The sequence below is a fragment of the Budorcas taxicolor genome, chromosome 19 (genome assembly GCF_023091745.1).
Source record: "Budorcas taxicolor isolate Tak-1 chromosome 19, Takin1.1, whole genome shotgun sequence".
Taxonomy (NCBI): Eukaryota; Metazoa; Chordata; class Mammalia; order Artiodactyla; family Bovidae; genus Budorcas; species Budorcas taxicolor.
The window spans coordinates 60,362,011-60,505,510 of record NC_068928.1 but is presented as its reverse complement, the minus strand read 5'-3'; the positions used below and the strand labels follow the sequence as shown (position 1 = coordinate 60,505,510).

The window sequence follows — 143,500 nt, the reverse complement described above, 5'->3', positions numbered from 1 at the left end:
CAGGTGATGAGTACGTCTTTTCAGAGACTGTCTCCTTGCAGATAGGGTGAATCAAAAATAACAACAATAATCAATTCAGTGAAATCTTAAGGTTAGAGGAAATATTTGTAATTTTAAAATGAATATACCATTCATGTCATTAGGCAATGTGAGCTCATTGCATTTACTCTGATGGGATAAAAATAAGTTTTCTGATACCAACATAGCCCTTGATTTTATCCTGAACTATGATCTTAGGGAATTTTTGTACTGATAACTGCTTCAGTTTATTTTTATCATAGTGAAACTGAGTCCCCCTAAAACAGAGTTCCCCTGCCAAGTCTATGATTAACCTCTTTATCCAAAACTGAATTCCTTTGCTTGTTGCACTCTAGTTCCCCACAGGATTGAGGAGTAGCAAAGAGAGAGGGGGATTAAAACTGAGCAAGACCCTGCAGGGCCCACCTGGGTACAAAGCCTCCCAGGTACCCCACATCTTGTTTGCAGAAAGAGCCATTGATCTCTTAGGCCTTCTGAGCTCCAAGGAGCAGACTCCAGCAGTTAATAATTAGGGAGGCGAGGGAACTCGGAAACAAGGAAAAGCGGTCAGGAATGGCGGCTTAAACAGCAGTTCAGGGATGGGTGCAGTGGATAAGAACCCTCTGCCAATGCCGGGGTCGTGGGTTCGATCCCTGGTCCGGGAAGATCCCACACGCCGTGGAGCAGCTAAGCCCGTGAGCCACAACTGCAGAGTCTGTGCTCTAGAGCCGGGGACCGTGACTGCTGAGCCCTCAGCCGCACTCCCTAGGGCCGGTGCCCCCCAACGAGAGAAGCCAGCCCAGTGAGAAGCCCATGCACCACAGTAAAGAGGGTCCCTGCCCACTAGAGAAAGGCCCAGCAAAGCAGTGAACACCCAACACAGCCAGCAATAAACAAAAAGCAAAATTATTAAAAACAAAAAACAAGAGCTCAGTGATAAAACAGACTCTGAGCTCCTCCTCTGGGGCGTACAGAACAATCTGACACTTTTGAGTCGTTATGTAGATACTAAGTCACCCCTCTCCCTTGCCTCCCACCCCCCCGTGCCACCCCCCAGGTGGAGGACGGTGCAGGCACACGGACTCCAGGTTGGTTGGGACAAAAAGGATGATGATTAAGATTCCAGAAACATCACCCTGTGACCTCAGTACCAACCAACCAGAAAGGTGTGCACCCTGCAAGCGTCACTGGAAATGCTGCCTTTAAAGAAAACCTCGCTTCTTCAAAAGCCATCAGGGAGTTTGGGCCTTCTGAACAGAAGCTGCCTGTCCTTTCTGGGTGGCCTACAATAAATACTGGGCTTCCCTTCACCACAGCCCAGGGTCAGCAGACTGGCTTTGCTGTGCAATGGAAGTGCCTGAAAGAATCTGCCTGCCAACGCAGGAGATGCGAGTTCTATCCCTGGGTCAGGGAGATTCCCCTGGAGAAGGAAATGGCAACCCACTCCAGTGTTCTGGCCTGGGAAATCCCGTGGACAAAGGAGCCTGGCCGGCTACTATCCACTGGGCCGCAAAGAGTCAGACACGACTTAGTGACTCAAAACGACGAACAACAACAGAAGCACCTGGAGATGCAGTGGCTCAAGAAAACAGCACCTGGGAAAATGCGAAGTGGAGTCTGCAGGGCACTCACTCCTCACTGCTCACAACTCTCCCACTGGCAGAAGTCCCACTCGCTGAAGATGCATTAATAACGTGGGGGAAATAAAAGAAGAAATGGCAAATCAGTGGATCGAAATAATGAAGCTGAACTTTCAGCTGGCCTACCTTTTCCCTCCCAGCCTACTTTACCATCTAAATAGCTAGACTTTGCAAAGCAGAGTGAAGGATATTTTATTTTAGTATGTATTTCTATGTTATTCCGTGGAACAAAGAAACATGAGCTGACGATGATGAAAGATATAGTTTGGATAAGCTGCTCTACAAGGAAGGAATCCTGTTTAGAAGCTTATTACAGGCTGGAAGTGGTTGGCTGCAAGTTTATTGCACCCCTGGAACAGGTTTTCTAGGAACAAGACTGGCTTTCATCAAGCTATAAGGAGGTTGTTAGAGAAGATGGAGTCAGAAGCGGCAGAAGAAACGTCGTCAAAGAATTTCTCTCCCTCGATGTCATGAGCAAGATAAAATGAACAAAGCAAATAAGTTCAACCAACCTTTATGGAACGCAATGTGCCAGGAGCTCTTTCAGCCAGAAAAGTCTCTGCCCTTGTGGAGCTTACCCTGGGAGGCAGCAGAGCAGAAGAGAATCTGTGAATCAAATGAAGGAGTATATATACTGTGTGTTAGAAAGTGACAGATGCTAGGAAGGAGAGCCGAAAACAAGGATTCAAAGAGCTTGGTCAGAGAAGGTCACTTTGGGGGGATATGTGAGCAAAGGTTTAAAGAAAGAGAAGAGGCAAACCCTGAGGATACGGGGTGGGTTAGGGAGAGGGCAGAATAGAAGAATAAAAGGCCCCGAGGCAGGGAAACCCTGGGGAGCCTGGGGACCAGCAAGGAAGCCAGCGGGGCCTCGATAGGAAGAGCTCAGAGGAGGGAATTGGACCAGGTTGCAGTTGAAACAGGGATGAGGACGCAGGCAGAGCCTAAGGGCCAACCAGGCCGGGAGAGGCTTCAGCTCTCCTTCTCTGAAGATGGGGGGCGGGTCCACCGGGGAACTGAATGGAGCCTGTAACCTGACAGGTTTGAAAAGGACCGCCTTGGGGGAGGACAATTCAAAACAGTCAAGAAGAAGCCTGCGCTAGAGGTAGGGCTTTAGTCCCCAGGTCGGGAAGATCCCCTGGAGGAGGAAACGGCAACCCACTCCAGTCCTTGCCTGGAGAATCCCATGGACAGAGGAACCAGGCGGGCTGCAGTCCATGGGGTCACAAAGCCACAGGACTGAAGTGACTTAGCTGCACGTAAGAGAGAGAGGCATTTAATTTAACTCCCGGGCTTCTGCACCCAGCCCCCTATAGCCAAAAAGCCATCCTGAAAAATCTCCCCCAGCCCTGAACCTGGATCAAGTTGAGTTGGTTCACTTTACTTTTTTCTCTGAGGATTAGTAAAACAGTTTCTTTTGGGTTCTGCACCCAATTCCAATGAGTGGGCAGGGGCGGGGGTCCCCGTCACCAAGCAGCACTCAGGGTGCCAGCCGGGGGCACTACGGTTAGGCCCAATCCTGACGCTACAGGCACACCTCCCTTATTGCACTTTATTATTTTCTACAAATTGAAGGTTGTTGGCAATCCTGCATCCAGCAAGTCTGCTGGCACCATTTTTCCAGCAGCATCTGCTCAGTGTATCTGTGCCATGTTCTGGTCATTCTCACAGTATTTCAAAGTTCTTCATTATTATAATATTTGTTAGGCTGATCTGTGATCAGTGATCTTTGCTGTTACTATTACAAAAAGATGATGACTTGCTGAAGGCTCCGGTGGTCGGTCACAATCTTTAATAACAATAAAGTACTTTTAAATTAAGGCATGTACTTTTTAAGGGCTTCCCATGTAGAACCGTGGTAAAGAATCCATCTACCGACGCAGGAGACACAGGAGATGGGGGTGTGACCCCTGGGTCGGGAAGATCCCCCGGAGAAGGAAATGGCAACCCGCTCCACGATTCTTGTCTGGAGTGGGCTACCGGCCATGGGGTTTGTAAGAGTTGGACACGACTTAGCGACTCAACAACAACAATAACTTTTTAGAGACATCGTGCTATCGCACATTTAGTAAACTGCAGTATAAACATAGCCTTTTATGGGAAACCAAACATCCGTGTGACTCACTTTCCTGTGATAATCTAATCGATTTATTGTGGTGATCTGGAATCGGACCTACATTACCTCTGTGGTCTGCCTGTACCTTCTTGGAGACAGCGTGAGAGTCCATGGGATTCCACAGAGGAAGGGCTCTGTGCCCCAAGACTGTCTTCCACTTCAGGTGCCAACTGCAAGCCCTGCTGATCACCCAGTTTGTGGACCAACAGGCTATCAATTGGAGGTCTCCACATCCTCCTTCTGGGGTTCCACTAATTTGCCACAGTGGCTCACAAAACACTGGAAGCCCATTGGCTCACTAGGTTACTGGTTTATTACAAAGGATATTAAAGGACTGAGTCAGAGTCAGGGGATACACAGGGTGAGGCCCTGGGCAAATGGGCAGCTGCCCTCTGGGAGGCTGGAGCCTAGTGATACAAGCAAGCACTCTGGCTCTGCCACCTGAAAGCCCGCCTAACCTCCTCCTTCTTTTTTGGCTTCTTGTGGAGGCTTCATACACAGGCACGGTTGATTAAATCTTGGGTCATGGGTGATCGAACTTCCTCCTCCCTCCCAGAAATCAGGGAGTGGGCCCGTTGGTTCCCCTGGCAACCAGCTTCCATCCTTAGGTGCTTTCCAAAAGTCACCTCGTTAACATAAACCCGTCTCCATGAAGGAGGCTTGCGTGAATAACAAGACGGCTGTTCCACTTTAACGCCTCTGGGAGTTTGGCAGGAACTGAGGACAAGACAGTGAGCGTTATAACAAAAATGCTGCCGTGCTGCGTCCAAGGGTCTGGGGCAGCAGTGAGCCGGGAATTGTGGATGGAGGACAAATACGTGTGAGAAATATGTATATTTTCCGTAAATCACGATAGTGCACGGCTGTCCAGGGTGAGGGAGTGAGATCAGAAGAAGGAACGAGGAGCCTCACTTGGGGACGAAGTCTCCAGGGCCACCCTCTGCATCTCAGAAACGGTCCAAGTGTTGAATGAGCAGGTATGATGCGTGGTGGGGAGAGGTCGAGAGGTTACCGCATTACACCAGGTGAGACAGAGGCACCCCAGCCTTCAACAGCCTTTTGCGGCTTCATAACTATGCAAACATCCTTCAAAGGGAAGAGGAATATAGCTCGCAAGGGGCACAGAGCCACCTTACAAGAAACGCAGCTCGAGAACAGAACACAAAGGGAGTTTTATTGACCAAGGAAAACCATCGAGAGGCTGGAAGTGTTAGTCGCTCAGTCGTGTCCGACTCTTTGCAACCCTGCGGACTGTAGCCCGCCAGGCTCCTCTGTCCGTAGGATTTCCCAGGCAAGAACACTGGGGTGAGCTGCCATTTTCTCCTCCAAGGGACCTTCCCGACCCAGGAATCGAACCAGCTTCTTGATTCTCCTGTATTGCAGGGGGGTTCTTTACCTGCTGAGCCATCGGGGAAGCCCCTTTTAAAAGGCATAATGTCTCTAATATCACAATATTTTTAAAACTCACATCTGCGCTTTAAAATAAAACCTTAAAGATGTATTTCAGGAAATGAATTTCCTTGTGGTAAAGAGATGTGAAGTCCAACAAGTCCTTCAATTTCACTTCCTTTTATTTTTCTTATACTAGATTCAATAAAATCTACTATTTCAATTACAATAGCATTTATGGTTACCATCTTTACAAAAGTAATTTCCTCTTTCAATCTACTCACCCATCATCAATATTTTGTCTATATGCAAAAAAAGTGTCCTGTGCATCAGTGATATATACAACATTGATGAAGGCTGACAACAAAAGTTTTAGAATACTCACATTTTTACATTTTTCTTGTCTAAATTAATTCAAAATAGCATGGATAATTTTAAAGATTATTTTATTGTTCTTCTTATTATATTACTTATTTTTATTTTTTCGCTGTGTCGTGAGGCATGTGGGATCTTAGTTCCCCGATCAGGGGTCAAGCCCAGGGACCCTAAATTGGAAGCACAGAGTTTTAGCCACTGGACCATGAGGGAAATCCCAGCATGGATAATTTTTAAAAAGTAATATAGCAAAACAAATATGAGAGGATATTTACATAATTAATTGTAGGTGATGGAAATAAAGGCTGACCTGCACCCTGGACACGCATAGCTCAGACACACCAATGAGCCCCAAGCCTTCCGGTCAGTTTGAGGTGTTCCCCAGTTGATAAAACACTCTCAGGTCCTGGCAAATCTCTTTAGAAGGCCACCATCCTGAGAGGCCCTGGAGAATGCCCACCAAGGTTTTCAAAGACAATGACCAGCATTCCATCAACAATAGCCAATACCCAAGGTAACAAGGAAACATGAATAATATCCAGCAGAAACAGCCCCACAAATAGCCAGATGCAGCTTATAAGACAAACATCCGCAGCATTTAAAGGAATAAGTGACACGCTTGGAAAATATTTGCAGGCAACAGGCAAGTAAAAGCATGACCTTGCAGTTCTGAAAAAGGACCAAGTGGCATGTCTCAAAATAAAAAATATATATATAATGGCTGGAACTAAAAGCTCCATAGCAAATTCCCTGGTGGTCCAGTGATTAAGACTCTTTTGCTGATTTTATTGCTGAGAGCCCAGGCTGGATCCCTGCTCAAGGAACTAAGATCCCATGAACTGCACTGTGAGGTCAAAAAATAAAAACAAGAAAAAAACCCCAAAACTCAACAGATGTGTAAAGAAGCAGATAATACAAATTAGAAGAATTAGTTCATGGGGAGATTGAAGCATTTACCCAGAATTTTAATTCAGAGTGAAAAAAAAAAGAAAAGTGGAAAATACAGAAAAGAGCTTAAGAAAGGTGGAGAACTCCGTGTTTGATTAGTTATAGAAGAAGAGAGAAGACACAGAGGCCAATCTGAAGAGGTAACGGCTGAGAATTATCTAGAACTGATGATAAGGTCACCAAGTCACAGACTCAAGTGTCTCAGGACATCCCAAGAAGAGTAAACAGAATAAACATCTATAGTCTTTTATATATAAGACTTATATATATAAGACTTATATATATATATATAGTCTGTATAATATGTACAAGAAAACTTATGAATTTTTGCCTAGCTAAAAAGTTTATGACATTCTGACTCCCTCTGTTGGACTTAGTATGAAGAGAATCCTAGATTCTAATTTACAAAAAAACAGATACACAACCAGCAACAAAGGCTTACTGTATGACACAGGGAACTACAGTCAATATCTTGCAATAACCTACCATGGAAAATACTCTGAAAAATAATATATGTGTATATGTATAACTGGAACATTGTAAGTCAACTATCCTTCAATAAAATACATATATCAAAAAAGAAGATGATAAGTATACTCATGCATTTGAGTGTGTAAACTACAAGCAAGCTGGGGCTGCCAGACTGATTTCAAAAAAACACATTTGTAGTTCGGTGTTCAGTCGCTCAGTCGTGTCTGACTCTGTGACCCCCAAGGACTGTGGCCCGCCAGGCTCCTCTGTCCACGGGCTTCTCCAGGCAAGAATACTGGAGTGGGTTGCCGTACCCTCCTCCAGGGGATCTTCCCGACCCAGGGATCGAACACACGTCTCCTCCCCAGACAGGTGGTTTCTTTGCCACTGAGTCACCAGGGAAGCCCACGGGTAGGCATGAGCATAGTACAGCCCAGGGCGTAATTCCAGAACTTCTGAGATTAAGCTGCAGGCCAGTGTGGGATTCATCTTGATCTGACACCAGTGTGCCTCCTCCTTTATTGCTCAGGCGCCAGTCTTGCTTTGTGTCCCTGTTTACTCTGATCTATGACAGGTCTGGTGAAGCTGTCTGCCAGTGCAGGAGACTTGAAAGAGGCAGGTTTGATTCCTGGGTCAGGAAGATCCCCTGGAGGAGGAAGTGGCAACCCGCTCCAGCCTCTTGTCTGGAGAATCCCATGGACAGAGGAGCCTGGGGGCTACAGTCCATGGGGTCGCAGAGTCAGACATGACCGAAGCGACAGCGTGCAGGCTTGCACACGACAGCTCTGTCACTTCTTCGCTCCAGGAAAGGGCATCTCAGACTACAATGACTCAAAGTTCACGCAGTCTTGACGGCATTTATTGTTTGGTACCATTTTCCAAACCTCCCTACCACGTTCATTCCCTTCAGGAATGCATTCTCTTCCGAGTTCTCTGATGCAGCTGCTCCTGACCTTGGATGTGGCAAGTCCCCTAGATGGAAGGTGACGCCCAGGAAGCATCACAGAGAGGGTTCCATCTCAGTGTAACCTTGAAACTTGCAGGCAGGGCATTCCAGGAGCGAGGAAAAGACTGCAGGGGTAGAGAACACCTTTTGCCTGGTTAGCAGGAAGGGCTCTTTGGAGGGTGTGCTGCGCCGTGCTTAGTGGCTGAGTTGTGTCTGACTCTTTGAGATCCCACAGACTGCAGCCCGCCAGGCTCCTCTGTCCACAGGATTCTCCAGGCAAGACGACTGGAGTGGGTTGCGATGCCCGCCTCCAGGGGATCTTCCCAACCCAGGGATTGAACCCATGTCTCCCACATTGCAGGCGGATTCTTACCATCTGAGCCTCCAGGGAAGGCCTGGTGGAGGACAGAGGGGCAGGTCAGTGCAGGCAGGGAGCAGATTAGCACCAGCCTATCAGGGTGAAGAGTGAGTGTTCCAGCCGGCAGGGGAAGGCGTGCAGGGGAAGGCGTGCAGTGGCGAGCAGTCGCTGGTGTGTGAGAAGGTTGGCGCAGCAATTCAGGCTTTATTTGCGCTGCAGCAACAATGGCAGCCCACTGCAGTCCTCCTGCCTGGAAAATCCCATGGACGGAGGAGCCTGGTGGGCTGCAGTCCATGGGGTCGCTAAGAGTTGGACACGACTGAGTGACTTCACTTTCACTTTTCACTTTCATGCATTGGAGAAGGAAATGGCAACACAGTCCAGTGTTCTTGCCTGGAGACTCCCAGGGACGGGGGAGCCTGGTGGGCTGCCGTCTTGGGGTCGCACAGAGTCGGACACGACTGAAACGACGCAGAAGCAGCAGCAGCAGCACAGCTATGCAGGCGAGAGACTCCATCTGAGCGGGAAGAAAGACCATTTTAAGTATTAACTCTTCACTCCCCCCACTTCCACTTAACACAGCAATCTTTTAAAGGTATTTTTGATGTGGACCCTTTTAAAAATCTTTATTGAATTTGCTACAATATTGCTTTTATGTTTTGTCTTTTTTTCTTTTTGGGGGGTTGTGTGGCATGTGGGCTCTTAGTTCTGTGACCAGGGATTGAACCTGCATCCTGTGCACTGGAAGGTGAAGTCTCAACCCCTGGAGCACCGGGAAGCTCCCCTAGTACAACCTTTCGCACTCCACCAACCCCTTCGATTCCTATCTCGTTGCTGTGTTCTTCTCTTCGCCCCAGCCTCTCACTCTGCGGCGCTGACTTACTTACATGCATGTGTCCTCTAGAAGACTGTAAACTTCTCTCTCTCTCTCTCTTTTGCATAGGTGAAAGATTTTATTACTGAATTCTTTGAAAAAGCAACTATACCCACTGCAAACCTACTGAATGAGAGGCTATTAAACCATTCAGTGGGTTCTATGTGTGGGGCTGTGTTTGGAATTTCAAGCTCTTGGTAGGGGTTTGGCTCGTGGTTGCTACTGACACCGTTGATCAGTATGACTGCGGATGTGCTAAGGCAGATGTAAGCTTCTTGAGGGCAGGATAAGTATTGCACTCACTTTCCTATACTCGGTGTTCATCCCTAGGCCCAGAGGAAAGTAAGTGCTCAATACACTCAACGCTGCGTCCATTCAGTATTTATTGTGTGCCTGCTATGCGTTTCCTGGGCTTCCCAGCTGGCTCAGTTGTAAAGAATCCACCTGCCAATGTAGGGGACGTGGGTTTGATCTCTGGGTGGTGAAGATCCCCTGGAGAAGGAAATAGCAACCTGTTTCAGTATTCTTGATGGACGAGGAGCCTGTTGGACTACAGTCCGTGGGGCTGCAAAGAGTCAGGTACAACTGAGCACGCACGCACTAAGGATTTCCGAGAAAAACTGCTAAACGCACTGAGCGTAGGACAGCGAATCAAACAGGGAAATCTCCCTGCCCTGGAGGAATCCACAAACGAGTTCCAAGAGACACGCAATAAATCAGGAAGGGAGTCAATTAATAAACGTGTAAAATTTTAGGATGTCAGATGGTGATAAAGGCTACGGTAAAAAAAGGTAAAACAGAATCAGAGGAGATGAACTAAGGGTGTGATTTGAAATTGGGTGGTCAGAGAAGGTTTCGCTGTGAAGTGGATCTCAGAATGCAGACGTGAGAAGTAAGGGAAGCCAGGTGGACACCCGGGTGGGGCGGCGGGGAATTTGCAGAGACAAGGAGCTGCCAGGAGACCCCGAAGCAGGACGGGCAGGGTGTTTGAGTCGCAGCAGCAGTCAGTGTGGCTGGAACAAGTGACGGGCAGAGGGAGGTCAGCTGGGGGGGGGGGGGGGCGGTGGGGGAGGGCGGATGGGGCGCCCTCGCGGGGCGGCTCTGGGGTCACTGTAAGGACTCTGGCTTTTATTCTAAGCGGGACCCGAGGGACCCTAGCAGAATAGAGACTTGACAGAACTTGCTAATTAGGGCCTCCCCCCCTACCCCGCCCCCGGCAGTCCAGGGGTGAGGGTTTCACCTTCCAGTGCAGGGGGGTGTGGGCGCGCTCCCTGCTCCGGGGGAGTTAAGATCCGGCATGCCTTGCGGCCAAAGAAACAGAACCCAAAGCAGAAGCAATGTTGTAACAAATTCAACAAAGACTTTAAAAATGGCGCCCATCTTCCAGATGTGGGAGAGCTGCTGTAGGGTTATTCTGGTTGTTGGTGGGGCTGACTCAACAAAGAGCTCTTCCTGCCGATCCCTGCCCCCCAAAAGATGGTCCACCTAGAAAAGTCTTTAAAAGAAAAAGCAAACAACAACAACAAAAAAACCCTTGGTAATTAAACAGGACAGCTCTGGCAACTTCAAGAGGGAGATAGGTTCTTTCAGGTGATGGATAGGAGGTTGGGCCAGTGTTTATCAGTGGATACTGGAAGAACTCTGGGGCCTGTGCACGGCCTCCAGGTGCTTTTCTTTGACTGGATTTGCTCCCAGTGAACCAGGGTCTCTGAGAGCAGGAGAGGAGCGGAGATGCCTCCAGAGGTTGGCAGGAGCGACTGCAAACTTGGGGCCGCTGCTCACAGAGACATACCCGGCAATCCTGTGATTCCCCGTCCAGATTACGACTCTTCCGAGAGTGAAAGACGTGCTATTTGGGAAAACATGTCAACTTGGTTTATCTTGGAGAGGCTGTCCACTGTAGAGCTGAGGTTCACAATCAGGGGTGTTTCCCTCCAAAAGGTGGCTCGGGCATTAAAGAACCTGCCTGCAGTGCAGGAGACCCGGGTTTGATCCCTGGGTCGGGAAGATCTCCTGGAGAAGGGAATGGCAACCACTCCGGTATTCCTGCCTGGAGAATCCCATGGACAGAGGAGCCTCGCCAGCTATAGTCCATATAACGAAAACTTCACACGAGCTGACCTAAAAGCTTTCTTTTAGTTCCCATTTAGGTTCTGGCATTTTTATCCTCCCCTTCTTTTTCTCCCCTGCCAGTTAAGTGAAATCACAGAATGAGGGGACTGCGATTGCTGGCTGTATCTGAATAAGCCTGCTGGCTTCTGAGCAGCCAAAAACGGAGAGCAACATCTCAACAGCTGAGCTAATAAGAAATGAAAACTTTAAAACCAGCCCTGATTTTCTGCATTCGGGTCTAACAGACAAGGGGTCGCTTCAGTCGTGTCCAACTCTCTGTGACTCTATGGACTGCAGCCTGCCAGGCTCCTCTGTCCATAGGGATTCTCCAGGCAAGAATACTGGATTGGGTGGCCAATTCTCTCCTCCAAGGGATCTTCCTGACCAGGGATGGAACCCACGTCTCTTGTGTCTCCCGCACTGGCAGGCATATTCCTTACCCCTGGACCACCTGGGAAGCCCAAGGGGTAAGGGTGGAGGCTCTCAAACACTCATTTTCCTCTGTGATCTCATAATGGGGTACCAAGCTTTAGCAAAATGGGCAAAAGCAGCTTTCTGCCTAAAATCCTGAGACCACAAGGTCCTGTTTTTGGCGGGAGCTGTATCAAGGCTGGGTTCTGGTCCCGCCCCTCCCTGCTGGTGGCTTACACACAGGCACACCGGCGCATTTCCAGCTCTTTCGTAACAGGGGCAGCGGGCAGGCAAGCACTGTGTCCTTGGTCTGGAATGCAGCAGCAACAAGTTTGAGCAGGACTGTGCCCCCACGCACGGGGCCCTGCGGGGGAGCAGGTGCGGCCGCTCGGCCGCCAAGCTCAGCTCTCCCTCGGGTCAGATGTCTGGAAAAGGCAGGAAAACTGGAAAGGATCTGTGTTCCCTGAAACCCGCGGATTTCCACCTCCGATTATTTGTCAGGCAGCTACGAACGTGCTAAACACAAACACTGCCTCTACCTACGTCGTGAGGGGAAATAGTTGGCCCGTAAGGCACCCCTGGGGCCTTGAAGAATAAACAAACCCGTGTAAACATTTGAGGGGAAAAAAAAAACCCACGAGCACACACACGGGGCTACTTCTGACTCCGGAGTTCCCCGCGCGCCGGCCGCCGTCACGGGCGTCACATGAGGCCCGCGCGTCTCCCCGAAGCACAGCAAAACAGGGGCGCGAGGTGCCAGGGGAATTAATACGCTGTCCTCGGCCGACCTTTTCTCCCGTCTGCAGGGAACAGGTGGTTCATTCCTGCCACACGGAGCTTCACGTCCCGAGCCTGCAGCCGGGACTCTGGATCCCAAGCCATCATTGGGACACCCGTCTGCTCAAGAAGAAAAGATGCTTCGGGTCCGAAGCGGGCGCAGCATCCTCCCAGCATCCCCCCATCTTCCACGGTCTCCCTGCTCATCACTACTTGTCCGGGCTCGTCAGGCATTAATCGCCTAGGGGCTTCGTCGTGGTTGAGAATCCGCCTGCCAATGCAGGAGACACAGGTTCGATCCCTGGTCCTGGAAGATCCCGCATGCCCTGGAGCAACTAAGCCCGCGCCCCACAACCGCCCAGCCTGTGCTCGCGAGCACGGGAGCCGCGGCTACTCACGCCGGCGCGCCTAGAGTCCGCGCTCCGCAGTAGGAGAGCCAGCGCCCCAGAAGCCCTCCCACCGCAAGCAGAGAGCGGCCCCCGCTCGCAACGTCTAGAGAAGGCCCTCGCGGCAAAGACGCAGCACAGCCAAAAAAACCCCAAAAAACAACAACAATAAGATAAAAGTAAAATTACATATTAAAAGCAATTGCCTGCCTGCGTCCACTTTCAGAATCTCGGAATAAAAGTGACACGCAGCGGGCATCCCTTCTGAGGCTCCTCGAGGAGCCAGGGGACTTCATTATCTCGATGGGACAATGTGACTTTAAAAAAAATTTTTTTTTTTTGCATTTGCAAAATTGAAGAGTGCTCATAACCTTCAGGGAAATTGGTCTTTGTTCTTGGAGTCTCACAAGTGCACTGCATAAATTGCCCGTTCCAGAGAATAGAAATAGAAGAGGAGGGCGCATATGCAGCTTCCTGAAAAAAACGATTTCACACGACTTGTTCCTCTGCTTCCAAAGCATTACACAGAATTGATGGAGTGGATACCTGGAAAAGCGTCCACCACAGCTCTGCTCTGCACCTCCCTTACGACTTATTTTTAAAATACTTAAAGGCTCAATTCATCTTTTGGAAGGCACTCTGATGTGGACGTTTGCTCAGCTCTTGCCGCAGAAACTTTTTTCCTTTGAGGGAATCTCAGTCACTGGGAACAGGGGATCTTAAAAATGCTTTATTTTCTTCACTTTCTATCTACTCCAAAGTAGCACTGACCATAAATGGCTGAAATAACTCACCCAGATCAATTAAAGTTGAAAGGCTAAAAGGAATACGCTTCTAGCGAAGTAAAAAGTGCAGCTTTATATCCCACAACATTGTGGTTGTGTTGTGTTTAGCCGCTCAGTCACGTCGTCTGACTCTTTTGCGCCCCCCTGGACTGTAGCCGCCAGGCTCCTCTGTCCATGGGATTTCCCAGGCAAGAATACTGGAGTGGGTTGCCATTTCCTATTTCAGGGAAACTTCCGGACCCAGGGACGGAACTGGAGTCTTATATTTCCGGCATTGACAGGCGAGTTCTTTACCACTGAGCCACCTGGGAAGCCCTGTATCTCACAATGCCTGGAGAAAATAGTCACAACATTGTGCAAAGAGGGCAATAGCATTGCTACTTACTGGTCAGGCGTTAGTGCTTCTGAACACTGAAAACCTCAATACAAACCCACCAATGCTTTTGAAATTCTGCAGATTCTGACAGGATGCTTTTCATACCTGGATCTCTAGTAACACTAACAAGGGAAGAATATGTACTTCTTTTCTACATACTTTTAAAAATGCATCATGATGGAACATAAAATTTTCTAGCTAATAAAAAAAAATAATTTGTCTTCATTTACTGGCTCTCTCCCTTTATCCCTGCCTAATTCCAAACACTTCACATGGATCATTTTGGGATAGGTATTGAACAATTATTTTAAGCACAGATTCAGTTAATAAATAAGAATTTAAAAATACTTAGTAAATGAGAGTTTCTCTATTTTAAAATTATAAAATATCTGCAACACATGTTTAAATTCTCCTGAAAGTGAAAAACAAAAGTGTTGGTTCCTCAGTCGTGTCCAACCCTTTGTGACCCCATGGGCTGTAGCCCGCTAGGCTCCTCAGTCCGTGGGATTTTCCAGTCACGAATACTCGAATGGGTTGCCATTTCTTTCTCCAGGGGATCTTCCCAACCCAGGGATCAAACCTTCATCTCTTGCACGCAGGCAGATTCTTTAGTGTCTGGCCACCAGGGAAGCCTTTCAACTCCTCTACTGGTTAGTTATTAAGTAACGAGGCCACCAAAGAAAACATATTTTGGTGGTTTTAAAAATATACTTAATGTAAATGTTTAAGTCGAGTGATTAGTTAATTAGTAAAACAGCTAGCAACCGGAAGAAACGGTTACAAGAAAAACGTTAGCACAAAGGCAATGAATCAGAAATATGTAGATAGAATAAATACAACAGAAGGATTCAGAATATGAAGGTCCCAATGCGTTCAAATGACTGGAAAGAGCTGAAATGCTATCGGCATATTTCTTCAATAAGGAAAGCCATATCCTAGGAGCTGATCACTGAAGTCTGACAACCGTCTTCACTTCTCATTAACTACCACTCTGCCCCCTGCTGTTAGCTTTACAGGGCTGTGACACTCTGTGGTCAAAGGCCCACATAATTCATGCCCCAGCTATTCAGCTGTCCTCAAATCCAGTCCACACGGTGGAGAAGGACTGTTTTCTCCAGATGGTCCCCATATCCTCTTCACGAACATCCAACAGAGTTCTGATTTGCTGCAGTAATAAAATATTTCTTCTTCCTCTCTCTCCCATGCAACTGATAAGCACTTCTGTCCCTATCTCTTTATACCCTCGGAAACATTCCTGTCGTGTTTTTTTTTTTTTTTTTTAAATATCATTTTAACATTCTTATCTCTTGTCTTAAAAGGTTTTTAAATTTTTTTTTTTTTTTAAATCACCACGTGCTAGGCCACATGTTGTTACGTCTTCTGTGTACTCGGGCTAAGCGGTTTTAGTATGCCCGATTCTTTGCGACCCTGTGGGCTGTAGCCCGCCAGGCTCCTCTGTCCATGGGACTCTCCGGGCAAGAGTACCGGGGTGGGTTGCCATTTCCTCCTCCATGGGATCTTTCTGACCCAGGGATCGAACTGGGGTCTCCTATATTGCAGGTGGATTCTTTACCATCTAAGCCACCAGGGATGCCCACGTTTAGGAAAAGAGCACAAAAAATTTCCTACATTTTTCTCTGAGCTTTCCACAAGCATTCCAAATCTCACCAGAGTGCGGGATGGGCTGGCCACAGTCCACGTGGCTTCCTTACGCAAAGCAGCATCCAGTTTGGCAACATACCCCCAACACACCTAATACATGCATTTCGATATTTACTTGGATTTTTTAAAAAACAGCAACAAAAGGAGAGACAAGGCCCTGTAAAGCGGAAACCTGTAGTTTTTACCAAGTGAGCGGGATCTGGGGTTGTCTTCAATTCCCACCTAAATGTCAGTAGGTCAGGCTGCTGGAAGAGGGCTCTAGAATAATTTCCAAAGATTTCCAGAGTTCCGGCAGAGTGCAGTCTAACATATCACTACTGTTTCACTCCTTAGACTGCAGGATACAAAGTCACCAGCAGGTTTGTAGCTTGTGGCTCACAGCAGTGCCCAATCCATAAGATACCATCAGCTGTTCAGTAGAGCCCCAAATAGCCAACGTCTAATATTATGCGTGTGTGCATGATAAGTCGCTTCAGTCGGGGCCAGCTCTTTGCGGCCCCATGGACTGTAGCCCACCAGGCTCCTCTGTCCATGAGATTCTTCAGGCAAGAACACTGGAGTGGGTTGCCAGGCCATCCTCCAAGGGACCTTCCCAATCCAGGGACTGAACCCTCATCTCATGTCTCCTGCACTGGCAGGCGGGTTCTTTATCAGTAGCACCACCTGGCAAACGGTAATATTATACAGTTTTATAATACTTATACTTTTGATGTGATGCTAGATATTAATTTAAAGAAGACATTGAACCTGTTTCTTTTCTTTTTTCCCAGTGAGGCTAGGGCATATCATTTAATAGTGAAATTATATAAAGATACATCTGTCATTTTCCAACTAAGCATATTTGTCTATAGTCAGTTCCATGGTGACTGCTGAAGGCTTGTCTATACAGACTCAGTTCCCTATCTGAACCAAAGAGAATCTAGTAAGACTGTTTTTTTTTTAATTTTTTAAAAATTTTATTTATTTATCTTTAAGCCTTTTTATTTTGTATCAGGGTACAGCTGATTAACAATGTTGTGACAGTTTCAGGCATACACACACATGTGTCCCAAATCCCTTTACCATTCGGGGTTCCATGTTACACTGAGCAGAGTTCCCTGTGCTATACAGGAGGTCCTTGTGGTTTACCCATTTTAAATATAGCTGTGTGCACATGCCCATCCCAAACTCCCTAACTATCCCTTCTCCCCATCCTCCTGAACCACTTTTATGAGTTTGTGCCAAAAATAAAATGATTAATCTAGCTATATCAAAAAGAGAGCTGGAACTTCCCAGGAGGTCCAGTGGTTAAGAATTTGCCTCCCAACGCAGGGGGCATAGGTTCCATTTCCGGTTGGGAAACTAAGATTCCACATGCCTTGTTGCCAAAAAGCCAAGACTTAAAACAGAATCGATACTGTAACAAATTCAAAAAAGACTTTTTTTAAAAAAAGGCCCATATCAAAAACATCTTTCAAAAGAAGGGTAAATATGATAAATATGAAAAAATCAGTAGTTTTCTTCTGTGACCTTGCCACAAGTTGTTGCCAATAAAACACTCTCTTTGGCCGCTAATCCGAACGGAACAATTTAAGAACAAGCTGATTTACCGCACCGTCTATACTTCTCTACCACTGTAGCTTGGTTTCTTACTTTCTATGACTTGCATACATTACCTCTCTAAAATATTTCCCAGAATATTTTATAGTTTTTAAAAAGTGCAACAGGTCAGTCTGACCTGAATTATTCAGGCCTGTGAGTGAAGCCCAGAACCATCTATTAATATCAATGTAAACAGATCAAGGAGATTTGAAGGACACAGCGTTGCCTTATATCAGTGTTTCTAGCTCATCCTCAGATAGCACAGCAAATACCCAATGGTCACAGTGTATTGGCCAAGGTACAGAGAGCGAAGGAGATACACAGATTTATCCTCAACTGAGCTTGTCCCACGAATGACAAATAGAAAGTGAGGTAAAATGTTACCAGATTACTCTTAGCCTGAAAAAGGCACTTCTCCAGGGCGTTTTAAAAAGGTACCTAGCTTAAGGCTAGATTGGACAACTTAAAGGAAGGAACTAGGATCAGAAGACAAGCTCTCACATCTGCAGTCAAGGCAGTTTTAAATCTCATGATTTTCCACCTGGGCCAAAGGAAGCAACGCCGCGAGGTGACGAGGATAAACCCGTATGCTGGAGCAATGCCGTTCATGGTGTCACTGTAGGCATAAAATGACGCAGAGCAGACGGAAAGAGCTTGAAAGCCTTAAAATATTACAGAGGTGTTATTAAAATCAGCTGCAGGATTTTAAGCTTCTCAGACCGGGGATCAGACTCTGTCCATTTTGTTAACCTACATCAGACCTGTTATAACTGTGAAGTGAGTGAAGTTTGCTCAGTCAGCGCGACTCTTTCCTGACCCCATGGACTGTAGCCTGCCAGACTCCTCTGACCATGGGATGATTCTCCGGGCCAGAGTCCTGGAGTGGGTAGCCATTCCCTTCTCCAGAGGATCTTCCCGCCCCAGGGATTGAACATGGGTCTCCTGCATTGTAGGCAGATTCTTCGCCGTCTGAGCCACCAGGGAAGCTACTATATATATGTCTGTGTGTGTGTGTGTGTATACGTGTGTGTGTATATGTATATCATATATATAAGTAACAAGAGGTTGATTGGTGAAAGGCAGAGGAAATATACAATTGGCACTCCACCCTCAGGTTCAACCAACCTCGATGGGAAATAATTTTTTTTTAATTCCAGAAAGTTCCAAAGAGCAAAACTTAACTGTGCCACACACCTCAGTAATTACTGACATAACACCAACATTGGATTTACAACTATTTACATAGCAGTGGCAGTGTATTAGGTGGTATAAGTTTTCTGGAAATGATTTAAAGTATATGGGAGGGCGTGCATGGCTGCATTTTACCTAAGGGACTTGAGCGTCTGAGGATTTGGGTATCTGTAGAGGGTGGGGCAGTGGCACCCCACTCCAGTACTCTTGCCTGGAAAATCCCATGGACAGAGGAGCCTCGTAGGCTGCAGTCCATGGGGTCGCTAAGAGTCGGGCATGACTGAGCGACTTCCCTTTCACTTTTCACTTTTCATGCATTAGAGAAGGAAATGGCAACCCACTCCAGTATTCTTGCCTGGAGAATCCCAGGGACAGAGAAGCCTAGTGGGCTGCTGTCTATGGGGTCGCACAGAGTCGGACATGACTGAAGCGACTTAGCAGCAGCAGCAGCAGCAGCAGGGGGTGGGGCAGGGGAAGGGTCCTGGAACCAATTCCTTGCAGAGAACAAGTGACAACTGTATGCATAAGTGAGATCAGACAAGATTCCTGTTTCCTCTCTTGACCTGGCAGGATCTGAACTCTGTTTTGCTTCCTGTCTTACTTAAACCTGGGCCTCCCTGGTGGCTCAGTGGTAAAGAAGCCTCCTGCCAGTGCAAGAGACACAGGTTCAATCCCTGGGTCAAGAAGATCCCCTGGAGAAGGAAGCGGCAATCCACTCCAGCATTCTTGCCTGGGTAATTCAATGGACAGAGGAGCCTGGTGGGCTATAACCCCTGGGGCTGCAAAGGGTTGGACACGACCGAGGAACACAGATGGAGTAGTTGTTAAAGCCACAGCCTTTCATCTTAGCCACCAGCCACAATGCCTCCGGATGAATAAACTCTGCTTTCCAGGCACTGCTTAGAAGAAGTTTTCACACCTAATACATTCTCAAGATAGATTTGCTGATAGACTGTATGAACAAAATCTGATGTTTTGTAATGATAATTTTGTCTGAACTTGCAAAATGACCTGAAATGCCAAATTTTACAGCAAGATACTAGTGGACATACGGCTCCTAAGAGCTAACGGGTGCTGTCAGAATTTAGGGGGAGGGAGGCTCTTGGCTGGCTTCCCTGATGGCTCATCAGGTAAAGACCCCACTGCCGGTGCAGAAGACACGGGAGCCTTGGGTTCAATCCCCTGGAGGAGGAAACGGCAACCCAGGCCCGTGTTCTTGTCTGGGAAACCCCATGGGCAGAGGAGCCTGGTATGCTGCAGTCCGTGGGGTCACACGGTGGGACATGACTGAGTGACTAAGCAGAGAGACTCTTGGACGGGACAAGAAGATGCGATCAAAGACAGCTGGGCAAAGACGACCTTGAACCCTCGATGGAAAGTAGAATTTGGAAAAATGAAGGCTCCGGTGGGGGTTGGAGAAGGCTGCAGACAGAGAGCAGCAGAAGTGAACACAGTGAAACCTGTAAATTCACGTCCCAAGTTAAGACAAGTAATCCTGTGTTGACCAGACTGTTTAAACAAAGGAAGCTTGGAGTAGGTGACGGGGAGATAAGGCTGAACAGGTATGGTTGCACCATATGGGGAAGAGTGCTGAAAGCCACGCTGAATCTATTTGGGGATTTCTAGAATTTCTGCCAGTCCTCATAATACACGGTTATACTTTGATACAGTTAAAAAAAAAAAGGGATTAGAAGATATTGTGTAACCACAACTCACCAGCCAGTCCCCTAAACCATCTCCCAGGTGGGGGAGCCCCAATATACTTAATTATATATCATATTACATTGCTGTTGTTTAGTCGCTAAGTCATGTCCGACTCTTTGCGACCCCACGGACTGTAGCCCTCCAGCCCTCCAGTCCTCCTCCGTCCATGGGATTCTCCAGGCAAGAATGCTGGAGTGGGTTGCCATTTCCTTCTCTAGGGGATCGTCCTGACCCAGGGATCGAACCAGGATCTCCAACATCAGCAGGCAGATTCTTTACCACCGAGCCACCAGGGAGCCCCGTATATTAACATGGGGCACACCTGTTTACATCGTATTTTCTACAGCCCAGAAAACCAGATATCAGCCCTGAATTCTTAGCTCTACCTTTGATGACTTTGCTTCCCTTGTTCCTGAGACCGAATGGACACAGTTGGAAAACACTCATAAATGTCAGGCACAGGTGAGTTTTGCCACCTGGGAGACAATGTTTCAAGCTGTGATATATTCCTTGTCTCACCTCTGAAGAGATTGTGACCGTGGTCCTTGGTTGCCTTGCTAGAGCAGGGAAATAGGAACTCTTCTAATTCCTGAACAAAACGATATTTAGGCAGTGTAGAAAAACAGAATGCATGGTTGCAGCTCTCTCTGTTTTAACCCATAGTGGTTCCAATCAGATACGTCAGCTGGGTTTAGAGGCACGAATTGTTAGAATCGGAAGGGGCCTTTGTCTGATCCTCCTTATTTTAGGGGAAGGAAAAGAGGTTCAGAAAGGTGAAGTGACTTCCGAGAGAAGACGCACCTGACTTTTTCTAAGCCAGGGCTAGGATCCCATCTCCGAGAGTCTAGTGTGTTTCTTACATCTTGGGAATTCCCTGGCATTTCAGTGGTTAGGACTTCCTGCTTCCACTGCCAAGGGCCCGGGAACAAGGATCCCACAAGGAGTATAGTGTGAACAAGCCAATCACACCTTACCAGGTCTTGTTAGTTTTAAGTTAATTCAGAAATAGGGCTTCCCTGGTGGCTCAGTGGTAAGGACCCAGGTTCGATCCCTGAACTGGGACGATCCCACATGCCGCCGAGCAACTAAGTGCGCTCTAGAGCCAGGGAGCAGCAACTGCTGCAACCTGAAGGTCCTGGAGCCTGCGCTCTGCAGCAAGGAAGCCACCGCCATGAGCAGCCCACGCCCCGCAGCGGGAGAGCTGCCCTCGCTCCCACAGCCAGAGAGAGTCCTCCCAGCAACAAAGACCCAGCACAGCCAAAAATAAATAAATCTAAAATAAAAATAGAGCATAGGGAACCGCTCACAGCGGGCTGCCCAGGTGGTGCTAGTGGTAAAGAACACGCCTGCCAGTGCAGGAGATGTAAGAAACACGGGTTCGATCCCTGGGTCGGGAAGATCCCCTGGAGGAGGGAGTGGCAAACCACTCCAGTTCTTGCCTGGAGAATCCAACGGACAGAGGAGCCTGGTCGAAGAGTCGGACACGACTGAGCACGCACGTATACCTGCTCACGGTAGCGCCCGGCAAGCTTTCTCAAATGCAGCGCTGTGGACATCTGGACCAGACGATTCTTTCTCCTGGAGGCTGCGTGTGGACCGTGGTATTACGGCCACATCCCTGGTCTCTACCCACTGGATGCCATGCTCAGCACTACCTCTTGGTTGGGGCGAGCCAATCCACCTCCAGACACTGTCACACGTTCCCCGGGGGTCAAAATCACCGCCAGTGGGGACACTGTACCCCCGCCCTCCACCCTGTTCACCCCACGCAATCCTCTAGAGCAGTCCCTCCAGAGCCAGGCTGCCCTAACCTAAGGGCCTCTTTCCACGGTCTCCTCCCTCTCACCTGACGGCCAAGGGCCCCTCCCAGGGGCTCCCATTTCCCCTGCAGCTGTGAACTGGGCCTCTGGAATCCAGTTATTCCAGGTCATTGTGCTGACAGGTTTCCTTTATCCCTTACAGCGTGCATTTGAGTGCCTACTGTATGCTCCATGCTGGGCACGGGGGATGCAGAGATCAGTCTGTGATCTCCAGCAGGTCAGCCTCCTGGGGGAGAGGAGGTGGCAACAAACACCTGTCTGCCTCCGGGGGTGTCGGGGGTGTTGCAGGCAGGGTAATAGAAGGAGGGAATTCACTCCTTGCCCTGAGGGCAGACGTAGGGATGATCCCAGGAGGGAGCCAAGAGGCCTAGAGCCTCTTCAAGGACAAATCTGCAGGAGCTAGGAAGAGCATGGAAAAGGCGGGACAGGCAGAGGGAGCGGGGTGTGGGCACAGGGCGGGAAGGAGAGGGTGGGACAAACCAGGAGAGTGCTTCAGACATCCATCCATCCGGCCACAGGCACACCAGGGCTCCCCAGGTGGCGAAGAGCCTGCCTGCCACGCAGCAGCCCCGAGCTCAGTCCCTAGGTCGGTAGATCCCCTGGAGAAGGGAATGGTGACCCACTCCAGGCTTCCTGCCTGGGCAATCTCTGGGACAGAGGATCCTGACAGGCTATAGTCCATGGGGTCACAAAGAGCTGGACACAACTGAGCGACCAACACTGTACATGGTGAAATAGCCAGCCAGCGGGAAGGTGCTCTGCAGCACGGGGGCTCAGCTCGGGGCCCTATGATGACCTAGAGGGGCGCAGGGAGGTCCAGGAGGGAGGGGAGTGTGCGTGCACGTGGCTGCCCCACCTTCTGTGCAGCAGAAACGAATGCAACATTGTAAAGCAATTATACTCCAATAAAAAAATTTAAAAATGAAGGCCAGATTTTTATTATTAGATTATCATATAATCATGTTACAAACATCTTATTTTTAGGATTATTCTGCATTCAGTTCCCATTTAGTATGACTCACTTCTATTTTTAAATTGGTCTCAATGTGTATTTGAAGTTTTTTAAATTTAATTTTTTTCTCCTTCATTAGATTCTTGTTTTCGGTTTATCACTTGGTCAGTTCTTATATAAGCTATTAATTTTCTCAAGAAAGGCATAAATTGGAATCTACGAACATAGAACCATCTGTAAAAAACAATCAGGGTTTCATGCAAAAATGAATTAGGCAGCCATAAAAGTTTGGATCTATTAAAAAAAAAAAAAGCAAGGACGGAGCAATCCCGGCTTCCGGCAGCAGCACCCGTAGCAGCAACACAGCGTGAGAATGAACTGCAGAGAAGTAGGACCCAGGCCTCAAGGAGCCAGTTACACCCAGCTTGAGAGTTTGGCATTGATCTCGAAGGTGACGAGAAGCTGGGGGAGACTGCCTTGAGTTCTTGTATTCCAGACTGCCTTGCATTCTAGAAAGATCTGAAGCACAGAAAATTTTAAAGATGAAGAATCAAAGTAGGAGCACAGGTCACCGGCAGAGAAACACCTGCTGGCCTGCACGCTCACCACCAAGGGTCGGGTTCTCCTCGTAGGAGCACGGCCGCAGACTCCTGAGAAGAGGAACAGCTTGCCACCGTACAGATGTATTAATACAACCTCCTCCTCCACCCAGGAAGGGGCTGGAGGGAGCCTGTTACCACCTGGACAAGAGAAGAACTTTTCCTTTGGGACTCCAAGCCTTTGCAGAGAGGCTGAGTTCCCTGCAGAAATTCAAAGTATGTTTTTCCCAGAAAGAAAAAACGAATATGTTGCCAACTGTAAATCACACTGAGGGAACTCTGCTCCAAGTTATGTAGCAGCCTGGATGGGAGGGCAGTTTGGGGGAGAATGGACACCTGTATACAGTTGGCTGAGTCCCTTCCCGTGCAGCTGAAACTATCATAACATTGTGATCAGCTACACTTCAATACAAAACAGAAAATTTAAAAAATATATATGGTTCAATTTATGGTCAAAGGTAACCAACCCTGATCCTAAAGGAAATCAACCCTGAATATTCATTGGAAGGACTGGTGTTGAAGCTGAAGCTCCAATACTTTGGCCACCTGACGAGAAGAGCGGACTCACTGGGAAAGACCCTGATGCTGGGAAAGCCTGAAGGCAGGAGGAGAAGGGGACGACAGAGGGTGAGATGGTTGGATGGCATCACCGACTCAATGGACATGAGTTTGAGCAAACTCCGGGAGATAGTGAAGGACAGAGAGGCCTTACGTGTTGCCGTTCATGGGGTCACAAAGAGTCAGACACGACTGAGCAACTGAACAACAAAAGGTCAAAGGTCTTTCGCATAGCGTGTGTATGTGTGTGTGTGCGCACTGGCTATTAAACACATCACTGTCTCTATAGGAATATGAACGGCAGACTGACCTGCAGGACATAAACCACTTGCTGTACGAGCACAACTCCTGCAGCAAAACGCCCCAGACACGATGTGATTCAAGCTCTTCAGGAGGCGTCTGGGGCAATTCAAGAGACAGCAATGCTGCTGACCACGTGAAACGCAAACGTTAGTGAGCTCAGGCCCACGTCTGCTCCTCCATCGACGCCTGGAAAAGTGAACTGGACACGCCGAAATGGATCTCCATGCCCACGTCGTCTCCTACTTAAATGAAACTTAAGGGGAAAAATGCTGGTTCAACAAGGCTCAGATTGTATGTGCAAGAAAGGGAGGAATATACAGCGAGGATTTGCTCAGAAAGATAGTGAAAGAAAGGAAAACAGCAAGTCTTTGTATCTGAGCTCATGGGACCGAGCGCCTTCCTTTTAGAGCCAGAAGCTAATATGAACATGAGGCGACCTTGATTAATTCTCATTCATGTCGGCAGAGGGGATCAACTTAAGTAAACTGATGTTAGCTCCGTGACCTACTGCATATTTGCTTTAAGAGCTGATTTGTAGCTGAAACATGGTGGGCTTCTTCCCTCTGATTCATCCATTACTCAGAAGGCCCTGGCTTCTTAGAATTCTTAATAAAATTCCAATAGTTTTCATCAGCGGTCATCAAACACGGCCAAACCCTGTTTCAAAGTGCCTCTTTTTGCCTTTTGCTACCAACCTGACCTATCTCTAGCTTCTCCTGGTTTCAAATCTTGATCGTTGAGGGCATATTTACCTTCTTAAACAAAGCTTTAATTCACTTACATCCCTTTCCAAAGCCGTTTCACCAGCTCCTAGGTATCTGCAGAATAAAGCCCAAGCCTCCGGCTTGGCCCCCACTGTGAATCCCGCCCACTCCCACGTCGCATGCAGTGTAGACAGGCTTCCTTGCTCTCTCCTAAACAGGGCTGCTTCAGATGTCCACCCGGCTTCCCTGATGGCTCAGCTGGGAAAGAATTTGTCTGCAATGCAGGAGATGCAGGTTTGATCCCTGGGTGGGGAAGATCCCCTGGAGGAGGGCACGGCAACCCACTCCAGGGTTCTTGCCTGGAGAATCCCATGGACAGGGGAGCCTGGCGGGCTGCAGTCCGTGGGGTCACAGAGTAAGACACGACTGAGCACACGCAGGTGTCCACTGTGCTTGTTCACACCTCGGCAGGTTCACACTCTCAGTTCCACCCTCGACCTGAAAAGCACCTTTCTGAGTCTGGTCCACACAGTGAAGAGGACTGAGCTCACTTCAGCCCAGGCCCCCTCCATTCCTTGCAAGGAACGTCCCATGCCTGCCTGCTTCCCTGAGAAGGGGTGACATCTCTGCCCACCTGCTGTCCAGCTCCTAGCCGTGAGCATTACCGGCTGACCTCAGGTCCTGGAGAGAGCCTGGCACACTCCAGGGGTTCAACAAAACTCAGTAAACTCTGCTGAACAAATGCGAGACATCTGACTGTTAATACAGCATGACCACCCACTTTCTCCCTGAGGCCAGGGGACTTTCCTAGCCCCCTTCAGGTGAGAAACAACATCTAAGCAATTTAACTCTGATAAAGTTTGCTTTGACACAGAAAAAGCAGAACTTCCTCCGTGATCCTTCAAGAAATGAGAACTCCCCATCCCCCCCACCCCCCACCGCCTCCATCCCGCCCCAGCACTGAATTTCAGATTCCCCAAAGCGACCTGGACCTGTGCTCACTAAATAAAACTTTGCATCTTCTCTGCAGCCACCTCCCCCTGGCCAAATCACCAGCGAATTCTCCAGGCAAGAAAAAGGTTTTTTAAAAATGGACGTTTGAGGTGGGAGAAAAGAAACGTCTACAGGCAGGAACCGTCCAACTGGTACCGCCCTGCAAACACGTGAACCCCGAAACTGACTTTCTGAGCCGGCCGAGTGGTTTTCAGCCAAACCAATGTTTTTTAGCTGCTGTTTCGGGGGCTTTTGGAGAACACAGATGCCCGCTCCCCTCGGCCTTGCCCAGCTTCTTCTGTCACCGGGTACCGAGTGCGTGTCCGACTTGTTTACCTGGACGCAAGCTCTGCCGCCTCCAATCTTCCCGCGCAGCGACCCGCGCGACCACGTGTCCTGAAGTCAGAGCCCCGCGGACTCCGCGCAGGAACTACACTTCCCAGCGGCCCCCGCGCCCTTCGCAGGAAGGACGTCTGCGCACTAAGATACTCAGTTCCAAGTTTGGAGCTTTTAGCTGCCAGCCCTGGCCCATCATGTAGCTGCAGCACAGCCTTCCCTAACGTTGCAACTGGGGGGAAAATCACTTTCCACTCTGCTTTGCAAGGCGTGCATTTCCATCTGGATCCCCTGGAAGTCCATCTGCTGCCTCGGTCAAGAGAAAGTCCACTTGCATGAAGATTGCACGCCTGCAGCTTGCATCTTTGTTGCAAAACTAGCTACAGAAGAGAAGCAAGGCAAAGTCTTTTGTGCTCCCCTCCCCCATCAAAGGAAAGGGGAAAATGTCTCAGTCGAAAGGTAAGAGCCTGTTTGCATTACTTGCAAAAAATGCAAAGGGTTGTGCATGCATTTATGAATGCATGGATGCAATTTACGCCTGGCGATTGCATTTTTAAGTTTGAGGTTTTCCACAGCTCAGTTGCATTTCCTGTTTAGTATGTGTCTTTTTTTTTTTTTTTTTTTGCAGACACAGAGAGTTCCTGTAAGGCAGGGCTTGCAGTTCAGCTGTGCATTGACGTTATTTGCATTCTTCTGCTAGGATTGCTGAGCTCTTTTTTGCCTTTTGCCCAGTCAGGAGAGATAGAGCAGGTTGGTAGCGTCTGAATGTGCAATGCTTTATATAATTGTAAAATTCTGTAGTATGCACAGATATAATAGGTAATCTTATATGCGACAGGAATACGAACTTTTTAAAAAGTCGGTAGATGAAGATGAAAGGTAAAACTTGAGTTCAACTAGTAGGAAATTAATGTAATCTTATATTCCTTTGGGAATGAACCGTTGCGGTGCTAGTATTTAGCTAAATTTCCATTGATATTGCTCTGAACATTAAGCAACTTTTGATTTATAAAGGAAGTAAAGGTGAGTGATAGCCTTTTACAAAAAAGCAGACAAGACGTCTTTCTCTTCCGAGATTTTGCACTTCACGCTAATTGCTTATTGGTTCACAGTATTTAGAAGCAGCAATAAGGACACCGATGTTTTATGTTTTCCCATTTGGGAGATGCTTTGCATCTCCAGGGAAAATATTGGGAGAAAACTGTACTTCTAAGCTTTACCCCAAGGTGGGAGGACTGCACGGTTTCATTGACAACCAGAATGAAATCTTTTAAGTGTGTAATTGCCTATATTTAGCATAGGTCAGACGTTCAGGGTTATGGTTGTTTTATGTTTTATTTTTCCTTGAAAAAATTTTTTTATGTTTTTTACACAGTTGTATTTTACAGACCTAATGTCAGGCTGGGGGATTAAAAATACAGAGATCCTGACGTGACATTATAGAGCTGAGGCTATGTTATCAGGTGGCCCTGAGACTGTGACTTGTTTCAGAACAAATCCTCCTTGAGCATGGGGAAAGCACATGCCCTCTGAGAACGTATGCAAGGGAGAGGTGGGCGCCGGGGAGGGGAGGGGGCTCCGCAGGGTGAGTGAGTAAGTCCCAGGGAGTTCAAGTGTCTCCTGCGCGTCCTGCTGCTCCTTGGGGGAGCTGTGTCACTTTTTAGGTCTGTGTGATGGGAGTGGGAGCCACACATCTCAGTCCAGGAAGGAAGTAGCATATATTCTCACAAATTCAAAGTAAGGCTCTTTCTTTTCTCTGGGTATTGGGAGAAAATGAAATCTGAAAAGCTAAGAGCGCCCAAGTACCCAGGAATTGGCATTGTGAAGTGGCAGTGTTCCTTAGTATCGGTAAAACCTGTGAGTACCGTCTCCTAATTGAGCAGAGAAATAATAGCTTGAAAGGGCTTTCCAGGCTCTGATGTATGAGAGAGATGGCATCTGGCTACTCTGTGTCTGCTGTATATTCCCTCATGCATTCGGGTCATTTTAGTGTATGAGGGGATACATGATGATAGCTGTGTATCTGTGTATATGTGTGTGTGGGTGTGTGTGTGTGTTGGGCACAGGATTTGGGGACATATAAAAATATTTCGTATGTAAGTGTTTCATTCAAGGAATTGTGTTTGGTGAAACAGAGCATGCATGCAAATCATTGTGATGAAAGATAATTGCTTAGATCATGAAGCGAAATGGTGCATTTGTAATTTAGAGATGGCAGTGGTCTTCTCCTCTCTGGGAGACAAGAGGGTGGTGCTCTAGTGAGCTTATCTTTGGACCTTAGGGTTTAAACTCAATCATGTTTCTTTGTGCATTGTAGGGGCTCGCTCCTAAGGCAGCTCCCTCCTAGCAGAGGAAGTTGGGAAGCTGACAGAGAAGTTAGCCTGACCCTCTTCCATGATGGGGTGCTCCCATAATAGAGCACGTGCTGGCAGTCCTTCACATGGATCCCCGTTTATCCAGGTGGTTGTCTTGATTGGATCCCACGTGGAAGGTGCCTCTGGTGTGAACGTGGGGTTCCTGTCCAAAAGGAAAACTTTTTGATGGAAGGAAGTGTGTGATTATTTCAGAAATGGCAGAGACTTTTGGCCTGGACTTTTCAGTGTGGACCTGGTCTAATTCAGCTACGGTAGTCTCAAATGGCCAAGAATTTTTTTTTTTTTCGCAGTACCAAACTTCTTTGTAATACTATAACCAAATGAAATGAAGGAAAAGCAAAAGGTGGCTACAACCTCATAGTAGTGAAGAATTTAACAACATGTTCAATTCAAGGACCTTTACGAACCTTCTAGATCACTGTAATTCAGTTTTTCAGACCTCTAATTTAAGGCACAGCAGAGGCAAAAGAATTACAGACTCCCTGGGAGCTGGGAGGGCTGGCTTACTCCTCTCCAGCCTCACCAACAGTGAAATTCCCAGAAAGAAGTTCTTAAAAAGAAATTTTGTTTTCCACAGTTGTAACTTTAGGTGGTATGCTTTTCAGCTTGTTTATATTAGCTGTCTGGGGTTGAGCTGACATTTTTCAAATATTAAAGTGGCAGAATGCCTTTTGAGGAAATCTGAAATGTAAGTTAACAGGAAGGGCACCCAGAGAGTGCAGGAATTCCTGCACTTTACCGGAAGACAGGCTACAGGAAAATGTGTCATCTACATTACCCCGGAGAGTAAAGCTATTGTTATCAGCCACAATGATCTGAGGGAGGGACAACCAGAGGGAGGGAGTCTGGCATCCCCCAGTTCACCTGAAAAGAGAGAAAAAGTTGGACCCTGTTACCAATGCACTTTTCTCACTCCCCCCTCGACTCACCTTTAAAAAATATTAGTTTGTCTTTGTTTAAAATAGTGATAGGTACATTGTGTCATGGGGACTGTGTATCAGGCACAGTTCAGAAGCCTGTAGAGGAAAGTGACAGGCAAGGACTGTCAAGGGACCCACCCCTACTGTGGGTTTTTTGCTTCTGAAATTCATGCCAGCCTGGGAAATGAAAAGTGTACATTTCTCATTCTGTAAATTCCTTTGCTAGGTTGTACCCGAGAGACTCGTCATGCTTAGCCTGTAATCTGAGCCAGTCTGTTTTATAACCTCGTACATCTCAGGACATAAAATCAGAAGAGGTGGCCTGGGTTTCCTGAGTTTGTTTTGTATCCATGTGGCATTCACGACTTTACAGCATGCAGGTCGGCAGCAGGGGCTTCCCCGGGGGTCTCTGGGTGGTAAATCTGATGCTGGAGGAAAGGGTTGAGATTCTTGTTCCTTTGTTTTTCACAGATTAGTATCATTATAACTGCTTTACATTATTTTAAAGTTTGAAAGGTCTATAAGGAATATTTTTAAAACTTAGGAAAGTGCCTAAGTAATACTTTTCTGTAGAAACAGTTGAAATTGTAGGAAAGAAAAACAAGAATCATTAGTGATTGCAGTGTACATTTTGGCATATATCCTTTTGGACTTTTTTCCTATTCTGATATATATGTGAATATGAATAAATGCACAATGTTTATAAAATGATTTAGTTGCCTTTGGCTCACTTGCCAATAATACTGTGAAATAGTCAAAGTTAATATGTCGCTTCATTAATAATCTAATTCTAACACTAGAATTTATTTAAGTAGAACATGGATGTTTATTGGCTTTCAGCGTTCTGAGCTCTGCTATGATGAATGTCCCAGTTCAGACATTATATGCACTGTGGCCTTCGACTAAGTTCCAGGACATAGAACTACAGGTTACGAATCTCTGACTCTTCCCCATGCTGCGCTCTTTTCTTCACCTTTTAAAAACAACTCTTTTATTACTATGAAAACAATATATACTCATTGGAAAAAAAATTCAAGCGGAAGAGAAATTCAAAACAAGAAAATAAGACTCGCTCAGAGTCACAGAACCCACAGCTGACTCCTGCTGACTTTTCGGTGACTGTCCCTGCATGTGAACACACGTGCGCTTCTACACTGCATGTGGTATTTTGCAGCTCGCTTTATACTGGACCGTGTATCATCGGAGAGCTTTCCACAGGCATGCACGTACAGCTTCCTCCTTCATTTTCGCAGTTGCTCATTTTAATTTGTAAGAAGGTAACTGTTTCATCGGTCTCCAGTTGGACTCTCAGAGAGTTCCACTTTTTTATAGCTATGCACAATACTGCAGGGACTGTAACACCTTGAACACACGTGTTTGTACATGGGCCCAGCTGTCTCTGTAGGATGGATCCCTAGGAGAGGGAGTGCTCAGCGGAGGCCGGCGTGGGCGTGCTGCTCCCCCCAGGCTGCCAACACTGCTTCTCACTCTCCAGTGAGGTTCGCAAGTGTTCATGCGCTCCTTTTAAGCATCCTGGTAAATGTTGCCACAGAAGTTACTCTTCATCGAGGTTCTGCACACGCCTGCATGTCAAATGGAGAGCACAGGCGACTCCGCACTCAGTGCTCGGTGGCGACCTAAATGGGAGTGAAGTCCAGAAGAGGGGGGTGCACGTGTGCACGTGGCTGGTTCACTTTGCTGCACGGCAGAAACCAACACAACATTGTAAAGCAACTACACGCCAATAAAAATCAATTCAAAAATAAACAGAATAAAATAGGTGATGAGCAAGGACCTACCGCAGGGCACAGGGAACTCTATTTAATACTCTGTAGTAGCCTGCGTGGGAAAAGAGCTTGGGAAGGAACAGATACATGTCTGTGTGTAACTGAATCATTTTGCTGGACATCTACAACTGATGCAGCATCGTGAATCAACTATACCCCAATATAAACTGAACAAAAAAAGGTTATGCTCTCTTTCCTTCATCCTGGGTATAATAATTTGAAAATTTGTTTTGCCAATTTGATAAAAAGTCTTACTATTTTACTCTCACTTGAATTTTTTTGGTGACAAAGAAGCTGGATTTTTCTTTTTGACATCTGTGTTTCATGTGTTTGATTTTTCTTTTCCTCATAAAATGTGTCTTTAAAAATTTTAATTTGGGGATCAGATTATTTTCAGAGTTAAGCCAGAACACTCCAAGATGGCAGAGTTTAGGTAATCATGGGTTCAAAGCTGGGTTCAACTTTCATGCATCTAAACAGTTTAATTCCCTAGTGAGTTCTAATTTTAATTTTAACCAAAATGTCTTGAGTAAACATATACTTTGTAGACTCATTTTGTTCTACTGTCCATAGCTATTCAAATCTGGATGACAATAATAAGGAAAGTATAATGATTTGATCTAAACTCCATCTGGAATTTACTAACTTCTGGACATCTGTGCATTTTCGGTTATCTCTACAGGCGAAAGTAGTTTTTCTTTGGTTTCATGAGTGATTCTCACCTAAGCACCTGGTTGTATTACGAGCATCATGGCAGAATAATTCTTTTTTTTTTTTTTAGCTTCATGCATAACAGCTAATCATAAAAGGGGTTTCCTTTGCTAGCTTTGTTGGAAGAATGAAGGCAAGGATCTGTTTTGATGACCCCCAAAATTATATCAAGTCAATCACTGTTCATATATTCCTGATACAGCCTTCCTTAGTCAATGCTCCTATTTATGCACCTTGATATTAAGTAGCAGGATGTACAGCTGTGGAAAAAGAGTTTTATAATCGAATTATCTCATTTTACAAAGGGCAAACAGAAGCTCTGAAAGAAGGTGATCTGCCCGAAGACTGAGCCATAGGTGGAACTTACACCTCCTGATTCTTTGCCCCAGCGTTCTTTTCACTAAACACTAGGAATCTACATTTATAAAACATTTTTTCCAGAGTCTGAGGATATTTCACATTTTTTTTTTTTTTTGTTTTGTTTGTTTTTGTGGGAAGCACGCTGGCGGGCAAGGCTGACAGTGCAATCAGCAGAGGTGCTCTCTGCTCCCGAGTGAGACTGTGATACTTGATCGCAGTGGTGGTTTTTTTTTTTTTTAATCAATTTTCTGCCAAAGGATATTTTGCAAATGCTCTCATTTTAATTCCAGTGCCTACACTATACAGCTGCCACTTTTAGCCACTGTAGTTGTTTGCCTTTTATGGATGATCTCTGAAAGCCTCTTGCTAGGTAGCTAACATTTCTTCTTCTGCATCTTTGCGACTCTGCCTCTTTGAGCTTATGAGCAATAGGTGCTCAATGAATGTCTGACAGTGCAAGTATTTTTCATCAGTGGCGCTCTCTATCATTTTTCATAAAAGGTGTGGGGTAATTAAATTTTAACATAGTTTTCCTGAGCTTCCTTTTCCACACTGATGTCTCCATTCTATCTTTGCTTGATTATTTGAAAGTTGCAAGGATAGCCTAAAAAGCAACTGAACCATTCCTGAAGAAGTGTCATTCTTCCTGCCTGGGCCTTCTAAGCAGGTTTAAAGATTGCGTGATCCTCACTCAGCTCAAAAAATACGCAGGACGAAGATGAGTTGTCTGGAGAGTCTGGTGGGATAGGATCGAAGTGAATTCCTTCATCCCGTGGTGGTTTTAGGAGCTGGTTTGCAAGTCACCTCTGAACTCGAGCATCTGAAGGGTTGTCAGAGATAAGCTGCCAGTTCTTAACAGCTGGCAGCCCTGTGACCGAGCAGGGACCTCTGCCCGGGTGAGCCCCAGTAGCAGTCTCCTCCTGGACCCACCACCACCACCACTGGCTCTGCCCATCTCAGTCTCGTTCCCGCTCTGCTTCCTCACGTGGTCTTCCTTCCTGTGAGCCGCTGAGAGGTTTGGTACACAGTTCCTGAAACCCCCTCTTTCTGCTGTGGAAAGGTATTCACGTTATAACCTACACACACACACATAAAGTCTATCACAAATCATCATAATTTGGTCCACTTAGTTCTGAGTTGTTCCTTGTTGGATCTCTCAGTCGTGTCCGACTCTGCGACCCCACGGACTGCAGCACGCCAGGCTTCCCTGTCCTCCGCTGTCTCCCAGAGTTTGCTCAAACTCATGTCCATTGAGCCGATGGTCTAGCCAACCATCCCCTCCTCTGTCACCCACTGAATAGGCTCTTGTTGGATCCCTCTTCGTCTGTTTTATTTTCTAGTCTGTGCATTTATCCTTAAGCTGGGTTGGGGTCAGCCTTGCTTTTACTTTTTTCCCTAGAGATAATTAGCTACAGATCTGAAGCCATCATAGCCCACACCCCATTACCCAGAGCTATCACTATCTATTATTTCTCAGTCACTTTTCACGTGGTGTGCTTTTGAACTTCACCTAAATCCCAGCAGGACAGATAGGCGCATGCGCGCTCAGTCAGGTCCGACTCTTTGCCACTCCATGGACTATAGCCCACCAGGCTCCTCTGTCCAAAGCATTTCCCAGGCAAGAATGCTGGAGTGGGTTTCCATTTCTTTCTCCAAGGAGTCTTCCTGACCCAGCCATGGGATCTGTGTCTCCTGCATTGGTGGGTGGATTCTTTACCACTGAACCACCTGTGAAGCTCAGGAGGACAGGTACAGTTATCGCTAATTTACAAATGAAGACGCTGGGGCTTTGGAGAGTTCACTAATGTCCCCGGGGCTGGAAAGCCAGCAGGCAGCCCAGGCAGGGTGCAAAGCCTGGCCTGTCTGGCTGCAGGGCGAAGCTCATCACTGGGGCCAACAAACCACAGCCTGGGGGCCAAATCCGGACCCACCTGTTTTTTTTTAAAATTTATTTATTTTTAATTAAAAGATAATTGCTTCACAATATTGTGTTGGTTTCTGCCATGTATCCACGTGAATCAGCCAGCCTGTGAGCCAAAATGGTTTACACATTTACAAATGATTGGAAAAAAGAATTAAAAAGAATAACGTTTCATGACACAAGAAAGTTATATAAAATTCGAAGTCAGTGTCTACCGATAAAGTTTTCTTGGGACACAGCTCTGCACATTCATTTCTGTGTGGCTGAGGGCTGCTCTCTCCCCCGCAATTGTGTAGTCCAATCACTGTGATGGAGACTGCGTGTCCTGCAGAGCCCAGAATATTGACTCTCTGGTCCTTTTGAAAAAAAGCTTGGTGACCTTGCCCTTTGTGACTTTCCCCAATCACGTGATGACCTCTGGTCCATATTACAGTCCTCTTTGGCTTTAATTGGAAGTCGTTAACCTGGACTGGCCGCTCACCCGGGACGCGGCCGGTGCCCTCGGGCCCCGCCCACAGGAAGCGTCTGAGCTCCGGCTGTGAGATTGGGGGGCCACTGCTCATTTCCGCCGGCTGAGCGGCCGGCTCGTTGGACCACCCCGAGTCCTCTCCCCTCTGCCGCACTCTCCCTGTTTGCTTTGCGTTTCTCTTATGTTCTCATCTTTCTTTTCGCGCCCCTTGGAGAAACTGATCATTAGTCTTCCCCTGGTCGCTTCATCCTCCACTTCTTTGTCCCACATTTTGCGCAGAAAGCCAATGAACTAAAACCAAGTCGTGCTCCCACGCTGCCGGCTTTTTGGGTTGGTATCGTGACACAGCTCAGGGCTGCCATCGGGGCTTTTGTGTGGATGAGGACAGGACCCGCCTTCCGTCATCATCCGTCTCACCCGGGCAGGTTATCGCCTCCTGCAAAAGCTGGAACCATTGTCCCACCTGGTGCTCGCGCTCTGTACTCAGTCGTGTCTGACTCATGGCGACCCCCTGGACTGTAGGCCGCCAGGCTCCCCTGTCCATGGGATTCTCCAGGAAACAATACTGGAGTGGGTTGCCATTTCCTTCTCCAGGGGACCTTCCTGACCCAGGGACTGAACCCGTCTCCTGCGTCGGCTCCGTTGTCAGGCAGATGCTTGACCACTGATGCCGCCTGGGAAGCCCGTTTTCTCATATGAGCTCCCCCAAATCTGGGTGGACAGTTGCCTTTTGTGTGTGAGGGTCCTGTTGCTTTCAGAGTCGCTGATATTGTGGAGGCTGTGTATTAATATTTATCAGGGAAGGTCCTGGCAAAGGTTCCAGAAATGAGGGAAGGGGACGACGTGGAGGGAGGTAACGTGAAGACGGAGTTGCTTTGGATGGATGAGCCCAGATTGTTCATCATCTCCAAAGTGAGGTCTGCTTTAGCCCCCTACAAGGAAGCGCTGTCATTCCTGTGATCCAAGATGGTAGCATCTCTGTGGAGGCTTTCATATTCCAGATAACTGTGCTCAGCGATGAACGTATCTCATTCTCACCTCAGCAGGGCCTGATGTGATGATGCCCCATTTTTTATATGAGCAACTGAGGCCAGAGGTTAAATGTCACGGTTGACTGTGACAGAGCAGAGCTTTAATCACGGTCTGTGTGACCCCAGCACCTGATTTCCTGGCTCCTCCACTTGAGAGGCCACTCCATCATAAACGTCTGAACCCATTACCTGGAAGGCACGGTTGGAGACAGAGAGCATGGATGGGTTCCGGGGGAACTTGTGCACACCAGAGTCACGTGTTGTCATTAGGAGGGGCTGACCGGTGTCTCCCTGTGGATAGGTTCCTTTTGAGATGTTCCTTTGAGCCTAAAATATTGAGTCTGACTCATCCTGAGAGTTCAGGTGGAATTCCAAGTACAAACTGCCCACTGGTTGAAGGAAGCTGGTTACGATTGGTCTACTGACACACTGGTGTGTACAGACCAGTAGACAGAAATTTGTCGAGGATCAGTAATGAACGGTGATTCCGTTACCTGTCTTAGAGTCTGTAACTAAGCAGATCTAAACCGTATGTGTTTCCGTGCACATCCAAGTGAAACTGCTTTAAAACAGTAAGAAGAACACAGCCCGTTTGGCAACACACCTCAGTAGAGGAATAATGCCCTGTTGGGTTAGTGATTTCTTCTTGGTTGTGTCTATGTAAATGTGACAAGTGCAGTTTCCTTGAAACTGTGAATGAACCTGCATCTTCCCTGTTTTCCTTTTCTACTGGAAGGTGTGGAAGAAACCAGAATTAACTCATTTTTTCTGTGGTTGAAGAGGTAGGTGTGAATCTTCTTTCAAGGCAATGAATTCTCTCCCAGGTTTCTCTCCTCTCAGAGCAGAAACTGAGGTTCCAGCCGCTTCCTGTGGTCCCCCGAGGAAGCCCTGGGGGTGGATGGCGGGGTGGTCAGGCACAAGGTATCCATTCCTTTCCTCTGTCCCCCCTCCTCCAACCCCGCATGGGAAGGATGAGTTAGAGATAAGAGTGAAGCAAGAACCTGGAGAACCAGTAGGAGCAGAATGGCTCAGACCTGCAGCTCCTAAGTCCTACTAAATTTATAGATCAGTCTAACTGGAACTGACTTCTTTACTGCAAGTTTAAGCCTTTTATCCCAAGATAAATGTGTGATTTATTTAAGTTTTCCTTTATGTACCTCAATAGAAATATAACATTTTCTCCCAGATGATTCTGCTGGTTTCTAGTTAAACGTATTCCTAGGTATTAAAAAAAACCACCAACAACAACTTTCTGTTGCTACTGTTAACATATCTAGAGGTATATTTATCAATAATGATAACATTAGTTGCTCAGTTGTGTCTGACTCTTTGTGACGCCATGAACTGTAGCCCACCAGGCTTCTCTATCCATGGAATTCTCCAGGCAGGAATAGTGGAGTGGGTTGTCATTCCCTTCTCCAGGGGATCTTCCTGACCCAGGGATTGAACTCAGGTCTCCTGCATTGCAGGGAGAATCTTTACTGTCTGAGCCACCTGGGAAGTCATATTTATCAATATCTATCTATATATAGTGATATACAGAGTGATATTTAAAATATATAATATATAAACAAATGCATGAAAGTGAAAAGTGAAAGTGAAGTCGCTCAGTCGTGTCCGACTCCTAGCGACCCCATGGACTGCAGCCCACCAGGCCCCTCTGTCTATGGGATTTTCCAGGCAAGAGTACTGGAGTGGGGTGCCATTGCCTTCTCCAATCTATATATAGCGATATACACAGTGATCTTTAAAATATATAATATATAAGCAAATAACTTAAAAAAACACTGTTTTATATTGGAGTATCGCCAATTAACTATAGTTTATCGGCTATGAATTATAGTCAATAGTTTCTGGTGGACAGCAAAGTAACTCAGTTGTACGTTTACATGTATCCATTCTCCCCCAAACTCCCCTCCCATCCAGGCTGTCACATAACACTGAGCAGAGTTCCCTGAGCTGTGCAGTAGGTCCTCGTTGGTTATCCATTTTAAATGAAGCGGCTAAACAGGTACCATTTTGACAGTTATGTTCAAGGTACCATGCTGGGGGGAACTGGACAGAAATGTGCTCTGCTCTGTTTTGTAACTCACTAGGGGCCTTGAAGAATCAACTTGATCTTACCTTCCATTTCCTGACCTGCTGAATGGAGACTGACACTCACTGCACTTATAAAAACTTCAGCAACATGGGGCTTCCCTGGTGGTCCAGCGGCTAAGACTCTGGGCTCTTAGCACAGGGGGCCCGGGCTGGGGAGCTGGATCCCACATGCCACAACGAAAGGTTCTGCATGCCTCAACTAAGGCCTGGAGAAATAAATCAATCAATATTTTTAAAAAAGATAATAATTGTAAGGTACTTAAAACAGTGCCTGGTACGTAGCACTGCTAAGTCTGCTAAGGCGCGTCAGTCGTGTCTGACTCTGTGCGACCCCATAGACGGCAGCCCACCAGGCACCCCCGTCCCTGGGATTCTCCAGGCAAGAACACTGGAGTGGGTTGCCATTTCCTTCTCCAATGCAGGAAAGTGAAAAGTGAAAGTGAAGTCGCTCAACCGTGTCTGACTCTTAGCGACCCCATGGACTGCAGCCCACCAGGCTCCTCCATCCATGGGATTTTCCAGGCAAGAGTACTGGAGTGGGGTGCCATTGCCTTCTCCAGGAGCATAGTAAGCACTCAATAAATCATAGCTATTAAAAAAAAATTAAGCAAGGCTATGTGTGTAATGTGCTTTGGGCAGTGCTTGGCGTTTGTTTATTTATACAGTATTTATTGAGACCCCTGCTGGGTTTGAGGTACTGGGTAATAGTAAGCTCGCTATAAACATAACCCTCTTTCTCTCTCTCCGTCTCCTTAAGGAGCTTATAGTCTAGTCAGAGGTAAGATCGCAGAGAAATGTATAGAATACAAGCTAGAATCTTAGATATGCTTAGAATAGACACTGGATTAGAAAGCCTTACAGAGGAGGAGGAGATCAGGAGAATTTTCACCATGAGTGTATTAGTATCAATCAGATTTTCACAGTCAATGAGAAAGTCATGACCAACCTAGACAGCATATTAAAAAGCAGAGATGTCACTTTGCTGACCAAGGTCTATATAGTCGAAGCTATGGTTTTTCCAGTAGTCATCTATGGATGTGAGAGTTGGACCATAAAGAAGGCTGAGCCCCAAAGAAATGATGTTTTTAAACTGAGGTCTTGGGGAAGACTCTTGAGAGTCCCTTGGACAGCAAGGAGATCCAACCAGTCCATCTTAAAGGAAATCAGTCCTGAATAGTCATTGGAAGGACTGATGCTGAAGCTGAAACCCCAATACTTTTGCACCTGATATGAAGAGCCAACTCATTGGAAAAGACCCTGATGCTGGGAAAGACTGAAGAAAAAGGAGAAGGGGGCGACAGAGGATGAGATGGCATCACCAGCTCAATGGACACAAATTTGAGCAAACTCCAGAAGATCATAGGGGCTTCCCTGTAGCTGAGACGGTGAAGAATCTGCCTACTATGCAGGAGACCTGGGTTTGATCCCCAGGCGGGGAAGATCCCCTGGAGAAGGGAATGGGAACCCACTCCAGTATTCTTGCCCGGGAAATCCCATGGGCAGAGGAGCCTGGCAGGCCCTGAAAAGAGTCCATGGGATCACAAAGAGTTGGACATGACTTAGTGACTGAACGACAAGAAACACAGGCAGAACAATTTCTTAGAAGAATGAAAAAAGAGAAGATGGCCTTAGGAAAATCTCCGGAGTTTCGAAGACCTTATGTATGTTTTCTAAGAACTTCCTTTTTCTACTTACCTCAATCCTGTACTCACTGCTTATGATCACACTAGGTTAACAAGCAAAACGTGTCCTATGTCATACTTTTAGGTGTTTTTTTTTTTTTTTTTTTGGATTGTGGAAACTCCAGGAAACCTAGAGGTTAATAGTTAAACAAGTATATCATATCAGCTGGGTTTATGGGCACAGTGTAATTATATAAGCAAGCTGTTGGTTCAATAATCAACGTCTTGCTAGGTCACAGAATACTTTCCAGAGCATGACCACAGCTGCAGTTTTCATTCTTTCGTAACCTGCCAACCTGCCTTTTCCATTTCTCAGTCCCTTCTGCCTCTTCTAGAATCATCTGAAGGCAGTTGAAAAGAAGGAAAACCGTCCTTCTGAATTCTCCTTTTACTTTTGAAAAGTGAAAGTGTTAGTCGCTCAGTCATGTCTGACTCTGTGTGATCCCCTGGACTGTAGCCTGCCAGGCTCCTCTGACCATGGAATTCTCCAGGCAAGAATACTGGGGTGGGTTGCCATTCCGTTCTCCAGGGAATCTTCCCGACCCGGGGATCGAGCCCTTGTCTCCTACACTGGCAGGGAGGTTCTTTACCACTGAGCCCCTAGCGATGACCCCTTTTACTCTGACCTGAGGAGAAATGCTCTAGAAAGTTCTTTGTTTTACCAAACTTACTTTCTCAAGCCTGATACCAGGGAGCTGGCCAGGGAGTTCATACATTTTTGTGTGTTTTTTTAATTTCAGGAAAATTCCATGTAAAAGAGAAATATATTTAATACAGTTGGCATTTCCATACAATTGTTAGATTACATTCTTTTTTTTTCTTTCAGTATCTTGGTTTGACAAACACAGTGGCCTATAGCTCTGGAATTCACAATAGACTATTTCTCGGTGTAATAAGCACTGAGTCACCTTCTTGCTCCCAGTGACTTCAGTCAACTCAGGGTCTGTGGAGTGGATTAGGTGGGTGGGTTGGTCACTGCCCCCCCTGCCCGCCCCCCAGTCTGAGTCAGGAAAGCCGTGGGGCGGTTTGTGGGTCCTCACCTTGCTGAGCAGTTAAAGAGGCCACGTGACCCAACCAGGGGGATAGGACCTGCCAGGCCTGTGACCTCCTGCAGGTGGCTTGCCAAGTCTCCGTGCTTGGGACTTTGATCCTGAGTAAGCTTCTAGTTTTATAGATAAAGAAGGGGGAAAATGTAGATTTAATTCTGAAATTGATTTAAGAATGAGATGGAAGTTTGGCTATGTCAGGGTTGTTATTTTTCAGTCGTGAAGTCGTGTCCAAATCTTTCGAAACCCTGAGGACTGTAGCCTGCCAGACTTCTGTGTCCATGGGGTTTCCCGGGCAAGGATACTGGAGTGGGTTGCCATTTCTTCCTCCCGGGGATCTTCCCGATCTAGGGATGGAACCTTCATCTCCTGCATTGGCAGGCAGGTTCTTTACCTCTGAGCCATCTGGGAAGTCCACGTTGAGGTTAGGATGACGTTTTTCAAGTCACATTTCAGTCTTTCTTTTCTGATGTGACGTGTCTAAAGATAAGACCTCAGATGGATGAGACTGCGTGTGGGAGGCCAAGGGCCAGATATTGGTATTTCATGGTTGACTTTAACATGCATTATTGAAGAATTATATAAATAATCTGCAGCTTGCCTTGGGTTCAGTGACTACAAAGTCAGCTAGATGTCCATCTGTACCTTCAAGAAGCTCACTGACTGGGGGGATGTGTCTGTCTGCATGGGCCGCTGTAATGGAGTATGGTTGATGGGGTGGCTTGCACAACAGAAACGCATTGTCTCTTGGTTCTGGGGGCGGGACGTCTGAGATTCAGGTGTCAGCAGGGTAGATTCCTTCTGAGAACTAACCAGGGAGCGTCCGCTCCGCTCTGTGCCCCTGGCTTCTGGGGGCTTGCCGGTGACCTTTGGTATTGCTTGGCTCCTAGAAGCACCTCCCAGATCCTTGCCTTCACTGTTGCCTGAGCTTCTCCCATGGAGGTGCCTTTGTCAAATTTCTCCTTTTTACCCACACATCAGTCCTGTTGGGTTGGAAGCTCACCCTAATCCTGTAGGACTCACTTTGATGATATATTGGCTGCGGTTCAGTCGCTGAGCCATGTCCCACTCCTTGCGACCCCAGGGACTGCAGCACGCCAGGCTTCCCTGCCCTTCAGCACTCCCGGAGTTTGCTCAAACTCGTGTCCATTGATGATATATGCAATCGCCCAATTGCTCTGTAAGAGAAATTCTCCCTTTCTGGGAAGCTGGGCGTTAGGAAGGGGAAGGGCCACAGTTCAGCCCACAGCATGAGAAGATGAGCGTGTCAGCAGGCTAACGCTGCGGCATGTGACACGCGCATCCGTTTTGGTACAAGGTGCAGAGGCGGGAGAGGGCACCCCTCCTGGGGGAGAGCCTGCGGGTCTGGGGGGATGTCAGCTTGGCAGAACGGAACTTCTGGTTGGCGCTTCTCGCGAGAATCAGCGAGTGAAATGGGAGACGTGCCCCGTGGTCCCCGAGCCCACTACCTGCTGTTCCGTCTGATTTTCTGTCGTTAGCGCTTCTAAGCCAGGGGAGTGGGGGGAGGCGTGTGTGTGAAGTTGGAGCCCACACACGCACGCTGTTGCTGTCCCGATTCCCCACACTTAAATCGTGTTTGGTGGTGATGACCGGCAGGGTGGCTCTGCCAGTGGTCGTCTCAGGCCCTTGCGTGTGCAGACGTGGAGGTGGGCCTGGGGAGGTGGGGCATCTCCTGCTTTGTAACAAATGGTTCCAGTCCTCAGGGAACAAAGCTTCAGAGGGACTGGGAGTGAGTAAGAACCAAGGATCTGCAGCCAGGCAAAGCTTATTTTTAGCAAAGGCCTGTGAGCCTTAAAAAAAAGTACTACTCGAGTGTTACCGAGCTCTCCCAATATTGATTGTTAACAAGAAGTCTTTTCAACCTGGGCGTCTATTTCTTCCTGTTAATTGTTGTTTAGTCATGTCTGAATCCGTGCGACCCCACGGACTGTAGCCCGCCAGGCTCCTCTGTCCCTGGGATTCTCCAGGCAAGAACTCTGGCGTGGGCTGCCGTGCCATGCTCTAGGGGATCTTCCCCACCCAGGGATTAAACCCGTGTCTCCTGCAGTGGCAGGTAGATTCTTAACCACTGAGCCACCTGGGAAGCTCATTCGTGTTAATAGGCAGTTTTATTTTCTTGATGTAGTTCTGAGTATGTTTAGCATAAAATTTTGACTCAGAGTACCAGGACCAGTTTCAGGAAGAGGGGACAGTAAAGGGTGAAATGGTCAGGATGTGTTAGATGAGGTGGCAAGGGAAGGTCGGGGGGAAAGGGACTTCCCCAGGTTAGGACAGACGTCCGTCATCTGTCCTTGTGCTGCCATGGGGCACCTCGCTGATGCGGCGGGGCCAGGTGGGCACCCAGAACAAGCCACGGGAAGGTGAGACCTCCCCCAGAGCTGGGTGGAGGGTCTGGGGGCAGGTGATCCAACAGAAAGGGGACAGGTGGGCAGGAGGGTGCGGCGGAAAGGTGAGAGTTAGGTGAGTGACGATGGAAGGGAATACGGAAAAACTCAACAGGGAGGCCAGCTGGGAAGCAGGGATCAGAGAGGGAGGCGCCCTGAGGACCCAGGGCGGAGAAGCCCAGCTCGCCTGTGCGTTTTTGCTGGCTGCTGGTGCTGCCCAGGTGGCGCTAATGGTAAAGAACCCGCCTGCCAAAGCGGGATGTGGGCTCGATCTCTGGGTTAGCAAGATCCCCTGGAGGAGGGCATGGCAACGCACTCCAGCGTTCTTGCCTGGAGAATCCCGTGGACAGAGGAGCCTGGCGGGCTGCAGTCCGTGGGGCCGCACAGATTCCGACAGGACTGAAGCGACTGAGCGCGCGCGTGCTGCGGCTGAGAACCGAGCGTCCGCCTCGCCTGTCCCGGCAGCTCCGCAGCAGTCTCGGTCCACCTGGCCGTGCTGTGGTCTTGCCTTCCCGGCGGCCCGTGCAGCCGGGGGTGGACGGATACGCGGGAAAGGAGCGCCTGGGCCGCGTCTGCGGCTTGTTGAGAAGGAGCCCGGGATCGTGTCCCCGCCGAGCGCCTGCACACGCCCCGACGCGGGACCAACAGGCTCAGAGGGAAACAGGAAGTGGGGAAGCCCCTGGATGCTCAGGACTCTGGTTCTAGGACTGAAACCAGCCTCCGATTTTCCATCTCCGATCAGGAGGTGAATACGGTCTCATGCGAGCAAGCAGCCCTGACTCCTCGTCATCCGCTTCCGAGGCAGGGACGTCCCTTGCGGTCTAGTGGTTAAGACTCCGTGCTCCCAATGCGGGGGTCGAGGGTTCCATCCCCGGTCAGGGAACTAAGATCCCACTTGCCACGACGTGGTGAACCCAAAAATAGCCATCCAAGGCAAATCTGGGAATAAGAGATCCAACTTCTGGAGGAAAGTTTGTTCTGCTTCTCTGTTCTAAAAAGGGCCACACGGGGCAACGGAAGCTAGGATAGTATGGGGGTTGGGGATTTCTAGCTTTGATCGTGTCCTGCTCTTTTCGACCTAGACAATATCATTCCCATTTATGACACTCCATCCTCAGTAGGGAGTGATTTTTTTGATGCCTACCGTGTGCAAGGGTTTGTAATAAGCACCAAACTTATTAGCACTAATCTTCATAAAAACCCGAGAGCCAGGTAGAATTATCCCCATTTTACAAAGGAGGAAATTGGAACTCATGTTAATAAGTTGCCCAGGATCCTACAGTTAGTGGTTTGCAGTGCTGGGATTTGAGTCTGGTTCACTGAAATTCCACAGTTTTGTGTTTTTCACTATGTAGCTGCCATGTGAAAATCCAGCTTTGTGTTTTTCACTACGTAACCACCGTGTGAAAATAGTGAAAAACAGAAACGCACTGTTGCACGATGATAAGAGGGGGGCTGAAGTCACAGGTGCCCGCCTGATGTAACAGTGACGATGTAGGAGAGCTTCAGTGGAGAGATGCTATGACCCGGGAGGAGCTGGTGCAGAAACACAGGCAGAATGATTGCAGGTCTGGATGTGTTGGTGTGTTTGTGTGGTTACTTCCTCCTCAAATCAAAGAGTCTTCATTAAGGAGGTGCCGCTGAGCATGCAGGAACTGAGGAAGGCGTTTCTGAGTCCCCTCCTCCGTCTCTCCCTACCCCGGGACCCGCCTTCTGCTTTTTCCCGAGAGCCGTTACCATTTTCCTCTGCAGATGAAGCTTTGGTACCTTATCGATATGCACGGGGTTTAGAAGAGCCGCCAGCCGAGCACCTCTGTCACTTTAGCTGAGTCCCCACCATTCTTTGACTTGTTACCATCTCTGGTCTGAGATCAGACTCTCTATTTTGCCAAAGGGGGGAAAAAAAAAATCCCGACAATGAGCAGCTGGATCTGAGCCAGGTGTTCTTGTGCACAAAAGGAGCGTGAGGAGTAAACACAGGGCCCGCTGCCCACGAGGTAGGGACGCAAGTGAGACGCCTGCACTGACATCATAAGGCAGGAAATACACAAGCGAATGAAAACAGTGAATACAGCTGCTTAGCCTAAAACGCGAGTGAAGCTTTGACAGTAGTGTGACCTGTGGCAGTTTACATTTGGGTGATATTTTTAAAACTTGCATGGTATGAACAATGCAGAATTTGGTTATTAAGGAAGGAGCTGCGTCTATTGATATTCGCTTATATTGTCTATGGGTGGAAAAGGCTCAGACCATATATGCTATCATTTGTCCTGTTGCTGGTTGCCTTTATAAGGAGCCCAAGTGAGCAGTAAAAAGAACAATAATACCATCTGGTGCTATTGAGTCGATGCCCTTGAACTGATAAACGGCACAGAAAAGGCGCCGCGATGCTCTCCAGTGGCCGAGAGAGAAATACAAGATTAACTTTCCGCTGTTGAGACAGTTGGGCAAGAGTATGTGGACAGGGTCTGTGCGGTAGAGAGACACTGGCGGAACGTGAAGAGTTTAGAACCATGGTGTTCACGCCGAGTCGGGGCCCTAGAAGCCGCCCAACCGAGCGCTTCCCTTTGTGCGGCTCTTCACTCAGTCCCGTCCGACTCTCTGTGACCCCATGGACCGCGGCTCGCCAGGCTTCCCTGTCCTCACTGTCTCCTGGAATTCACTTAGACTCATGTCCACTGAGTCGGCGATGCCATCTCACCCACTCCCACCTCCTTCCCCTCTTGCCTTCAGTCTTTCCCAACATCAGGATCTTTTCCAATGAATCGAAAGTACTGGAGCTTCAGCTTCAGCATCCGTCTTTCCAATGTATATTCAGGGCTGATTTCCTTTCGGATGGACTGGTTTCATCTCCTTGCAGTCCAAGGGACTCTCAAGAGTCTTCTCCAGCACCATGATTCAAAAGAATGAATTCTTTGCCACTCAGCCTTCTTTGTGATCCAACTCTCACATCTGTACATGACTACTGGAAAAACCATAGCTTTGACAGTATGGATGTTTGTCAGCAAAGTGATATCTCTGCTTTTTAATATGCTGTCTCGGTTTGTCATAGCTTTTCTTCCAAGGAGCAAGCGACTTTTAATTTCATGGCTGTAGTCACCATCTGCAGTGATTTTGGAGCCCAAGAATATAAAATCTGTCACTGTTTCTACTTTTCCCCCCATCTATTTGCCGTGAAGTGATGGGACTGGATGCCATGATCTTAGTGTTTTGAATGTTGAGTTTTAAGCCAGTTTTTTCACTCTCCTCTTTCACTCTCATCAGGAGGCTCTTTAGTTCCTCTTCTCTTTATAGATGAGGCAATTATGATCCAGAGGGTTAGGTCATTGGGAAATCCAAGGTCATAGTGTATTAGGTCAGGAAGATAGGTCTCCTGACTCTCACGTGGGCTGTTGTTAGCATCCTGGGTGCATCTTGGTGCTAAGCCAACCCGTGCCTCTCTGGAGAGCCCTTACATTCATCCCATAAAGACAGAAACTGACTCCTGAGTCCTAAAGATTAAAAATACATCAGAGTACCAGGCCCAGAAGTCAGTTCAGTTCAGTTCAGTCGCTCAGTCGTGTCCGACTCTTTGTGACCCCATGAATCGCAACACGCCAGGCCTCCTTGTCCATCCCCAACTCCCGGAGTTCACTCAAACTCAGGTCCATCGAGTTGGTGATGCCATCCAGCCTTCTCATCCTCTGTTGTCCCCTTCTCCTCCTGCCCCCAATCCCTCCCAGTATCAGAGTCTTTTCCAATGAGTCAACGCTTCGCATGAGGTGGCCAAAGTACTGGAGTTTCAGCTTCAGCATCATTGCTTCCAAAGAAATCCCAGGGCTGGTCTCCTTCAGAAAGGACCCCTGCTAATATCACTGGTGATCAGATGACGGATGAGTCTGTTCAGTCCTGCACACAGTCATTCATCCGTCCATTCATGTCCTGACCACGTGTTAGATGCTTCTTGGTGTGGTTCACAGCACCCGGGAAGGTGCAGAGAGGTGATTCCGACTTGAAAGAAGCTCACATTCTAATGAGGGACGTACGTGTGTACTGACATTTGTGATTTAACAAGAGCTCAAAGAAAGGTTGGGCTTCCCAGGTGGCAGTGGTAAAGGGCCCGCTTGCCAATGCAGGAGATGCAAGAGACAGGAGTTCCATCCCTGGGTCAGGAAGAGCCCCTGGAGGAGGAAACAGCAGCCCGCTCCAGTACTCTTGCCTGGGAAATCCCATGATTTCCCTTTGCATCCCATGAAATCCTGTGAGAGAAGCCTGGCAGGCTACAGTGCACAGGGTCACAAAGAGTGAGACACAGCTGGGCATGTGCAAGCAGAGAGGCCGAGCGACTGCTTGGATCTTGGAGAGGGACCGGGAGACCTGGAGAGTGGGCGGGGGCAGGGAGTCCAGGCAGACCAGCTCTGGGCTGGGGGCCGTGTGTGCACGCATGAGTGTCTGAGAAGTCCTGAAGTCGTGTGTGCCCACGGTGTCGGGGGTCCTCCGGCAGGGCAGGGAGGTGAGGCAGGGGAAAAGGCAGGGCCACGGGAGGGGAGACCGTGCACCTCATTCGTGGCCAGGCTCCAGTCTGCAGCATGAAATTCTCCCGAGATGGGCTTTCTTTCAGCAGCTAGATGAATATAGTTTTGTATCTTAGACTCAGCGCTGAATCTCTGTCCCTTGGCAACAGGTTTTGTTAATATTCGGAGCCGGGTTTAAAGTGAAGAGCCAAATTGGCAATGAAGTGTCTTCCTTTGGCAAGTCTGCAACTCACTTTATCAGTAGGGGGGAAAAAAAAGATATCAAGTTTTATGGGAAAGCGTTTGCAAGGGTTGATTAGTATTGGTGGTTTTCTTTCCCTCCCATCTGATGACTCAACTCATAGTTCACAGTGACGTTTAGTTGGCAGTTGGCCAGGTCTTGCTCGCCCGGAGGCCTGATGATAAGGTTTTCATTCATGGGGGCAGGTCTCCCACCCTGCTTCTTAGCTAGGTTTTTAGCTAGGGAGCTTGACGTTCCTGCCTGCTAAGCCCCTGGGGAGATGGTAGGCTTACTCTGTTGGCTTTTCTGGCTGAGGGCAGGCAAGCCCCACTCACAGATGAGGGCCTCTTACTGAGCAGAAACTGCAGCCTGAGTGCTCCAGCCTGTGGTTCTAACTGTCCAAACCTTTGGAAGCGAGTCCTGGTCTCTGCAAAAGTCAGACTGCTCTGTGATTCCCAGCTGCCTACCAAGCAGTGCGATGGGGACTCTTCCCTGGGGGTCTGTGGCTGAGACTCCGAGCTCCCAAGGCAGGGGGCCCAGGTTCAGTCCCTGGTCAGGCAACTAGATTGCACAAGCCGCAGGTAAGACTGATACAGCCACATAAATGTGCTTTTAAAAACGGTGCAAGAAGGAGCACCTCGGTGAAGAAGAAGTGCAAAACCAAACCTGAGGTGGTTTCTTCCAAACTTCACGAGCAGTTAATATTATTTTTGTGTCCTTTTCAACTTTCTTTTTTTTTTTAACTCAAAATTTCCAAAGCATGTATCCACAGTGTTGCAAAGTTCCTAGCAACAAACTTAGCAACACATCAGAGAAAAAAACAGTTAACCAGGTTCTGTAATTTCCACCGGATTTGTAATCTCATCTATTTCATCTTCCCTCCTTGGGCCTTGGTTTCCTCTTGTAAATAGGTGGTCATTAAATTCTGTTGTTTTAAAGACATGCTTAAGTTGATTGGGAAGATACATTAAAGTTAGAACATGTAGAGAATACAGAGAGACAGTGATGAAATTAAGACAGATGAATCCTAGTGGATGAACTATTTCAGACATTTCCCCCTTCCTGTACTGCATTTGGGTTCCAGGAAATCACCCATGCTTTCATTGGTTTTGGTAGAAGTTTGGAAGAAATTAACTACTTAAATCATACTCTAATAGTAACCTGATTTTATGTATAACTGCACTCTTGTTTGTTTTCCAAAATACACTTATCCATTTTAAACCCCTCTAAGAATCAAAGATAAACATGACCTTGCAATTCCACTTCTGGGCATATATCTGGAGAAAACTAATTCAAAAAGATACATGCACCCCTGTGTTCATAGCAGCACTACTGAAAATAACCAAGACATGGAAGCAACCCGTGTCCCTCAACAGATGCACGGATAAAGAAGATGTGTTACATGTATACAGGGGAATATTACTCAGCCATAAAAAAGGATGAAGCAATGCCATTTGCAGCAAGATGCATGGACTTATAGATTATAATACTAAGTGAAGTAAGCCAGATAAAGACAAACACAATATGATATCACTTGTGTGGAATCTGAAATAATGATACAAGTGAACTGTTTAGCGAAACAGAATAGATTCACCGACTTAGAAAATAAACTTATGCCTACCAAAGAGGAAGGACAGAGGGAGGGATGAATTAGGACTTTGGGCTTAACATATACACGCTGCTGCTGCTGCTGAGTCGCTTCAGTCGTGTCTGACTCTGTGCGACCCCATAGACAGCAGCCCACCAGGCTCCTCCATCCCTGGGATTTCTCCAGGCAAAAACACTGGAGTGGGGGTTGCAATTTCCTTCTCCAATGCATGAAAATGGAAAGTGAAAGTGAAGTCGCTCAGTCGTATCCGACTCTTTGTGACCCCGTGGACTGGACCCTACCAGGCTCCTCGTCCATGGGATTTTCCAGGCAAGAGTACTGGAGTGGGTTGCCATTTCCTTCTCCAATATATACACTAGTATGTATAAAATATATTAACAACAAGGACTTGCTGTGTAGCACAGGGAACTATATTCACTGTCTTGTAATAACCTATAATGGAAAAGAATATGAAAAAATATATATGTGTGTGTGTATGTATATATGTAAGGTGGTCTGGTATTCACATCTCTTACATACTTTATGTGTCTTATGTATGTATATAAGTGCATCACCATGTTGAACACCAGAAGCTAATACAACATTGTCAATTAAAAAAAAAAAAAGAAAAAAGCTGAATAGTGGAGATTGAGGAGGAGTTTGTTCTTTAAGTAAGTTGTAGATGCAAAATTCCATGACCAAGAAAGCTAAGGAAGTCTTTTTCACTAAAAAGGACAGATTCACCTTTATGGGTTGTTTTAGGCTTGAGGTTCCTAAAAGTTAAATTAAGAAAAAAAACACCTGAAAATAGTTCAATCATTTGGAAATGATTTAAAGGAAAAAAATACACAGGCTGCCAGCAGTGTTAGATCGTTAGAGGGCAAACGCTTGAAAAGAAGTACAGCCGTCACACGTCTCTGTCCTCTGCAGAGACTTAGTCTTGGAAAGATAGCAAGTTTGGAAATTAACAGATCTCGCTTGCTCCTTCTAAGAAAAGCTATGACAAACCTAAACAGCATATTAAAAAGCAGAGGCATCAGTTTGCTGACAAAAGTCCATATTGTTAAAGCTAAGGTTTTTCCACTAGTCAGATGTGAGTGTTGGACCACAAAGAAGGCTGAGTGGCAAAGAACTGATGCTTTTGAGCTGTGCTGTTGGAGAAGATTCTTGAGAGTCCCTTGAACAGCAAGGAGATCCAACCAGTCCATTCTAAAGGAAATCCACCCTGACTATTCATTGAAAGGACTGATGCTGAAGCTGAAGCTCCGATATTATGGTCACCTGATATGAAGAGCTGACTCATTTGAAAAGACCCTGATGCTGGGAAAGATTGAGGGCAGGAGGAAAAGGGGGCGACAGAGGATGAGATGGTTGGATGGCATCACCGACTCAATGGCCACGAATTTGAGCAAGCTCTGGGAGATGGTGACGGACAGGGAAGCCTGGCGTGCTGCGGTGCATGGGGTCGCAAAGCACTGGACACAACTTAGTGGCTGAATGACATTTAAGTTTCATTCTTTTTCCATGGAGCTTCTGCCACCAACTCCACCAGCTCCCCTCCCCCCAAGAGCACAGTCATGTGGTTCTCTTGATTCAAAGAACATTTCTTCCTTTTTCTCACTGTTAAATATGCTACAGGCAGATTTTAATGATAATGAAGAAACACTGTCTTTTAAAAAACTGTATAATAAGGACTCTACGTAAATATTCTGTGTATGTATATGTATAAATATATATATATTTAAATTGACTCTTGCTTTGGTTAATTATAGACTGGAAAGAACTGTAAGGAAGACTTTTCTATCTTGTTTACTGGCTTATCTTTAGAGCCATGCTCAGCGCCTGACTTGTGTGTGCTAAGTCGCTTCACTTGTGTCTGACTCTGTGCGACCCCACGGTCTGTAGCCCGCCAGGCTCCTCTGTCCACGGGATTCTGCGGGCAAGGATCCTGGAGTGGGCTGCCATGCCCTCCAACAGGGGATCTTCCTGACCCAAGGATGGAACCCGAGTCTCTTATGTCTCGTGCACTGACGGGCATGTTCTTTACTGCCAGCGCCTCCCAGGAAGCCTCAGAGCCAGGCTTATAGAAGGTGCTTAACAAGTACTGATTGAGTAAGCTATGGATTAGCAATCGGCAGAGTTAGCCTTTGGCAAGCTTGTAAGGTGGGCTGAGATGGACCCTGGTGAATTCATGCTTCCCTTTCCAACCTTTCCTCTTCCTTCTCACAGGAGAACTTCTTACACACCTGTAGAATCCGCGTGCATTTTCTTTATAGATGTATAGTGTTTATTGTGGTCAAATACATGTGACTTAAAACTCACCATTTAAATCATTGTAGAGTCTACAGTTCTGTGCTTTCAGTGTCAAAAGGTTGTTCAATCATTACCACTGTTTAGCTCCAGAACATTTTTATCACCACAGATGGAAAAGCATCTTGTCCCCACCCCCCCCCCCCAACCCCCAGCCTAGCCCCTGGCAGGCCCTGACTTTCTGTCACTATGGATTTGCCTGTTCTAGATGTTTCCTATGAATGGAATCATACAATATGTGGTCTTTGTATCTGGCTTATTCCACATAGCCTAATTCTTTTTCGAATTTCCTTCATGCTGTAGCATGCCATTGGTACTTTATTCCTTTCCATGGCTGAGGAGCTTCCACTGAGCTTCGCGGTGGCTCAGATGATAAAAGAAGCCGCCTGCAAGGCAGGAGACCCGGGCTCCGTCTGTGGGTTGAGATTTACTGGAGAGGGAAGTGGCTGGGATTCCAATATTCTTGCCTGGAGAAGGCTACAGACAGAGGCGCCTGGGGGGTTTCAGTCCACGGGGTCGCAGAGTCAGGAGCGACTAAGCGCAGGCACTAGTCCGTGTGTGGCGATGTCATGTTCTTTTTCCTCCTTTTATTTCCTCTCAAAATCTAGTGTCGGGAACTTTCCTGGTGGTCCGGTGGCTGGGACTCCATGGTCCCAATGCAGGGGCCTGGGTTTGATCCCTGGTCAGGGAACTTGATCCAGCATGCCAAACTGAGAGTTTGCCTGCTGCAGCTGAAAGATCGCATGTGCTGCAACAAAGAGCGAAGGGTCCGCTGCGATGAAAACCCGGCGCAGACACAGAACAGAGCAGGAGAGAATAACAATCAGGGAGAAAAAACGACAAAATGTTAAAAGGCAGTCCAGTGTCTAAGAGCGCCTCTTAAAAGGTAATTAGCAAACCAAACGATAAACGGAACGTAAAAACTCACCCAAGGGGAATTTGCATTGTCGAAGTGGAAAACAGCCTAAAATAAAGCAATATATTTGTAACGGTGAAATCTCCAAGATGAGGAGATATTTCCAAGGGGACGGGAGTTTTTCAGTGCCACTGAACTACATATTCACGAACATCTGACTTCTTGTCAAGCCGAGTCTGCCGGTGGCCGTGGGGCCGGAAGAGGTGTTAAACCAAGTAGACGGGCGCAAGGGTTCTGACTGCCAGTTAGCTGCTGTTAATAGTTCACTCTGTGGCCTCGTGTTTTCTGTCTGTTGTTTCGGGTTGATTTTGAAGCAAGCCTTCTGCTAAGCGCTCTCTCTTCGTTTTTCGTATTTATTCATTTATTTTGTCATTTCTCTTACTTCCTGGCGTCCTGGGTCTTTGTGTCGCCCGGGCTGTCTCACGTTCGTCGAGCGGGCTGCTCTCTGGGTGCGGTGGGTGGGCTTCTCACCGCGGCAGTTTCTCTTGCTTTGGAGCACGGACGCGTGCGCACGCGGGCTTCAGCGTTCACAGCACGTGGACTCTGGTGCACAGGCTCAGTAGCTGTGATGCTCCGACTTACTTGCTCTTCAGCGTGTGTGATCTTCCTGCTCCAGGGATTGAGTGGTGTCCCTGCATTGCAAGGTGGATTCTTAACCCCTGGACTACTAGGAAGCTCCTGTTAAGCTCTTACTGTACTTTTTTTAAAAAAATCTCTTATACTCCTTCAGAAATGGCATGGACTAGGTATACTTTTAATCCACATTTTATAAATGAGGAGTCTGTAAATGAGGAAATGTAGAGACGGAATACCATAGCTGAAGATTCACTTGCTGTGAATCGTTGGAGACAAGACCTGTAACCCATGTCTGATTGTCTATGATGAGCCTGAGCTCATCACACTTTGTGACTGGAGTTGGCTCTGTGTTTTTGTACAGCCCACACGCAGAAGTGGTTTATGCATTTTAAAATGAATAATCAAAAGGAATATTTCATGACCCATGAAAATGATGCAGAGATCGAGTTTGTGTGTTATAAATAAAGTTTTCTTGGAACATAGTCACACCTGTTTGCTTTACGTGTGATCTCAGCTCTTTCTCGGTACCATGGCAAAATGGAGTTGTTTGGACAGAAATTATGGCCCACAAAGCCTAAAATATTTCCTTGTCACTAAGTCGTGTCCGACTCTTTGCGACCCCATGAACTGCAGCACACCAGACTTCTCTGTCCTTCATCATCTCCCGGAGTTTGCTCAAACTCACGTCCACTGAGTCAGTGATGCCATCCAACCATCTCATCCTCTGTCATCCCCTTCTTCTCCAGGCCTCAATCTTTTGCAAGATCAGGGTCTTTTCCAGTGAGTCAGCTCTTTGCATCAGGTGGGCAAAGTATTGGAGCTTCAGCTTCAGTCCTTCCAATGGATATTCAGGGTTGATTTCCTTTAGGATGGACTGGTTTTATTTCCTTACAGTCCAAGGGTCTCTCAAGAGTCTTCTCCAGCATCACAGTTTGAAGGAATCTGTGAGAGTTCCTTGCTAAAAGGTGTAGATACGGATTCTTCCTGATCTTGGCAGGAAATGAATCAGTTGAAAGAATTTGGGGTAGTTCGAAAAAGATGCCCAAAGGCCAGAGAACTAGAATCAGAGACACGAGAGCTGGGACAGACCCCAAAATAGGCCAAAGGGGCGGCCAGGTGGTGACACCACTGCTGTGACCAGTGGGTACAGATACCCAGCCTGCACTGCTGGATCTGGAGTGTGGTTGTCATGACAACTGCTCCATTGCTGTTGCTGATCAGCTGCTAAGTCATGTCTGACTCTTTGCACCCCCTTGGACTGCAGACCTCCAAGCTCCCCTGTCCTCCACTCTCTCCCGGAGTTTGCTCAGCTTCATGTCTGTTGAGTTGATGATGCCATCCAACCATCTCATCCTCTGCCGCCCCCTAATCTCCTTCTGCCTTCAGTCTCCATAAGGCTACTCAAACTGCGTGGGGCTGCCATCGCTGTTTCGGGTGCTAGAGTGAATCCTTCACTGCCCCTGACTGTTTACGTCACTAGGGACAGAGCCAAGCCCACAGTGGTGAAGCTGGGCCCAGACTGCAGTGCAGAGGATGCTGAGAAGGTGAGTTGCCGGCACGCTTAGCTTCCGTCCTGGGTGGCTGGCGCTGCCTGGTCACGTCACAGGCTCTCCACACATAGGAAGGGACCTCAAAGGCTCAATGCAGGATGGACATCTACGACCCACTCTCAGCTGGCCCTTATGTGCGTGCCACCAGCTTTCAGACGTCTGGGAAATTCAACGTGTATTGGCCTCAGGAAGAGATTTTTACCAACTGTCTGGGACAGAGGAAGGAAACTCGACTCGGAGACGTCGTGGAGGGAAGACTCCCAGTCTTAGATTACTTACTGACCTCAAAAGCAAAAGGGCTGGCTCAGCCCTAGTCAGCTCTGTCAGGGAGCTAAATCTGTCTCACTCGACAAAAGTGAGATTTGAAATGTGGATGATTTTCAGAAATCATAGCCTCAGTCAGAGATGAAGTTTTGTTTTATCCTTCTTGAAAACCTTGAGTAGTAGAATAGGTGTGTTTCTTGTTTCCCAGAAAGGAGAACTGTTGCCTGTGTAGTGGCTGGTCTGGGGTTATGTAATGACCAGTGGTAGGCCTGGGGCTAGGACCTTCTTTCCCTCTTGCTTTCGGCTTTTTCACCACCCTGGGGCTGTGTCTGTATAGGAATTCCATTTTCCTTGGGTAACGAATGAATTGCCTGTGAATGCTCTGGTACTGTGAAGAGTATTAAAATAACTCTGACTTAAGCCTAACAATTGGACTTGTAGGATGTAAACAGTAGCTTTGTTTCCCAGGGGTGGTTATTGGATAAAGGATATATTGCATTTCTATACTCTGCTTGAAAAAAGTAAACCTCACAGAGGTCTCTCTTCCCTTTTTGGAGATATTTATGCTGCCAACTTCAGTTTCAAATGTATCAGTCTGAGCTTTGGTTCAGATTGATTTCAAGTCATGAAAACACTCGGGTCAGATGGCATAAGAAATCAGACGGGTCCCCACACACGTAAGGAGTTAAGAGTTTAAACAGGGGGAAAAAATGCTGTTTATTTTTTACCCTGCAACAAAGGTATTTTGGGCATGTGGCACGCGGTCTCACCAGCTGCTGCCTCTTTCAGTTAGATTAGCTTTCCCTTGTTTTCAGCCTCCTCTGGTGATGAATGGAAACCCGGCTGGGGGCGGTGGGGGGCGGGAGCGGGGGTCAAGGAGGGGCCCAGGACAGATGTATCGCTTCGCCAGAGGATATTGAGTTTACGTAATGGAGCCGGTGACTGGCAGTTGACCGAGCAGGGGCAGGTCGCTGGCGTTCTAGGGGTTGAGGGCGCGGCGCAAGGTACAGCCTGGATTTAGTCAACAAGTGTTTGGAGTGACGCACAGGAAGCCAAAACTGTACTGGGTGCTTGGAGATTGAATTGCTGGGCTCAGAGTCGCATTACATGGGCTAAACCAGTCGCCGCAGGACTGGCGAAGCCAGGTAGCCCTCTGGACCTCAGTTTCTCCCCCAGTGACGATTGGTGTTTCCTGGATCCCAGACTCTCCCGTGTGCTAGCTTGTTGCTTCTTCCGGTCTAGCCTCTAGGTGGGGGGTTCTCTCTGTTGCAGGTGAGGACCTCAAGGCTCAGGAGGCTGAGAACGTCTCTGAGAGGTCACAGAGCTAGCTGATGGCAGGGTGGGGATGTCGCCTGGAGCTCGTATTGCCTCTCTGCACCCCTGCCTTTGGGCATCACTTCAGTGCTCCCCGAAGACTGGAAATACAATGTGCGCCTCCTCCGCTGTTCTACAGAGGCGGTGTTTTGAGCTTACTGGGGAACGGGTGCTTGAAAACACAATGGCTAGGCTGCACGGTGATTTTTTTTTTTTAAGATGCTGAATCAAGCAACTCTGTGAAGTACTCATTGAATTCCATACCCTCAGCCGGTTCATCGATGTGGGTGATTTATATAACTTCACACGTTATTGTCGTCTTTGTTTCCCACCTACAGAGGAGTCCTGTGTAAAGGCAGGTTTGGGAAACGAGGAATTGGCTGGCGGTGCGGAAAGCAGTTTTGTAAAGAGGCAGAGCCTGGAAGAGGCAGGAGATGAAGAAAGAATCAGGACAGTGGTTTCGCCTGGGCCATCGGGGTGTTCAGAAGGGTGAGCGGTAGCGGACCAGAAGGAAGTCAGTTCACGAAGGCATCAGAGGAGGGACCAGGAGGCAAGGTTTTGTGCTTCTCCAGCGGGGACCCCACAACTGGAAAGGCCTGGAAAAGAGGGGACAACTGAAAGACCCCTCCCCGCCTAATGAAGATGCTCCACTTTTGCCATCGCCGTGCCTCTGCAGAGTGGCAGCCTTGGGTGAAGTCAGACTGCCTCCCCAGAAGCAGGAGGGAGCCGACCGGGGGTCCCAGGCGGCAGCTCAGGGCGGATGGAGTGGCGTGGGGCGCGGGTGGAGGGCGTGGGGCGCGGGTGGAGGGCGTGGGGCGCGGGTGGAGGGCGTGGGGCGCGGGTGGAGCGGAGGCCAGACGGCGAGGGGGTGGGGAGCAGAGAGGGGGGCGGATGGAGCGGAGCAGCGGGGTGGCAGGAGGCTATCCACACCACGCCTCACAGACGGGGCTCGTTTCTGGTATTCTAACCCGGGTTTGTCGTTTTGGCCATTCATGAAATCTTCAGACTTAATGATGAGATTATTTTTCCTGTGGATGTTTGATTTTCACACACTTTGAGTGGCCAGTTTGTTTTACGAATCACTCAACTACTGGATACAGAGCCTAAGCTTTTAAATCAGTTATAGTTTGTAAACCCGAGTGGTAGCTCTTCTGAAATGGGGACTTTCTGATGAGTGAGGACCCTTTTCACTTCAAGCATTTAGCACTTCTCTCCCTCTACTCTCCCTCTCAAAAAAAAAAAAAGAAAAGAGGGACGGCTGAATCCAGGGAGATGCAGGTACATGAGACCATTGAGGTCAGCTGGGAGCCGAGGCCCTTTCAACCTGAACTTGAGGGACTCCCCTGGTCCAGCAGGACCAGGTTCAGTCCCTGGTTGGGAACTAAGATCCCACATGCCGTGCGGCACAGCCGACAAACACACACAAAACAAAACCCCCGAAACTGGAAGGCCGTGTGCGGAAACGCAGCAGAGAGACACGGGGTCAGGAGCAGGGAAGCAAGGCCGGCGGCCTCGGCCAGAAACAGCGAGGCTCCTTCCGCGCTCCGGCCTTCAGGAGGCAGGACAGACGCCCCGCGCTGCGGCCACAGCGTCTCTCTCCTTTGTCTTGTCTTCCTCATTGTGTGCCCAGGACTCCCGACCCCATCAAGTCAACCAGCTGGCTCCCTTATCCAGCTTTGTAGGGAAATATTTTCAGCATTTTTTAAAACAACGAAATCAACCCTGAATATTCATTGGAAAGACTGATGCTGAAGCTGAAGCTCCAATACTTTGGCCACCTGATGCGAAGAACTGATTTATTGGAAAAGACCCTGATGCTGGGAAAGATTGAGGGCAGGAGGAGAAGAGGGTGACAGAGGATGAGATGGTTGGATGGCATCACGGACTCAATGGACATGAGTTTGAGCAAACTCTGGGAGATGGTGAAGGACTGGGAGGCCTGGCATGCTGCGGTCCGTGGGGTCACAAAGAGTCAGACATGACTTAGTGGCTGAATGACAAGAAGCTTTCTAAGCGTGGAGGCCTCGCTGACCTCTGTTTTTCATGAACTCTTCCTGAAAAGGCAGCCTTTTTTCTTCTTGTGCAGTCGTCTTTATATAAGAAACGTGATCTCCTTGCGGGTCTGTTGGGCGCGGGGAGCCGGGGAGAGGCCGCTGGGTCCTGGGCTTGTTCCCGGCGGGGCAGGCGGCTCGAGGAGTTCACTGCTGCCCCTGCCCCTCTGGCCGCTGCGGTCACCGCGCCGTCCTGGGCTCACTCACTCTCAAGGTGGCTGCTGCTGGCCACTGCTCTTCCCACACTTCTTTGTACTTTGCTTCTGTTTGTTAACTCAGCCGCATCCCGGCCCTCGGGCCCTCTTTAGCACCTCCAGGTGACTCGAGATTCCTTCCTGTGGTAGGTGGACGAGCTGTTTGCATGGCCCGTCGTCCTTGTGGTGCTTTGCCTCCTCGAGGCTCCTTCTAGCACGGTTCAGAGAGTTTGTGTTGTTGCTGATGAGGGAGGGGCTTTGCTTTCCTTTCTTGCCTCTGGCTTCTTCTGTCCTGAGGGTTCCTAGCTTTTCCACCTGGTGAAGCTGCTGAGGAAAGGCTCCCCCGACGACTGTAGTGTGTACAGGTGTGGCAGGGCCATGCACATGCTCAGCCGTGCCTGATCAAGCCCAAGGTCTAGGCCAGAGGCCGTCCTCCCCTCGGAGAGCTCCGGGAGGGACCCAGCTCTCGAGAGTGGGGAGACGTCGGAGAGGAGCCTGGTTGTCTCCTCTCACCGTGATGAAGAGTCTGGGTTTAAATCCTGGTTCCCCTCTGATTAGCCCTGTGGTGATGGTGGTGGCGGCTTAGTCCCTAAGTTGTGTCTGACTCTTGCAAACTCGTGGACTATAGCCCGCCAGGCTCCTCTATCCATGGGATTCTTCAGGCAAGAATCCTGGAGTGGGTTGCCATTTCCTTCTCCAGGGGATCTTCTCAACTCAGGGATCGAACCCGGGTCTCCTGCACTGCAGGCAGATTCTTTACTGACTTAGCTCCCGATGAAGCCCAATTAGCTGTGTAGCCTTAGGCAAATGACTTGACATCTTTGTTTCTCAGTCTCTGAAATGGGGATAACAGGAGTACCCTGGACATAGGGTTGATGTGAAGATTCTATATTATCTGAAACATTCTTTATATGTAAAATCATATTATATACAATGTGTTATTTATACCATGTTACATATATTATAATATTTGTCACTAAAATTATATATAATAATATAGTCTATAGGGCTTCTCAGGTAGCTCAGATGGTAAAGAACCTGCCTGCAATGCAGGAAACGTGGATTTGGGTCCTGAGTTGAGAAGAGCCCTTGGAGAAGGAAATGGCAATCCAGTCCAGGATTCTTGCCTGGAGAATTCCAGGTACGGAGGAGCCTGGTGGGCTACCGTCCGTGGGGCTGCAAAGAATCGGACACATCTGAGCATGCATGCATGCATTTGTGCCAGAAAAATGTGAACTAGATCCTGCCTCGGTCTTTACGGTCGAGACTGTTCGGTTTTGTAAATATACAGGAGGTGCTAGCAGTAAAGAACCCGCCTGCCAGCGAAGGAGACGGAAGAGACGTGGGTTTGGGCCCCGGGTCTGGAAAATCCCCTGGAGAAGGAAATGGCACCCCCTCCTGTATTCTTGCCTGGAGAATCCCACGGACAGAGGAGCCTGAGAAACTACAGTCCACGGGGTCGCGAAGAGTCAGACACGACTTAGGACATGTGCCCACAAGTATATATCATGAAATATATAGGAAGACAGTGACAGGAAGGTATTTTTGGTACTTGGTGGACGCAAAAGCAGAAGGATTCTATTTAAACAGATTCTATTCTATTTAAATAGAATGAGTAGAGGTGAATCTTGAAAAATGTTTGTGGAAGAGATTTGATTTGAGCCGAATCCAGAACGCTGAGTTGGTCTTTGTGAGTCAGTCAGGAAAGGAAGCCTGGTCTAGACAGAGGAAGTGCCCTGAGTGAGGGCGTGGGACCTCAGAGCCTCCCGGTGGTCTGGGAGTGGCAAGGATTTGTCCCAACTGGAGTGAAGTGTGACTGAGGGACGGCGAGGATTAACAGCGGCGATGGGTCAGGGGTCATCAGTGGCTTGCTGGAGCTGGCTCGTGTCCGGTTCATGACAGCCATTTATGAATAGCCCATCATTTTGCAGAGCTTCCCAGGTAACACAGTGGTAAAGACTCTGCTTTCCACTGCAGGAGACCTGAGTTCAATCCCTGGGTCGGGAAGATCCCCTGGAGAAGGAAATGGCAACCCACTCCAATATTCTTGCCTGGGAAATCCCGCAGACAGAGGAGCCTGGTGGGCTTCAGTCCATGGTGTCACAAAGGGTCAGACACAACTTAGTGACTAAATAACAACCGTGTTTTGCAAGCTGGTTGTCAAACTGTGGGTAGTTTGAAATGGACACTGGTGGAAATGTTTACTCTGGTGGAAATTGGCACATATCTGAGCTTTCCTCCCGTAGAGAGCTGCTTTCTCAGGGCCCTGCTGTTGGCGATGCGCTTGGGTGTCACGGGGACCACTGTTCTTCAGGTCCCCTGAGCGCAGGTGATGGAAAGTCAGCGTGCAGCGTGGTCAGGTGCACAGTTAGAAAGCAGGCTCTGTGTCTGTGGTCTTGTCCCTCAGGAAACATATCGGAGCGGGGCGTTTTTCACACTGGAGGTGTTTGGAGAGCATCCTTCGGATGAGAACTGAAGGGGGGAGTGAATGAAACATGGCTGGACAGAAGGAGGCTCCTCAGCACTCGTGGGCGAAGCACGAAAGGCGGCACGTTCGTGCCTGATACTAGAATCCCAGACTGTGGACACGAGCGGTGGTCTGCACACTGTTCCCCCAAAGGCCCGATGGCCGGGTTTGTGGGCATCTGGTCTCATGTTCATCCCTGCTGCTGTGGAGTGAAAGCAGGCTGAGCTGAAGTCGGTGAGTGAATGTGCGATGTTCCAGCAAAACTCTATTTACTCAAACAGGCAATAGGCCAAATCTGGCCCATTGGAGGCAGTTTGCTGACCCCTGGACTAGGGTCTTAAGGAGGTGGGTTTACTTTAAAAGCAAACAAGACTTTGACATGCACTTTAAAGAGGTGCAGATAGGGGGCTGTGGGTGATGTTTAAGACCAACGGGGCCACGTGTGTTCATTTCCTTTCCTTAATTTGTTCTCCTTCTGGCCACCTCTCTCTTTTATTTGTATATTTTTAAATTTATTTTTGGCCATGCCATATGACATGTGGGATCTTAGTTCCCTGATCAGAGATCCAGCCTGTGCCCCTGCAGTGGAAGCATGGAGTCTTAACCACAGGACCACTGGCGAAACCCCTCTGACCTTTCTTTTGTGTGTGTGTGTTTCAAGCAAGTTTAATTATCCATTTAACTCAGCAAAAAAAAAGAGTTCCCTAAATAGAGATTTATAGGCCATAGTCACTAAGCCTACTGCAACACAATAGGAAATTACTAGCAAAAAAACAAAAAGTGAACAAGTTTTTTTTAAAAAAGGGAAACATCACTCTTTTAAATAACTTATGTTTCTAAGGGGAAATCAAATTGGAAAGAAAAATTATTAATGAATTCATAAACACAGCATCAGTTCAGTTCAGTTCAGTTCAGTTGCTCAGTTGTGTCCGACTCTTTGCGAACCCATGAATTGCAGCACGCCAGGCCTCCCTGTCCATCACCAACTCCCAGAGTTCACCCAAACTCATGTGCATCGAGTTGGTTATGCCATCCAGCCATCTCATCCTGGGTTGTCCCCTTCTCCTCCTGCCCCCAATCCCTCCCAGCATCAGGGTCTTTTCCAATGAGTCAACTCTTTGCATGAGGTGGCCAAAGAATTGGAGTTTCAGCTTCAACATCATTCCTTCCAATGAACACCCAGGGCAGATCTCCTTCAGAATGGACTGGTTTTATCTCCTTACAGTCCAAGGGACTCTCAAGAGTCTTCTCCAACACCACAGTTCAAAAGCATCAAGTCTTCAGCGCTCAGCTTTCTTCACAGTCCAACTCTCACATCCATACATGACCACTGGAAAAACCATAGCCTTGACTAGATGGACCTTTGTTGGCAAAGTAATGTCTCTGCTTTTGAATATGCTATCTAGGTTGGTCATAACTTTCCTTCCAAGGAGTAATCGTTTTTTGATTTCATGACACAGCATAGCACAACCTATAATTTATATAGCTAAAGTCCCTCATTTTATTTTACTTTTTCGGCCCTTTCTTTAAATAATTTGCAGTGTGTGTGTGTATTTTTGAGTTGCTTGTTGATTAATAGTAATTGATTTCCTGCTCTTTTTGGAAGTGTTAAATAGTGGAAGGAGCCTTTTCTATTCCTCTCTATTAGCCTCTGTTAAATGCAGTTTAGTTATTTTTCTCTTGGGTGTAGCTCTGTAATTACATACTCTTCTATTTGCCGTTGACCTTGGGTCAGTGTTTCTCAACATCGACTGTGTATTGGAATCACCTGGGGGATCTTTTGGACACCAGTGCCCAGGCTGCATTTGGAACAAGTAATCAGAACTCCATAGGTAGGTCCAGGCATCAGCATGTTTTAAAGCTCCCTGGGGATGGGAAAGTACAGCCAAGGTTAAAAACCACTGCCTTGAATTTAAAGGTTCTGATGACTGGCAGGTCATAACCATGTGTATAGACGTCTTCAGATTTTAAGGGCTGAACTCAGACAGACTTAGTTCCCAGTGCCATAGCAGGCGTCCTTTGTTATGTTTCTGTGGCGGCAAGCAAAGAAAGATCGGGAAGGTGTTGTAACTTGGCCCACGTCTGTTAGCCAGCAGTGGTTTTTCCATCACCCAGTACAGTGACAGCCTCTGAGCTTGGTGAAAGCTCCCAGGCTCCAGTGATTAAGTCATTATCCCCAGGAGCCAGTCTTGACCAGAGTAAATGATCAGCACAGATGTTCCGATCCTGCCAGAGGGAATAACCTTCTCACGTTGTCGTGGGCGCGTACACGTTTGATGACATTTCTTACCGAGAGCCTGACTGACCGAGCTCAAGGTGATTTTTGTTTCATGTTAGGGAGACGCAGGGCCATTGAAAAGTTACACTCAACGAACTTTTATAAAGAGACATTGAGGTTATTTTGAACATACATGTCTGGGGATAATATTTCATAAGTGGCAACATTTTTAAGGGATGGCGTCAACAGCATTTTGCTCACAAAAATCTTTTTATAAACGCAAGATTCTAACCTTGTGACGTGGGGATTGCATGAGCATTTGTTAATACTATTCAAGGCTGAATTTCAACGATTTGGAGCTTGGGTTTCCTGAGCAAGAGTTAGAGAGACCTGAGCTGGGGGGGTGTGGGGGACCCCCTACCTATTCAGAAGGAAGACTCTGCTGAGAGCAGCTTCTCTGCTTCCATTTTACTGGGGATGTGACGTCCTTTATTGAGGGACACTGGAAAGAGAGTAGGGTTCTGTCGCCTGCACTAGCTGAATCCCAACGCAAGTGGTTGCAGCAGCAGGGGTTTCTTACACAAAGATACCTGGGGTGGCACCCGGAATTCCAGAGTTGATTAAGTCGGTCATTTAACCACCCTCCAGCTTGGGCGGGAATCTCTTCAATTTGTGACTTCCTTGGCCTTCTCTTTCTGGTATGGTTGCTCTCTAGCCCTAAATATCATGAAGTGGGCAGCAGAGGATGAAATGGTTACATACCACTGACCCAATGGACACGAATGTGAGCAAACCCCGGGAGATTGTGAAGGACAGAGGGGCCTGGCGTGCTGCAGTCCATGGGGTCGCAGAGTTGGACACGACTTAGCCACTGAACCACAGCAAACACCTGACTATTTCAAAGGGCTGGAAAAGAAGGGGGTCATTTCTCCTCTGGGTCTTGTTCTAATCAGGAAGGAAAAGCTTTTCAGGGGCTCCCGGCCGACTTCTCAGATTTCAAACCTGGAGCTGAATGCTGTTCTTTATTTCCCCCGCAACCCGTATCTGCAGGAGGGGTTAGTTTACTGTGGTTGGTGTAAGCTAGCGGTTAGCCAGCTTTTCTTGGTAAAGAGTCCCTGAATATCTGTGCTTTGTGGGCCACCTATGGTCTCTGCTTTAGGCTCCTCTTTCTTTTTTTTTTTATTTTAACCTTTTCTGTTGTTTAGTCGTTAAGTCGTGTCCTACTTGTTGCGACCTCATGGACTTCAGCATGCCTCCCCTGTCCTTCATTGTCTCCCAGAGTTTGCTCAAGCCCATGTCCATTGAGTCAGTGATGCCATCCAACCATCTCATCCTCTGTCACCCCTTTCTCCTTCTGTCCTCAATCTTTCCCAGCAGCAGGGTCTTTTCCATTGAGTTAGTTCTTTGCATCAGATGACCAAAGTATTGGAGCTTCAGCATCAGTCCTTCTAGTGAATATTCAGGGTTGATTTCCTTTAGGATTGACTGGTTTTGTTAACCTTGGAAAAGTGTAAATATCATTATTATATCTAGGGGTGTGTGCCAGACATGAACTCATCAATTGCTTCTCATCTCCTGTGGCTGGTGGAGGGGCCATCATCTCTGCCACCCATTTTTAGAACAAAGCTTTGATTTTGTTAGCAAACTGAGTGGGCAGCCAGCTGTTTGCTTCAGTATCTAATTTGTTAACTTTGTTGTGATGATTATTACATGTCATAGCTAAACAAAACAAAGAATGTAGTTCTGGGGGTATCACAGGCCCTCAACCAATGTATTTATATCATTATTGCTGTTCACGAGTATTGTCGTTGTTAGTAATTCTTGTTTCATCCCTGCAGAATTCTGTCATCTAAACTCGCCTGAGCTGTGTGCATGGAACTCTTTTCAGATTGTAGGAAAACATTATGTGGTGATTGTTTTTAGTTGGTTCAGTCTTCTGTTGTGGGACAGTGTGTCCTCTAAACTCCATATCTCATCAATTTATACAAAAATTTAAAGTTCAGAGATTATCATCTGAAGTGAATAGGTCAGACAGAGACAAATAGCATATCACGTATATGTGAAATCTAAAAAAAAATGACACACATGCACTTATTTTCAAAATAGAAACAAGTCACAGACGTAAAAAACGAACTTATGGTCACCAAAGGGGAAACACGGTGGGGAGGAATAAATTAGGAGGTTGAAATTAACGTATACACGCTCGCTCGCTTGCTAAGTTGCTTCAGTCGTGTCCGACTCTGTGCGACCCCATAGACGGCAGCCCACCAGGCTCCCCCGTCCCTGGGATTCTCCAGGCAAGAACACTGGAGTGGGTTGCCATTTTCTTCTCCAACGCATGAAAATGAAAAGTGAAAGTGAAGTCGCTCAGTCATGTCCAACTCTTAGCGACCCCATGGACTGCAGCCTACCAGGCTCCTCCGCCCATGGGATTTTCCAGGCAAGACTATTGGAGTGGGGTGCCATCACCTTCTCCGTATACACCCTACTATATATAAAATAAATAATCAGCAAAGACCTGCTGTACAACACAGGGGAATAACCTTCATGAGAAAAGAATCTGAAGAAGAACAGATGAATGTATGTGGACAACTGAATCAGTTTAAACCAGCACAACATCGTTCAACTGTTTTTTGTTGTTGTTCAGCTGTTCGGTCATGTCCAGCTCTTTGCGACCCCACGGACTGCAGCACGCCAGGCTTCCCCGTCCTTCACCATCTCCCGGAGTTTACTCAAACTCACGTCCATTGAGTTGGTGATGCCAACCAACCATCTCATCCTCTGTCATCCCCTTCTCCTCCTGCCTTCAATCTTTCCCAGCACCAGGATCTTCGCCAGCTAGTTGGCGTTTCGAATCAGGTGGCTAAATATTGGAGCTTCAGCATCAGTCCCTCAGTGAATATTCAGGATTGATTTCCTTTAGGACTGACTGGTTTGATCTCCTTGCAGTCCAAGGGGCTCTCAAGAACTGTATTCCAATATAAAATAAAAGTTTTAAAAGAAGTATTGTTTTGGCCAAAATGTTCATTCCGATTTTCCCCTAACATCTCATGGAAAAACCTGAAGGAAAATTTTGGCCAACCCAATAATTAGGCAATGGTCGATTTGATGAAGAAACACTGGGGTATGAATTCTCAAGACTTCGGCAGTCTTTTCATCAGAATGGAGTTCTTATTCTTACTATGTTTGCCTGCTTAGACTAGCTTGCAGAAAACCTTCACATTTCAGTGGCTTAATACAAGAAAAATATTATTCCTTGCTCATGCCCTATGTCCCAAATGAATCGTCAGGAAACCCCGCCCCATGCAATGACTCAGTGACCCAGCCGGATGGCGGCTCCGTCATCGTGTGGTTGTACCATCTGGAGAAGATGGTCTTGTCCCCCGTCTCTGTGACGACGGAGCATCTTGCTGCCTCAGCCCGGAAGTATTTCACGTCTCGTATTTCAGTGACCAGAACTGATCACAAGGGTCAATCCAGCGGCCTGGTGATCATGTTAGTTGCAGCCTGCTCACTCCTAGTTGTGGCTTGCAGGGTGCAATTCCCCGACCAGGGATCGAACCTGGGCCCCCCTATCTTGAAGAGCATGGAGTCTTAGCCATTGGACTACCAGGGAAGTCCCTCCTGCCTTATTTTAAGTTTGGATATTTTTTCTTAAGACCCATGCAAGAAATTTCATGATTGAGAAAAAGAGGAAGAAAGAAGAAGGTTGCCTGGATGAGCTCCCCTGGGGTGAGGCAAAACCAGCGACCCTCAGTGACCTCACCCAAGTGCTCTTTCGCTCACTTCACATCGGGTAAAGCTGGACAAGGCTCTGACTACACTCTTGCAGAAACGCCATGTACCAGAAATGGGTGTTGAAGGCGTCTGTGGCAGGAGAGGAGGGAACCAGAGACTCCAGCTTGGGCTTTTCACTGATTCCTGAACCAGAAGGGGCACCTGCCGTTGTTACTCACATCCCACCGTCCAGAACAGACCGCAGGGAGGCTCGGAAAAACGGGGAGATGTGCATGCACTCAGAGGGCGTTCGGTGTCTCTACTGCGTGTTTCAGAAATACAGAAGAATTTGTAAATGTGCGCTTCCCGTCCAAAGGACCCAAAGCATTTTGATGACGGTCATGGTATTCTAACTAAACTTCTATTTGAATCTGCATGCTTCACAGTTAAGAATGTGGATTTCTAGGAGAGCAGCTAAAGGATAGTGTAACCGAAGATAGTGACGACGTTGAGTTAGGGAAGATTCTAATGTTTGAAATTCTATGAATGATTTAAAAAATATATTTGGGGAAGAATAGTAATTAATTACACCGACGAACATTTGTAGCCCCAGGTAAAATATACTTAGAGAGAGCCGTTCATTCTCGTCTGAGGTGATAAATTCTGCTGCCTTGGGATGCAGCAAGCTGTAGGTTTGGCGTTTAGGGGTACACTGCCTCAGTTTCCCATATGGGGAAGCTGCACACTCAGCGGACCTTCCCTTAAGGGCTGCAAGCTGCCATCTCAAGATGAGACGAGTCAAGTGATGCTTCCGAGCTTTCCGCCGATGGCTAGTTGTCATACAACCTTGGGTCACTTGGCTTTCTGATTCTCAGTTTGTGAGCATGTTCAGTCGCTCAGTCGTGTCTGACTCTTTTTGACCCCAAGGACTACAGCCCACCAGGCTCCTCTGTCCATGAAAATTTTCAGGCAAGACTACTGGAGTGGGTTGCCATTTCCTTCTCCAGGGGATCTTCCCAACGCAGGGATGGAACCCGGGTCTCCTGCACCACAGGCAGTTTCTTTACCCACTGAGCCACTGGGGAAGTCTGATTCTCTGCGTTGTTGCTCGGTCACTCAGTTGTGTCTGACTCTTTGTGACCCCATGGACTGCAGCAGGCCAGCCTTCCCTGTCCTTCACTGTCTCCTGGAGTGTGCTCAAACTCATGTTTACTGAGTTAGCAATGCCATCCAACCATCTCATCCTCTGCTACGTAGAGCCAACTCATTGGAAAAGACCCTGATGCTGGGAAAGATTGAGGGCAGGAGGAGAAGGGGACGACAGAGGATGAGATGGTTGGATGGCATCACTGACTCGATGGACATGAGTTTGGGTGGACTCTGGGAGTTGGTGATGGACAGGGAGGCCTGGCGTGCTGCAGTCCATGGGGTCGCAAAGAGCCGGACACGGCTGAGCGACTGAAGGACAGTGTTATACCCCACTCCCCCGTGGTCCCCAGGGGTCCATGTGGCATGGTTTCTAAACCTCTTACGGGTACCCCTGGCTCAGCCAGCAGCTTGCCCAGCGGCAGCACGTGGTTGCAGTGAAATGGAAAGAACGAGAGAAACGGCTTGCCCTGGACGTCACGCCTTCCCCCTCCCACAGACGTGTCTTTCTTCCCCTTTTTACAGTGGACTCTGCGTGTGTTGTTGGGTCCCTGTGCCTGAGGGGTGGGAAACAGCCCTCGGGGGCTGCTGAATGGCCTTGCTTTGTCCACAGGTGTGTTTTCCCCACTGTTTGTGGTGCCTGACAGGGTCGTTTTTGTTCTGGGCTGAGTTGATTTGGGAAGGCGGGCTGCTGAGAAAGCCGCAGGGTGCTCTGGCCTCCAGGGGCCTCTCCGGAGAGCTGCTGCCCAGCACCCCTGAGGCGCCCCTCGGCCGGCAGAGGTCAGCTGGGGCCTCTGCCTTCTGTTCCAAGTCTGGTTCTGATAGTTATGGGAACTGTCACCAGCTTCTCTGGCTCCGGAGCGGCCAGGAACGAGCCCAGGCCAGCGAGATTCCACTTTAATTGTCAATCACACATCACCAAAAAAAATAAAAGAAGCCAGCTATGCGCTCTGCACCACTTTTCATAACTTTTCCTCCCTGCTTGGCAGTCAGATTGCTTTCTTTTGCAGAAAGCACGAAGTCAGTTTCGGTCAGAATTTCTGTGTAGAAATCCGAAAGCAGGCGGTTTGGAAAGCAAGGTGAAGTGAGGGGGGTTTTCTGCTCGCCTTGGGAATGAGTCGCACGCCCTCGAGGTGGGAACGTGCAAACGCCAGGCTGCCCTGTGCCCTGCCTGGAGCCCCTGGCCGTGCGCAGAGCCCCTCCCGGGCGGGCTTTGGATCCCACTGGGGGCACAGCCGGCTGGAGCAACCGTGCGGGCCGCCGCCTCAGTGAGCAGGGGCAGCTCAGCATCTTCTCTACGGGGCACGGACTCTGGTCTGCTGACCTGTGTCGCAAGGACATTCCAGCCGCCGGGAGAAGCTTGGCTGCTCTCTGGATTCCAGAACAGGCAGTCCTACCATAAAACGACTGCGGAACACACTGTGCTGTTCGGCGCTACTGGGTCTGCGTGGAGCCGCCTCCTTCCCCCCGGGGGCCACGACAGAAGTGGTTTCTAGACTGAACTCTAGACCCCCAGCCTAAAGGACCTTGGTTCGAGCCCCAGTTCTAGCCTGTGTTGGTCTGAGGGCTTTGGCTAAAGTTCTTAAGTGCATGCTGAACTGCAGCTTCCTCGTCCGTCTACAGGCCAGGGGTGTTTGTGCCCTGGTTGCGTCGCCCTGAGTGATGGGGTTCTGGTATTTCTGGGCAAATCTTGTCCTTCTTGGGCTTCCCTGGTGGCTCAGCCATAAGGAATCTCGCAGCCAATGCAGGAGACCTGGGTTCAATCCCTGGGTCAGGAAGATCCTCTGGAGATGGAATGTCAACCCACTTCCAGTATTCTTGCCTGGAGAGCTCCATGGACAGAGGGGCCTGGCTGGCTACAGCCCATGGGGTCAGAAAAATTGGACACCCTTAGCAACTAAACAACAACAGAGGCTAGTGACCGTATATAACAAACGTGCCCAGGAAAAGACAAGAATGCTGGGACCTGTGTTTTAATACTTCTCAGGACCAATTTGTGGTGTTGGGAAGACTCTTGAGAGTCCCTTGGACTGCAAGATCAAACCAGTCCATCCTAAAGGAAATCAGCCCTAAATACTCATTGGAAGGACTGATGCTGAAGCTGAAGCTCCAATACTTTGGCCACCTGATGCGAAGGCAGACTCATTGGAAAAGACCCTGATGCTGGGAAAGCCTGACGGCAGGAGAAGGGGGTGACAGAGGATGAGATGGTTGGATGGCATCACCGACTCAATGGACATGAGTCTGAGCCAGCTCCAGGAGACGGTGATGGACAGGGAGGCCTGGCGTGCTGCCGTCCACGGGGTCACAAAGAGCCGGACACGACTGAGCGACTGAACAACAGCACTTCTTGGGGAGGAATCTTGAGCTGCTGTTGTATCTAACCCTGAGAAGCACCCACTTGGCCTGCTCCACAGGCATCACGTTGTTCGGTGCTTATGGGCTGATGTTTGTTAGGAAGTGCGTGGCCTGCAACTAGGAAGTCTGAGATGATCAAGGGGGCAGAGGAGGAAGGAAGGGGGCTGTGTGGAGCTGTGAGTGCCATTGTGGCAGGCTTCCTTTCATTGTGTGTCGGTTGGTTCTTCTAGAGGCTCAGGACTGTGTTCCCTTCCATGTTCACTGCCGCCAGGTTGAGTATTAAGCAACGGTTTTCGACTCGGGCTTTGTGATGAGACAACACGGAACATCCTGGAAATGCTATGCTGTGTGTGTGCGTGATCAGTCCCTTCAGTCGTGTCCCACTCTTTGTGACCTCATGGACTGTAGCCTGCCAGGCTCCTCTGTCCGGGGGATTTCCCAGGGAATGGGTACCCACGCAAGCATTCTTGCCTGGGAAATCCCATGGACAGGGGAGCCTGGCAGGCTGCAGCCCACGGGGTTACAAGGGTCTAACACCACTGAGAACACATGGGCATTCCCTGGCCCAGGGCAAAGCCTGCAGAGAGCATAAACACGTTTAGATTAATGATCTTCTATGATTTTACAATTATTGAGACTTCCCCTGTGGTCCAGGGGCTGAGACTCCACACTCTCAATGCAGGGGGCCCAGGTTCAATCCCTGGTCAGGGAGCTGGATCCCACGTACTGCAGCTAAAGATTCTGCATGCCACCACCACGACTCGGCACAGGCAAAGAACAAGCGAGCTAGGAGCTGGAGTATCGGCAACTTTCCCTCCCAGAGCATCTTCTCTGGTCTGCCGACACGGCAGTGTGTCTCATACCACCCTCATTTGGATCTCTGTCCATTTCAGAGGTCTTGAATTTTTTCTAAGTGGATCGACTGTAAGTTCTTGAAGCTGAGCGATTTAGCATATCATTTTCAACTTGTGTGTTTTTTTTTTAAAGAGCCAAACGTATTTCATTGCAACCAAGGCATGCTAGCTATGCCAATGGTCACTTAACAATTATGTATAAATAGTCATCTTTACAACCCGTGTTTGCATATTCCATTTGAATGGAATATTTTGCAACTAAAAAAAGAAAACGTTTACAAAACTATGGTTAGTGTCTGCAGAAAGTAGTCACAATAAAATGCTAAGGGATAAAAGCGGTATTAAAATTACATACACAGAGAGGTCTTAATTGTATAAGAAATTTCTGTATCTATGTTAAATAGTTATACATATATTAAATAGTTAAAGATATGTGCACAAAAATAGTCTGCAAAGTCATACACCAAAATACTAACATTAGCTTTGCCTGGGTGGTTGGCATTCATTTGGGTAATTTTAATTTTCTTCTTTGCCCCTTTCTTTATTCTCTAAAGTTTTATAATCAATATTTTTACTTGTGAGCTCAGAAATCCAGTGCTGTATGTTTTTAAAAGTAATTTGTTATTCTTTAAGCCTCCCTGGTAAGATATCTTTTAAAATTTATTTTTATTTTTTATTTTGGCCAGTGATGAACAGGCTAGAAACCCAGAGTCCTAGATTTGAGATGTTGTTTTAGCCAAGAGGACTTGGAGAAGAGGGGTTAATGTACATAAATGATTGTTGACCCTGGAGAGGATTTGGAGATGACTTAACGTACAGGAATATGATCAGGGCTCAAGAGGTTTTCAAGCGGTGCCTGCCCCATCAGGTCTGCAGGATTCCCTGGTCTCTGCACATATTCTGGTGGTTTCCTAGGAGGTCGTCTGTCTACCCCGGCATGTGTTGATTGCAGCAAGACCCACTGCAGCTTGATTCCCAAGACCAAAATAGTCCATGAGTCACTCGGGTATATTCTGGATCAAAGATTTAAAGACCAAAGCATGCAAACGGTCTTCATGCCTTAGTCAGAGTGAACGTCAGTTAGTTTCGATGGCAAGGCTGCCAGCATGGCTGTCGCTCAGAGACAGCCAGAGTCGTGTCGCCGTGAAGACGGAAGGCTCCTTGTGAGCAGACGCTCCGGGTTACGGTGTGTGATGCAATGCTCTGTGATTTTAGTTGCTGGTTTGCATTCTCTGTGATGTTTAACGGGGCTTCCCTGGTGGCTCAGAAGGCAAGGAATTTGCCTGCAATGCCGGAGACCCAGGTTTGATCCCTGGGGCAGGAAGATCCCCTGGAGAAGGGAATGGCGATGTTTATGTTTAATGCAATGTAAGCTCCATGCCAAGCGCTGGATGAAGGACGCAGGCCAGAGCAGAGGAGAGCAGTATTATCAAGCACGGACCAGCAGGAGGCCATGCCCTTGACTAGCGGGGCCTGCCCGTCCTCACATCACTTGTCCTGGTTTCATCCTCAACAGTATCCTCTTTCATTCTCCAAAGTGTCCCGTTTGGGACGGTCATTTTATAGGGTTCCCCTGCGGCCGAGGTGGCTACAGGGTGGATCTGGATTCTATAATTTCATCTCTGTCTGCACAGCAGTTGTCTGCCTGGCAAAAATGTCACAGCCACACCCAAGGGCACAGGCTTCATAATGCCCCGCCCCTCCCTCCCCTGCAGTGGCTGCTGCCGACGCCTCTGTATTTGTGAAGCCTTTTCAGATAGAGAAATGGAACAGCTGAGGGAGCGCTGGAAGATGAAAGCTCCAGACGGCTGCATTTCCGTCCCCACAGCTGACCCGAGTGAAAGTCGTGCATCTAGGATTCTGAATAGCACATTCAGGGGCCAATGGGAGAAAACCCTGAAAACACAGTGAGACGGGCAAGCCGCCTTGACTTTCTTTATGCTGAGTTGGGAGGATGTTGGCCAAAGGGAGAAAACCCTGAAAACACAGTGAGACGGGCAAGCGCCTTGACTTTTTTTATGCTGAGCTGGGAGGATATCGGCCAATGGGAGAAAACCCTGAAAACACAGTGAGACGGGCAAGCCGCCTTGACTTTTTTTATGCTGAGTTGGGAGGATATCATAAATATTTTTTTTAATCTACTTTTAATTGAAGCGTAATTGCTTTACAATACTGTGTTGGTTTCTGCCCAACGTCGAGCCTTGACTTTGGTTCTTTGACTTTTAAGCCACAGATTGTCTTCTTCTTCGTGAGAATTTGCAATCCTGTTTCTTTCATCCCTTTGTAGACACCCCCTCGATCCCCTTTTCCTTTAGAAGAATGAGTGTTGAACAGGCCGCACGGCAGATTGGCTCAGGATTTAACACCCCAAGGCTTCCCAGGTGGCTCAGTGGTGAAGAATCTGCCTGCTAAGCAGGAGACACAGGTTCAGTCCCTTGGCGGCGAAGATCCCCTGGAGGAGGAAACGGCAATCCACTTCAGTATTCTTGCTTGAGAAATCCCATGGACTGAGGAGCCTGGAGGGCTTCAGTATATGGGGTCGCTTAGCTACTAAACAACAACAATTACCCTAGAAGCCGGAAAAATCAGTCTCTAGGGACGAATTCAAGGAGGAGTCACACTGAGATGAGTGTGGTTTGACAAAGGCCGCGAAGTTTTCTGGTTCCTGCCCTAGGAGCCGATAAATGAGGCCGGGAAGAAATCTGCATCTTCTGAATTAGGGCATGCGTTTCTGGAAGCCCTAGTGCTCCATAAATTTAAGATGAAGGATTGTGCTCCTTTAAAAGGAAAATGGCTGTAAAATTTTCTCGGGTCCATGAGCCTGCTGAGAGCTGATGATCACTGTGTATCTTCTCCCTGGAAAATTGTGCACGTGACGCACAAAGAACACTGTCCCTCCTTTCAGAGGGTTCAGCCCATTTCACTGTGTGGATTGCAGGTTAATGCAGCAGATACAGTCAGTTGCTGCTCTGATAGCCACGCTTTGTCACCACCCTTCCTTCTTCCTGTAAGAAGCCCCGTTCTCCTTGGGTATGTCACCTCCTCTGTGGGATTTGAGGGCTTGAGGGTTGGCCCCGACCCCAGCCCCGGGTGGAGGCGATGGGGAGGATGGTTGCTCTAAGCCAATCATGATGGTCCTGTGTCTTTTGCCAGAGACTGGTTCTGGCACACTTATGTGATGCTTTGGTGGCAAATGAGACAGAAGTGTCATTCTGCTGGGGAGCTTTGGGCAAAATTTCACCACTCTCAAACTGAGGAGCATCCGGTAGTGTGCAGCAAGCTGTCTTGACGCTCTTTTAGAGGTATTAGAGGAAGGGGCAAATGCAGGGCTGCACGCATGTCCATCTAGTCAAAGCTGTGGTTTTTCCAGTGGTCGTGTATGGATGTGAGAGTTGGACCATAAAGAAAGCTGAGCACCGAAGAACTGATGCTTTTAAACTGTGGTGTTGGAGAAGACTCTTGAGAGTTCCCTGGACTGCCAGAAGATCAAACCAGTCCATCCTAAAGGAGATCAGTCCTGAATATTCACTGGAAGGACTGATGCTGAAGCTGAAACTCCAATACTTTGGCCACCTGATGTGAAGAACTGACTCACTGGAAAAGACCCTGATGCTGGGAAAGATTGAAGGCGGGAGGAGAAGGGGACGACAGAGGATGAGATGGCTGGATGGCATCACCAACTCAATGGACGTGAGTCTGAGTGAACTCTGGGAGTTGGTGATGGACAGGGAAGCCTCGTGTGCTGCAGTCCACAGGGTCACAAAGAGTTGGACACGACTGAGCGACTGAACTGACTGAGCTGACGCGTGTTTATATTTGTGTGTGCGCGCTCAGTCGTGTCTGACTCTTTGTAATCCTGTGGACTATAGTCTGCCAGGCTCCTCTGTCCATGGGTCTCAGGCAAGAATACTGGAGTGGGTTGCCATTTCATCCTCCAGGGGATCTTCATGGCCCAGGGATTGAATCCACGTCTCCTGCGTATCTGTGTATGTACACACAAATTCACACGTGTCCTGCCTCTGATGGGCAGGCTGCTGAACGGGCCAAGAAGAAATGACACTAAATCACGATGACCGTGCTGACATTGACCCCACCGCCCGACACTGAAAGGAAACAAGTCTGCGTGTAGAAACCCCAGGGATGGAGCATGAATCGAGGTGTTGCTGGAGGAGGTTTTTCTCATGCTGAGGCCATACCTGAGCCTTTACCGACTCTTTTGTGACCCATGGACTGTCGCCCCCCCAGGCTCCTCTGTCCATGGGATTTCCAGCCTGGAGAGGGTTGCCATTTCTTTCTCCAGAGGATCTTCCCGACCCAGATATCTAAGCCACGTCCCTCGCGTCTTCCGCATTGGCAGTCGAATTCTTTACAGCTGAGCCGTGAGATTAAGAGACGCTTACTCCTGGGAAGAAAAGTTATGACCAACCTAGATAGCATGTTCAAAAGCAGAGACATTACTTTGCCAACAAAGGTCCATCTAGTCAAGTCTGTGGTTTTTCCTGTGGTCATGTATGGATGTGAGAGTTGGACTGTGAAGAAGGCTGAGCGCCGAAGAATTGATGCTTTTGAACTGTGGTGTTGGAGAAGACTCTTGAGGGTCCCTTGGACTGCAAGGAGATCCAACCAGTCCATTCTGAAGGACATCAGCCCTGGGTGTTCTTTGGAAGGAATGATGCTAAAGCTGAAGCTCCAGTACTTTGGCCACCTCATGTGAAGAGTTGACTCATTGGAAAAGACTTTGATGCTGGGGGGGATTGGGGGCAGGAGGAGAAGGGGACGACCGAGGATGAGATGGCTGGATGGCATCACGGACTCCATGGACGTGAGTCTGAGTGAACTCTGGGAGATGGTGATGGACAGGGAGGCCTGGCGTGCAGCGATTCATGGGGTCGCAAAGAGTCGGACACGACTGAGCGACTGAACTGAACTGAGCCACCAGGGAAGCCTTTATCAGGCCACCCCACCGTTCAGCCTAGTGGCTGCTTTGGAACAATGAGGCCTGTGATCAAACCAATGGATCCCTCGGTCACACACCCGTTGCACAGGCTGGGACGCAGATCTGTGCCTTGGTCTGCCGCCTCGTGGTGTGGGGCGCCCCGCCGGCGGGCTCGGCGTTCTCGCAGCCGTGGACGCACTGGTGCGCTTGCAGAGGCCTTCAGGGCAGGGAAGGCACAGCTGTATTTGGGTTAAGTGAGCATGAAGTCCAGGAAGCCTGTCGCTCTCTCCTCCTTCCCTTTAGGGTGCCAGTGGTCTGTTAATAATTAACCTCCCGTGGGGAGCCGGCTGAGACCCTTGAAGGTGCTGAAGGACCGACTCTGACTTTGCTGTTGCTCAGTGGGGCATCCACGGTGGCAACGGTTGGGTCGTTGGTCAGAGGGAGCCTGTATCCCGGGCACAGGCATAGCCTCCTTGCCTGCCACCTGAGCTGCCCAATCCTGGGCGCCTGTGTGCCAGGTCAGGGGATGGAGAGAGGAGGCTGGCTGACGTCCACAGGTGATTCATGCATTCTTCCGAGAACACCTCAGGCACCCAGATCTGCTGACTCACGTGGCCCTGGGGGCAGGCGGATTGCCCCACAACCTCCGCTGCTGCTGGGCGCTCTTGGGCTTCAGCCCACATTGCTGCTGCGTCCTGACTCTGAGCTCAGAGCTTGAAATAGAGGCATGCGCGGGAGAGCCTTGTTTATCAGCGTGATCTCAGCCGGTAGGAGGGCCCAGGGGATGAGGCAGGGCGGAGGGGCGGCCCGCGCCGCGGTCACCGATGGAGACAGCTGGTGTTTAAACCGTCTAAGAGCCCCGCCGGCGGACCTGAGAGCTGTGCGTCCCGGGTTCCGTGGGGTTTCATCGCGCCTGCCCATCCCGGTTCGCGGATCACAGTGGTCCCACGTGCTTCAGCACCGGGTTCCTCCGCTGTCAGAGAACTCAGCGCAGGGACCCCGAGATAGCAGAGGGTGCTCGGGGCAGCCAGAGAGGAGGCGGTTTGGCTCCCTCCGTTTGGAAGCTGCTCAGAACCTGTGCTGAGTTAGAAAAGCCGCATCGGGGAGGCAGGTTGGGGGGTGGGGGGCGGTGGAGAGAAACCCGGAGCGTATACAAGTTGTCCCGTGCACACACCCCACTCCAGGTGGTAAAGCAGGAGAATCCAGGCTGGGGCAGAGTACAGCTCGGTGCACTCTTGATCTCACCGCACAGCCTTGCGATCGCCCTGGCCATTCTAAAGTTCAGTCCTGAGGCGTCGGGCGGCCCGCAGCCCAGCTACCGCAGAGCCGGGGAAATGCCCTCAGCCCTGAGGACACAGACTGGGAGGGGTTTCGAGCTGAGCTGTGGGTTAAACGTAGGTGTCTCCATTTCTCCTCCTGGGTCAGATCAAGCTTGCGCTTGCACCTGGATTCAGTTCATTGCAAACTGACGCGGTCAGGTTCATAATGCGCAGAAGGGAGGGTGGGGTGTGGTCGGTGATCACAGCTTCTGCAAGGACGTCTGCCCCAGGTTGCCTTCTGCTAGGAAAGGGACGACTCCAATAGCTGTATCTATAGCTGTGTTTCTCCTTTTATAAAATGAGTTAATGAAATCCTTACATTCATCTTGATTTTTTAAATAAATATCTAGGAATTTAATTTTGATGTGATACTGTTACCTATTCACATCCCTTATTCCAATGTCATCCATTTTTGTAGTAATTAATGTCCTTTGCGTTTTTTTTTTCTCCTTTAATTGGAGTAGGATTGCTTTACAATGTTGTTAGTTCCCGCACTACAATGAAGCGAAGCAGCTCTGTGTGCACACATCCCCTCCCTCCTGGGCCTCCCTGCCCCTCCCCACCCCGCCCCCAGGTCATCCCAGAGCCCCGGGCTCAGCTCCCCGAGCTGTACAGCAGCTCCCCACTGGCTCTTTTTTATACGCGGCAGTGTATATACGTCAGTGCCACAGAAAGCCTTTTTAAAGAAACAACTAATGGTCTATGTATGCGGAGCGGTATTAACTATAACAGAACTTCAGTGTCACTGTAGGGCGTGAGCAGTTTCTCGCAGCCGTATGCGACAGCTTTTGACTGATGGTGAGTGTATTTGGGGAACTAAGCCCAGGAAATGTGCTTTCACTTTCTAGAGTGTGTCTTTGGCTGCACGGTTAGTAGTATTTGCTCTCTTCCCCCGCACAGAAGAGTTTCGAGAGTAACCCAATATTCCCAAGTTGACAGTTTTCTTACTTGTTTGTAAAATTTAAGAAAAAAAGTCATTTAAAAGAATCTTTCAGGGCCGTCCCCGGGGGTTCAGTGGCTAAGACTCCAGGCTTCCAGTGCAGGGGCCGGGTTCCGTCCCTCGTCAGGGAACTAGACCCCACGTGCTGCAACTGAGACTCGGTGCGGCCAAATGAACAGGAAAAAAGAAGTAGAATTGTTAGATCACACAGTCTCTTTCCAAGTTTTAATGAAATAGCTTGTTTTTGTAGAGTGGCTACGAGATTCAAATGCACGAAAAGGACAGCGCAGAGCGTTGGCCTCAGAAGATGTTCATTCTATTAGTTGTGTCGTCTGTAAACTCGCCTGACCACAGAACTTTCCAGCAAAGGAATCGAGTCCAGAAAAGTCAAGCGACTTCTGTCTCTAAGTTTCTAGTTAGCGGCAGATTCAGAAAAAGAGCTGAGTTTCTGACAACGTCTAAACGCTCGACCACCTCGCACCACTTCTTTCTGGCCCTTTAAAGGCTGTCCTTTAACTTGCTGTTAACTGTTTGCTGGCTTTTCTGGCATTTGATTTTCTTCTTCACTTTTTAAACTAGGTTTCTGAAGAGGTCGCATGTTTACATGGGTCAAATTGAAAAAGCACACAAAGGTTTACAGTTCATTGTCTTTTTCCTACTTTGTCCTCTGTTTTTACTATCACTATTTTCTAATGTATTTTTCCAAAGACTTTACACATGTATGAGCAAATCTGTTTATACATTTCTTGCCATTTTTAAATACAAAGTAGCATCTAGTCTTTTGCATCTAGAGTTTTTTGCTTAATGTACTAAGGTATTTCTATATTAATGTACTAAAAATTCCATATTCTCTTTTCAACTACACAGAAGTTCATTGTTCAAACGCCCTACGCTTTACTGAGTCCAACGTTGGTTCCGTGCATTTGATGTGACAGTGTCGTGTTGAGTAAACTTGTCCATCCATTATTTTCCATAAAAGGGAGCTACCTCTGCAGGATATGGGTCTAGTGATGGAATTCCTAAGACAAAGGGAACATGCATTTGTAAGATAGATTTTTGTTGAGCTACCCACAATAGGGCCAATTTACTCTCTTACCATCATCTTAGGGAATTTTAAATTACAAGGAGAAATTATAATACCATACGAGGCCCTACTTCTGGAGAAGGCAATGGCACCCCGCTCCAGTACTCTTGCCTGGAAAATCCCATGGATGGAGGAGCCTGGTGGGCTGCAGTCCATGGGGTCGTTAAGAGTCGGACACGACTGAGCGACTTCACTTTCACTTTTTGCTTTCATGCATTGGAGAAGAAAATGGCAACCCGCTCCAGTGTTCTTGCCTGGAGAATCCCAGGGACGGGGGAGCCTGTGGGCGGCCGTCTATGGGGTCGCACAGAGTCGGACACGACTCAGGCCCTACGTCATTTATCTGGTGATAGTTGCTTATTTGAGGGTTGATAGGAGTCAAGGCAAAACCAGAGATCAGGAACAGGTCAAGGACAGTCAGTTTTGCTGCTTCTATTCAACCGTGTATTGCCAGGGCATTTAGGCAAGAACATGAAATAAAACCCATCCACACTGGAAAGGAAAAAGTAAAAATATCACTATCATATAGAAAACCCCAAGGAATCCCCTAAAAATCTATTAGAACTGATACGCAAGATCAGCAAAGTTGCAAGATACAAATTCAATACACAAAAATCAATTGTATTATTATGCACTAGCAGTGAACAATTTGAAAATGAAATTAAGAAAAACAATTCCATTTATAATAGCATTAAAAATGATATAATAATTGGGAATAAAGTTGATACAGTAAGTACAAGTCAAACTCTGCAAGTTACATTGCCAAGAGAAGTTAAAGAAGACCTAAAAAGCATTAACAGAAAGATGAACATAGAGAGTATTGTCAAGATGGCAATACCCCAAATCAATCTGCGGGTTCAACGCAATCCCATCAGAATTCCAGCCCGCTTCTTTGCAGAAATTGACAAACGGATCCCAAAATTTATATGACAGTGCAAGAGACTCACAATAGCTACACAACCTCGAAAAAGAGGGACAGACTTTGAGGAATCACACTTTCTGATTTCAAAACTTACTGCAAAGCCTCAGTAATCAAGACAGTGTAATGCTGGCATAAGGATAAACGTAGATCCATGGAACCAAATTGAGAGCCCAGAAATAAAGTCGCATTACAACCAGTTTGTTTTCAACAAGGGTCCCTATACAATTCAATAGGAAAAGAGCAGTCTTTTCAGCAAATAGTTCTCACAAAACTGGATTGTTGTTGTTCCATAGTTAAGACTGTGACCCCATGAACTGCTGCACACCAGGTTTCCCTGTCCTTCACCGTCTCCCAGAGTTTGCTTGTTTGACTCATGTCTGTTGAATCAGTGATGACATTCGACCATCTCATCCTCTGTCGTCCCCTTCTCCTCCTGCCTTCAATCTTTCCCAGCATCAGGGTCTTTTCCAGTGAGTCAGCTCTTCGAATCAGGTGGACAAAATATTGAAGCATCACCTTCAGCCTCAGTCCTTTCAGTGAATATTCAGAGTTGATTTCCTTTAGAATTGATTGGTTTGATCTCCTTTCCACATGCAAAAGAGTGAATTTAAGCCCCACCTTACACCACATACAAAAATTGCTTCAAAGTGAATCAAAGACCTAAATGTAAGAACTAAAACTGTTAAGCCCTTAGAATAACACATAGGTATAAATCTTCATGACCTTGAATTAGGCAGTGTTATCTTAGATATAACAATAAACCCACAAGGAACTATGAAAAGGGGCTTCATCAAAATTAAAAGCTTTTGTATGGCAAAAGACATCATCAAGAAAGTAAAAAGATAACCCATGGAATGAGAGAAAATATTTATAAACTATATATCTGACTAGAGACTAGTTCTAGAAAGAACTTTTACAGCTTAATACTAAAAAGACAAATAACCCAATTAAAAAACAATAAAGAATTTGAACAGACTTTTCTCCAAGAAGATATATAAATGGTCAATAAATACATGAATTATGCTCAATGTTATTGTCAGAGAACTGCAAACCACATTGAGATACCACCTCACATCCACTAAGATGCTGTTGCTGCTGCTGCTAAGTCACTTCAGTTGTATCTGACTCTGTGTGACCCCATAGATGGCAGCCCACCAGGCTCCCCCATCCCTGGGATTCTCCAGGCAAGAACACTGGAGTGGGTTGCCATTTCCTTCTCCAATGCATGAGAGTGAAAAGTGAAGATGAAGGCACTCAGTCGTGTCCGACTCTTCGAGACCCCCATGGACTGTAGCCTACCAGGCTCCTCCATCCATGGGATTTTCCAGGCAAGAATACTGGAGTGGGGTGCCATTGCCTTCTCCCCCCTAAGATGACTATTATCAAAAACATAGAAAATAAGTGTTGGCAAGGAATGCAGGGAAATTGGAACATTCATTCATTGCTGATGAAAATATAAAATGGTTTAGCTGCTTTGGCAGTTTCAAAGTTTGAATGTTTGGCACTTTCAAATAAAAGATTAAAAGTTAGAGTAATTTCACTCCTGGGTGTACGTATACTCAAGGGAGTCGACAATTTATGTCCGCATCCAACCATGTTCATGCATGTCCATAGGCAGCATTGTTCATAATAGCTAAAAAGTGGGACAATCTAAATGTCAACTGATGGATGAAGAAATAAACTGCGGCATGTCTGCAGGATAAAATATGATTAGGTAACAGAAAGGAGGAAGCGCTGCTACCGCGTACAGTGTGGATGAGCCTTTAAAACGATGCTTCATTGAAAGCATTTCATTTACATGAAGCGTCGAGAATCGGCTAATCTACAGACAGGATGTAGGTTAGTGGTTACCCCTCATGGCTCAGCGGCCAAGAATCCACCTGCCAATGCAGGAGATGTCGGTTTGATCCCTGGGTCAGGAAGATGCCCTGGAGAAGGAAGTATCAGCCCACTCCAGTACTCTTGCCTGGAGAATCCCATGGATGGAGGAGCCTGGAGGGCAACAGCCCGTGGGGTCGCACAGAGTCGGACACGACTGAGTGACTAAACATCAGCAACAACACGACCGGAAGGAGGAGGATGAAGGGTGACTGCTAAGAGGCGTGATGCTTCTTTGGTGGGTGATGAGCATCTTGTAGAGTTGATTGCAGGGACGGTTGTACACTTCTGAATGTGCAAAAAGCCCTTGAACTATGCATTTTAAATAAGGAACTATATTATGTGAATTATATCTCAATAAAACTGCTGTAATAAAACTCGAAGAGCAGAAGTAACGTCCGGATCTACTGGAAACCTTGAGGTTTGCAGCTCTGCAGTTGAAGAATTCCAGCTCTTGAGTAACAAACTTTCTAAAATTCACTGAAGAGTAAAACATCTCATGTACTTACATGCGACCTTGGGGACTCACAGATGGTTCTTGAGCTGGGAACCGCCTTTGACCCTTGCTGCCAGGTTTGTGATGAGCAGCTCTGGAATGGAGGAGTTTCCAAGAAGGAAAGAGTTTAGGCTGCCCCTGCCTGCTTTGCAGTGCTACGTAATTGAGCTGCTTGTTGGGATTTTCTCTTATGTTTCTCACAGAACATTAGCTACTTCCTCAGGAGCTCATGTTCTGAAGTCTCCTTGGTAAAATTTCATTTGAAACTCCAAGAGCTCCTCTGCTGACTGACTGGCTGCTTCTAATGCTTCTTGGCCGCATATTTCCTGGACCCCATGGGAAATCTTGGCAGAACACCCTGTCATATGGCAACACTTCCCTTCACACTGAATTTTCTGTCTGTTGTCACTCTGTATGTCCTTTCCTCTTGTCTTGGAGAGGGACCCTCCATGCCCTTCTCCTAGTCTAACCTCTCTCCTCTATGCTGCTGACCCCATCACATCCATGGGGGTCGCACCCCACCATCGCTGGGCATTTCTCTGGTCTCTGTCCCCCACTGACTTCTTTGCTTGGCTGGACTGTTGCCCAAATTTCCCATCATTTTTTAGAAAGCAGTAACAAATGTACCAAAAACCCCAAACTTTCCTTAGATCCTGGCTTGTTTCATAACACACTGCACTCTTATTTTACTCCCCACAGTAACTTTTTTTTTTTTGGAAAGTCGGTGTCTTTTCATAATTTCATTAATGTATATTTTGATAAACAGCCTGAGGTTTTAAACTTAAGAACTCTGTGCTAAAATTAGGTCTATAACATATCATTCCTAGAACAATTCTGAGTGGGAATCAAGGTAAATTGGACGTGGCCAAGCAGAAATGGCAAGAGTGAACATGGACATCTTAGGAGTCAGCATTTATTTTATTTTGAATATTAAGGTTTCTGGCTGATTTAAGAGGCTCGGTGACCGTGAGTGTTTAGTTTAGCCTGAGACTGATAAATCCTCTGACAGGAAGTAAGAAGCATGAGGTTGAGATTCCTGACAGGATGCAGGGATCAAGGAATTTGCCGGTAGAGTAGGAGCCCCCTTCTGTGATATCGAGAGGAGCCATCGCCACACGCGCGCACACATACACGCACACACACACACGCACGCACATGCACACGCACACACATGCACGCACGCACACACACGCACACACACGCACACACTCATACACGCACACTCATACACGCACACACACGCACGCGCACACACGCACGCACACATGCACATACACACGCACCCACACGCACCCACACGCACACGCACACATGCACACACGTGCACACACGCACATATGCACACACACGCACGCACACGCATGCACACACGTGCACGCACACGCATGCACACACGCATGCGCACACACACAAGCATCCCTAAGACCCAGTGTTACGCACACACACATGCACACACACACACAAGCATCCCTAAGACCCAGTGTTAAACAGACACACACCCTCACACACACGCACACACATACGCATGCACACACGCACACGCACACGCATGCACACATGCACACGCACACATGCATGCACACATGCACACGCATGCACACACACACACGCACGCGCATGCACACACGCACGCACACATGCGCACACACAAAGCATCCCTAAGACCCAGTGTTACACACACACACACCTTCAAACACACCCTCACACACGCACACACATGCACACACAAGCATCCCTGAGACCCAGTGCTACACACGCATGCATGCACACACTTATACACGCACACGCACACACGCACGCACACACATACACATGCACGCACACACGCACACACACTTGTGCACACATGCACACACATACGCATGAACACACGCACGCATGCACCCACACATGCACATGCACACACATGCACGCACACACTCATACACGCACACGCACGCACACATGCGCACACACAAAGCATCCCTAAGACCCAGTGTTACACACACACACACCTTCACACACACCCTCACACACGCACACACATGCACACACAAGCATCCCTGAGACCCAGTGCTACACACGCACACACGCACACACTTATACATGCACACGCACACACACACACATACACACACATGCACGCACGCACACACACATGTGCACACATGCACACACATACGCATGAACACACGCACGCATGCACCCACACATGCACATGCACACACATGCACGCACACACACTCATACACGCACACGCACGCACACATGCACATACACGCACACACACACGCATGAATGCACACACACGCACACGCATGCACGCACACACACATGCACACACACACAAGCATCCCTAAGACCCAGTGTTACGCACACACACACCCTAACACACACACGCACACACCCTCACACACGCGCACACACATGCACACACACACAAGCATCCCTAAGACCCAGTGTTAAACAGACACACACCCTCACACACATGCACACATACGCATGCACACACGCACGCAGGCACACACACACACATGCACACGCACACACATATGCACACACACAGCATCCCTAAGACCCAGTGTTACACACACACACACACCCCTTCACACACACCCTCACACACGCACACACATGCACACACACGCACACACACATGCACACACAAGCATCCCTGAGACCCAGTGCTACACACACACACACGCACACACACACACAAGCATCCCTGAGATCCAGTGCTACACACACACACACCTTCACACACACACACACACACACAAGCATCCCTGAGACCCAGTGCTACACACACGCACACACAAACACACACACACGCGCGCGCGCACACACACACAAGCATCCCTGAGACCCAGTGCTACACAAACAGGAGCACAGTCACAACTCTGAAGTAGCCACTGACATATCCTCCTGTCGTTCAGTCACTCAGTCGTGTCCAACTCTGCAGCCCTGTGGACTGCAGCCTGCCAGGCCTCCCTGTCCTTCCCTAACTCCCGGAGTTTACTCAGACTCATGTCTGTTGAGTGGGTGATGCCATCCAACCATCTCATCCTCTGTGGTCCCCTTCTCCTCCTGCCCTCAATCTTTCAAGCATCAGGGTCTTTTCCAATGAGTCGACCCCTGCTAAAAGTCATTTATGGGAACAGGGAACAGGCTTAGCAATTTGAACAGAAATCCCCTTGGGGGAAAGGTGTTAGTTTACAAACACACTGCCAAGCTCTCTCATGGTAGGAACTTTATGACAGTATCTACAAAGCTGATGACCCCCGGTGGCTCAGTGGTAAAGAACCCCCCTGCCGATGCAGACTGGATGCCTTGGTCGGGAAGATCCCCTGGAGGAGAGCCTGGCAGCCCACTCCAGTGTTCCTGCCTGGAGAATCCCGTGGGCAGAGGAGCCGGGCATCGCAAGGCTCCACGGTGGTCGCAGAGAGTCTGACACGACGTAGCCAGTAAACAACAGCAGCAATGAAGCTGGTGCAGTACTCCTATCAGATGCCAGAGGAGCATTTAAGGAGATACGTACCTAGTTTACAGACAGGATGTTTTCCATTTTAGCATCAGGGGAACTAAAGTCCAGAAAGGTTGAAATACCTTAGGCCCAGTCCATGGCAATGTAGCTTTTCAGTGGAATCTGGCTTTCCAAACAGAACTAGGTCACTTCACGTTAGTTCCTATAAACAGCTTTATAGCCTGGACATAGAGAAGTCTTGACAGAGAAGTCGAAAGTGTGTGCAGGGAATGTAACCCAGGAGTTCTTCCTTTGCATTCAGGTTTTATGTATTGTCCTGAAACACTTCAGCAAGAATCCTTCTACAAGTCAGTGGGTGAAGAGTAATCAGGGCTTCCCAGGGGCCTCAGTCATAAAGAATCTGCCCGCCAATGCTGGGGTCGCGAAGAGTCGGGGATGACTGAGCGATCATGTACCAACGGTAATAGCAGTCCACGGATGAGATACAGTTGTACTCTATGGGGAAGCTGGCTGATCTGCTTACCTGTCTGGACAAGGCTGTTGTACTGCAGGAGGTGGAGCTAACCCCGTGCAGCTGTAGTGATCACTAACTATGCCTTGCACGCTGTGCATTCTCAACAGCCGTTAGTTGCGTGTACGTTATTCTTGCGAGTTCTACCTGTTAATAAGAAAGCACCTGCCTGCCACACGGGTGGACCTAGAGATGCTCATACTCAGTGAAGTCAGCCGGAAAGAGAAAGGCGGATAAAGTGTGTTATCACTTCCGTGTGGAATCTAAACTTTGACACAGAGGAACTCATCTGTGAAACACAAAGAGACTCACAGACCGAGAGCAGACCCGTGGTTGTCAAGGGGCCAGGCGGCGGCAGCGGGAGGGACTGGGGACTTGGTGTTTATTAGCTGATGCAAGCTGTTATATGCAGGATGAAGAAAGAACAAGGTCTTACTATATAGCCCAGGGAGCTGTATTCAATATCCTGTGATAAACCATAATGGAACAGAATATGAAAAAGAATGTGTATATATGTGTGCGTAACTGAATCGCTCTGCCGGATAGCAGACATTGACATCATTGTAAATCAACTATGCATGTGTGCTAAGTTGCTTCAGTTGTGTCTGACTCTTTGTGATCCCATGGACTGCAGCCCGCCAGGCTCCTCTGTCCATGGGATTTTCCAGGCAAGAACACTGGAGTGGGTTGCCATTTCCTCCTCCCGGGGATCTTCCCGATCCAGGGATCGAACCTGCATCTCTTGTCTCCAGCATTGGTAGACGAGTTCTTTACCACTAACGCCACCTGGAAAGCCCAAATCAACTACACGTCAGTAAATAAATTAAAACAACAACAAAGAAAGCACGTGTCCAAAATAGCAGTGTACCTGAGCTGGCAACTTTCAATATTTTTTTATTCAACACGTATTTATTCAGGGGTCCTGCCTCTGCTTGCTGTTCAGCCCCACCAAGCTGTTGATAGATACTGGTATTCTCATTTTAAAGTCGGGGCTTAGATTAATAACTTCTCAAGACCTTGCAGCTGATGAGCACGATGCCTTGGTCCCTTCTCACGGGGCCTCTTTCTTCTCAGCACCATATTGAGTTGTTTTCCCGTTTAACCGGGCTAATTACATATAGATGCTAGTGGGCACCGTGCTCAGGTCTTCACCCTGCTCCCCAGGGATAAAAACCTGTGAGAACCGCCCTCTATTATATGCAATTGAAATCAATCCAATACAGACTTGCGACTTCAAGAAAATCTTATAAAATTAGTATTTCCAGGGATCATTGTAAAACATCTCCTCGAATTTTTGGTCAGCCATTAAAACCAATTTGGAGAAATTGTATAGTTGCTGCTGCTGCTGCTGCTGCTAAGTTGCTTCAGTCGTGTCTGACTCTGTGCGACCCCATAGATGGCCTCCTGCCAGGCTCCCCCATCCCTGGGATTCCCCAGGCAAGAACACTGGAGTGGGTTGCCATTTCCTTCTCCAATGCATGAAAGTGAAAAGTGAAAGTGAAGTCGCTCAGTTGCGTCCGACTCTTAGCGACCTCATGGACTGCAGTCTACCAGGCTCCTCCTTCCATGGGATTTTCCAGGCAATAATACTGGAGTGGGGTGCCATTGCCTTCTCCAATTGTATAGTTAGCTGTGTATAAGACATCATGGGGCAAAATGTAAATTTATATCTTTCTCTCCCGTTTCTGATCACATAACTTCCCTGATGGCTCAGTGGTAAATAATCCTGCCAGAAGACGCAGGGTTCCATCCCTGGGTCGGGAAGATCCCCTGGAGAAGGAAATGGCCATCCACTCCAGTATTCTTGCCTGGGGAATCCCATGGACAGAGGAGCCTGGCGGGCCACAGTCCATGGGGTTGCAAGGAGTCAGACACGACTGAGCGCGCATACACTGATAGGCAGGTGGATCATTCTATGGGTGCAACAGGGCATTTTTAAAAAGCAGTCAGTTAACACCGTGCTGGGTCTTCGTTGCTGCTCGAGGGCTTTCTCTAGCTGTGGCCTCCGAGGGCTCCTCTCTAGTCGCAGTGTGTGGGCTTCTCATTGCAGTGACCTCTGTCGCAGAGTACTGGCTCTCGGAGAGATGGCACAGGTGCTAAGTGGCTCCGCAGCATATGAGATCTTCCTGGACTAGTGATTCGACCCATGTCCCTTGCATTGGCAGGCTGCTTCTTAACCACGGGACCACCAGGGAAGCCCACCAGGGAATTTATGTTGCCCTTGAACAATGCAGGGATTGGACACCAACCCCCATCCCCACCCGCCCCCTCCACACAGTCAGAAATCTGCAGACTGCTGTCTCTGCCTCAAAAACAGAGGGACTGATAAATGCAGGAATTGATAAATGACTAACCCGGGCAGGAAGTGCAAGCAGCTTGGACAAAATCAAAACTCAAACCCTAGTTCTTTTGATTCCATGTATTGTGAACTCTGAGCACAAGCTTTCCACCACAATTAAAGAACTATAAGATGAAAATACAGACACCATACTTACTGGGGAAAAAATCCGCTTATAGGTGGATCTGTGAAGTTCAAAGTTGAAAGTTTAATCGTTCAGTCGTGTCCGACTCTTTGTGACCGCATGGATTGTAGACTACCAGGCTCCTCCGTCCACTCTGGATTTTCCAGGCAAGAGCACTGGAGTGGGTTGCCATTTCCTTCTCCAGAGGATCTTCCAGACCCAGGGATCGAACCTGGGTCTCCCACATTGTAGGCAGACGCTTTACCGTCTGAGCCACCAGGGAAGCGCAGTGAAGTTCAAACCAGTGTTATTTAGGGGTCCATGTGCGGGCGCGCTAAGTCAGGTCCGACTCTTTGTGATCCCATGGACTGTGGCCTTCCAGGCTCCTCTGTCCACAGGATTTTCCAGAATACTGGAGTGGGTTGCCAGTTCCTTCTCCAGGGGATCTTCCTGACCCAGGGATCACACCCACGTCTGTGTCTCCTGCATTGGCAAGTGGGTTCTTACTGCTAGTGCCGCCTGGAAACCCTTTATTTAGGGGTCAGCTGTACTTTTTTTTTCTTTTTTGTTAGTCTTAGAGAAGAACTGATGTCTTTACGTGTTTCAAGGTGACTGCCTGGAACCATTTCTAGACATGTTACCAAGACTAGAGAACTCCACTTCTTTGACACCCTGAGTTTTGGCCCCGCCCGAAGCAATATTTGTTAATAGCGGCGAGATAAGCGCCTGAGTCCTTCGGTAGAACTGTGGAATTTTCCCCCAAGGGTTCCAGGAGGATCTGAAATAACAATGAAACCTGAGTAGATGTGCATGAGAAAACAAGTTGTTTGCTTTCTCTTTTCAGAAAACCTCACATTTAAATTTTGTGGTTTTCTTGAAGCTTTGTCATAGTCTTTATTTTTAAATCAACCATCCTGAACCTCTAATCAGAAAAATATCACCAGTGGGAGATGCACTAAGCCAGTAAAGGATGCCGCAGAACAGAAGGTGTCTTGCCAGGCTGTGGTTTGTAAAACATGACTCAAAAATGTCCAGCCTCCCTGGAGAGGAAGGTGAGAGATACTGCAGAAGCAGCCGTGGGCCAGAGGATCTTCCTGAGTGTGTTCAGGCTGGAGGGCTGGAGTGTCAAGCTGCAGAATCTTGCTGTATTTTCTGAGATTGTTTTGCCCTTGACTTCTTTACCTTCTTGTTTCTTGCTAGCTTGGGACGTGAAGAATTTCAGAATGTGCCACAGGCCTGGGGAAAGGGCGTATTTCTTCCTTGGCATCGAGTTAGAAAGAAACGAAAGGAAGTCAGCATCATCTCCTTTGTTCTAGAGAAGGGCACGCCCCCCACTCCCCCAAGGACCATCTAGGACTACCTGTTTCTTCCTGTTGGCATTGAATTCCTTAACTTTGTTTTGCCCCCTTGCATTGTCAAGTTAAGACCTTGTCGATGTTACTTGAATCCCGGGATTAGCAGGCTCCAAGGTTCTACTGCCGCACGCGATGCAGACACACAGGTTCCTCAGGGAGGCCCGCGGCAGAAGCAGTTGAGAAGGAAAAAGAGTGAAAATGAGGTGGTGAAAGAAAGAAAGCAGAAAGAGAAAAAGCAAGAAATGCATTTATTAGAGAGCATGGCGGCTTGGGTATAGCTGGAAGGACACTGGATTATTTCAGTAAATAGTCAAAAGGCATTAGTGAAATTCAGCATCCGTTTCTAATACAGGCAAACCTTGTTTATTGGGCTTCGCTTCACTGCACTTTGCAGATATTCCAAGTTTTACGATTTGAAGGTCTGTCGCAACCCGGAGTCAAGCAAGTCTGTTTTTTTTATTCAGTCGTGTCTGACTCTTTAGGGACCCCACGGAAAAGAGGTGTCCGGCTCCCTCCAGAGGCTCTGGAATAAAGAACCCCCTCTTTGCCTCTTTTTTCTGTTCCTCTTTTTCAACTATTAGAAGAGAATTTTCTGTGATTCAGTAGCTATTCAAGAAAATCTTTCTATTTTGGAAAGTTTCGATCATAGTCAAAGACAGACAGACAATGAACCGCCATATACTCATTACTCAGCTTTGACAATGACCAGCCATTTGATCTATAGGAAATCCCACCCCACTCACATACCATTTTGAAGCTTATCTTGCATGCTCAGTGGCTAGGCTGTGTCTGACTCTTTGTGAACGCGTGGACTGTTGCCTGCCAGGCTCCTCTGTCCATGGAATTCTCCAGGCAAGAATACGGAGTGGGTTGCCATGCCCTTCTCCAGGGGACCCACGTCTCCTGAGTCTCCTGCTTTGGCAGGTGAAATCTTTACTACTAGCACCACCTAGGAAGTTTGTCTTAGAGTCGTATCATTTCACTTGGAGACATTTCAGTATTTCTCTCTAAAATGGTGTTTAAATCTGGCCGGCATGGAGCATGCATTTTGAAAAGACGAGACACTCCGCTGTGTGTCTTTGGAAGCTGCTGCCTTGCCTTGTCTCTATTGTAAAGTGGTATTTTTCACACCCTGTAACTGCACTTCCTTCTGCTGAGACTCATGAATGAAGCAGCGTGTGAATGAGGAAGGAGATGGGCACAGCTGTGGGGGTTCCCCGCCTCACCCCTCGCCCTGCCTTCCCGGGGCCCCAGACCACAAGGCGGGTGGTGCTTGGTCGCCATGTCCCTTTAGGTTCTTGCAAGAGCACAGAGTCAGCACCAAATGGTTAGCGTGACAAAGCGCATACCTCAGCTCCACCAGGTCTGCAAAAAAAAAGAAAAGCTTCAGTCACGAGACTGGAGCTGTACGGAAGCTCTTCGGAGTCCTTCCCGCTTTGAACGCCGGACCTTTTCTGAATGAGCGGACGGCGCTGCTCCGGCCCCGCTGGTTTTCCTCCTGGGACGCGGCCGGAGGTTCTTGGTGTCCTCGGCTGGTTCTTCACTCAGCCCTCATCCTCTCGAACTGCCCTCGCCTTGGCTGCCCTCCGTTCCTGTTCCCTTCCTGCGGCCTCGCCGGTCCCAGTCGGCTTTCCTGCTTCTCCACTCGCCGCTCGCAGGTCCCCACGCCCCTCCCGGCCCCCGCCCGTGCAGTGTGAAGCTCCGGGCGCCTGTCGGAAGCCTGCCGCGCGTCCCTTCAGAGTATCCTCTGTTCTTGCTGCTGTTCTGCCGCCCCATCGTGTCCGACTCTTTTCGACCCCATGGACTGCAGCCTGCCAGGCGTCCCGGTCCTCCACTATCTCCCAGAGCTGCTCAAACCAGGACCATCGCGTCGGTGATGCCATCCAACCTTCTCATCCTCTGTCGCCCACTTCTCCTCCTGCCCGCAATCTTTCCCAGCATCAGGGTCTTTTCCAACGGGTCCTCTCTTTGCATCAGGTGGTCAAAGTATTGGAGGTTCAGCTTCAGCATCAGCCCTTCCAATGAATATTCAGAGTTTCCTTTAGGATGGACTGGTTTGATCTCCTGCTATTGAAGTTTATCTCAAAAGTCTTCTCTAAGACCACAATTCAAAAGCATCATGATGTTCTTCAGAGCTCAGCCTTCCTTATGGTCCAACTCTCACGTCCGTATATGACTACTGGAAAAACACATAGCTTTGGTTATACGGACCTTTGTTGGCACAGTGATGTCTCTGCTTTTTAATATGCTGTCTAGGTTTTGTCATAGTCACCCTCCCAAGGAGCAGGCGTCTTTTAATTTCTCCTTAGCACAGCTGATGTGGAGCTCCTCTGCCTTCTTCCACCTCCCACCCCAACTGGCCTCACTTTTCTCTTTTACGTAATTTTATCTAGATGGGGAAAAGCCAGGTTGCTCCTCTTATAACAACTACACCTTAGCTCCTGATCTTCTTCACCTTTTATCCAGGAGATGACCAGAACCCATAGTTTTGCTTCTGCAGAGTTTAAGCAGCTTATTTATGAGCCAAGATGCTGCGGTCTCTGCCTCACTTCTTGGGTCTATTGCTTACTCTGTTCATGGGCAAGGAATGGAGTCTGGCTTTGAAGAGCTCACGTTCGAGTGGAAGAGATGGGTGAGCAGGTAGATTCAGGCAATCAGTGAAAGAAAGACAAGACAAGCTGCCCATAGAGGGGACATTCTGGCTCGTTCTTCCCTTAAAAGATAAGCACAGATATGAGAGGGAGACAAGAAGCTTCTCTATCTAGGGAACACCTGTCATGTGCTGGACCGCTTCCCATCAGTTGTGCCAGCTGAGTCTCTTGGCTGTCAGAGTTGGCATCTCCAGTTGGTAGGTTTCAGAAGCATCCTCAGGGAGACTTCCTTGGTGGTCCAGTGGCAAAGACTCTGAGCTCCCAATGCAGGGGGCCCGGGTTCGATCCCTGGTCTGGGAACTAGAACCCACATGCCACCCGCTAAGAGTTCGCTTGGTGCAACCAAGATCGAAGATCCCATGTTCCCCAACTAAGACCCTGTGCAGCGAATTTAGTAAATAAAAGTAACAAATATTTAGAAAAAAAAAAGAGAAGCATCCTCAAGGTCCCAGTGTTAAGTGGTCCAGCTCGCATTTAAAACGAAGTCTCACTTATGCTCAAGGCTGTATTACTTCTACTCCATTCTGTGCTGTTTACACGTCTAACTATACGACTGAGCCCCTTCAACCTTCACCCGAGACTCACAACATTGTTAATTGGCTATGAAAGTGAAAGTGGAGGCGCTCAGTCGTGTCTGACTCTTTGCGACACCATGGACTGTAGCCTACCAGGCTCCTCTGTTCATGGGGTTTCCCAGGCAATAGTACTGGAGTAGATTGCCATTTCCTTCTCCAGGGGATCTTCCCAACCCAGGGATCAAACCTGGGTCTCCCGCATTGTAGACAGACGCTTTACCATCTGAGCCACCGGGGATGTCCGGTGGCTAATTGGCTATACTTTCATATAAAATAAAAAACTTAGAAAATTATTTTTTAAGAATTTATTTACAGGGCAGCAATGGAGAAACACACAGGCTTATGGACCTGGGGAGAGGGGAGGAGAGGGTGAGATGCGTGGAGAGAGTAACATGGAAACTTACATTACCATATGTAAACTAGATCGCCAACGGGAATTTGCTGTATGAAAAAATTACAGTTGATATACAATATTATATTAGCTTCAGATATACATCGTAGTGGCTTAGTATTTTTAGTGTGTACTTTTTCAAGGAAAAAAATTGAAGGCCTCAGTACTAAAGTTCAAAACAGTTGAGAAACGAGCAACGAATATTCTGTTCACAAATACAGACGCCGTGGAAGCACTGCACAAAATTGCTGTCGTAATGGAACATTTATGGGGAGGTGGATAAGAAAATTAATAATGCATAGATTCAGAAATGAATCCATCAATGCAGAAGCAGATGACTCGAGATTGTCAGCAAAGGTGTGAGGAGCATAACAAACGAAGAGGGTCGTGGACAGAGTGGGCATTTTAAATGAAAATAGTAGACATTCAGAAAGTTGCGTTGAGTTGTTGTGTTCCGGACGCCAGCACGTGGGAGCCGGCAGTGTGGGCGGTGCTTCCTAAGGCGCAGCAGGGGTCTGGGCAGATCCGGGCGGGGGGCGTGTGATGAGGGCATTGATTTTAGCAGATTGTGTTCCGTCCGTAGGAGGGCTGGGGCGTCGTGAGCACAAGGGCAGGTAAAGACGGGGTTTCAGGACCGTCAGCTGCCTGCTTGCAAGAAAAACGGCTGCGTGTTTACAGTGAGCTGTGCAGCTCTGCTTGTCTCCATTTTATGTAATTCCGGAGACACTTGGCATCCTGGTTGGAGCCTCAGGGGTGGGTGGGATGTAGTGATGCTGTCAGGGGTGGGGGGGGGTGCTTTCTGTGTCCCCTTTGTATCACCAACGTAGAGCAGCTTTCTTCCTGCGCTCCCTTCGCTCTGCCCTGCTCTGTGAGTGGCTTTGCATCCGATAATTGCGATTTAATGACGTTCAGTGACACTTCTCCGCTGGTTTCAGCGCCAGAAGCCCTTGGAACTCAAGCCTCATATACAAGTATGAGGGTCAGGGCAGCCAAGGCCTTCAGGTTGCCAGTTCCTTGGCTGGAAATCCCATTCACATTGGGAAACAGATTTTTAAAATACATTTGGCGCAGGGAGCAAAGCCACTCTTTTGTGAGGCTGGGTCAATGATGGTAAACCCCTGCAATCACGCCTCACCAAGCCCCCTCACACCTGCCAAGCTGGCCTCACGGTGCCCCTTCTGTTGACCCCACGCCATCCTCTCGCTGTTGGGGTTGGCCCTGCAGCAGGATCTTCTGTTTTATGTCATAAGGCTCATGAGAGGAGCCCTTTGTGCCCAGCTTCACCGAGCCCGTGCTGAGCAAGAGGTTTGTGTACCGCTTCCTGCAGTAGGGTCAGAGCTGGTGAATATGTCTGTGGCTTGGTAAATGTTTTCTAAGTATTGGCAAGATTTTTTTATTCCTTTTTTTTTTTTTTTTTTCAGTTCTTTCGCAATGCCATTTTGCTCTGGGCTGTGATCATCAGGACCCAGCTTTGGTTTAAGATCAATTTTGCAAATATATGTGTGTAGTGGGACTACAATATTTTCTGAGAAGACGGGTGTGGGCGGGCGACTGGCTGATGTACGATGGGGCCACATATGTTTGCTCCATCAGGCCAAGATTTCTTTTACCCTCTGCAGACTGAACCAGTTCAGAGGACACAGCTGGTTGAGATCGGCCGAAACATACAGAATTTTGGTCTTCTGAGAAGGCTGGTTACCAGCATGTGACAAAACCTGGAGCCTCTTTTCTGAGCCAGCTTTCATTTCTGCTTTTGAATATCAAGCGAAAAAGCCATTTATCACAGTCGGTCACCTCGTTTTATTATTCATTTTGCTCTGTCTGGTTAAGTTTCAAAAAAGCACAATGTTAAATGTTAGAGTCAGGTTGGTCGGCAGCCTTACGAAGGGGAACAGATTGCTTTGAAGTAAACACAGCTGGAAACGGACTGCACATTGCGTCCCTTTCTTCTAAGCAATGAAAGAGGCATTTATAGAAAGGCGGCTGAGTGCTGGGCTCTCCAGGGTCACTTTGTCGATTTATCCCTCCCATCTGGCTGATGATAAACGTCACACCTTGGTCGTCCAAACGGGCACATGTCTCCCTCCCTTGCTGGAGTCGGAGCTTCTCAGAAACAATGAACTTGGAGGGGTTTAGGGGGACGGGAGCTGGAGGAGGGTGGAGCCTCGCTCTGTCTCTCTCTCAAGTGTGGTCTCGGGAGCTGAGTGAAAATGCCTGCTGTGAGGTTTTCTGCGGCTCCTGCTTTTTGCAGCCTTGAAAACCGCATCAGAGTCACGTCTGCTGGTGTCTTACCAGATTGCTCTTCCAGCGATGGGCAGGTACGTGAATTATGGAGTGCTGGCGTGTGTGAGTTTTCTTTTCTTTGATCTACTTTTAAGACATGAAGGCAGGGTGTTTTCTGATGGTGTAGTTCAGGTTTGTGCAAAAGCATTTTGGAATGCTTTTTCTAGTTTTTGTCAGAGGAGAACCTGGGGTGGGAGGGCGGTCTTCTTTTCCTATACCGAGAAGACTTTGCTGTTGTTTTGGCCATCTCTTTCTTGTCTCTGTGCCAAAAGTGTTTTTTTTTGTTTTTTGTTTTTCTTTTTCCCCTCTTTCTTTTGCTGTTTCTTCATATGATGATTTGGTGGGTTTTAGTTTGAGTTGATAGCTGTTAAGGAACTAACTAATCATTCATTGCTGTGATGTAATAATTCATTGGTATGTTAAAGTTTTCCAAAGGTGTTTTTCTCCATAAATAGTTATCTTTAGTGACGTCTATCTAGTAAGAGGTGAGTTAGAAACGAAGAGGAGAGATGTAGGAACTGGGTTAGGAATGAAGAGGAGAGTAATGTTGCTTGCTCAAAAGACACCTGGAGAGGCTTTTCCACAGGCAAGATGTGCTTTAGCCTCCTTTTGTTTTACCTGGGAGAGCTACAGGGCTGTATCAGCTGGGATTGGCCTCCTGTATCGGAATCTGTATGTCGTGATCCAGACAAGTCACATTTGTTCCTTCCTCCCTAGACTATCTCGGGTAAAATAGCCTTTGCTGTGAATTTAGCTGAGGCCCTCGGATAGGAATTGTTGGAATCAAGCCATTTATCTGTTTGAATTCTCACAATCAGATCCAGCTTAAGCATCCTTCTGGTATACACTACAGCTCTGTGTATTGTCAGGAACTAACTCAGTGACATGTACTAAATGGCCATAGGTGCTCCAGGAATAGGAAAGTAAATGATGAGGTTCGAATTCTCAAAAACACGCGTGGGAAAATCTAAATGAGGAGAGAACTGAGGCGACCTGTTGCAATGAAGGTGGCTCTGAATGGCTTTCTCTGGCAAATTTTGTATACTAACGTGTATATGTGGAATCTAGGAAAAATGGTAGAGATGATCTTATTTGCAAAGAAGAGATAGAGACGCAGACATTTGTAGGCAGGGGTGGGTGAACCGGGAGATTGGGACTGACCTACAGGCTGCTGATTCTATGTGTAAATCAGGTAACTAGTGAGAACCTACTCTGTGGCACAGGGACCTCTACTCGCTGCTCCATGACCTAAATGGAGAGAGAGTCCAGGAAAGAGAGGATATGTGTAAACGTACAGCTGATTCACTTTGCTGACCAGCAGAAACTGACAACGTTGTAAAGCAACTATACTCCAGTGAGAGAGGCTTTCTCTGTGTTGACTGCCATCAAGCATGTTGCTTGCTGGCTTTATACACGTTGGCAGAGTTAATCTGGGTTTTGGATTTTGACGGCACAGAAAGGTCTCGATATATAGGGCTATGAGCTAACACAGGCAGTTCTTTTTATAAATCTTTATTTTTAATTAGAGGATAATCACTTTACAATATAGTGTTGGTTTCTGCCATACAGCACCATGAGTCAGCCACAGGTATACATACGTGCCCTCCTTCTTGAACCCCCTCCCGCCTCCCTCCCCACCCCACCCTCTAGGCTGTCACGGAGCACCAGCTTTGGGTCCCCTAATACGGCCAGTTCTGTTCCTGAGTTTCTGCAATGACTTCTTTAAGGAGACTCTGCAGATTGTTTCTTGAAGTGATTATTATTATTTCATTGCTCTTTCTGGTGTTATCCCATGGTTCTCGCATCAGTCTGGGATGGTAGGTACTGATGTTACTATTAATACACCATATTATAGCTCAGGATAATAAGGACTGGATGAAAAGTGACCTGAGGTCTCTTTGCATGTGGAGAAACCAGGGGTAAACTGGTCTTTACAGACCCAGAATCCCACACTTCCCCTCTTCATTCTCTCTGGTCCCCTCTACACTTCGTCCACTGGGGAGTGGAGGAAAAGCCCCGGGTGCTTGGGGACGCGGATTCTGATTCTGGCCACGCCGTCGCAGGGGCTGTCTGACGGTGAGCAGCCCTTGAAGTCTGCAGCTGGTGTTCTCCTGCAAGGAGGAAACCGGGGTTTGATTTCTTCACTCTCTGCGCAGCCTCAGCATCTCTGTGCGGGGCCTTAATCTGGGCTTTTGTTGGCCCTGTAGTGGCCCCGACAAGCAGAGAAGAGGCGAGAGCGACAGCTAACGTGTGCGTGTCCCGTCCAGCTCTGCTTTGGGCTTTCCTGCCGAGCCCAGGAGACACCGGCGCTCCTTAGGTGGGGAAAACCCTGGGTCCTTACAAGACGAGTTGCTCTGATTGCCTGTTGTAGTTCAGTCGCTCAGTCATGTCAGACTCTTTCTGGCTTCATGGTCTGCAGCGCGCCAGGCTTCCCTGTCCGTCACCGTCTCCCAGAGTTCGTTCACACTCGTGTGCATCGAGTCGGAGATGCCGTCCAGCCATCTTGCCCTCTGTCGCCCGCTTTCTCCTGCCCTCAAGCTTTCTCAGCAGCAGGGTCTTTTCCAGCGAGCCAATTCTTTTCATCAGGTGGCCAATGTGTTGGAGCTTTACCTTCAGCATCCGTCCTTCCAGTGAAGCTTCAGGGTGGATTTCCTGTAGGACGGACTGGTTTGATCACATCTTGAGCTGGCATCTCTCAGTCTGTTCTTGTAAACTCATCAACAGAAATGTTGCAGCCAAGCTCTCTTGTGGCTTCAGCCTAGGGACAACGAATACATCGATTACGTTCCCATCTGGCTCACAGAGAAGGGACAGCCTCCTTGCACGAACCCTTCTGTTTCCTTAATCCTTTTTGGAACAGCGCAAAAGTAAATAAAGATTGCTCCCCCCTGCTCCAGGTGTTGTAACTGGGGGCAGGTGGCCGGGAATGGGCAGGGCGGAGCGGTGGGGAGGGTCATTTTTGCTCTCCTGCCTGGTTTACTCCGTCAGCTCATCACAGACCCCGGTAGCCGCCGCGCTGTCCTGGGAGAGGCGGCTCTGCACTTGGCTGAGGCCTCTCGTGCTCGTTTGTTAGTCACTCAGTCGTGTCTGATTCTTGTGACCTCTTGGACTGCAGCCGCCAGACTCCTCTGTCCATGGGGTTCTCCAGGCACGAATACTGGAGTGGGCTGCCGTTTCCTCCTCCAGGGGATCTTCCCGACCCAGGACTGAACCTGCATCTCCTGCACTGGCAGGCGGATTCTTTACCTCTAGCCACCAGGGTAGCCCTGATGGACATAATAAAGGAAGCAGCCTGTAACCGACACCACCCACCACTGTTGCACAAGAAAGGAAGGAGGCTGGGATGCCGAGCTCCCAGCAGAGAGAGACGGCAGGTCTCCCTGGGTGAACAGAGTTGGCATCCTTCAGGGTCCTTTCGCGGACTCCGGGAAGCCCTCGCCCACGACCTCAGTCTGCACTCGGAAGTTCTGCCCCGCCTGGCAGCTATGCCTTGTCACTCGCTCACAGCCTTCCTGGTGGGAAGCGGGGCTCTGAATGCAGGGATGAGACTCGGGCTCCCAGTTCCGTCCTTTCTCTGCTGCCATCTCTGCGCCTGCTCTCACGCTGTGATTTTTGTAGACCTTAACATTATCCTTCCATCTTTCCCTGTAGGCAAGAAGCGAAACCCTGGCCTTAAAATTCCCAAAGAAGCGTTTGAACAACCTCAGACCAGTTCCACGTAAGTTGGCAAGATCGCCGTCTTAATCCAAATGCTTGTGCTTTACAGGTTTCCAGGGAATGGGAGTTCCTTTTCAGAAGGGTGAGTAATGCTTTGACCGGGGAGGTAGTTTGTTAGAAAGGAGAGCCCTTCGAAGCGGGGAAGCCAAGGACTTTTACTGTTCTGAGACCTGAAACGATCTTAGTCGGCCAGTCTTTATGGAATGGGTACCTTTGAATTTAGTTGGCTAAAAATTTTGCAGCCGAGTTTGGCAGATGGCTTGTTGTCCTTCTTCAGTCGCTGAAGTCGTGTCTGACTCTTTGTGACCCCGTGGACTGCAGCCCACCAGGCTCCTCTGTGCATAGGATTTCCCAGGCAAGGATACTGGAGCAGGTAGCCATTTCCTTCTCCAGGGGATCTTCCCCACCCAGGGATGATTGAACCCACGTCTCCTACGTTGGCAGGCGGATTCTTTACCACTGGGCCACAGGGAAGCCCTGGCGGATGGGGTCTTAAATAAATTCAGAAAGGTCACTGGGTGGGGACTTTTTCCATTTCATCTGAGAAAACCCCTCAGGGAGCCAGCACTGTGAACTTTGGGTTGGGTAGAAGGTGGTACTTGGTGAGGACTCAGCGTCCTGTACTTAGATCCTGTTCCGTATGAACAGAAGGCAGACGTGAGATACAGGTCCACACCTTATGAGCTAAGCCGTGGGTCCAAGGCCCTGAGACATCCCAAGCCCTGGGGAAGCGGGCACCTACTCCTGGAGCCTCCCTCTTTCTTTGTCTCTCCGCGTTGTGGGGAGGGTATTGCCTAGCTGGGGGCAAGGTCAAGTGAAAGTCGCTCAGTCGTGTCGGACTCTTTGTGAACCCATGGACTATACAGTCCATGGACTCCTCCAGGCCAGAATACTGGAGTGGGTAGCTATTCCCTTCTCCAGGGGATCCTCCCAACCCAGGGATCAAACCCAGGTCTCCCACATTGCAGGCGGATTTGTTACCAGCTGAGCCACCAGGGAACCCCAGCTCGGGGCAGGACCACATCAAAGCATCTACAGGGGAGGAAAGGCAATTCCAAGGAAAAAATTACAGCAGAGGGAGCGTGATAGCCCTTCCAATGGAAACTTAAATTTAAAAAATATATACATTAGTTTGGCTAAGTTGGGTCTTAGTTGCAACAAGTGAAAAGCATTACAAACCTGCTCCCCAGGTGACACAGCGGTGAAGAATCCGTCTGCCAGTGCTGGAGGTGCAGGAGATGCGGGTTCACTCCCAGGGTTGGGAGATCCCCTGGAGAGGAAACAGCAGGCCGCTGACTTTGTGGGACTGATGGGCGAGCTCTCCGGACTAACTGTTTGTCTGTAGGAATTTACTCTCATCTCCTCTCCATCTCCATCTTGTTGCTTCCTGATAATTGCGCAAATGGAATCATGCATATCCTCTCTGAGACCGGCCTTTTTCTCTCAGCATCATTCCCTTGAGGTTCATTCGAGTTGCTGCATGTACCCACAGATGATTCTTTGTCATTGCTGAATGCCATTCCGTGGGGTGGATACCCCAGTGTGTTAAAGCCTTCAGCCTCTGAAAGCCTTTGAAGGAGATACAAATAGTTTCTGGTTTGGGGCTGTTATAAATAAATGTGCTGTGAACATTCCTGTGTAAGATCTTGCATAAAAATAAATCTTCATTTTTCTGGGATGTATGTCCAACAGTGCAATTATGGGTCGTATGGTAAGTCCATTTTTAGTTTTGAAAGAATTGCCAAGTATTTTCCAGAGTGCTTGTACCAAATTACACAAAAACATATGAATGGCCCAGTTTCTCCTTAGAACTGTTTCTCATTTTAACCATTCTGGGAGACGTGATGTATCATTGCAGTGTTAATTTTCACTTCTCTAATGGCTAGGGATACTGAATACTTCTGGTGTTTATTTCCCATCCACGTGTCTTCTTCAGTGAACCGTCTAGGCACTTATTTGTCTATTATCCAATCATATTTGTTTTTAATGTTGAGTTTTGAGGGTTCTTTCTATATCCTTGATGCAAAACGTTTGTCAGGTGTGTGACTCAATAACAGTATCTCCCAGTCATACTGGTTTTTTCCATCTCTCTCTATTGATGAAGCCCAGTCTATCAATTTTTCCTCTTATGAGCTACGTTTTTGGTGACAAGTCTAAGCACCCTTTCCCTATGCTTGGGTCCTAAAGATTTTCTCCTCTATTCTTTTCTAGAAGTTTATAGATTTACATATTAGATTTAAGTCTGTGATACATTTTGAGTTTAATTTCTGTACAAGGCCTGGGGTTTTCAGTTGGGCTCTATTTTTTTTTCCCAGTGGATTTCACTAGCTAAAGTTGTTCCAACACCAGTTGCCGAAAAGACTGTCCCTGCCCCACAGAATTGTTTTTGCTCATTTTAAAGAATTAATTGGGGATATTTGTGTGTGTCCGTTTCTGGGTTTTCTCTTCTGCACCACTGATCTCTGGGTCTGCTCCTCCAGTGAGAACTGGACGTGGAACAACAGGCTGGTTCCAAATTGGGAAAGGAGTACATCAAGGCTGTGTATTGTCACCCTGCTTATTTAACTTATATGCAGAGTACATCATGAGAAATGTGGGGTGGATGAAGCATAAGCTGGAATCAAGATTGCCGGGAGAAATATCAATAACCTCAGATTTGCAGATGACACCACCCTTATGGCAGAAAGTGAAGAAGAACTAAAGAGCTTCTTGATGAAAGTGAAAGATGAGAGTGAAACAGTTGAGTTAAAGTTTGAGTTAAAGTTTGTTCAGCATTCAGAAAACTAAGATCATGGCATCTGGTCCCATCACTTCATGTCAAATAGATGGGGAGACAGTGGAAACAGTGGCTGACTTTATTTTGGAGGGCTCCCAAATCACTGCAGATGGTGACTGCAGCCATGAAATTAAAAGACACTTACGCCTTGGAAGGAAAGTATATTAAATAGACAGCATATTAAAAAGCAGAGACATTACTTTGCCAACAAAGGTCTGCCTAGTCAAGGCTGTGGTTTTTCCAGTGGCCATGTATGGATGTGAGAGTTGGACTATAAGGAAAGCTGAGCGCCAAAGAATTGATGCTTTTGAACTGTGGTGTTGGAGAAGACTCTTGAGAGTCCCTTGGACTGCAAGCAGATCCAACCAGTCCGTCCTAAAGGAGATCAGTCCTGGGTGTTCACTGGGAATGTTCATTGGAAGGACTGATGTTGAAACTGAAACTCCAATACTTTGGGCGCCTGATGCGAAAAACTGACTCATTTGGAGAAGACCCTGATGCTGGGAAAGATTGAAGGCGGGAGGAGAGGGGGACGACCGAGGATGGCTGGATGGCATCACCGACTCCGTGGCCATGAGTCTGGGTAAACTCCGGGAGCTGGTGCTGGACAGGGAGGCCTGGCGTGCTGCGGTCCACGGGCTGCAGAGAGCGGGGCTCGCCTGCGCGCCTGAGCTGACTGGCCGCCCACTCCTCTGCCTCTGTCTCTCTGTCTTGGTTTCTGCAGCTATAGATTAAACCTTAATTGTGGGAAAAGTGATTCCTCTCGCGTTGTTTTCTTTTTCAAAACTATTTTGGTTATTTTAGGGCTTTCATCTTTTCCTGTTAGTTTTAGAATAAGCTTGTCTATATCTACAAATAAACTCACTTGAGATTTTTGGTAGGAATTGTGTTGAACCAAGAGATCGATTGAGGGAGAATTAGCGTCTTTATTTCGTTGTCTTCCAATCCATGAACGTGGTAGGTTTCTCCAAGTATTTAGATTCCCTTTGATTTCTTCCATCAGTATTTTATAGTTTTCGTCATACAGATTCTCTGCATTCAGTTTTATTAGGATTTATACCTAAGTGTTTCTTTCTATTTTGAAGCAATAAAAATTGTATTCCATTTAAAAATTTTGATTTCCACTTTAGAAATTTAGAAATGCAGTTTATTTTAAAAATATTTTTATTTACTTGTTGTGCTGGGTGTTTGTAGAGACGTGTGGAATCTAGTTCCCTGACCAAGAATCAAACCCAGGCCCCCTGCATTGGGAGCGTGGAGTCTTAGCCACTGGACCCCCGAGGAGGTCCCTGCAATTGATTTTTGAGTTGATTGCATACCCTGTGACCTTACTATTAGTTCCAAGAGCTTTTTTGATAGATTTCTTACTGTTTTCTGTGTAGACAGTCATACTTTCTGTGAAAAGACCGTTTTATTTCTTTCTCTTCTGTTTGTTTTTAACCTTTATTTCTTACCTTATCTTAGTGGCAAGAATGTTTAATACTACATCAAATAAGACTGCTGAGAGCAAGCTGACTTGCTTTGTTTTCCATCTTAGAGAGAAAGCATTTAATCTTCCACCATTAAGGATGATGTGAAGTCCTCATAGACGTTGTTTACGAGGTTGAAGAAGTTCCTCTCTGGTTGAAGTGTACTCACCCAGAATTCAGTTTTCATCGTGAATGCACGTTGAATTCTGTTGAGTGATTTTTGTGCATCGGTTGCTGTGATCGTGGAGTTTTCTTCTTTGTCCCGTCAACATGTGTTACTTTGATTGTTTAACAGTTTTTGCATGCTTATCCGGCGTCATGGAGCGTTAGTTGGGGCACTTGGCTCTTCATTGCCTCGTGTGGGGCCTTCCTGGCAGTGCGCAGACTCCCTTGTGGCATGCAGGCTCTGTAGCTGTGGCCCTCGGGATCAGTTGCTTCATGGCACGTGGGGTCTTAGTTCTCCCGCCAGGGATCGAACCCACATCCCCTGCATTGCAAGGCAGATTCCTAACCACTGGACCTCCAAGGAAGTCCCAACACTGGTTGATTTTTAAAATATTGAACTCGCCTTGCATACCTCAAAAAATCCCACTTGGTTTCAGTATACTATATTTCTGTACACTGCTGGATTTAATTTCTGCAGATATTGAAGATTTTTGTGCCTGAAGCTGGTAAGAGATGTTGATCTATAGTGGGTTTGTTTGTGTGAATATTTTATATTCTGGCTTTGGTATTTAAGATAATACTGACCTGATAAGATGTGTTGATTAGAATGCCTTCTTCTGTTTTCTGGTAGACATTGTATAAGATAGGTGGTAATTCTTTAAAAAACAATGTTGAGCTATAATTTACATATAACATTATCTTAGTTTTAGGATTACAAAATAATGGTTTCATATATGCAATTTTAAAAAAAGTTTGCTAAAATTTCTCCTGTGAGACAAAATGGGCTTGTATATTTCTTCTTCCAGAGCTTTTTAATGACACATTCAATTGGTTTAATAGTTATTGGATAATTCAGATGATCTATCTCATTGTGGCTAAGTTTTGGTAGTTTGTGGTTTTCAAGGAATTGGCCTATTTCGTCTAAGTTGTTGAATTTATGAAAGTAAAGTTGCTCATGGTATTTCCTTGTTATTCTTTAAATGATGATAGATATGTTGTGACATCTTCTTTTTTTTTATTGATACTGATAATTCATGTCTTCTCTCTTTTTATCTGTGTTAGTCTTGCTAGAGATTTATCCATTTTATTGATTTTAAAAGAGCCAACTTTGTTTTATTTTCCCGCTTTCAATTGTATTGATTTCTGCTCTTATCTCTATTGCTTCCTTTGGGATATACTCTCATTTCAGCCTTCCAGCTATCTTACGTTCTTCTTCCCTTTGAAATCTGCTAGTCTTTCCCTTCTTCTAATTTATGTTAATAGTCTGTCTTTTCAGTAAATTTCTGAAAACTAACATAAACCCTTGCTTGGTATAAAAAAACGAATAAAAAGCTATGCAGAAGTAAAGGTCGGTTCTCTGCTGTCTGACCCTTGCATGGTGGGACAAACCTTGACTGTACTCTTCCGTTTCATCATGTCGAGCCAGGGTCCCTCTGTGATGGTCAACAGCCTCACGTTGGCTCAGGAAGGGGCTTATGATACACTGTTGATGTTGTTGTTGTTATTGTATTAATAGTGAGGCTGAAATTTGTGCTCCTCAGGAAGTGGCTTCCGCATTTGGAGTTTTCCTTGGCAGTTTTGTGAGGCTGGCTTGGTGATTTTTGCCGTTTATACCCGGCCACCTTCGGCTGGGCCGCACAGGAATAGACCGGGACAGAGGCCTGTTCTTCTTAGGGCCGTGCGTGTGGTCGCCTCACTGCCTCACTGAGGCTGGTGTGTCTGTGACGCGGGTCTCTGGGCTGTTCCCCCACTGGATGGGCAGCAACGATTCCTAATTCTATCTTGATTCTGTGCTGGTCAGCATTCTTTCAGTTAATCCTCACGAGAAACTCAGAGGCAGTTGTTATTCTGCTCGCTTTATAAGGGAGAAGGCAGGCCTGTCCAGGGGTCAGGTGTCCTTCTCGAAGCAGCTGACCTCACAGAACCCAGACTCTGGTGCTGGAACCCGTAGGTTCACATTTGGGAGCTGAGCTTCCTCTTGAATATCCTAGGCAAGTTACCCAAGTCTCCTAAGCCTTAGTTTCCCCCAGTGAAAAACAGGAGCAAACATGGCTGTGGTTGCTATGGGGATTGGATGTCATGGGCCCTATTAAGTGTCCAGCCCAGTGCACGTTCCAGCATGATTTCTCAACGACTGTGGCTCTCAGTGTTGTTGTTATTATTATTATTTCACTTAATAAGTGGGAGAGCTGGCATACAGACTGAGAGCTCTCTGACCCTCCACTATGTGCTCTTGGCCATGTTAGACCCGGCCACCACAGCCAAATGGTCCATGAGAGGCGGGGCCGCTTACTCTGTAGTTGAGAGGACGTCATGGCGGGGCTCTGCGTCGCAGTGTCACCGTCTCACTGAGTGACCTTAAATTATTTAGCCTGCTTCACTGTCAATTTTTCACATTAAAACAGAGCTAATACTGGGACTTCCTTGGTGTCCAGTGGTTAAGACTCCATGCTGCCAATGGAGTTGGCAGGAAAGCAATTAACCCAGTTTTCAGGTTCAATCCCTGGTCAGGAAGCTAGACCCCACATGCCACAGCTAAAGATCCCACATGCCGCAACTAAGGCCCAGACCAGGTAAATAAATATTTTAAAAGAGTAAAGCTAATACCTCTAAGAGCTGTGAAAATTAAAAAAGACTTTGGGTTTAAAGGGCCTTGCCTGGTCTCTGGCCCAATTAGGAGCTTTTTATTATCATTAGATTATAAGTAAATATTGTTATTTATAGGCAAATAATGCATGCATGCTCAGTCGCTTGAGTCGTTTCCGACTCTTTGTGACGCCATGAACTGTAGCCCGCCAGGCTCCTCTATTCATGGAATTCTCCAGGCAAGAATCCTGGGGTGGGTTGGGAATCTTCCCAACACAGGAATCAAACCCAAGTCTCCTGCATTGCAGGAGGATTCTGTACTGCTGAGCCATAGGGGAAGCCCAGGCAAATAATAATTGTAATAGTAACCAGTACACTCGCTGCTCATGTAGAAGTATAAATAAACAATTACTTTCATAAATCGAAGCTGGCTGTTTATAGAAAACAATCATAGCAGGTGGCCTCTGGAGTACCTTTGGCCTTACAGGGTTAGGAGTTTTGTAATAAGTTCGCTTCTCTTCCCGGAGGACTGAAATATCGAATAAGCAACACAGAGTGTCCTCCCACGGTTTAAACCTCAGTGCCCCAGACAGACGAGTGTGCCCTGGACCAGTTACAGTGTCAACTAACCCAAGACAAGCTGTCCACCTCAGGCCTTCATCTGATGCTTCTGGCCTCCTTGCTGAGCCCAAAGCCCTCATGGTGGGGGTTGGTGATCAATTACACTAGAAGGGGTCTGGATGGGGCAGGTTCCTTGGATTCAGTCGGATGTGGATTGAATCAGAGCTTCACCACTTGGGAGCAAGATAGCTTAAGTCTCAGTCAAACAGGTTTTCATCTGGAATGTGGGAATAATGACTCTTCTGGGTGGGGGTGTGTGTGTGTGTGTGTGTGTGTGTGTGTGTGTGTGTGTGTGTGTCGACGATAGGAAGTGCAAGGAAAGCACTTAACCCAGTCTTCAGTGTCTATACCCCCTTCTCCTTAGGTCAAGGCTGAGACTCGGATGACATGAGTTTTATTTTCAGCCCTGTTGAGGACTGTGTGTTCAGCATATCACTGAGTTTTTCTGGGTTTCATTTTTCTCATTCTGGAAAATGGCACGAAACCCTCCTATTAGTAGAGTTATAATGCAAGGTTAGAATAAAACTGGAATCAGCAAACTTTTTGTGCCAAAGACCAGATAGTAAATATTTGGGGCTACCGGGCCACAGTGGCTTTGCTTAAGACAGTTTCTTGTTTGTTTTTCACAGCCCTTTAAACGTGTAAAATCCACCCATTGCTGGATCACAGACTAATTTATGGGCCTCCCTGGTGGCTCAGCGATAAGGAATCCTCCTGCAATGCAGGAGCCGCAGGAGGCCCGGGTTTGATCTCTGGGTTGGAAAGATCCCCTGGAGGAGGAAATGGCAACCTGCTCCAGCATTCTTGCCTGGAGAATCCCATGGACAGAGGAGTCTGGCGGGCTACAGTCCATGGGATCTCGAAGAGTCAGACCCGACTGAAGCGACTTAGCACGCACGCGCTGACTGTGATTTGCAGAGCCCTTGTATGAGTACTAGGATATTAGATCTGGAAGAGGTCTTACCCAGCAGCCTCGCTGGATGGCATGCCCTTGGAGGTAGCCCTGAATAGTTAACTAGTGACCTTTTCTGTTGCTTCATTCTTTACAAAAGGAAGGGTCTGAACAATTGCAAAGGATTTTTCACTGTTTATATTAGTCACATGTTTCAAATAATATTTGCCTTTATTTCAAAGTTCTGTTGCGATTAGTACAAGCAGATTGTGACAACTAAAGAAAAAGAGCTTCAGAGGCTTTAAGAGTGAGAAACCAGACTTTTCAGAAAATTTAATTCCTCTGGAAGGCGTTTCTGAAGAAAAATTCCCTGCTTAGAAACACGGGATTTATAAAAGCATCACCTCTGTGTGTGTATGTGTGTGTGTGTGTGTGTGTGTGTGTGTGTGTGTGTTCATCTTTATCCCTGCCTCTCAGTCTGGGTTTTAAATTAATTTAGAAAAACCTTATTTTGTGTTTTCTATTCATTTCAGAAGGATTCCCATTAAAGCCTTAGATTGATGTGTTATCTGTGTTTATGTTCATACATTTTCATTATTGTTTTATTTAGTTAGTTTCAGTAGGAAAGTTAGAATTATACACGGTAACCCACGGGGCTTCTCTGTCCCGGGGATTCTCCAGGCAAGAACACTGGAGTGGGTTGCCACGCCCTCCTCCAGGGGATCTTCTGATCCAGGGATGGAACCCAGGTCTCTGAATTGCAGGTGAATTCTTTACCGCCAGTGCCACCTGGGAAGCCTATGGACGTGTGTGTGTGTGTGTGTGTGTGTGTGTGTTGTTATGTGAATAATTAGGCTATTCCAGTAAGCCCCTGTGTAAGTAATTATAGTATATATAATTATTTTATATAATGTATATTATATGTATGTTATTACACATAATATAGTTATATATATGCATATTTATATTTTGAATGTATGCCAGTCATTATGCTAATAAGCATTTTGCTTAGGACATCTCCTTTAGCAGCCACTCTTGTTCTATGAGGAAGTGTACTAATATCTTCGTAATAAAGAAGAAATTGAGGTTCAGAGACTGGTTTCTAAGAGCATCTGTTTTTCTCCAATTCCCACAATATTAACCTGTTGATGCTGCTTTATTTTACTCACGAGCTCTCACCTTATTTTTAGGGAGAACTCTCTCCAGTCTCGTAGGCTTTGGGAAGATCGCATTCGATTAAATATCTCATGTTTTTCCTTTCTCTGTTGCAGGCCACCTCGGGATTTAGACTCCAAAGCTTGCATTTCTATTGGAAATCAGGTGAGAAAAGTCGTGTCTTCCAGTTAATGTCTTGACCCTTTTATATGTATGCTTTGTGACCGGCCAGTGGGAAAAAATGAATTTTCTGTCACATGCTGTCAGGGGTTGGGTCAATAACGTTTGAATGTAAACAGAAGTGGTCTGTGGAGCAGTTGCTATTTTAAATGTCAAATCGGGATCGGGCTGTTGTGGTTCTGATGGAAGGTCTCTGAGGCAAAGAGATGGTTTGTTTCGGGCTGCACTCTGCAAAGTCCAGGCCTAGAGCTAGTCGCCAGGAGTCAGCAAGGGACCTGAGGGGCCATCGAGGGCTGGAGCTGAAGACCCGCTGTGCGGGGTCAGCGCTCCCTGTGCCGTTCAGCGCCTGAGCTGGAACTGGACTTCTGTATTGCCCAGGATAAAGGGGGGCCCACAGCGGGCATCTGCACATCTCCCAGGCACTTCTTGCTTTCAGTGGCTGCTTGGCAAAGCTTCTAGACCAGAAAGGACCCTTGGACTGCTCAGAGGAACCAGAGGGAGGACAGGGCAGCCTGTGTCTGGTTTCTTTCCTTTTTTCCTATTGCTGAGCACCAAAGAATGGATGCTTTTGAACTGTGGTGTTGGAGAAGACTCTTGAGAGTCCCTTGGACTGCAGGGAGATCCAACCAGTCCATCCTAAAGGCGATCAGTCCTGAGTGTTCATTGGCAGGACTGATGTTGAAGCTGAAACTCCAATAGTTTGGCCACCTGATGCGAAGAACTGACTCATTGGAAAAGACCCTAATGCTGGGAAAGATTGAAGGCGGGAGGAGAAGGGGGCGACAGAGGATGAGATGGTTGGATGGCATCACCCACTCGATGGACGTGAGTTTGAGTATCCAGGAGTTGGTGATGGACAGGGAGGCCTGGCGTGCTGCAGCCCGTGGGGTCGCCGAGAGTCGGACGCGACTGAGTGACTGAGCTGAGCTGAACTTCCTGTTGCACCCTTGCTTCTCTCTCCTGCAGAACTTCGAGGTGAAGGCGGATGACCTGGAGCCCATCGCGGAGCTGGGCCGGGGGGCGTACGGGGTGGTGGAGAGGATGCGGCATGTGCCCAGCGGGCAGATCATGGCGGTGAAGGTAGCGTTCACGTTCCCCAGACACTTGCCGGTCCTGGTCGGGATGTGTGGCCCTCTCAGCTGCACACGGGCCCCTTTCACAGAAGCAGGACAGTCCTCTGTGGGGGGAGACAGAAAAGCCTGTTTGTGGCGAACGATGTTTCCCTCTAAATATGTCGGGTGCCTCCTTGGAATGAGCAGCAGCACCTGGCTTTTGGGCTGCTGAGCCCTACCCCCTCTTTCCAGTCGTTTTGCGACCACGTCGCGCTTCCCTGGTGGCTCGCGCTTGCGATGCGGGACGCGTGGGTTGGATCCCTGGGTCGGGAAAATCCCCTAGAGAACGGAACGGCTACTCAGGCCAGTATTCTTGCTTGGAGAATTCCATGGACAGAGGAGCCTGGTGGGCCGTACGGCCCATGGGGGTCACAAGAGTCAGACTTGACCTGGTGACTAAACCACCACGACCACCAACCGCATCATCACACGTAAAAGAATCCGCAGTGCTTCCTTACTCTCATCCACTGCCAGGTCCGAATGAACGTCACCTTGAGCGTTCCAAAGCTGTCATCGTTTTTTCTCCCGTTGGTTTTTCAAGGCGGCACCCAAATGCGAGCTTGCACGTGGCATTTGGTTTTCTGTCTTACGAGTCTCTTTTTAAGCTTTATTCTGTTGCTTTTAAAGAATCTGTCCCTGAAAATCAGGAAACCCAAACTGAGAGACAAAATTGCCTCCATTTGTGGAAACAGAGGAGGGTAAAGTCATCTTGAGCGAATTTGCATAGTTTGGGAGCTATAAAAAGAAATTTAGAATCATCGCATATTTCTTGAGTGGATGTTGGGAGGACCTTGGAGCGGGCCCAGTGTGTTCATTCTAGATGGGTTGTCAGGCATGTGGATGGTCAGATGACCTGGATTCCTTTTTTTTTTTTTGGAGAATGCTGACATCTTTCCCTTACCTTGTAGATTTTTCAGTTTCATCTCCTGCAGACTCTTTGCTCCACAGGCAAAAAATGTGAAAGCCTCGTGATACTATGTTGTCGTTTAATGACACAGTCGTGTTGTCTGTGAGGCTGCCCTTACTGGTGTGGTTAGTCTGTCTTCTCTTAGACATGAACTGTGTCTCCATCTCAGTTCAGCTCCTCCTTATCCCATTCCTCAATCAACTAACTCTTCTGCAGTTTCTGTTTAGGGTCCAGATTTTTTTACCTGTTCATAAAGAGGGAATTTCGGCTTTTTTTTTTTTCCTTGTATGAGCCCAAATCAGCCCCACATCAATGAATACTTTGGCCTCTTTACACTAAACCCACACGATAAGTCAGACTGTTTTGTAACTTGGGAATGTCTTCCCAAACATTTGCACACTCTCCACGGTAGATGACCAGTTGGCTTCTCTCCTGGGGATTATTCGGTAAATGAAATGAATAGCAGTCTTCCTTACTTTTCATTTGTTACAGATAGGTAATCCTTTAGGGTAGGTATTTGAACAGTTATTGCTAGAAGCTGTGCTGTGAATTTTCCTACTGTTCTCGGGAGGGGATCCTTTGAGGTCCCTGCCTTGTTGACAGACCCATCCTCAGGGCAGTAACCATCCATTTTCCATGCCTTCCGATCAGCGGATCCGGGCCACGGTCAACAGCCAAGAGCAGAAGCGGCTACTGATGGATCTGGATATATCCATGAGGACCGTGGACTGCCCCTTCACGGTCACCTTTTACGGCGCACTCTTCCGCGAGGTAGGTGGCAGTACCTTCAAAGCTGCAAGGCAAGTGGTGACTGAGAAAGACGTCCCCCCGATCTCACAAACACCTGCAGTCACAGGGCGCTTCCTTGTCCGACTTGTCTTCTGTGGACAGTTTCATGCTCGTGAAATGTTGGTGCAAAGTTAGCTGGAAACCATGGTATTTTCCAGTGTGTTTAGCCCTTTCAAAATGCTGGGGTTCCCTTTCTCCTTCCTGTTCTGGTTTGTCTCTTTCGGCAGAGCGGTCTCTATCAACCTATAGATGTATTTATGTCAGTCCCTTGAAATCTCAAATGCTCTGGTCTTTTGGCCTCTTGATAAGCTCCAGGCAGGCTTGTGCAGTGGATCAGCCTCATATCTGCTGCTTTTCTCTGATTCTCCTTCTCACTTGACGATGATATGAGTTGTTGTCCCCTCCCCTTTCTAAGCTCTTTTTAATTAGGGTATACTTGATTTATAATGCTGTTAGTTTCTGCTAACAGTGAATCAGCTCCATGTATATATATATATATATATGCTGACACTTTTAAGATATTTCCCCATACAGCCCATTACAGAGTGTTTGAGTAGAGTTTCCTGTGCTATGCATAGGTCTTTATTATTACCTGTTTTCGTCTCCCTCTTATAACCAGCTTTAAATGATAAGCTGTTGCCCGTGGTCAGTGTGGGAAGTCAGGCATAGAGTTGGTATCTGGTCATAACTCCCAGAGCAGGGGTCACCCACCTCCAGGATTTAATGCCCGACGTTCCGAGGTGGAGCTGAGGCACCAGTAATAGAAGCAAAGCGCATGATACATGTAATGCGCTTGAATCATCCTGAAACCATGCTCCCCCACCCTGCTCTGGTCCACGGACAAATTATCTTCCACGGAACTGGTCCCTGATGCCAAAAAAGCCTGGAGGCTGCTGTCTTAGATAACAGTAACGGTAAAGGCTTGGGTTTCTGGGAGCCTATTGCTTGTGGGTGTAAGCATTTAGAACCTAGTTTTCATGAAGGAGTGGGTGATCACAGGCAAATCTGTTTGGCTGTCTGCTAGCTTGCTTTTTGGAGGTAATATTGCCCATTTATAAATTTCATTGAGATCTCGAAGGACAGTGTGCATTTCCTTCAAAAGCTCACGCAGGGAGTGGCCCGTTCCTCCTGACAGATGCTAACTGCTTCCTCCTCTCGCCTTTGCATCCTCTCTGACTGTCTCCGAACCAACCGGCCTCCAGGGGGATGTCTGGATCTGCATGGAGCTCATGGACACGTCCCTAGATAAATTCTACAAGCAAGTGATCGATAAAGGCCAAACAATTCCAGAGGACATCTTAGGGAAAATAGCAGTTTCTGTGAGTACATCGCGAGCCCCAGCCCTGTCCAAGGAGCGCGGGGGGTCTGGGCCTCGTGTTTCGCTGTTCCCTCCGTATGGGGAAACACCGCCTGGACCGGAGCGCCCATCCCATCTGTGTGTTGATTGCACGGGTGTGTAAGTGGATGGATCGATGGATGCTTCTCTTTCTGGGCTTGACCTACACGAAGTTCTGCTCCTGACTCGGCCTGGGAGGCTTTCAGCTGAAATGCCTCTGAGCAGCACGTTCATCGGCTAGGACCACGTTCCCGGTGTCCATGTTCTGATACTGGTTTGTCTTGATTTTCGTTTGTGGAGTTGTAAGTGTTTCCTTAGGGTTAATAGGCACAGAAGGGAGCAGGCGGAAGAGGACGCTGCTCCCTTCACGGCTACCGAGGCCCAGGAGAGGGGAGAGGAAGAGACTCTGGGGGTCAAGGTAGAGAATCAGAACTTACCAGTGAGGCTGCTTCTCTGCGCTCTGACGTCCTCTCTCTGCTGGGCAGGGTCTAATTTGTACGACTTCCTGTGTATTTTCCTGGCTAGGAACACCACTTTTGGAGAAAATACCTCCCCTTGGGACTGTAAGCCAGGGATAATAAATGGGGATTTACTTAAGATGCAGTTGCTTTCCAGGGATGGGGGACATAAATCCACCTCGTGTTTCTCTTGCAGATTGTAAAGGCCTTAGAACATTTACACAGTAAGCTGTCTGTCATTCACCGAGGTAAGTGTCCATGGGGCTGCCTTGGCTATCAATTTTATTTCTTTCACCCGAGTTTTATTAATTTCTGTTTTCACCCCACTGGATGAGATTGAGTCAGGCGAGAGAACAGAGGCGGGGCTTTCCTTTGGGACTGGATAGCGGATCATATAAGGAGCTGCTCAGTATTATGTCTGAGGACAGCAGGGGATGGGAGCTGTAGATTAGGCCTGCTTGAAAATGAACTGCCTGTTGCCAAGGAGAGCGGTGCTATTAGCTATTGAGAATTTTAGAGAATATGATAAAAATTCACCTAGTATTGGCCATCGCCAGAGAGCTTGTTAGAAAAGCAGAATCTTGAGTCCCAAGACCAACTGAGTCAGAACCTCCGTTTTAACAAGCTCCCTGGGTAATTCTTGGGCCGCGAGGGTCTGAGAAGTTCTGGCGTAAAGCTCGTCCTGTTCAGACAGCGGGAGGCAGGACGGGGTGAAAGGTTGGCAGGTCTGTCTTCCTCTTCTCCCTCCTGTCTCTCTGTTGACCTGTTATCTCTTCATCCATCCGTCCATCCATCCACCCACCCAGATATCCTTTCTTCCATCTTTCTTCCATGCCTTCATCCATCCCTGTATCTTGTGTAATTATTTCCCAGCACTTATACAGCGCTACAATAGATGCCCGGACAGGTACCTATGAAGAGAACATATTCTCATCCAAATTCTACACAGGAGTTCTTGGTAGGGGAGTGAGGCAAATATACAACAGACACACGGGGGAAAAAACCCACGTGAGAAATACAATAGGACCAAGCACGGAAATAGTGTAGGCAGAATACGGAAGGAGGCCGTGATTAGCACTGGGCGGCTGGAGTCAGGGAGCGCTTCTCGGAGGAGGGATGTGTAGCCAGTTTCCAGAAAACGTATGAGCAGTGTTGGTAGCTAATAGGTAGTTGTGACCTGATCACTGTTACACTCTGAGCCTGAAATAATGTAAGATGTCTCAAAAAACATGCCTATTCTGATGGCTGTTACTGACTGTTACTGTCGAAAATGGGAAGAATGTAAACGAAGGAGAGGCAGAAAAGAAAGTGGGGAGAAACCCAGTTAAGAAAAGGGGCGCAGATTACCCACAAATGTGAAACTGAATTTTATTTTTTTAAATATAAATTTATTTAATTGGGGGCTAATTACTTTACAATATTGTATTGGTTTTGCCATACATCAACATGAATCCACCACAGGTATACTCGTGTTCCCCATCCTGAACCCCCCTCCCTCCTCCCTTCCCGTACCATCCCTCTGGGTCGTCCCAATGCACCAGCCCCAAGCACCCTGTATCCTGCATGGAACCTGGACTGGCGATTCGTTTCATATATGATGTTATACATGTGAAACTGAATTTTAAAGGCTTATTTCAAAATTATGATACATTTCATTCATAGCAGAGAACGTTTATATGTAGAAGATAATAAAATGAAATTTGTGTATCTGCTGTTTAAGGGAAAATTATAAAGGATAATTTTTAAAGTTTGTAGAATACTTGTTTCTTTTGAGTAGGTGCCCTTTGTGAAACGTGTCCCTTAGGAAAAAATTAACTTTAATTTTCTAAGTTTCTAATTTCATCTTCCATACGTGACGAAGGTCCACCTGCTTGGGAGGGTGCGTTTTATCTTTTCAGACTGAGGAGTTCATTGAAGAGCAAACCCTCTCTGGTGGTGGTGGGTTAGTCACTCAGGCGTGTCCGACTCTTGTGACCCCATGGCCCACCAGGCTCCTCTGTCCATGGCGTTCTCCAGGCAAGAATACTGGAGCGGGCTGCCACTTCCTTCTCCAGGGGATCTTCCCGACCCAGGGTTCGAGCCTGCGTCTCGTCTCCTGCATTGCAGGTGGATTCTTTCCTCCGGGAAGCCCACTCTACCCACGTGCATATTCTGTGACCCACCTCCTGGCCTGGACTGTCTGAGTTCATGATGAGTTGACACGCCTCTTGCAGAAGCACACTTGATGCATTATGCCTCAGTCTGCCTTTTCAGTCCACTAAATGCAGAGTAGATCATTATGAGCTGGGCTTTTAAAGCATTATCATCAGAACACTTGGCACAAGCTCCACCTTCATAATAAATGCTTGGGGGCACGACATGGACTTTATCGTAACGAGGAGAGTGTGGTGACGTTCAGATCTCTAGGGCTTATGCCTCTAGCATAAGAGAGACACTCTGCCCAGGGAAGTGGGCGTTTGACTTAGTCACCAAGTTTTAAGCTCTCACCACCTGTACGGGAGCGATGAAGATGAGAAATTAGAGGAAGCAGTTGTTTCCCTTGATGGATCCCCAGTCTGACGAGAAGGACAAAGCGTGAGATAGAAAGCAGACCACTCACCCGAGACCGGTCAGAACCAGAACTGATGACATGAGGCTGAGTGAGCCAATGAGAAACGTGTGTGTGACTATTCATGGTGAACACTCTCGTCATCATTTTAGGGTCTGTCTTCCATGCATGTATAAGTGTGTCCTTTCTCTTTCTAAGTTTTCCGTAACCCACGTCAACTTAGTAAACTCTACTTTTGTAAACCGAAGTAGAAACATTAAGTCAACCTTAGAAATGCATTCCAGTGTATAGTAGGTGCAGACAAATCCTGCTTGATGCCACGGATACAGGGGGCCTGGAATAGTCAAGGTCATGGCGTCAGAAAGTACGCTGGGAGATGCCGAGGTCAGGATGGTGGGGAGCGCAGGAGAATGGGCAGAGAGTGCTTGATGGGGACAAAGTGTCAGCTTAGGAAGGTGGAAAATCCAGGAGATGATGCCGGTGTGAGTGTGTTCAGTGCCTCTGGACAGTTACATGGTAAAAACTATACGTTTTATGTTATGTGACTTCTACCACAATGAAAAGAAAAACATTAAAAAATTTTAATGATAAGGAAATCAAGTTGCTTTCCCCCCTTTCTTCTTATCTTTGGTGTTTTTCCTTCTTTTTTAAATACGATCACGTTCTATCGGAGTGTAGTTCGTGTTTGAAACTGGGGTGGCAGTTCCTTGTCAGATGAGTCTTAAGGGTGAGCCGGGGCGGGAGTGGAGGCTCCAGGCCCCCTGGTGGCAGAGAGATGCTGCTGCGCCCCCAGCCTCCCGACTGTCTCCGCTTGCAGATGTCAAGCCCTCCAACGTGCTCATCAACGCCCTGGGCCAGGTGAAGATGTGCGACTTCGGAATCAGCGGCTACCTGGTCGACTCCGTGGCTAAAACCATCGATGCCGGATGCAAACCGTACATGGCCGTGAGTACAGCGCCTGGGGTGGCGCTGGGGGAGCAAGTGCCTTCGAACCCTGCCAGGAAACAGGGCCTGGGCGGCCGAGGGGGGAGCATTGAAATACGCCCAAGGCACAAGAAGTATCCTACACCTCCTTTCTTCTTAAATGTCTCCTGTCTGAAATCCCGAGCCCCTTCCTTCTCTTGTATTTGAAACAAGAACCAGAGGAAGAGGCATACTCTGAGAAAGCACTACATAAAGCTCGCCCAGTCCTCCACTCTGCGCTGTTTGCTGAGAATAGAGCAGAGAGAAGGATTTCAATTCCCCAGGCAGGGCCGTTAGGCTAGTCCCGAGGGAGCCTCGTAGCTGTGAAGGTTCACTGCTTTTGCCAGAGACCTTGGGATTCCCTTTAAGTTAAGGGACTTCTACTGTAAATACTCTATTTGGAAATGAACGCGTGCTTGGAATTTAAAAGCTTTGTGTCTACGATTACCTAGAAGTGGCTGAGGTCTGTTAATACCAGACAGTAGCCCAGTGACTCTTGCGGATTGTTTTTACTGAGTTCTGGACTGTTGGTATTTTATTCTTTTATTTGGCTGCCTTGAGTCTTAGTTGCAGGGTGCAGAACTTAGTTGCCTTGCAGCATACGGGATCTTAGTTCCCTGACCAGGGATCAAACCCATGTCCCCCCCTGGAAGGAGGAAGCTTAACCACTGGACCGCCAAGGAAGTCCCTGGACTGTTGGTCTTTTAAACGAGGAAACTTCGAGGCGGGCAGAGTAATGGTATACTGTATGTCATGCTCTTTGTAAGGCCAAACTGAAGTTGCCTTTGAGTTGTGAGGGGACTCTGATGCATCGGTGTCTCCAGGAAAAGATGTCTGTAAGCTCCGTGGAGATGTCGGTCTTCAGTCGTGAGTGAGACTCCTGGCTCAGGAGGCATGTTAGTGGCTCACAGCCGCCCACTTGGCAGCCACTGCCACCCCACCCCCCAGACTTCACCGAGCCAAGAATGTCATCTCAGTTGTCTTCTTCTACTTTGCAGCCCGAGAGAATAAACCCAGAGCTCAACCAGAAGGGATACAGCGTGAAGTCTGACATTTGGAGTTTGGGCATCACCATGGTAGTGTGTGATGATAATTGCGGGCTGGGGGGCAGGGGGGTTGGGGCGTGAAGCTGGGGCGGGGCGGACGTCGAGGGCAAGAGGTGGACGTGAAGCTGACGTGAGAGAGCAAGACCGCCCGCAGGGTGGGGCGGCAGAGACACCGAACTGGAGCTGGGCAAACCCAGTTCTCCTCATTCTACCTCCAAGGAGCTTAGCGCCCTTGAGTGACGGATGGAGTCACACAGCCTGTCTCCCTGTCCTGAGCTGTAAACCGAGAGGGTCTGGCTGCCGTTCCGGAGAGCTATCCTTACGGCTTAAATGTAAACTACTCGAATCAAGCATGCAGAAGCTCAGGCTACTCCAAGAGCACGAGCTTGGACCCTGATAGAGCTTTTTTTAAAAAAATTTGTTTTATATTGGAGCATGCTTTGTTAGTTGCTCAGTGTGTCTGACTCTTCACAATCCCATGGACTGTAGCCCGCCAGGCCCCTCTGTCCATGGGATTTCCTAGGTGAGAATATTGGAATGAGTAGCCATTCCCTTCTCCAGGGGACCTTCCTGACCCAGGGATTGGACCCAGGTCTCCCGCATTGCAGGCAGATTCTTCACCCTCTCAGCCACCTAGTTGATTAACCGTGTTGTGTGGTTTCAGGAGTCCAGTGAAGCGATGCAGTTATGCTTGTATCTGTTTTTTTCAAATTCCTTTCCCACTTAGGTTATTACAGAATGTTGAGCCGAGTCCCCTGTGCTGTACAGCAGGCCCTTGTGCGTTGTCTGTTTTAAAGACAGCACTGTGTACATGTCCATCTCAAACTCCCCGTCTATGCCACCTGTCCTAGACCCTGATATGGAGAGCTCTGTTATCCAAGACATGGGCTCAGCTTCTCAGAATATGGTTATGAGAGAAGTCTTGGCTGTTGACTACAGGTATAGCCCCAACACATAGTAATGAACAGGCTCATTTCCTCAGGCACAGCCCTGAAGTTATATACGGTGAGAGCCCAATTTGTAACTGCTGATCGTAAATTTTCAGTGTATCACCGAGGTCTGGAAGGATCCATGGTGGTCCTGGTTCCTTCCCAGACACAGCAGCTGAGTAAATCCCGTGAGCTATTTCACATCCTTGCCCAGAAGGCACGTGATCTTGTAACAGCAAAGCGGTCTTTACTCAAGTCCAAAAACAGAGCAGTCATTTGGCCCAGTTTGTTTTCATTCCAGCGTGTGACCAGCAGATGGCAGCAGAGGTAAGCGTCTTCGGCGAGAACTGCTTCTTAGGCTCACCTGGCCCCTTTCCTCCTGAAGTTGCACACTGCTGGCTCAGAGTTTTATGAAGTGCTGCACTGGGTTTCAGCGAGGTGGTTGTTCAGTCGCTCAGTCGTATTCGACTCTTTGCAACCCCGTGGACTGCAGCACGCTAGGCTTCCCTGTCCATCACCAACTCCTGGAGTTTAGTCAAACTCATGTCCATTGAGTCGGTGATGCCATCCAGCCATCTCATCCTCTGTCGTCCCCTTCTCTTCCTACCTTCAATCCTTCCCAGCATCAGGGTCTTTCCCAATGAGTCAGTTCTTCGCATCAGGTGGCCAAAGTATTGGAGCTTCAGCATCAGTCCTTCCAGTGAATATTCAGGGTGGATTTCCTCTTAGTGAGGACCTGCTTTTATACAGGCTTGAGGGGCTGTCTCCCAGACGATGTCACCCCTAGCTCCAGGACGTGCAGGCACACTGCTAGCGAACATGGCATCATTGGCGTCCCCTCTGCACGGTTCACCCGACTGTCTCTGTCTGGTTGCCCCCCGGTTCTCCTGGGACGACGTGGATGCCCCAGCGGCTGCCTGGTACCCAGTAGCCCAGAGTCAGCTCTCATCTCCTGTGCATCTCTCCCCTCCAGATCGAGCTGGCCATCCTCCGGTTTCCCTACGACTCGTGGGGGACTCCTTTCCAGCAGCTCAAACAGGTGGTGGAGGAGCCGTCTCCGCAGCTGCCCGCAGACAAGTTCTCTGAAGAGTTTGTTGACTTTACCTCACAGTGGTAAGACAGCCCGTCGTCTCCCAGAAGCCAGGGCGAAGGCGGAAGGGGTCCTCCCGACTTCCTCCATCGGTCCAATCCACGTGCCCACATCCACCCCGTGTTGATGGAGTGTATCCTTGTTGCTAAGCAACAACTATGGCTCTGCCTGGTCCCCACTGAGCTCAGAGCCACAGAGGGGAGTGTCCCCGCTCAGTCATTCTAGCCCAGGTCCAGAGGGAGATGGGCACTGGGTCTTTGGGGGCAACTCAGAGGAAAGGCCTTAGGGGAGAGTTTCTGGAGGAGATAAATCCCGAGCTGGGACCAGGTGAGGTGTGTGCCAGGGAAAAGGGAAGTGGAGGAGGAGGAGGTGTTCCAGGTGGGAGGAACATCATGCACCCCGTCACAGGCGTGGGAAACTGTCTCATGAGAGGCTGAGCCATTTGATGTGGGCCAGGGCGTAAAGAGAGAGGTGGGGGACCCACGGGAGGGCTCGGGTGGAGAGGAGATATGACGCAAAGAATTACCCCGGAGAAGATGACGGAGGCTACATTCAGAGCTGCCCTTAGACACCTGGAAGTCTTACCAAGTGATTTTGGTGTTTTCGGCTGATTCTTAGAGAAGGCTTGCTCACTGACGGCTCTGTTTGCCCGGAAGTGGACAGTGGACAGTTCCAGCTGGGGAGGGGGCACATCTGAGAAGGGAAAATAAAGTTGGGGTGGAGAGATGGACGGAGCCATACTGATGCCGTGAGTTTGCTTTCATGGAAATCGCTGGTGGAATTGAGGGAACTAGAAGAGAGAATTGTTTTTCTCCAGAAAACCTGGTGATTTCCATCTGCACGGGCCCCAGGGTGCCCGGCATGCCTTGATACTGATGATCATTGCAAGGGATGCTGGAAAGACGGTGCTGTGACGGAGCGCAGGCTGTGATCCTGGGCACTGCTGTGCAGCTGTGAGCTGGGGCAGAGGCCGTCGGAGATGCTGGAAGCCCGGCTGTGGTCGCCCAGGGGACCGGCCCTGCTCACTTGGCGCTAAGGAAGGGGCTGGTGTGCCACCGCCCGTTGGAGAGGCTGGCTTCCCCAAGGTTACCCTTCCTTGGCCGCCACACGCTTTGGAAGAGGCATTCTGAACACATTTTTTACTGCAAAACGTGGTAGCACCAGGCAGCTGTCTGTTGTTTGTGAAGCGAAGGCCCCTTGGGTTTTTCACCAGCTCTAGGCCCGTCACCCCTGATACTTTACCCTAAAGACATATGAGGCTGACTTGCCGTTATTTTTGTTTTAGTCTTGGCTGAATGGCCGGAGAGGCTGGAGTGATGGGCGGTGTGACGCTCGCCCGTTGGATGCCGCTGGATGCGTATCAGTGCTTTCCCCTGGGCGCCTGGGTGGTGTCCCCTCTCTGCTCTCCTTGCTAGAGCCTCCAGGTGTGGTGGTTACACCTGCCCGGCTGAGATGGCTTCAGGATCGTGCCTTCTGGTTTCAAGGACCCGGTGTCTGTAGTTTGTTCCTTGTCTTCGAGGGTTTAAAGGTCACGGAGGAAAGGGATGATTCGTCTTGGATGGTTCAGACCCATCATTCTCCAGAGGGGTGGTGAGGAGGAAGGATCTTATTTAAGGAAGCTTTTCAGACTCTCTGCTTTGTAACCTTTCTCCCACCTGGCCCTTTTCCCCAAGATTCTGGGAACTTCAGAAAACTTTGATAAGAACAAAGCTGGTGTGAAACGCTTGACAAAGCCAAATGGCCTGGTGTAAATCACCAGTTTAATCTAATGGTTCTCAACTCCAGTTGCCTGCTTATACAACGTGACACACCTTTCAGATGTGCCCCTTGGCATCAGAGATTCTGATTCAATTGGTCTGGGAGGGGGTGGTCCTGAATACCAGGGGTGATGGGATGTTCCCACATCATTTTCCTGGAGGGCTGTTGTCAGAACCCCTGACTTATGCCTACCATCTGTGGACCGGTTGTCAACTGCCTTCCGTTCAGAAAGCTGCTTCTCTTCTACAGTTTATTGAGAAATCATTCAATTACTTTATCTTTCATCAACTTTTCTTCTTACCTAGAACTTCCCCTAGAGTCAAAGTGTTAAAGCTTTTCACAGGTTTGTTTTTTAGATGAACGCCTTGGAGAACTGAAAGTTCCCTCATTCTCATGTTTGCACGTGTTTGTGAAAGGTGCAGTTTGTGTGGCTGCTCTCCGTGCAGCGCGCTGGCTGGCCCCGCCCACAGGGCAGAGTGTCTTCGTGGACGTCGCCAGGGCTGGCTTTGCCCGCTTCTCCTCTCTCTGTTTGGCCCCAGGAGCCGCATCCTCTGCTGCTGCGCTTTCATCTGGGGCCTCTGCTGGGTGGTCACAGTCCGCTGGTCACTGCTGGTCAGCTGATAGTTGTTGTGGTTGTTCAGTCGCTCAGTCGTATCTGACTCTTTGTGACCCTGTGGGCTGCAGCGCGCCAGGCTTCCCTATCCTTCACCATCTCCCAGAGTTTACTCAAACTCATGTCCATTGAGTTGGTGATGCCATCCAACCATCTCATCCTCTGTCACCCCATTCTCCTCCTGCCTTCAATCCTTCCCAGCATCAGGGTCTTTTCCAGCTCTTTGCATCAGGCGGCCAAAGTACTGGAGCTTCAGTCCTTCCAGTGAATATTCAGGGTTGATTTCCTTTAGGATGGACTGGTTTGATCTCCTTGAAGTCCATGGGACCCTCAAGCCCTCGAGAGTATTCTCCAGCACCACAGTTTGAAAGCATCAATTCTTTGGCAGTCAGCCTTCTTTATGGTCCAATTCTCACATCAGTACATGACTACTGGAAAACCCAGAGCTTTGGCTATATGGACTTTCGTCGGCAAAGTGATGTCTCTGCTTTTTAATACGCTGCCTAGGTTTATCACAGCTAATCTCCCAAGGAGCAAACATCTTTTAGCTTTGTGGCTGCAGGCACCATCTGCAGTGATTTTGGAGCTCAAGAAAATAAGATCTGTCACCGTTTCCACTTTTTCCACTTCTGTTTGCCAGGAAGTGATGGGACCGGATGCCGTGATCTGATTTTTGCGGGGGAGTAGGGCATGCATCTGCTATCACTCCCCAAGTTATGACTTGATAGAGCCCAGGGTTCCGCTGGCATCCTTCTTTAGCAGTAACATCAGAGGGGGTAAGGGGAGGAGAGAAAACCAAAGCGAGTCAAGACGTTCATTCCATATGAACTTGAAGAAAAGCAGCAACAGCAGAGATTTCCGACAAACCCTTCCTTTCTGTACTTATTTTCAGACAGGCGTGTTCCTACTCTTCCTTTCCTACACGTGGCCGCCTTTTTTTGTATATAATTTAGTTTATTTATCTGTTTGCTTTTATTTTTGGCCGGGCCGCGTCTTCGTTGCTGCTCGGCCTTTTTGGTCTCAGAGCGGGGGGCTCCTCTCCGCTTCCGGTGTGCGGCACGCGTGGCTTCTCTCGCTGCCAACCACGGGCTCTGGGCACGTGGGCTTCAGCATTTGCGGCTCATGGACTCAGGACTGTGTCTCCCGGGCTCCAGAGCACAGGCTCAGGAGTTGCGGTGCGCAGGCTTAGTAGCTCTGCGGCATGTGGGATCTTCCTGGGCCAGGGATCAAGCCTGGTGGATTCTTCACCACTGAGCCACCAGGGACACCCATGTGGCTTTCTTATCTCAGGGCTTTAAAGAGTTCCTGGAGGAGCTGGCCATCTAGGCCTTGTTTGGGATTCACAATAGAGAAATGGAAAGGCCTTACACCCTGGTCCTGCAGAAGGTTTCACAAATGAGTTTTTACAAAAATGGAATCTTGGCAGGCTTGCGTTCTTTCACCATAACCTCTTTTAGATGGACACAGGCTTGGGGACTGAGAGTTGCTCCCTAGAGACCAGCTGAGCCAAGTGCCCCAAAGCTTGATTTCCTTCCTGCTGAGCCTTCAGGCCTGTTTAAGAGCTCAGCGCCCCGTCCACCGGCCCGAAGTCCGTTGGAGGTCAGAGACCCGCCCAGACGCTGGTCCTGTCTGACTCAGAGAAACAGGCGCAAAACAGAGACGATCAAACATAGTTGCTGACTTGTTCAGGAAGGACGGTAAAAAGAGGCCCTGGGTATTTACGAAGCTCAGGACAAATGTATGGCTCGGGAGGCGAGCTGTGTTTTTCTTCTGTGGATGCTCCCAGGAGCCCTTCTGGGAAACGGTCAGTTCGGGGGGATTCAAAGGGGGAGAACCCCTCAGCTCAGCACACACTTGAAGCTAGCAGCTCTCAGCACGGCATGGAGCCGTGTTTCAGTGTCAGCTACGGTCAGGAGTGTGTGTTGTGGCATTTGGAAGGGGAATTAGGGCAGTTAGCTAATTGCACGCTTGAAAACGACAAGCCACTTGAAAATTCAAAAGTCTGACTCTGATCCAAAAAGAAATTAGTGTAGCTTTGAACTCCACAGTTGTTATTTGGTGCTGAATTTCAAGTGCTTCCTATTCAACGTGGAAAATTTGCTTTTCTCCCTAACCTCACCCTGAGTATTTTGCTATTCTTAGCCCGTGTTTTGAAGTGTTCTTGATTTAAAAGGTGGAGAGAATGGGTTGTATCAGTTACGTTAAATCAATAAACAGCTTTGGTGTGCTGTGTAAGTATTTTCCGTCAATACTCTGTAGTAGTGCTTGTACATTTCAAGCTTTCTAATCGGAGGCCATAAGTCAAAAATAACCTGTTCAGCAGCAATCTTTGAGGTTTTAGGAATTCTTTTTTGAAAAGATAAATCTTGATGTGTGGCAGAGGCCAACGCAATACTGAGGAGTGGTCATCCTCCAGTAGCTGAGTTTTTTTTCCTATACTTCTCAAAAAAAGAAAGAAATCAAAGTGCTTGCTGGGCAACTGTCCTGGGCGTTATGGGATGTTGAGCGACAGCCTCGGTTTCCACCTGTTAGATGTGAATTACAGCCCCCAGCACCACCAGCTTCGTTAACCAGAAGTGCCTCCAGAGATTCCTAAGTGTGCCTTGGACGGCAAAGCCACCTGCAGCTGGGGACCGCTGGTGGAGCCTTCTGGAGTCGCAGCACGTAGGCACACAAGGCTTCATCGGTGGGGGCTGGAGGTCTCATTGCGCGCAGACACGCCTTCCTGCGGCAGCCCGGCCGTAATGCGCTGGCTTCTCTCTCACTTGTTCTTGTTTGAGCCTCAGTTGGGACGGCCAGCTGTCAGGGCAGTGAGGTCGCTGGGCGTGGACCGGCCCGCAGTCAGCTCTCTGTCCCTGCCTCTGCCTGTTCCCTGTCTCAGGCTCCCCGCCCTCCACCGTGGGGAGGCTGCTCTTGGCTGTTTTGATTCAAAAAGCTTCCTTTTTTTTTTTTCATCTCGAGTTTTTTTCAACCCTGATCATTTCAGCCGTTTCCATCTCTGGTTCGGCATCTGGGCCTTCCCTTGATTGTCACCCTCCATGGAGCGGGGCTCACGTCACACCTCACAGGTCTCACTTGCTTCAGGTGGTCCATTAGTGCAAATCCCGGCCACCCACTATTCTGTCAATTTTTGAGTTCCTTCCATGCCAGGCAGACGTCCCTTCCATTCGTGGATGGTTTTAGGGCCCATGGGCAGAGGGCTCTGCAGGTTGCCTTGCAAATCATACTTTTCAAAACCATCCTTTCCTCCATTCTGTAACCTGGGATTCAACTCCAAATAAACTTCCTTTCCTCTTCCATTTTAAGGCTGCAAGTGGATGAAGGGGTGGGGCTCTTCTCACTGTGGTTTTATGACTGTTGCCTCTGGTATCAGATGTGATTAAAGGTCCGTGTGTGCAGACAGCTGGATGACAGGCACCCCTTGCGTAGCGCAGGGCCGCCAGGGGTTTCTGAGAAGAACCACTGCTAAGTCCACGGCCAGTGAGCTTCCCCGGTCATCAGCCGAGCGGTCGTTGAGCAGCAGTGGCCTTATGTGTTCTGTGTCTGTAGTGCTTCTGTCTCAAGCAGGTTCAGCAGGGAGCATATAAAAGCAAATTGTACCTGCAAGGAGATCAGAAGCAGAGAGAACCAGGTATTGGAGATAATGAACAGACAAGGGTAATTGAAGAAACACCTGTCAGGGTCTTTGCAAGAGGGGGTGGATTAAAAGCTGTTTTGAAGGAAAGTGAATATATATTTTGATATATAATAAAGGCTAGTTTTTATGTCATTGGTTAAGAAACGTAAGGAAAGCAAACGCACACAGCCTCAGCCTTCCTGTTAAGGTACAGAGTGATTTCAAGCACCGCCGGGCAGTGTAACTGAAGAGGAAAGTCGAGGCAGGAGATTTATGTTTTCAGTACATTTTTAAAGGTGGTTCTGTTTGGTCTTCTGCAGGTTCTGAAATCCTAGTCTAGTGGAAACACAGATGGTGTCTAGATTTTAATGTGATTTTTTTTTTTTCCTTTAAGCTTGAAGAAGAATTCCAAAGAAAGGCCAACATATCCAGAGCTGATGGTGAGTATTGTTAGGGGAGTAGATGAGTCCAGACTGACGGCTGGAACAGGGCAAGGGGGTGACATCCGAGTCATGATCCGGACTTCCCCGGTGGTCTGTCGGTTCCCTCTCTGCCTTCCTAATGCAGGGGGTACCAGTTCGATCCCTGGTCAGGGAGTTAAGGTCCCACGTGCCTCGTGGCCGGAAAACCCGAACATAAAACAGAAGCAGTATGGTAACATTTGACAGGCCCTTAAAAATGGCCCACGTCAAAAAAAAAAAAAAAAAGCCTTTAAAAAAGAACATATTATTTAAAAAAAAAAAAAAAGTACAGTCAGGCATCATCTCACATCTGGAAGGTTTGAAAGATGAGAGAGGAACTCTGGGGAAGATGCAGAGAAAAGAGGCTCCCTGGTGCCATATGAACTGGTCCAGCCAGGATAGAAAACCTCACGAAATTAAAAATAGCACCATCTTATGATTAATGATTCCACTTCTGGGCACAGATCTGAAGGAAATGAAGTCACTATCTTGAAGAAATATCTGAACCCCCAAGTTCACTGCAGCATTATTTATCTCGGCCAAGATGTGGAAACAATCTGAGTGTCCATTAATGAATGCAGAGATAAAACGTAATACATATCCACACGCGCACACAATGGAATATTACTCAAGCATTAAAAAAGGAAATCCTGTCATTTACAACAGCGTGGGCGAAGCTTGAGGGCATTATTCTAAGTGAAATAAGTCAGACAGAAAAAGCAAATACTGCATGATCTCACTTAAGTGTAGAATCTTAAAAAAACAGTTTACAGAGTGTAGACTGGTGGTTGCCAGGGGTGTGTGGGTTGGGGGCAATGGATAAGGGTGGTCAGAGAACACAAGTTTCTGTTTCCCAGATGAGTAAGACCTGCGTGGGGGCTAGAGTCACCACCACTCGACCGTATACTTAAAAGTTGCCGGGAGACGAGAGCGACCTGGCTGGCCTCAGCAGATCCCATGGATTTTCAGTTCTTCCGGTTAAGCTTGAATTTAAGTCTGAACCATATGTCGACTGGATGACCGAATAGATGCTGGGAACAGTTTGAGGAGAGACGGATTGGGCATTTTTTTGGGAATCTTTGTCCCCTTTAAAAAGGCAGCCCTGGGATTTTCCTTGATGGTCCAGTGGCTAAGATTCCGCGCCTGTGCTGCAGGGGACGTGGGTTCAATCCCTGGTCTGGGAACTAAGATCCCAAAAGCCTCGCAGTGCAGCCAATAAATAAATAAATAAATAAATAAATAAATAAAAATAAACCAATAAAATAGAAAGACAGCCCCAGGACTTGCCTGGTGGTCCAGTGGTTAGGACTTTGCATTTCCACTACAGGAGTCATGGGTTCAATCCCTGGTCAGGGAACTAAGTGGAGAAGGGAATGGCAACCCATTCCAGTGTTCTTGCCTGGAGACTCCCAGGGATGGCGGAGCCTGGTGGGCTGCTGTCTATGGGGTCACACAGAGTCAGACACGACAAGTGACTTAGCAGCAGCAGCAGGGAACTAAGATCCTACATGTCACGCGGCGTGGCCAATAAATAAATAAAAATTAAAAAAAATAACACAATGAAATATAAAGGCAGCCCGTGGGGACTCAGCATTCAACTAACACCCACGGTTGAGGCAGAAGGGGAGGCGAGTCATGCTTGAGAAGCTCTTAGCCTGCCGCACGTTTGGGTTCAACATTTCCTCTCTGCTTATGTGGATAGTAGCCAGCCGGAGGCCTTTTCAATCCTGGCTAGTTTTAGAATTCTTGTGCAACCCCCAGAGCATTTTAAACTTTGATCCCACATAAAGTGCAACCCGCATAGAGCGGTTCGTGGGGCGTTCTGTACTCTTGTTTTAAAGGTGCCTTCTTTGTCCCTTTTTTTTTTTCAGATGAAAGTATGTTTTCTTTATATGTCTGACTATTGAAAATGCATACCCTGTTTCCCCCCAAGCCCCTCTTCCAAGTGACTTCTTATCAGAGGTTTCAATGGAGCACACTTGAGAAAAATCGCTGAGTCCTCGCTTGACACCCTTGGGCAACTGACACTGAAGCTCCCTTTGCCATCTGTCCCGACACCGTGGGCTCTGGTGGCCTGCACATTAGTGCTGTAGGACCGTGCAGGTCGCTGCCGCGCCCCCCCCCCCCACCCCCGCCCCAGCCTTTTACGGCGGCCGTCTTCGCGGCACTGGGGGTGGACTTGCCTTGTGAGGTCCTGCCTGCCTCCTGCTTTCCGGTGGGATTGAGGTTTCTCAGTGGAAACTCTGAGTCCAGATGCTTCGGGTGAAGCCTCAGGAAAACACATGCTGAGAGGTGATTGTTGAGGTTGTAGGAGTTGGTGAAGAGGTAGACAAAAAAAATCCTCTTTCTAGGTGAAGAACAGTATAATTAAGGCCCCAACCCAGACATGTACCTCTTATAGAAATCCCAAATGTTCTGTTCCCTGTTTGGGTTGAGGCATGGACAGGCTTTAAGGTCATCTCATTTGCTTTCTCTTTCAAGCTCCCACTGGGGGCCGTAACTGAGTAGGACTTGTTCTTTGGGGTATGGGGCCAGCCAGCATTTTTGTAAAGGATTGTTGGATAGACAGGGTTCGGGCTTCCCAGGTGACTCGTGGTTAACAAACTGTCCATGCAGGACACACAGGTTCGATCCCTGGGTCGGGAAGATTCCCATGGAGAAAAAAATGGCAACCCACTCCAGTACTTTTTGCCTGGAGAATCCCATGGATGGGGGAGCCTGGCGGGCTACAGTCTGTAAGGTTGCAAAAGAGTCGGACCACAATAAAGTAGATACTTCAGGCTCTGTGGGCTGCCGTGACAACTCGACTTCTGTTTTAGCCTGAGAGCTGCCATACTCAGTGGGCAGACACAGGAGTGTGGCTGTGTACCAATAAAACTGTTTCAGAAATAGGCAGTCCTCTGGATTTGGCCCCTGGTCCATCAATTGTTGACCTCTATCCTAGATGAAAACCACCAGAAACAAAACCCAGGTGACTCCAGTGATGGTCCCGGGAGGTGATTCTGTCCTCTGAACGTCCTGGGATGTCCTAGATTGAACCACATTGTTAAACAGAGATGGTGTTGTTGCTTAGTTGCCAAGTTGTGTCCGACTCTGTGACTTCGTGGACTGCAGCTTGCCAGGCCCCTCTGTCCATGGGATTCTCCAGGCAAGAATCGTGGAGTGGGTGGCCATTTCCTCCTCCCGGGGATCTTCCCCACCCAGGGGTAAAGCCTGCGTCTTCTGCGTTGGCGGGTGGGTTCCTTACCATCTGGGCCTCCAGGGAAGCCCTAGGCAGGCTGACTGACCTCCTAAACTGTGGTCTTGCAGGGGAGCTGGAGACTCTTGGCGCTGGTGGCGATGCTCCAGGCTGGGCGTTCAAGTTCTCCCTGTACCTGGCCCCTCTTCGTTGATTACTCAGTGGCTGCGCGGGGTCTTCGTTGCTGCGCACGGCCTTGAGTTGCAGCGGTCGGGCGCCGCTGCACATGCGCTAGGGCACGCGGGCGGCCGTAGTCGTGGCGCAGACGCTCTGTTGCCGCGTGACACACGGGCTCTTCCCGGGACAGGGATCGAACCCGTGTCCCCTGCGGCGGCAGGCGGGGTTTTTCACCGCTTGACCGCCAGGGAAGTCCAGTGCCCTGCCCCCCCAGCTTCTGAGAAGCCCAGCCTGGGTCTGTGGTCTGGGGGCGATTCCACGGCGTCGCCTCTGCTGTCTCCTGGTTGCTATCCTTGCTATTCTTAGTCGGCCGCTTCTAGAAGCCACTGGTTCCCTCCCAGCCTTTTACAGCCTCGAAACCCACACAGGAGACACATCACACTTTCCATGTTCACATGCCTGCCTGCCCCCCCTGCCCCTGGCTCTCACGGTGCTTTCCCGGCCTGAGAATAAACCGAAAGGTGCCTGAGGAGTTGTTTTTTTTTCCTTTGAGACATCAGGTGCGGTTACTGAATTCCGTCGCAGACCTAGGCTAGATCCCCTGAGCCACCCACCGACCAAAAGAGAGGATGGGGCTGGCGGGCGTTGGGAGTAGTCCCTGAGACACGCTGAGACCGGACGTGTCCTGTTTCGATAGTGAAAGGCTTCAAAGGACATGAAAAGATCTCTAAATGTCGAGGGGATGTGGGAAAGTTAATAAGCACGATGGTAAAACACTCGGTAAGGGTGCTGTGTGAGTGGTTAGTGAGCAGAAGTAGTTTATTCATCTGGGGGGCTGCAGAGGCTGCACCCACACCTGGGGCTCTGGTTGATATGGCTATGAAGCACCCAGTGGCAAAGCCAGAAAACCTCTCTCTTTTTTTGAGTCCCTGTACTTAGTGGTGACCACCGACCTTATTTGGGGCTTGCTTTCTTAGTTCCCTTCCTCTGCATTGGCTTCTAAAATGTCCATGGGTGGGCATTCCAGTTCCCACAGGGCTGAGTCATCCAGCCCTGGGCTCTCAGGTTTAAAACAAATATAATTAGAAAACCTACAGCTGGGCAACACGTAGGCTGTGAACTAAAATCCTCAAAGTCAGGGGAAGCGGAGTGAGTCACCTACACGTCTGTGTGCAGAAACGCTCCTATTTAGCTGTTGACGGGTCCCTGAGAGGAGCAATGCCTCCAGACAGTTGGGAGGGGGCCCTGCTAGCTCAGGCTGTCAGTTCCGCCCAGAGGAATTGTTCTTTTTGGTTTGATCGGTTGGTTTTGATTGTACTGGGAGGACTGTGGACCGTGAGCGGATGTGTCCACTCCTAACTGGGGGTGTGAGGTTCCCGGGTGTCAGCCAGGCACTTCCCGTCACTGAGTTGAGCTACTTGAGGAGGACGGCCCTGGGGCAGAGCCTCTGGCTTTGTTTCCTTCAGAATCGTTTTGAAACGTGTGGCTTCCTGCGTTGGACCATGCTTCTTCCCCCAGCAGAGAGCAGGGCGTGATGTCAAGTTTACGGAATCTGAGCGGCATGAGCAGAGACCACCTTTTTGCTTCTCGGTTTTTAATCTCCAAGACGAATTTTCTCCACCCAGATCTAGGGTTGGGCAGGCTACTTTATTTTCCACAAGGATCAGATCATCATGGAGAGACATAAGGATCACTCTTTATCAGTGTGCTGTGCTTCGTGGCTCAGCCGTGTCCGACTCTTTGCGACCCCGTGGACTGTGGCCCACCAGGCTCCTCTGTCCATGGGATTCTCCAGGCAAGGATACTGGAGTGGGTTGCCATGCTCTCCTTCACGGGATCCTCCCAGGGATCGGACCCAGGTCTCCCACGTTGCAGGCAGGTTCTTTACTGTCTGAGTCACCAGGGAAGCCCTGTTCTCAATAGGTGTGACATAAAAAGTAACACTGCTAGCTGTTTCAAACCAGCTCTCCAGTGTTAAGCGCGAGCAATGCCTGTTTACTGTTCGAAAAACTGGTTTCTCATTCTACCACTCCTTGGGAACTGAATGTGCGTAAATCTCTAAAATGTCTTATTATTTTGCTACTTTGTCTGAAAATTACTTTCTAGGTGACAGGGTTATTTGTAAACTGAATCTTTGAGCCATCTTTGCTCTTCCTTGTATTTACCTGTTGATGGGATGTATACGGCCTTCCCTGATGGCTCTAGTGGTAAAAAACCCACCTGCCAGTGCAGAAGCCGTAAGAGACGTGGGCTTGATCCCTGGGTGGGGAAGATCCCCTGGAGGAGGGCATGGCAACCCACTCCAGTATTCTTGCCCAGAGAATCCCATGGACAGAGGAGCCTGGCAGGCTACAGTCCATCAGGCAGCACAGAGTTGGACACGACTGAAGCAGCTTGGCACGCATGCCTGGCACACGTGCATGGGATGTGCACAGCCTAGTTACATACGCACGTTTTAAAGCAGTGGCTACTCTGTCATGGAATCAAAAAGCGATACCAAGATAGGAGCAGCAGCTAAATGACATCTTTAAGAATCTGCATCCCCGAGTGTGTACTTGGTTTGGGAAGGGGTAGAAAGAATTTAGTTTAAGCCTGATAGGGGTACTTGGTTTGTTAACTAACCAGATCTGTCCATTGCTAATCTCATGCGTTGTCAGAGACCAGTATTAACAGAGGCATTTTTCTTTTCTTCACCAGCAACATCCGTTTTTCACCCTACACGAATCCAAAGCGACAGACGTGGCATCTTTTGTAAAATCGATTCTTGGAGACTAAAAACCATGGACTCCATCGGTTGACCCTCCTGTGGATTGGTGGGTTTACAGGCTGATGTTCACTAAAGCGCCAATAGAAACTCATCTTTGAGATAATTTAACCCTGCCTCTCAGAAGGTTTTTTTCTTCCCCATTTTCTCTTTTTCCCCCTCCAAAGGGGGCCTTGGAATCTATAGTTATAGGATGACTGTCTAGATGGATGAAACATGATAAAGGCTTAGGACTTAAAAAGGTGATTAAATATTTAATGACGTGTCACATGAGTCCCTAAGCTTTTCAGACTTCTGTTCTTTACAAAATGGATACATTGGTAAAAAGGTAAAAAAGGTGCTACAGTAATGGTGAAATTGTAGGTAGATCTGTAGTCTGTCCCACTTATTACTTTAATATTTATGTTTAAGCGGTTGGTTGACAAGATTCCATTTTATGAGAGGAAGGAGAGACGAAAGACAAGATTGGGTTGGCAGTATTTATAGGCTTTTTTATTTTTTAAGTTGGATCGTGTCTGTGGTCCGGAAGAGATTATTCCACGCGCACCTTTGGGATTCTGATGAAAGTCTCCACTGGGAGTTCAAGTGGCGCGCCTGTTCCAGCTGCTGTGGCTGCTGCTGTGTTCCTCAATTTCTGCCCCACCCGGGGTTGTAACCGCGTATCCCTGTGAAGCAGCAGCGTTGCCTGGTCATACACTATTTTCCCAACTTTGGAAGACAAAAAAAATCACTCTTGTCACAGCTCAGAGAGTCACAGATCTGACAGCTGTTGGCCCTTGTGGTGTAGGAATAATGCAATGTGATTTGCGATGCGGTTTTCCATCACCTATCTATCCTGTGCGCGCATGTGTGCGAGCGCGCGTGTCTGTGTGTGTATGTGTGTGACGTCACAAATTCTGTGAATGGCTATTAGAAGTAACATCCATCTTTGGCAAGAAGGAGGTTTGCCAGTCCTGAGGGGAAGTTTGTCTCCCCACCCAGAGAACCAGTGCCTGCCTCTGCTGTGGCCTCCCTACAGAGTGTCAGCCCCAGGGACTGCCTTTGTCCTTAATGTCACCTTGCTTCTTTTGGTTTGGTTTTCTGTTCACTGAAGAAGCCTTGTAAAGGGCAGGGCTGCAGTAGAAGAAAAATAAAGGCAGGGAGCAGTTTCTTGATGAGGTGGGAAGATCATGGGGGCGCTGGCTGAATTCTTGGGGATCCTGAGCCCAAGGCGCGCCCTCCTTTGGTGGTGGCTCGCTCTGCGGTGGGAGGCTGGCTCCGTGGTGGATTCCCAGCAGGCTGACGAAGCAGCAGAAACTCTTTCTCATGGCCAGAGACACCCGTGGGTTCTCTGCTCTGGGGTCTGGGTTCTTGGAAGGTCAAGGAGTGAAGTGGTCCACAGGGAAGATATGACCCGTGACAACCGGGAGGCGTTGCTTTGGGGCGTTGAATTAACATGAAGCTACTCCTGCAGCACAACGACAGAGGGATTTTATTTTAAAAAGAGATTTTTAAAAGTTTCCAAAGAGAACACAGTCTGCTCCTTTCTTTGCCTCAAGTTCACAGATAGGGAGAGAGCGTTGCTCCCTTGAGCGCTCCGAGCGCAGTCCTGTCTTTCTCTTTTGGCTTTTGAAGCGCAGTCCTGTCTTTTTCTCTCTTTGCACTTGCTCCTTGTTTTCGGCATCCGGCTCACGCCCAGAGAGGGGAAGGCACGTCCGTCCACTTGTTCATCTTCGTTTCCAAGACACACCTGTTTGATAAACGTCCAAGCAGATAAACTCATCTGCTTTGATGCTACTCCCGTCTCATCTTTTTCCAGCCAGAAGAAAAGAGAATTATCCCAGTGGTGATGGCCATTCACTTTCCTACCCTTCTTTCTAAATCTGGAAGCTTCTCTCTTTGAGATGCAGAGGGAAGAAAATCACAAGAATAAGGCATCCATCTTCTTAAAAAAATATAGAAAAAAAAAACCTGAGGCCATTTCATGACAGCTGTTGGTGAAATTTTTAAGCAAAATGTCTCTCTGGTCTGAGTCAGGTGACTCTTGCCTCTTGTCCAGTGTGACTTTTACTTTCCAATATTCTTAACTAACCGTGTTCCTCATGTGTTCACCTCTGCTGTCTGTGAGCCCAGGGCCTGAGCTTGCAAAACAAACACACTTCGGTGGAGAAGGAGTAGGTGGTGGTTCTCAACCCGGATGCACAGTGGGATCACTGGGAGCATGTGCACACTCAGTACCGAGGGCCCAGAGATTTGCACTGAGTTGGTCAGGGTAGGACCTGGCAGTTGGTATTTTTTACAAGTCACTCGTGTGTTCTGACCTGCAACAGGGTTGAGAACACTGGTCTGCTCCCCACTAAAGAGAGATGGAATAGTGATTTGAAATTTGGGATGCCTTTTCCCTGTAGAAGCAATGTGTTCCATGGTGATTGGGTATCTTCTGTCCTAAAGTAGAATGGCCTGATAGCCTTACAAGTCGAAATTTTATTTATTTATTTATTTTTAGAACTGTTATAAGTTCTAAACAACTAATTCTGAAATAAAGAGATGCATCATCTATATTTAAGTTGATATGTTAGGAATCTCATGTACATACATATGTGTGTGTGTGTGTGTGTGTGTGTGTGTAAAGAAAGAAGATACTCCTATCCAGGGGTGATATGCAAAATAGTGGATTGGCCACAAAGTTCATGCCCGTTTTTCCATGTGCTTAGATGTGCTCAGCGGTTCTGACTCTTTGTGACCCCATGAACTGCAGCCCACCAGGCTCCTCTGTCCATGAGATTCTCCAGGCAAGAATGCTGGAGTGGGCTGCCATGCCTCCTCCAGAGGATCTTCCCAGCTCAGGGATCAAACCCAGGTCTCCCACATTGCAAACAGAATCTTTACCAGCTGAGCCACCAGGTAAGCCCGAGAATACTGGGATGGGTGGCCTGTCCCTTCTCCAGCAGATCTTCCCAACCCGGGAATTGCACCAATGTCTCCTGCATTGCAGGCTTATTCTTTACCAGCTGAGCCACCAGGGAAGCCCAGTTTTTCTGTAAGATGTTATATTGTGGAAAAATCCAAATAAGCTTCATGACCAGCACACTATTTAATGTGCTACCAGCACAGACTGTCTGGATATCAGCCTTGCCTATAATTATCAGTGTGTAGAAAGTCCATATATCTCTATAAAAGAGATCATGTTCTTTTTCCCTCTAAATCTATTTGATTTGGTGTGATACAATTACCCATATTATATAGACTTACACAAATATCCGTCTCTCTATATTGTTGACTTCAGAGGTGTGCCAAAAATAATGGGAATGACTAGGACAATGGCCACTTACGTGTAGGTATCATTACTGCCCTTCAGAGGAGTCATCTTCAGGGTTACTTTCTAAAATATTTTGGTCACTTCTCTTTCAGAAAAGGCTTCAGTATCCATTTCCTCTCCCATATGTGTATATGTGGAATGCTAATTACTCCTTACTGGTTTGTTTCTTAAAAATCCTTACCAGGTATATTTCCCTCTTTGTTTTACCTACTTGGTTTCTCAGACTTAGCATCAAGTAGTGTTTGGCAAATTCTAGAAGGCAAATTTGCGCCCCCCCCCCCCACCCCTAACTGGAGTTTTACCATTAAAACTTAAAAAAGTATATTTTATTGATGTTTTTGGTTAAAAAATCTACTTCCAAAGAGCCTGACATTTCATAAGCATTTCAAACTTTTAAATGTCTTTTAAAAAACACCATGGGCTCTGAAAAAAGCCATGGGCTCTGAAGATAATCTCAAATGTAGATTTCTCAAAAAAGTGTGTCTTGTGTTTTTACACAAAGTCAACCTTCCTGGAATAAATATAGAGCCTCCCCAAGGGCGACTAAAGGAGAAAGAACTCACACAGGTATGTGATTATGATGACAAAATATTAGTGAGATTGTCCCCAGTTTCCCACCTGGCAAGATCTATCAGCCTCTGTGGAGGAACCATCCATTATCCATCCATTATTCTAGTGACTATGTTTGGTCACACTGATGTAATCAAAACAAATTGGTTAAACCTGCTTCTATCTTGTTGCACAGTCTGACATGGAAAATGAGTGTGTGTGTGTGCATGGAAAATGAGTGTGTGTGTGTGCATGGAAAATGAGTGTGTGTGTGTGCGTGTGTGTGTGTGCGCGTGTGTAGCTCAAAGTCATTGGTCTTCTACAGTTCTCGTATATTCTGCAAGCCTGACCTCCAATGTTCATATGCCAGACGGTCCCAGACATCTGTTCAGGGCGCCATCGATTACCTTAGTAATGCTTTCCGTGGTGTTCCAGGCAAAAAGAAATACTTCATAGTTCCATTTATTAAGTCGTTATTGTTGTTCAGTGACTGGGTCGTGTCCACCTTTTTGCAGCCCCTCGGACGGCAGCACCACAGGCTCCCCTGTCTTCCACTATCTCCTGCAGTTTGCTCAACTTCGTGTCCATTGAGTCGGGGATGCTATCTAACCATTTCATCCTCCGCCACCTCCTTCTCCTTTTGCCTTCGATCTTTCCCAGCATCACGGTCTTTTCCAGTGAGTCGGCTCTTTGCATCAGGTGGCCGAAAGAATTAGGGCTTTAGGTTTAGCATCAGTCCTTCCAGTGAATATTCAGGGTTGCTTTCCTTTAGGGTTGACTACTGGTTTGATCTCCTTAGGTACTTCTTGTGTCTTAATACAGGAAAAACATAAAACCCCAGAGTTTCCTAAGTAACCCCAGGGTTTGTGGCTTTGGTCAGGCCGTCCTGGTCTTTTCTGCTTTTCTTGATTCCGTTTGCTTGCTATTCTTCTGCTGGTTACAGATGGCCTGTGACCTGCGCTGACTTTGACACTTCTGTGGAAAAGGACCGATGCAACCATTTTCATACATCAAAAGTAAGAATCCGCAGTTTTGCACTGGTCTTGCTTCCATGGACTGTTGTTCTCAAATCTTGAAACAGCAAGGGGGTAGCTAAGACAGCTTGTAGCAGAGCCCCCATTGGAAAGCTAAGACCTGGTAATAAAGCTTCCCGTTTGGCCTTCGGAGAAGAGCAGCTGGGTTGGAGAGGGCTTGCTCTGAAATCATGTTGTGCTGTGACCGGAAGTCAGCAGTTAGCGCCATTGGGTCACTGTCCTGTCTGTGTTGGAGCCTGCGAGCGCGTGAAGCCACTGCCTTAGAGGCTCATCCCTGGACTTTGGAGTTGAAGGCTGAGCGGTATTGAGAAATTATGTCTGGGGGCTGGAAGAAAAGACACATGCCAGGACAGGAACCCCATGGAAGAGCAAGCTGATGCAGACAGGTATATCCCTTCATTTATTTTCAGCGTTACTATCAAGATGATCTCCTGTGGGGAAATCCATCAAAAAGCCAAACTTTTTTTATTATCTCTCTTTTCCTTAAAAATACTGAACTATAAGAGAATTGGACTGCAAGGAGATCCAACCAGTCCATTCTGAAGATCAGCCCTGGGATTTCCTTGGAAGGAATGATGCTAAAGCTGAAACTCCAGTACTTTGGCCACCTCATGTGAAGAGTTGACTCATTGGAAAAGACTCTGATGCTGGGAGGGATTGGGGGCAGGAGGAGAAGGGGGCGACTGCGGATGAGATGGCTGGATGGCATCACGGACTCGATGGACGTGAGTCTGAGTGAACTCCAGGAGTTGGTGATGGACAGGGAGGCCTGGCGTGCTGCAATTCATGGGGTCGCAAAGAGTCGGACACGACTGAGCGACTGAACTGAACTGATAGGAGAATTCAGAAAGTGCCATTGATTCGGATGTCAGAAAATTTCCTTGTTTCCCTACTGTTACTGATTCTACGGAGACCGTTTTAAACAGACGACACCCTGAAAAAAGTATGTGATTAGAGGGGTGATAAAGCCTTTTGAGATGTATCTGTCAGCTGCTTTCTGGGTAAAGAAAAATGAACACAGAACTGAGCCCCCTAATGTTTAGTTCTGGGGGCAAATATTTTTTAATAGAGGTGGACACCAAAGTTTTTCTGGGGAACATGCTTTTTCCACAATGCAGAAAACTGTGAATGTTTATAGAAATACACTCCAGGTCTTCACCAGAAGAACTAGAATTTATAATTTATAAAAAAGAAATGCTCAAACCTAGTCTGAATTTTTAGAAGCGGTGTGGAAAAAGTGGTGGTTTTCTTTTCTTTTTTTTTCTGATCTCAAGTTGCCTGTTGTATGTTCCATTCTTGGAGGTGAGTGTGAGTTGAGGACACTGAAGTGCTTCCAGACTATATTCATTGGTGTTTCTTGGGGGTCTCTGTCGTAAGGGGGAGGGATGAGAGTGTGGAAAAGGTCAGCCTTGCCTTTCTGAAACCCCTGCCAAATGCTAATCAGAGTATGTGGCTACCAAGCTTGTTCTCTTTAACTGGAAACCTCTGTGGCTGTCAGAGGCTTGGAAATGGGATGAAATGCCCATTGAGGACCCTCTACAGCCCGAGAATCTGGGAAATATATCCAACAATGTCTGTGTGTCCTTGCTGACCGCTGTCTTGAGGGTGCCCATGGGGCTTGAAGGTGGAAGGGCAAGAAGAGAGGGCTGTGTATTTTCATTTTTACACATGAATGATTCAAAAGAAAATGCGGAAATTGATCTACGACGGCCATGCATGTATATCCTTAAACTGGTTGTTGCTTTAAAGTGGTCGAGAGGAATCTGATCCCGGTGACGGGGCGGTGGTGTGACTGGGCTCTCGACGAGCAGTGGGATTGCAGAATCTACGTCTGCAGAGGCGGTGGTTGTCGTGTCTGTTCACTGACACGTGGGGGGAAGTAGAGCTCTTCGGAGAGTGTTGGCACCGAGGAGGGTGTGATCTGAGACGCAGGCTGACATCTACCAAGGCTGGGCTTTGCAAAGGCTGCAGGTGGAGCCCAGGAGCGGCTCCCTGGGGCAGCCCCGGAAGCTGAAAACGGAACACCTGTCCTGAAGAGGCGCTTAGACATCACGTGGATGGGATCGCAGGCCTTCTGCACACTCTGAGCCTGCGCTCAATTCTGACTGTCACCAAACCGAATTTGACAGCTGGAGTTTCACAACAGCCACTCTAGAACACTATTTGTGTCAAAAATTACATTTGGCAACAATTTGTCACGCGCTCAGCCAATCTCTGTGTGAAAGCCACCCGCAGAGGTTCAGTTAACAAAATGCAGCTTACCTGTCCGCTTATCCCTGTGTCTGTCTTATTCCCTCGTCTCAAATTTATTTTCTGAGTGGAGTGATTTTCCTCTATGAACTGAAATGATGAAGTGATGTTTTAATAAAATAGGTATTTTTAGAGGAAAAAAAAATGTTTTCCTTCTGTAATTAACTTCCACTATTGGGACATATTCCCCACTATACAGACCATCATGGGGGGAGATGGTCATTGAAAGCTGGAAGAGGGGTAAGGGGTGGGCTTCAAATGGTTTATTTAAGTGCATGAACGTTTTCCTGTATATTTTGTGCAAATATTGATGATTTGCTCAGTATCTACCTACTCAGGGGAGCTTGGCCTGATAAGAATTTTAGTTTCACAGTTGGGCTCCCCAGCTTCCTTTGTGCTTTGATTTGAAAATGCTGCTTCTATTGAATAACCTGGGGCTTCCCTGGTGGCTCAGAGGGTCAAGAATACACCTGCCAGTGAAGGAGACCCGGGTTCGATCCCTGGGTCAGGAAGATCCCCTGGAGGAGGGCATGACAACCCACTCCAGTATTCTTGCCTGGAGAGTCCCACAGAGGAGCCTGGCGGCTGCAGTCCCTGGGGTCGTAGAGTCGCACACGACTGCAGCGACTGAGCGGAGCACAGCGTGGTCGGCTGACTGTTCCTGCACCACACCTCCGCTTTGTCTCTAGGCCATGTTTATTGTAAAGACAGCGGGTTGGCAGGTGGAAACATGCCCAGTCTTTCGGGTCCTTTGATGCTAGAAGGAGTGAATATATTTGCTGAACAGGAGGCCCTGCCATCTCTCCCTGGAACCGGAACTGTCCTGAAAGATCGGAGAGGCTGTCACCCCATCCTTCGAAACCCGTCTCTGACGCTCAGCCTCCTCGGGACGGGAGCTATTAGAGTGACTCTCACTCGCGGACTCCCTCATCCTCAGGCTCTCTTTCCTGCCGCGAGGAGACCCCTGCTAGCTTTCCTGGTGGAATCCATCTCTTCTCTGTGGACGGCCATGCCTTTCCTTCATGGCCCAGGCAGGCTGGCCGTGAGGGTGGAACTCGTTCGCTGTTGATGGAGCAGAGAGCTCGGAAGGCTGTGCGTGGACTGTTGCCATGTCTTTGAGGTGCGTGGCAAGTCTCTGTTTTGACCTTGGGAACTTTTTGCTCGTGAGCTGTGGGAGGAAAGACGAGCTTGAGGGGTGTATCCGCAACTATTCCCTCTATGGAAACGTGAGAGAAGCTTCCTTAAGGGGAAACCTTTCTCCCTTGGTGTAAGGAAAGGGGAATTTGAATATCAATTGAGAACTTTCAGCCAAAGCTCTGGTATTGTATTTAAGAATACCTGTTTTGTAGGGAGGTGTGCTTTGGATAGCCTTTCCTCGGTTAGCTTTTCGGTTTTATTCTAGCTTTCCTGTTACCCAGGTTGTGTGTGTTGCTGTTTTCTTTTGAACTACTGCTTGTTGTGGGGGCTTCCCTGGTGGCTCAGACTGGAAAGAATCTGCCTGCAATGCGGGAGGCCCAGGTTCAATCCCTGGGTCTGGAAGATCCCCTGGAGAAGGGAACGACAACCCTCTCCAGTATTCTTGCCTGCAGAATTCCATGGACAGAGGAGCCTGGCGGACTCCAGTCCATCGGGTCACAAAGACTTGTTGTATTTGGGAGTGTTCTCACAAAATCTTGAAACCGAGGAAGTAACTAGTGTGCAGGATTTGAGGTGGGCACAAGTATTAGTGTTGATGTAAGTTAACTTTTAGTAGAGTAACCAGAGATGCATTGAATTGCGCAATAATGTGGCTTGAAAGAAGTCATGGTTGTTTTTAACACTGGGGGAAGCCACCTGTCCTAGACCCTTATTCTTGAGAAATTCATTTTTTCATGCAAATTACCATTGAGGCGGGGGGTGGGGGGCATACTTCAGAGCCTGGATGACTGACCTCTCAGAGTCAACTAACAGGGAATTATTGTCAAAAGTTGGGTAATTTTGCCTTATCCAGGTCATTCTATGGTGGCGTTTCCAGTCAGGGTATCTTGTGAAAAGCGTGACTTTATAATCCTCCCTGCTCTATGGTCTAAGAGCACAGTAAAGGAAGAATGAGTTCCTTAGGTGCCACGAAATAGTTCTTTGAGTCTGTGTTGTTGATCAAGGAAATGGTAAGATGTCGAACCTTGTGATGGTTATGTGGTTCCTACGGTGACCGCTCTGGCCCGCGTCCCACCACCTCAAGGGAAGTGAGAAGTTTCAAAGGAAAATGGAATCGGGAACTCAGGTCCCCCTTGGACTTGTCAGGGGTGAGGAGGTGACTCTTGGACTTCCTGTCTCAGGACATTCTCCGGTTTCTGGCTGCTACTGCGGAA

The 143,500-nt window shown here is 48.1% G+C and overlaps 1 protein-coding gene across 4 annotated transcripts; it reads left to right on the top strand.

Annotated features, from left to right (window-relative positions):
• The first annotated feature begins 26,573 nt into the window (after positions 1–26,573).
• MAP2K6 (mitogen-activated protein kinase kinase 6) lies at positions 26,574–134,276 on the top strand. Of its 4 annotated transcripts, none has more exons than XM_052658315.1 (12): positions 26,574–26,841; positions 100,364–100,430; positions 110,210–110,258; positions 111,240–111,353; positions 112,944–113,063; positions 114,284–114,400; positions 115,072–115,123; positions 118,241–118,368; positions 119,385–119,462; positions 121,335–121,474; positions 127,833–127,878; positions 133,952–134,276. In XM_052658315.1, the coding sequence occupies exons 1-12, from the start codon at positions 26,826–26,828 to the stop codon at positions 134,027–134,029; spliced, it is 1,005 nt and encodes a 334-aa protein (XP_052514275.1). In that variant the 5' UTR covers positions 26,574–26,825; the 3' UTR covers positions 134,030–134,276. The 4 variants fall into 4 exon arrangements, with proteins under 4 accessions (XP_052514275.1, XP_052514276.1, XP_052514273.1 ...); XM_052658316.1 differs by lacking the exon at positions 26,574–26,841 and adding an exon at positions 30,027–30,057; XM_052658313.1 differs by lacking the exon at positions 26,574–26,841 and adding an exon at positions 74,487–77,149.
• Positions 134,277–143,500: the final 9,224 nt, after the last annotated feature.

Bases quoted from the DNA above. Each gene is read 5' to 3' on its own strand.
- MAP2K6 (XM_052658313.1), top strand. From the start codon at position 77,110: ATGCGCGGGAGAGCCTTGTTTATCAGCGTGATCTCAGCCG. The intron at 118,369-119,384 runs GTGAGTACAGCG...TCTACTTTGCAG, and splicing joins GATGCAAACCGTACATGGCC to CCCGAGAGAATAAACCCAGA. The intron at 119,463-121,334 runs GTAGTGTGTGAT...TCTCCCCTCCAG, and splicing joins GGAGTTTGGGCATCACCATG to ATCGAGCTGGCCATCCTCCG.